We start from the raw sequence: 141,104 nt of genomic DNA, 5'->3' as shown, positions 1-141,104 counted from the left end.
AATTCAATTATCTGCATCTCCCGCCACATCAACAAAAGAGAGGAGAAAGACCAGGAAATATACGGCTCTGAGCTGTGCAAGAAGCACGCTCCTCACAGAGCTGATTAAATATCTATACAATTAGCGTCACCTTAATAAATAACTGATAATAAATATCAGTCTCCATTACACTGAGTCTATCGCAGGGAGCTTTTGGCTTCAGGGAAACAAAACAATTTAAATTATAGCTGGCTCTTTCTCTCCGGGCATACTTTAAATGGGATAATTACACGTCTGTTCATGGGGTTTCTGCAGAAGCGATAGATCACCACGCGCGGTCCCCAATCCTGGTGATGAATGTCCTTTTGTGAGAGCGGGATAACTCTGCTGTCCAGAGCAGGGTAAGAACCTTTCAGCGCGGAGCATTTAGTTCCACAAAGCATTCAGAGTGAGACGCCAGTGACACAGGAAAGATAAGGTACACAGTTCATACATTATTCACTACTCCTGCCTGCCATATCATTAGAGCTAAAGGAAATCATTGGCTGAAACAATTCTCTTGTAAAATAACAATTTCAGGGAAAGGTAGGTGATGAGGAAAAGGAATTAATTTAGTCTGTCGTGGGGATATGAAATTAATTAGTTAACACAGGTAATACACTACCAGATGTGACGGTCTACTTCATCGGTGTTTCAGTATGGTATGTTTGCCATATGGCCATTAATCCTGCATAGAAAAAACATGTTGACTGTAACATAAAACACATAAAATCTGACTCTTTATCTGTGAAAATAAGGATCAATTTTTCAAAAATCTCATAATTTATTATGTCTTAATGTAAGTCCTTCAAAATTGCAAGTCTAAGAACTTTTCGTATTGATTATGATGATTCATTTATCAGGCTTTTTCAGTTAGAAGAAATAATTTTAATTGCTAATAGGATCAAATATAGAAGGCAGACAATACTTTTAATTATTCAGTGCCCAAAAAGTACTAGTGACAGGCATTTATTCTTGAACCATTTTATTAATTGCTTCAAGAATAACTGCTTTTGACCTGCAACAGTGTTATATAGCTTGTGAAAAGCATCATTTGATCACAAAACACTGTTCACAAATCAAATCAAGCACGTTTTCAGATCAGGGGCTGTTGTTCTCAGTTCAATCAATCTTTCACTTGCTAAGAGTCTCAAAATTGCTTGTGAACAACTTTTTAAAAGTGACCCGTGTTCTCACCTTCACAGGACTTCCAAGTGACATAGAATAAGATGGATATAATATAGAACAATACAGAATGGTCAACCACAGCTTGTGTTTCTTTCATCGGCCTGTAGTGTCATCACACACCTGGGACATATTGAAGTCTCTATTGTCACCTTCACTGCTGATTACAGTATTTCCACTCCCATGTACACAGCAATGGCACTCGAAACACTTATAGAGTATAGATTCTGACACAATTAAGTCTGACTGGAATGAAAAAGAGCCGTTCCTCACTGATGGCTCTGAGATCTTTAATGAATGCGCAGGGCACAGGGCCTGCAGAGAGAGAGAAAACACAAATGGAGCTGCTCCAGTAGATCTGCCTCACCTACTGTGAATTCAGAGAAACACTGAACTGCTGGTGAATTTTAAGTATCTTAATATACCAGAGCCATTATAGAATGAAGCAGAACAGTAGGGTTTGTCAGGTTACATATTTCTGCAGTTCTGTGATGGGAACAGAATGAGGAATCAGCACAGATCTGCCATAACAACCTCAGCATGGAGTTTAGTTCCCTGCCAACTGTTTCCACCCCCTACAGTGTCAGATCATCCCCTTTGTACCATAGGTAAGTCAGCCAGCAGCCATACCTCTTTGCACCTCACTCCTGCCTTATGATTGAAGCTAAGCTGGGTTATGCTTAGTTATTTGAATGAGGAAATGGTGTGGGAAGCCAGTAGGGGCCAGTCAACATTCTGGATAATCCCTTGACAGAGTGATGGCGCCAGTATACTGTGGATTTTTCATATGAGAGGCTCAGAAGCTTTAGTGAATTGTGGTTATTGAAGATATTGCAAATTATTATTGCATTTATTGCAAAGAGCAGGGAGTCATCCAGTGTCCAGGTCAAAATCTCAACCCAGACTCAGTCTGCTTATGTGATGATTCTTAATTTCATTGATTCCATAATCTCTCTCTCTCTCTGCCTGAGGGAATACATAGTGAGTATTCTCATACAAAATGGTGTCCATGAGAGTGTGTATTAGTTGTGGCTGAGATTAATTTATTTGAATCACAAGTTATTAAAATATAACTCATTATTAATATGAAAAGATATCACTGATAACAACACTATGGTTAAGAACAATACAAGCAGACCACCATATGATTTTATGGGGTTACACATTAAATAACTACCTCATTTAAATTAATTTTAAGGTTAACTGGATTTGAGAATAACTCTCACTAACCTTGGCTTAGCAATGACCAGTCCAAACTTTGTGGAGCACACTGATTGCATTGGATATAACATTGCTTACAGTTTCATTTTGAGAAAGCAAAACTCATTTTGCAACGCAACCAGTTCAATTTCTGCTTGTATAATAACAATCATTCATCAACGTAAACTTACAGAAGAATGGTGAAAATAAATCACATAAAAAAATTACATTACATAAATTACATGCAGAGAAAAATCTTTGAAGTTACAGAGGATCAGAACATTGCAGTGTTCAGCGTGATGCTGTTCAGAGAGGGAATGGTCGTAATGATGAATTATTAATAATCCAGTTAAATAGGAATTCAAGATTTTGTGCTTGCTGTAAATTTCACCTGATTCTATCAAACAGTGATTTACATACTGCCACGAATAGATACTTAGGACAGGGGAGGATTAATCATAATGTTATCAAATCACTCCCCGTTTCACTCAGGTGAAAATGGTGTCCATGTTGCAGGGGCGTGGCTTGGAATTCTGGGATTGTTCCAGCCCCTCATTTTTTCATAAAAGAAATGGAATATTTTAGCCGTGGGCCCCTAGAATCCTCACCACCTTTCACCTCACTAGGGACGGCCCTGCTATGCTGAAAGAGTGGAAGCAATGTGTCCTCTGTCCTCTGTCCTAACACCCACCTCCCTCTGTAGAGCTCTCCTCATTACTGCCACGGCAGCAACACAACATTTTTCTCTGTCATTTCCTTGTCAGAGAGGAAATGAGTTGCGATGCGAGTTGTCGTTCATTCATCAAAGCCGACAGGCTACCTTTTGCTTTGTTCTGCATGGTTAGGTTGGTTACTTCAGCTGTTGCGAGGCTAACGGCAAGCGAGGATTCCACTCACGATATACCAATTACTGGGAACAAGCGGAATCACTGTTGTGGAGAAAGTCGCAGCCCACCCTCCGTAGACCTCATACCTATCAGTGAGTTACACTCCTCTCTTCTGAAGCCGGGCCCTGCAGCATATGAGGAGAACATGAGAATGGAACTGAGACAATTTTACCGTATCATAATCATTTGCTTACAGCATTGTACATGGTGTGGCTTGCTGCTCATCGGAAAGATAGGGCCCAGATTCCGACAAGCTGTAATGCATTTCAGCCAAAACTGTCAATATCAAATAAAAGTGTTACATTTCTTCATTTCTTACACATCTTTTTTTTTTTTTTTAGTTTAATGGTCACTTATATTGACTAAAATATGTTTTAAACCAAAAGAAAAAGCACAGAGACAAAAAAGAAGGAGGACTCAGGGTGGGGAAGAAGGGAAATAGGGGCGTGGCTTTGGCAGAGGGGGCATGGGTTTTGGTTAGTGTGATGCAGGGAAGGAAGGGTTTCAAATGGCCCCCATGCCTCATTGCCAAGGCACATAAATCAGCCAGCAGCTTGCAGCTGCAATGGGCTAGAAAATAAAAAAGCATAAAAGTGTCAGAGTGAAATACAGTGGCAGAAGAATTTTTTTATGAGGAGACTAAATTCTCCTTACTTTGCAGCAGATCCCCAGCCAGCTCTGATCACTTATTCCAGACGTACAGTCACAAATTACTCTAAATAAGCTTATTACCCTACACCTGGGCAACAGCCAGGGGTATCTCCCAGTCTTGTTTAATGACACATATTCATTCATTTGCTATTGCAGCAAAATATTTCATATGTGACAATACAAATATTTAACAGTATAGCCTGACATTTTAACAATATGCAGAAAAAGTGAATCTTGCCCTCCTGGAATCCTTGCTTATGACTGTTTGTGATGCTACATGAAATACTGATTCATATTGACCATTTGGTTCAGTTCAAACTGATAAGTGTATGCTCCTGATGCTTGTTTTGGCATCCTGAATATCTGTTCCTAAATGTGAAATATCATATTACTGAAAACAAAGAAAATGAGGATAAATCCAATTATGTTGCAATAGCAGCCTTTTGGTAGTAACTTAAATTCTATTATTGTCCTAAAAAAAAGATAGAGTGATGCTAAATGTTTATACTTTTGTAGAGGTGTAAATGATTCATATATGTATTTGATATAGAGAAGATAAATATATGTATACATATTTAATATAGCAGGATTTATTACACCATCCGAGATATATCAATAATACATATTTATGTAGTTGGAAACATGAGATTCCCTGTCTGGATATTTGTTGTTCAATAGAAAAAAGCAATGAAAAGCATAGTCCAAGTTATAATTTCTCTCTAACATCTCAGAAATTCTATGTGAGAATTATTGAAACCAATGACAGATCACCTAGCGGACGTTTGTCTTATAGTATGCTTTCGTGTAAACATGGTCATGCTCACAAAATATACAGCAGAAATATCAAATCTGAGCACAAATACATTATACACTCCCCAGTGTTTTGAATATAAGTCAAGATCCTAAACACAACTCTATTGAAATTGGTAGGCACTGGCAGATTTATGCCACTATATGTCATTCGGATATAAATATTACTGAAACCTTACTCGCCCCTCTCTCCCTGAACAGATACTGGATCGGTCTGTAGCAACAGACCCTTGTCATTCAGCTGAAGCCTCTGACTTGATTGGGATTTTGTGGCTGTCAATCTGAGGCTCTGACATTCTGGATTTCCACTTTGACCGTACCCCCTGAAAACAAATCTCTGGCCCTTTCTCAGAGGACGTTAGCATTCACCTCAGTAAGGAAATCTTCCTGTATGTATACTTGACCCAGAGCATACTAGTTTGTCCCGCACCCTGGCATAATTTAACTGAGATCTCAGTGATCTCCTGATCCCTTCTGACATCATGTTGCTTATTTCCACATTCATGAGAATGGGACAGATGCCAGCGCTAGAAGATTACACAGGAGATTAATCAGTCATTTTCAGGTGAATGCATTATAACTAGAGGTGTAACACGCAGGCCTCCCGGTGACACAGAGCGCCATTTATGACAAAGAGGTGGAAGAGTGAGGCGACCAGCTGAGGAAAGCACTGGGTCAGCTGTCTCTCATTTCACTTAGCTCCAGTTTCAGCTAATACCTCTCACCCACCCCCCCCCCTCCGTCAACCACCAACCCCCTCTCTCTCCCCTAATAAAGTACAGCAGAGGTGTATGTGACTATCAGTTACTCGCTAACAAGCTGACAGACAAGAAGTTGGGTGACGTGAGTGTACAGAGTCACAAGGCTTGACACTGGGAGAGTAAACAGGGTGAAAGCAGTACCAAGAACACCTCTAAATAATCCCTAGCCAATGGCACAGTAGTGAGCTGTGGGAGTTGTTTACTGCTGATGGACAAACACCTGTCACTTTGATAGCCCCTGTCAGGTTTGATTTGTTCTGAGAGAAACTTCATCCTATTTCTCTCCCCTGATGGGCAGGACACAAAAAATGAGTCACATGACACAGTCTGATTGGTGGTCTTAGGTGGCCATATGACACAAATATAACCAATCAGAGGTGTCTGGAGAAACAGAGAATGCAGAGGATGTTGAAACGTCAAAATCCTCTGGGGAAAAGCAAGGCAACCATAATGATTCACAACCACAACAATCCCTTTTTTATTATAACTTCATAAACTCAATCCATGCTCAATCCAGTATGAATGATTAAGAGCCCTGAGCATAGATATGCTATTCTTTGTTTTATCAGACCTCATAAGCGGACCAGCAAGATTCCATCACCTGTAGAAATACATCCACAGAGACCAGAGGAACATTCATTCTTCCCTCGCAAAGCACACTAAAATGAGACACCATGAACGCCTTTCAGAGGTCAGTGGTTTCTGAGGGGAGAGCCCACATATGGAGATAGACTCCATATGTGGGAATTCCGACTTGTCACATGACATGTCACAGTGCTTCTCATAAATCCTAATGAATAAGGACCTGGCAAGTCCTCTGTGAATCTAGCGATGCAGAAAGGTGGTCCAGTGGACTGCTAAACTATGACCTTGAGACAGATGCTCAAATTTCCAGGGTATTCACTTTTCATGATATCCGTCAAATACGTGTCCAACAAGAGGGTGGTGGCTCTATATGACAAGGGAGCGGACTTTAACATTACAAATATACTGTAACAGTAGTAATTCCAGTAAAATGTGTTTATAAAGATTACATCCAGTAAGACTACTTTGTTTATTTTCATGATTATGATTCTTGTTACTATCTATAAGACCAGAATCTTGTAAAAGCCAGTTATTCAGAACCAAAGTCAGCAACACACCTGACTCCTCATAAATATTCAAGAAGAAGGGCCAGCACCCAAATTATTAATTTGCAAGCATTATCATATGGCATTATAAATTGAGAATAACTCAGATGTTCTGGAACACAGAAACTAACCCTTACATGCATAGTTATGGTTATATAAATATTTATTTAATCCAAACTTAGGGATGGTTAACTATTTTTCAGCCAAGATAGCGGCTTACGAGGTCAATTTTAGTTGTCAACCTTCAATCCTCATCTAGTACATGGTTGTAAGTATACAGTACGGTGTGGATACCTTCTTCCGTACTGAACTTATCCAGTGTCAGTGACTCAAACATTGACTAAATGATTGTATGTATGATAGAGGAGAGCAAGCTGGTCTGAGACCTATCTGTTGTCAATGGCAGGAAGTACCCAAAGGGTGCTCTGCACCTAGTCTCTGTCCATCAGGGAGAGACCTGATTCCTCCCGGCCTGTGCGATGAATCATCGCCTCCCCACACTCGGTGGCCTGTCACTCCCTTCACCAAATTAATGGGCCCCATCAATAAAGATTAACGATGATGAGCAGACTGGATAGGAGAACTTTAACAAACCACCCAATCTGCCTCCCAGCATCAGGACTTGACCAAACAGCTATAGAAATCCTTCAGATGGGAGGGTTCTGCATTAATTACTGACTGACCACAGCCAGTATTTTTCCATTGGAAATGGTGCCTCAGCCATCAAAGGTGTAGCTCACAAGCAACAATGAATTCTGGGATTAGAAATGACTTTTCATTAAGGTGGTCCTAAAATCACATCAATGAATGGAACTTCTTTTATTATGGAAACATTGTTTAAATAGTATATGCAACAATCTCAGGGGGAACATTGCTGGTCCACCCTTTACAAATGTTCTTCAAGCGAAATGCTTTGGAAATTTTCCAACTGTTCAAAATGTTAATTTATCCTTTGCAATCACATGACTTGAGGTGGTTTATATCAGCTTGGTTCTTGCACAAGCTGCATTTATGGATGCTCACAACTGACCTCTAATCAAATGTTGCTGCGCAGATATTTAGACTTGAATAATGTGGATGAACGAGCAATTGCTACTAGACTATATCTTCTACAATGTAAAGGAAAGGGATGCGTTGTTGGAAATGCATGATGATAAAAGTCCCAACAATGAAGATGTATTGATTAAAACAAAATACTGATCTCTGTTTGTTTGCCTGTTGAGGAAAACTCCACTGGCAACGCAGACCACTTGCATTTCTTAGACTCAGGTGAATGGTATAAGTTCACATGCTGGGTCTGGTATGGTGGTTTTTGAACTCAAACATTTTTTATAAAGGTTTAGCCTGTCTACCAGAGAGCCTTCTCCTGTCACTCATGATGCCGGAGTTAGGGCCACTTGATGTCAATTCACTGGTACTGGAATTGCCAGGACTGTCAAGACTCTAAGAGCTTACATTTTTGCACACTCCAAGACACATAGGCCTAACAATTCTTTCCTAAAAACACACAGCCTTCATGGGGGAGCAAAATGAAAAAACATTTACACTCATATTAACAATTCACAACATAGTTCACTCATATTTCTTAACAGATATGAGAAAAATGGGGAGAGGAACGTGTTGCAAGAGTTTTTAAAAAATTCTAATTCAATGGCATTGCTAAAATGTAAAATATACATGTAGTTTAAGTTATAAGGTAACTGATGTGTAAGAATCACAATCAGATTTCTATCAGCCTGAAACTTAGTTTTGCGCCTTGGTTCTCCCTGATTGACTCAGTGGTTAAAGACTGGCCACCATTGAACAACAAAGATTCCAGGCTACATCCTTTCTAATAAAAGGAAGTTGGTACCATAGTCAGCATGTTATAACCATTTCCAATAAAGGTGATACATCACCAGCAAAAACCATTATAAATCCATTAAGAATAGTCCAGGCTAAAAAGATGACCTTACAGTTTTGCTTTAAAAGTCTCAGTGCTATTGGCGTCCTAAATGGGCTGGGGTAGAAAGTTCCAGAGCTTTGGGACTATGAAGCTGAAGGGTCTGTGTCTCAATGTGCAGAACCTAGCTTTAGGTAATATTAAGAATGCTGCATCTGCAGGGCATAGTCTCTGACTGAGCAACTGAGCCTGGCATAAATTGCTGATGTAGGGTGGCCATTTAAGCCATTATAAGGCCATAGGAGAATTGTACGTGGTGCCACATTGCTAATGAGCAGTGTAATCTTCCAGCGACAGTGGTACCTTGCCTTTGGCCCCTTTCCGCATTCACATAGTGCATAGATACTGAACTGTTCTAAAAAACATGTCCCACTTAATAATACCTTACACCCCTAAATGTCACCCCTTTCCCACCTTTACTCACAGCTGAAGAACTTACTGCAGGTTTCCTAACCTCCAGGCCCAGAGGCAGTGTCTGAAGTTTTTATTAGGTTTGCTTTCAATTTGAAGTCAATTTTGGCATTGGAAACAAGGTGTATGAACTAATCAATGACTTAAAATAAACACTTAGGTGGTGAAACACATCAAATACCAGCAGACTATGGTCTTCTATAAGTGGAGTTTGAGATCTCTGCTTTACTGAATTTTATAAGTGACTTGACTGTTCTATGTCAGCTTTACCTACATTGATTTTCCACCACAAATACCTGAATACCTAATAATAAGAAATGTGTTGGCCAAACAGCATAATCAGCTCTTATTCTTGTAGCTAGTTTACATAATCCAGTACAATCAGCACACAAAATAAGAAATGGGCTAGAGTAAGACAAAGGATTGATTCAATGGCTTTTTCTGTTAAAACTCAGTTTTTGTTGAGAATATCATAAAAGTTCTGTAATGATGATGGCAAACCCAGAGTTCCAGCAGGTTTCAAATGACTTGAGCACAGTGGGGCAGGAGGGGCCAATGCAGATGTATGTTGTCACTGGAGAGAGATATAAATCCACTCCACAGGAGGCAACAATTATGAGAGGCACACAGGGAACAACAGGGGGTACTGTCACCTTGACAGTGAAATCATCTGTCATGAGTTAGAATGTTCACAAAACCACGCTGAACCATTTTTGAAGTACCCAGTTAATGCATAGAACAAAATTGGTGCGTTGAGAATAAATTAGTGTTTCATTAAAAAGTCCACATTTTCAAATATCATTTATGACTTTGTTTCTACAGAAGAGTGATAACCCTTTACAAAAGTTCTCTTTTTAAATAAATGCATGGCTCTCTAGGACTTTAAATAATCAAGTGAAATACTACTTCCATAGCCTGCATTATTGTAAAACATTCAAGAATATTCTCAAATGCTTTTTAAGGAGATTCATCGATAAGTTTTTTTATTACAAATTTCCTTCAGAGACTAAATCAGCAGGCTGTCTGACTCAGTTAAAGATCACACAGGATCCAAAAAAGTTACATGGAACCCAAATCAGGGTTAATGTCCACCTGTGCTTTTGTGATTTAGTAGACTGAAAAAGGCAGCGTTGGCTTACTTACCTACTTAAATGTCAATGGATAAAATATACCAGAGCAAGCTAGTATTCCAGCAACAAATCCATTTTCATTTAATCTAAAAAATCTATGAAAGCAAGATGTTCGTGCAATGCTTTCATAAATAATTACCCCCTAGTTGTTTTCTCAACTCCACAGAAATAATATTCACCAGCTCACAAAAACAACCTCATGATTTCCGAATGAGAGCTTCCTAGCTAACTCGCATTCACAAGATTAATGTTGTGGAAGAATGTTCTCTTCCCTAGTTGATAATAATTACACTGATAAAGAAGGATGCACACACATACGCACACAGCTCCTCCTGTCTTCCCTATTCCAGATAGATGCTGTAATAGAGAGAATATCTTCTAGAGAACATTTTCTTACAATAGACATTATTCCCCAGGCTGGGAGGATGATATCAGCTCCTTGCAAACAATATTTGAGAGGCCGCTGTACCGTGTAATTAATTACACTTCGTTTGGGATCATTAACAGTGCCGACCAAATTTAAGAACAAATGGGAAATGCTTGAAGAAAAGAAGCCATCAGTGGTGAAATTGAATCTCCTCACCACTGAATTATTAATCATGAGAGCTTCCTTTCCTGTCCCCCTCCTCATTACCAGCCATTAGAGTGCTGTGCTGATTGAAGCAGTTTCTGCTGGTAGCGTAGACCTTCTCTCTACCAGCAAGCCGTCCCAGAGAACAGTCAGAAGGGGGGAGGCGTTACTAGCTCTCGGTGACCTTGGTATTGCTCCCTGCACAAAGGCACGCTTGCACTGTGGCACCATGTGGCGTAGACTTGTTCATTCTGGAATGCTAATTTGATTCTTTGAGTTAATTTATGCACACAGGATAGCACTGGAAACAACAAATGACTCCATCCCACAGTGTCCACTGTGAGGAGAATGCAGTGCTTGAATGAGTAGGGATAATTACTGAAGGTGGGTTAGCGCACATATAGCAGGATAGATGGGGGTGCGAGTGATATACTGCAAGCAGATACCATTGAAAGCCACATAAATGAAAAACATGTTATTTCCAGAAAAACCCTTTATTAGTGAAATAACACTGAGTAAAATGGCAGTTTTCCACTTTCCGCTCTCAGTTAGAAAGTGATTTAATTGATTTAGAAGTGTTTCATAAACTCCGTCTCCTAAAATTAAGGGCTACAACAGCCTGTAGGATAAATAATGATAAGTTCAGATTGTAATATTTTAGGTTTGGAAAGGAGAATGAGGAACTAATTTGAAATGAACGCTCCAGTGCGGATAGACGGAGGCCATGCAGTTTGGCTCTCGGCTGCTGCATTTGTATGCATGATTGTAATGAGCGCTGCCCTTTTTCTGTGTCAGGTCAGTGATGGAGAGAAAGTGAGAAAGTGAAAGCAGAGAAACCACTGCTAATTAACGAGGTGTATCATTAAAACCTAGAATGATGTTAAATCCCAGGCCAGGCCCTCTCGCTGTAATCACCATAACTATGGGTGGAGAGACCATTAAATTAAGCAATTTCATTCTCCCGCCCTCCTCAGAATATTGACCTATCACAGAGATGGGTAGATGAGGGGGTGGGACACTGCAGTTCTGGACTCTGGTCAGCGTAATGCAATCCATAATTTAATCTCTTCATGGTCTGGGTTTAAAGGGTTTTACCCACTGTTAAAGGTCACTGGTTTTACCTGCAGTAGACAGAGCAAGACTGTTCAGGAAAGAGCAAATAATACAAATGTGATTATGGTTTTGTTGTGGAAGCTGGTATATAATCAAAGATTCCTGTCCTAGATTGATACTGTTGAACATTTCCAGCTGTGTATATTGATGTGAATACTGATTGTATTATTATAAGCAGATGTAAGTAAGCACGCAGCTGCCATGAGATTTCAGCAAATACCCATCTGTGTGGGTGGATCTGTTGGTCACCCAGTGTAAGTGTTTCTAAGTAAATACAAAATTAGGAAAGAACACTGCAATGATGGATGAGAATGCTGTAACTTTTAAAAACGATTTCCACTGAGAAAGTCACCTCGTGTATGCTAATGCACCTGTCAGATGTGTGAATGGGAAAGGACAATAAACAATGCTACAACATACCAAATATAGCAATAATTAATTCCCATCTGTTCTTTGATGTAGAAGACACTTTGCAGGAGATTCTTTATAGTCATTCAAAGTAAACTGTTTAGATGTTGGTCGCATCATGCTACAGGTCTCTCTGAAGCTTCCTGGCCAATGAGAACCCTAATCCCTCCTCAGTGCACCATGAACCAGCACTTGAATACACCACGCAAAAGCCTCTCCATTTCAGCTCTTTACATGAAAAATAGCACACACTAGAAACAGCCCCAGAGACACTCAACAAAGCAGTATACTAAATTAGTAATCAATTGATCTTATGCTGTTTTCCTGGCCTCTCAGAAAAAAAAACAGCTTGTTGAGTTCTGAAGTTTGTACAGATTATTTTTCATATCTTTACATCACTCTGACAGTGACATCACACTGGATGAGCATACTGACCCTACAGACAGACTTCCCATATCGTCCTGTCAGTCTCTGCCCCTGTCTCTCTCCTCCGTACACCTGCACCACTCCCTGTATCAGTTCTTCGGGTACTGCAGACTAAGGATGATTCGCTGAAATTTTGATTTCATACTTGCGGATTTTAGCTCAGATATTTCACTATTATTGGCCGATTTTAGTGCCCTTAAGATAAATGGCACCCTGACATTTATCTCAAAAAGCTTCTATTTTACTGTTAAACTGCAATAAAAGCTCCAATATATTCTGGGCTTTGAGATGTGCAGGGCTGAGAGGATGGGTTGAGAGCCATTAACAGAAACTTAATTATCGTCATAAACCAAAGGTGCAATATTTTACCTGTTCTGTTCCTCATGGTCAATGGTGCAGTTTTATCTGATTGGTTTGCTGCTGGCAGTGATAAAACTATGGATGGTGCACACGCACACACACACACACACACACACAGTTGAAAAACATATTGTAGTTACAGATTCACTTTTCACACAGTTACACAGGACTGTGGAGGAACCATGTAGTGTTGTGATAAGAGAAGTAGATCAATCAAAATTAACCATATGAGTTTGCCACTGTTCTTATACTCTTGTGCAAGGCACATTACTAAGGAGGAAAGTACTGAAGTAAAAACATGCATAATATACTACCCCATAAAATGTGCAGTCTACATTCTGGTTCGTATTTCCTTTAATAACAGATGGGCCACACCTGCGCAGACCCTTGTTTCCATTTTTTTTTCATTACCTGTACAGTACTGTGTGTATGTGTGTGTGTGTGTGTGTGTATGTGTGTGTGTGTGTGTGTGTGTGTGTCAGACAGAGAGAGAGAGAGAGAGAGAGAGAGAGAGAGATTCCCCCACCCTGACACTTTTATTTGCTCACTTTTGTTCTCTTCTCACAGTCTTGCTGCAGCAGTGCCATAATTATGGTGGATAAGACCTGCTTTTTCTTCTTCTTTGTTCAGTCTACATACAGTAATAAAGTTATTTAATAAAGTTATATTCTCCATACCTCAAATAATGCCACAGATTGTAAATATTTTCAACCCATGCACATGTTGAATCTAGCTTCCTTAAGACCAGAAGTATATGATTGTTACCACTGATCCATGTAAAATGAACAGAAATTGTATTAGTATATACATGCTCAGGCAAAATGGTATGAAAAAATGCCTAAAAATGTACAAATGATTGTCACTGCAGAGGTACCCTATAAGTACATAAAATTGTACACCTAGCCAGCAATACATAATTCATTGTACCTTTTTTGCTTGTAAAAGGTACTTATTAGTACCCAAACAGAACATTATTGTAATTTGTTCCCGAAAGAACAAAAATGTACCTCCAGTGTACCTTTATTTCTGAGAGTGTAGCATGGGGCTATTGATATTTCTGTTATACTATACCATAGAGACCAGTGAATGCAGGCCTTGGAAGAAGGTTGTTCAGCTATGTCCCACCCTCAGTAGCAGCAGGAAGCAATAAGGACAGTCTAGCAGTATGTTCAGTAAAAAAATACTGCTGCAAGCTAATCCGCAGTTGAAGCAATGATGAATCTGCCCTTGCAGAGGAAGGATTTCCTCTATAGCCTTCCATAGCAGTGGTCACACAGGATTACCATTGGCCTTCCAGACCTACAGTCACAAGGAGGGGGAGGGGTGAGGAAATTAAGGTAACAGGTCATGTGCCCCTCTCTCCAGTCTCACAGCTCTTTTAATACAGCGGGGCAGTTCTGTCCTGTTATGAATCTCAGTATGTGACATATGTAGCCAACATGGTCAGATGATCAGGACCAGGTCATTACCCCCAGGGCCTAAATCCAGAGGAAGCTCTGTCTAAACATTAACACAAACAAAGCAAGGATTCTGTTCTGGCATCACTTTTGAAGCAGACCACTGGGCGGGTCAGAGCCAGGAAATGGGGTGCTCTTCTTCACTGCTAGGCCCCCCACCATCAGCTGAAAAATTTATACTTTAGTATATACACAGTTACCTTCTTCCATCCCTCTCTCTATCTCCCCCCAACATGTGCCACCCCTCCAACCCCATACCAAAGAGCAGCAGAAAACTGCACTACCAGCTTCCCTATTAATTCAATCCGGCCTACAACTAATTACGGTAATTCATTACATTCGCAATTAGGCCGTGTAATTTACCACCCTGGTCTCGTAAAGAGCTGGATTTATCTGTGGTTTGAATGTCACCCAGAGGACAGAGAGCTATGGCGCCTCAGCTTTACTGAGGAGGGCCCGGGAGCCCAGCCTGTTCAGGGAATAGGAAGAACCCTCCTCCCCACACTGACTCGCCCGTTTACCCCTCCCTCCCACACCAACCTGTCCACCTTTCACACGCTCAGGAATCACCCAAGACCCCAAACCAGCATGGGTAATGCCATCACCACTAACCCATAAAATGACGCAGGTATGACCTCTATTCCTACAAAGTCATTAGGAAGCAATGCCAAAAGGCTTATAGAGAAGGAATGAACTTCAAACCTAAGGAAGGACCAGAAAATGACCACATAACTATGTAGGAACCGGAGTAAAACCATTTATTGAAACTTGGCTCACATTAGCAATCGCTCTCACTTGCTGTAAAATGATTTATATTGGATAATAATGAGAAAAATTTCAGATTGCAGTGATCAGACTGGAGTGTAAAAGCGTGAAGCAGTTGAGCAGATTGATGCTCATACTGAAACAGCAGAAAATCTGACAGAGCTACTCAATGGGGGAGGGGGCATGCAGTTGCCTGGCTGCTGAGCCAAACCTCGAGTATCAGCAGTTTTGTGCATTGTCCAATGGGCAGCCCAAGTACGTTATTACTCATTCACTAAGCCCCACCCCCAGTTGGCCCAGGGTTTCCTGTTTCCCATGTGGCTGTACCTCAGCGGGATTGGTTCCCCTGATCAATACCTCAGTGATGCCTCTGAACAGGCCCACTACACTATTTCAATCAGTGCCACAGCAGGATCAGCCAGGATCTACACAAACCACAAAACCCTCACCCCAGATTTGTGTGTAGCTGACACTAGCACCAATGTTAGCACTGAAAGATGACTCATTTTACCCTCCTGCAGCTACATTCCCCTCTCGCCAACATCTCTAACCAAGTACAGACTCTAGCAGCAAAAGGGCTTCCTCTACAGGAAGCAGACCTTCCCGTAAACCATGGCAACCTCCACATAATCTTTATGCTTTTATTGTGGCTAAAAGCCCATTTTTGTGTGCTAGCAGTGCTTGTGTACGCCCTCATGACACAGAAGCATTTTCAAAGCAGAATGAGCTGGGACACTCCTGCGGATGTGATGAAGGGGTTAACTCTGTGACGCTCCGCCAGGTTGAAGCCCTGCAGCAGGGACAGATGAGTCTTCCCACCATCCCCTCCCCCATCCTGCACCATGGGAAGGAGCAGCAGTGCAGCCCTGCAGAATACTAATGAACCCCCACCTCCCTCTACTGCTCCTGCTGTAACATCTCTGTACAGCACTGCTTCTCTGTCTCTCGCACATCCATTCTGCTGTTCCACTCTCTCTCACACATCCATTCTGCTGTCCCCCTCTCCCTCTCCAGCACACATCTATTCTGCTGTTCCCCTCTCTCTCTAACACACATCTATTCTGCTGTCCCCCTCTCTCTAACACACATCTATTCTGCTGTCCCCCTCTCTCTCTAACACACATCCATTCTGCTGTCCCCCTCTCTCTCTCTCTAACACACATCTATTCTGCGGTCCCCCTCTCTCACACACATCAATTTTGCTGTTCCCCTCTCACTTGCATACATCCATACTGCTCTCTCTCTCTTTCTCTCTCTCTCTCTCTCACACACGCACACACACACACACACACACCCATAATAAGTTCCCCTTCTCTCATTCCTTCATACTGGCCCTCCCTCACACCCACACTGCTGTCCTGCTTACCTCTAGTTCCTTGCTCCTTACATATGGCTCTATCCACCTCTGCCTCCTGTCTGTCTGTCTGTCCACCACCCCGGTCACACAGCTCCTCCTCCAGTCTCTCCCCCTTTTCCCAAACACAGACTTTCTGTTGTTTTCCCCCTCAGGACTGCAATTTTTATTCACCGATATTCACAATAGCCTTTCTCCTCCAAGGTTTACTGTGTAAATCAAACTGGTATTTCAAGGTTTTAAAATGTCAGCTTCATTATGATCTCACATTTCCCATGCTAATTAGTGAGGTTCTTGTGACTTATATGTTGAGTTATATTGATACTGGATTCCTGCTTGCTTGTATTTTTTAAATTAACTTTACATGAACAGTATTTACCATAGTCCCTACTTTATGTTTCAATATGCTGACATTAGAAAATGCTCAGATGGGGACAGGACACTGGAAGGGGAGACAAAATAAGAGGGATATTACAGTTGTCTCACTCACACCCCCTTAATGGCACAACACTGTCAGCTTGTGCCCGCACTAAAAATACGAATCCAGACACTGTCTACGATGACGCATACAGCAAGAGAACTTTCCAGAACACACAACATAATGCTGACAGGTTTAATGAAGAGGTCTGCTGGATGTGTATTCTGCATTACAACACTGTGCGACACCAAATCAAAATCACAAAACAATTACTTTCCCTATGCTGGTCTAATTTACTCTGATATGAACTGTCGTGGGTAGGTAAATGTCTGTCAAGATAACAGTTTGGGGGAAAAAACAATGTGAAACCCAATCCAATGTGTGACACTGTGCTGACAGCAACAATTTATTTCCAGCTATGTTCCACTCCATTTGAAAATATTGTTGCATATAATGTTTTCAGTTTCACGTCTACGAAAATACTTACCAGGGACAATACAGAAAATGAAAGGACAGAGAAAAATATCATCAAATATCTAAACGCAATGCGTTTTTTAATTATAATTTCTTTGGCTGAGCACACACAAGTATTCATGAACATTTGCAACATAGCATGTGTTCTATGACCGTATGGTCCAATACACAAACAGCCTTCCACACAATATGATTAATTACTGAGCTCAACGACTCATCTGCAGTAGCTACATATTTGCAGAGAAATGTGGCATTCCTTCACCCTCGGAATAAGAGAAATCCTGTTTGTGTGATGCAGTATGCCAGTTTAAGGCAAACATATCCCGTTAGCACAGAGAAGCAACAACATGAAGAAAGATGCCACACACACAGGCATCTGAGAAAAAAAAAAAAAAACATACATTTCCACTCTTCATACCTCTGCATTTACACGCATCCTTTCTGGTGTCTTTTATCTCATCCCATGTCCGCCTCTGGGCCAAAAGGCACCGCAGTCACGTACTTCATCATGTTTTGATTAATTACCACAGTCAACGCTCCGCTTATAAAACACATTAGATTACTTAAATTGCCTAACTTTCAGGTGGCTACAATCCGAATGGTTAGCAGACATTTAAACTTCATTTGAACCTAAAACATAAGCAGGGGAGCAGATTCAGTTTTTAAGAAGAGTAGCCAGATGAAAGGAAGACATTCTTTATCATAATCATAATCAGCATAATCTCCTCCATTTACAGTGAGGAAACATCCACTTAAATGAGGGATCATTCATCAACAAAATGATTAAACAGTAAACAATGTTTTGTTCAGCACTGTGAGATTTGGAATACTGCCATTTTAATTGCATAACCACATTACTGTTTGATTCTCACACAGTTAGTACCTAAAGTATAATTCAGCTAAGAGAATTACGAATGCATTAAATTGATTGATTCACAAGTGATTATCTTTTCCAGGGACAGCCAAAACAGACATAGTGCTCCTTGATTTGTATCGAATGCTGGTATGCGACAGTATGAAGTAAATTCTGTAGCATATTTAGATGGCATCCAGTTTGAAATCCTACATGTTATTATAGCAAATATAAACTGTAAATGGTGTAAATAACACTCTGCTTGTTGAGATCTGACCAGTTACAAATACTACAAGAAAATGCTGTCAGCAAGGAAATGACACCAGAATGCCAAATTAAGTAGTAATTGTTAATTAAAAACACATGACAGCTTGGCAAAAAAAGCACATTTATTTAGAAATCATGTAGACGTGAAAGAGTAAATCAGTAGTCAACCTAGCACTGAAACTCACAAAGAACTGCGCTGGACATTTGCTGCCATCTAGTGGCTATCTTTGACATCATGTAAAGAGGAGGCCAGAACCCTAAGAATAGTTCACAAAACTCTTACCCAAGCTGCCAACACCTATAAACCAGTAACTTTCTCAAGCTGTGATACACCCCACTGTCTAACCTCTAGCTGCTTTGTACTAGCAGATAATTCACAGAATTCATATATCAGAAAAGCAATGGTAGGGAGAACATGTACAGTACAATCCACAAAGCAGGAATAGCAAATAAATTAAGAGCAATAAATTCAAATACATCATTTGTATTTATTGACAATCATTCTTGTGTAATACCTGACATATATTGGTGAAATCACCTTGAAAGTATCTGACAAAGATATGTTTTTGTTGAACTGATATAATTCACATCATCATGTATATTTTGGGTCATTAGAAAACAAGTGGTGCACAGCTTCAGAGAAATTCAAACTCTTTTGCTCCTTGTTGGACAGAAGGCACATAAGATATGATAAAACACAGATCTGTACCATCCTGATCTCCAAAATCCATTTACCAGCAGTTCAAACACAGGAAGGGATCCAGATGGTCCTAAAATACACACACACAAGTGCAGGCACACGCACACACGCACACACACACACACACACGCACACGCACACACGCATACGCACACGCATGCATGCACACACACACACACACACACACACACGGGCACACACACACACACACACAAACACAAATTGAGAAGATTAGTCGTGAAACGAGTTACAAAAGCTCCCTGCGGGCTGACCCTAAGTGACACAGATTGTCGTTTAGAGCAGTACAGACCGGGTCAGGCTGTCTCTGACACATCCACCTACTAAGGTCCCACAGCAGAATGGACGTCAGCAAGAGCAGCTTACACACTGTCTCTGGAGGCGAGGGGAAACTGCATGTCTCAATGCACACTTACCTCACGTCTCTCACATGGCGTACATCTCCATGAGGTAGTCTTTGGGCACGATGCCGACAGAGCCGTTCATCTCGCCAACCCACCAGCCGAAGTTCTGGTACTCCTAAGCGCCACAGATCGGAGAGTGAGGCCAAAAACGCTCTGCTTGTAATAACACAGATGTCACACCATCCCTGCTTTACACTGAAATTGAGGTTTCTCCAAGTTATTCAAGGTAGAACAAGGAGGCTGTGCTTGATGTACGGAAAGCGATCAGTAATGTGAGCCTGGTGCACTGTGCATTTTTCACATGTGGAAAGTGTGCGCCATCCCGCCGTGGCTGTGTTCATGAGAAACGCACGAGGCTGCCGGACTCGGCGCGGGCTTTAATAAAGAGCAGGCCCCGCTGCTCCGCCGCTGCTCCGCCTCGCTTCGGCCCGCTCGCCGCCCCTCTCCGCCCGCTCGCCTCTCTTAACCCCGCACACGTCACACAGCCCGCGGAACACGCTCTAAATCACGCGTGGTACTCGTCACGACCTACAGGTAATAGCTCCAAATGAAGGACCGCACGGACATTAATAAAGAGATAAAGAGAGCGTCGCGGGGAGAGAGCGCTCACACAGAGCCGAGCAGCTCTTCCCTCATGCAGGAGACTGACCCCAGATGAAAGTGCAGCAGGGACATGAATCAGGGCTGATTGAGCCTCCCGCGAGCAGACGGGGAGGGTCACCTGCTCAGCGTTCACGGCACCGCGCTCCAGAGGCACGCAGGCAAGGGATTAGCACTGGGAGGGATCGGGCTTCGGGTTAACAACCCGATACCCTTCACACACGCTATCCTCTCCCGATGAAACATGTCCACCGCACGCTCAGGATGAACTCGTACCCAGAGGCTTTCAATCTGCTACCCTCGGTGAGATATTACTGTTATACCTCATTATTGAGCAAGAAAAAAAAACCTAAATCTGAATCCAGAAAATATCCAAATTTACAGATGGGTGATGTGTAAACTTTTCTGTATGCAAGTCTTCCTGGGTCAAGGAACCTGCTAAGATAATCAATAATAATGCCACACTCACTCCATAAAATGGTTTTGGTTCAATGAGCACGTTAGCATCAGGAACCATTAGCCTGCATTAAATTATTATTGAGATATACCAGCTGTTTGAACAAATAACAGCATCTCCATTTATAGAGGCTAATTCCTAATCTCTTGCATACTAAATAATACATAATGCTGAACTCCGCACATTAGGCTAAACAACTGTTCATGAAAATATGAATCAAGTTAACCTGCATAAGTAGCTGCATTTCAATCATGGGGTCATTATCACCTATTCGGTCAAAATATGTTTAGAAATTCAGTCCTGGCAACTATATTCTGAGAACCACATCAGTGTGTCAAAGGACAAGAAAATGGGGAAGAAAATCTGCTGCAACTTCTAATTTTCACCTCTAGATGGCAGACTTGAATAAGTGGGACTTCAGCTGGGCTATAGCTCACCAATGTCTGCAATATATTATCAGTGATAACAAACAGAGTCCACAGGGTTAAGACCACAAATACAGGAATGGCAATTAACACATTTAAATCAGGTGCAGATGTCCCGTTACAACTATTACAGATTGCAAAACTAATGGATGTCATGAACTCCCCCCACTAATCTTTGAATCTATCATCCAGAGAAGCATGTCATGACTGCACTGATGAGATGGCAGCATCGGTTATAACAGTTAAAAATTTTGTAATAGTAAATTAAATCCTCCATTTATTTTAAAAGCAGATTCAGACACATGCCAGGTCTGTAGTAAAACACACACACAGGCATGCCAGGTCTGTAGTAAAACACACACACAGGCATGCACGCACACGCGCGCGCACACACACACACGCACACGCACGCACACACACACACGTACGCACACACAGATACACATACACATGTGCATGTACACACACACACACACACACACACACACAGATACACGCATGTGCACACACATATACATACACATGCACAAGCGTGCACATGCGCACAAACACAGACACACAGACGCAGGCAGACACACACACACATCTTGCCCACATCCTTACCTACCGTGTAAGCAAAATACTCATTTCCCCAAACAAACCCACTCACTTCAACACCTAGCGCAAAAACAGACAGGAATTCATTCCGGGCACACACCGAACACAGCACTGAGCAGTGATGGAGACATTAATGGCTTGATCTCTTAGCAAAACTGCTTAGCAAAACACCGAACTGGCAGAGCTCCAGCACACCGAAATACGCACAAAACAGCTAAGTGTTGAAACGGCACACAAAGCCAAGGCCGGGAGCGCTGAAAGTGTTTCCACTGCAGCAGGATTTCAACACGCACACAGCCCACACCTCGCCCACACCTCACCCACACCCACACCCACACCCACAGGCTTGGCTGGAGCAGGGATAACGAGAGGTCTCCGCTCTGTACTGTGTGCTTTAAGCACGGGTGTGAAAGCTCACAGGTTATGAAACAGGGCACCTTCCTTTAACCCGTATCTGTGTGCGGCAGGGGGCTTCCTCTACCCCACCTTGCTCAGAATGTAGATGGCGTCCCCACGTTTGAACGTCAGCTCGTCAGGCTGATCTCCGCTGCAGTCCCACTTTCCCTGGTAGTAGTTCTTGTAGTCCGTGCTCTTGTTTACTGTCAAGTAGAAAAAAAAACAATTAAAACTGACTGAGGAGGGCGGTGCTGTCACCACCAGCTGTCGTGTTCCACCGTCCACATAAATGTTTCCACAGGACGAAATAATTTGTCACCCCATGAAATTTATTTTCAAAGACTGGCTCATTAAAGATAATATTAACAATAATGAGTAACAGTCCAAGGCCTTTAAAATACAGTCTATATTGGTTAATAAATATGCAAAAGTCTATAAATGTCAATATAAAAATACTGTACTACATATAAATAGAATTAGTTTTGTCTATCAAAATGTATCCAGTATAATGCTTCCTTTCCTGCTTTCCTCGCTCAAAAGCACATAGATGTCTGACGAAGAGGCAGAAGTATTGTGTAAGAGAGATGTGTGTGTATCTTTGCATGCAAGTCAGAGGAGGGAGAGGGCGCTGCAGCAAAGACTAACCACTAGTTGGCAGCAGAGGACCGACACAGTGTCATTACAGTCATTTGCTGGAGGGGCAGGGTTTCACAAGAAACCACTGAACTCCTGTGCCTGGCAGAGTAGCCAACTCACTACCTTTCATCCCTCCACATAAAATCTGTTTTTCAGACAGAGACCATGCAAAAAATACCCCTTTGTTTCAATGGCTATTTACAAATGCACTTGGCCCAGCCTCTTTGAATTTACTAAACAAGACTATTCATGCATCTCAAGAATGAAATCAGTAAGAGAGACAGACAGACAGACAGACAGACAGACAGACAGATAGATAGATAGATAGATAGCTTCCGATATACCATCCATGCTTCCAGCATTATGCCAAACAGTGCTGGGTGTCCATATTATTATTTTTCTTAAAGTCCAAACAGGTTCCATGTATTCCCACCAGGCAGGCTGAGTGGAGTGGCTAGCCCTTTAAGCTGCTCTCTCTGTTGACTGGAGGGCTGGGTGTTTGGCAGAGGCTGGACACAGGGGCCCACACAGACGCCGGATTCACTTGTGTTGTGGTGCTTGTGATCCTGCATTCCTGACTTGATCACATGACATCCGAAAAAACAAGAGGGCAAAGAAACGCCTAGCATGGGAGGCACTGGGGATGATGGCTAGACTCTGGAAGAGGTCGTGACCTCATGACATCACCAAGTAGAGTCCCTCTCTTCACTGAGAGTCTAAAACCTGCCCCTAAGGGGTAGGAAAAGGATTCTTAACATTCAGCCCAACTCATTTTCAATCAGCGTGCACCTAATAAGTTCCTGAGAATTACATTATTTCCTGGAGGAAAATGTGGGCAGTTAAATATAACTGGGTATTTCAGAGATGGCTGGGATGAATGACATAAGTGCATCAGTTTGGGCTCTAGTGTAAATCATGCCAACATGCTCATCCATCTTTCCCTTCTTCCTCAGACTTCCTGCCTGTCAGGCGTGCTTCCTGCGCATATTGGCTCACTTCCTGTCTGTGTCGGGGCACTGGGGAGCTCTGTGAGGTGACACCTCTTTAGCGAGGTCGCCCTTGTGACACTTCCCCAGGCACCGCTGCCCCATGCTGACACATCCATCTTGGATTTCCACGGGCTAACAGAGCACCCCATTTCCAGGGCGGGCTGGGGCAGAGGCGGGGGCGGGACGGGACGGGACACCCCTGGCCCTCAGGATGGCGGGCCCTGGCAGCAGGAGTAGAGGGCAGCGGGCAGATTCGGGCAGGCTCCTTCCTGCGGAGCGCGGGACCAAGGCCGGGCGTGCCCGCGGCTCGACCCGGCACCACTCCGCACCGCCCTCGGCGCTCCCCTCTCCCCCCTCCTCTTCCCCCCTCATCTCCTCTAGGTCTTCATTTGCCTGCTCGGCTAATCATATGCAATAAAGATATGCATGGCCAACATTTAAACAGCCGGGGGATCAATGAGTGGTCTTAAGTTTATCTGATTTTTATCAAAGCAGACAGAGTGGCGGGTCGATCGGCTGCGCCCGTGTCAAGTTGACCTTTTCACAGGCGGTGGCGCGGGCGCTCCCCCGGGTGCGGCCCTGTCCCCTGTCACGCGCTGAATGGCACAAGTCTGTTCCCCTCAACGACAAAGTATACAAAGATGTCTATATTACACGGGTATAGGTGTGACAGCGCTTGTGTGTTGTATTTATAAACTGTCCTTTGGCGGTGACACTTTCCCAATGATGACAGCCATAATTTATGCAGCCAAATCTCCTCTGTGCAGAAATGAAAGCTAATTGAGTCATTACCCGCTAATTCAGGCCGGGATACCTTGTATAAATTGGCTTACTTTGTAAATCCCCCTGACACGCTCCTCTCTGGTGCCCCACAACAGCCCCGGTGTCCCCGCTCCGGAGCCGCTAAAGCACACACGCTGCGGGCGGCCTGAACTCAGCCAGATTAAGGGATTGTGGGGCAGTTAGCGGAGCGGCCAGGAGAGGCGGATCTCGGTGTAATTACCTGTCACAGCGGGAGAGGGGGGTTTGCTCAGCGTCTCCACTGTTGTCTTTGGAGGATTAGGCAGCTCTTCGTCTGAGGAGGGGAAAAAACAACAGTGAGTCCAACACCCGCATCAACAGTTAGCTCAGGGTCCTGTCCAGGACAGCATCAACAGAGCCGGACTGCTTCCGAGTCACAGACCACCATGGGCCGTCCAACCCATACCGAGATACCCATGCATAGAGTAAGAACTGTGTCTAACACTGAAGTCTCCAACCCATACAGAGATACCCGTGCATAGAGTAAGAACTGTGTCTAACACTCGAGCCTCCAACCCACACCGAGATATACATGCATAGAGTAAGAACTGTGTCTAACACTGGAGCCTCCAACCCATACTGAGATATACATGCATAGAGTAAGAACTGTGTCTAACACTGGAGCAATCCTACAACCAGGACAAAGAGACAAAGCCTGTGCAATTATTTATTGAATGCCCAGTCTATTCATGTCTCCAAAGAGAGGAGAGCAGGCTAACAGGCATAAAATACGTATGGTAAAAGGACTGATCCCACAGAAACAGAAAATATGGACAATAAAATCCCTTTACACAGCCTGTACCAAATGGAACAAACAGTCCTCGGATGCATAGAGCCATTAAATGTGTGCTGGCCTGTATGTTCTCAATTAATCCAATTTTAATTGACAAAACACTCTTAAGAAAGGAAACGCAACAGAGCCCACTGAATTAAAGGATCCAGGATGGCCTGGCAATAGATCTTGACAAATTGCCTAGTCCGGATGGATAAGGGGTGAACAATTGATGCCTTATGTTGAAATCAATTATTACGTTAAATGTTTATAAGCACTGATCTCCCCAGTCCTTAAGTGAAGAGTATTTTATGTACATAATACGCTGAGACCCAGTCAGGAAGACGGATGAAGAAAGATATTCAACAAAGCCCCAGCTACTGTAAAAGCAACTGAGGTAACAGAGGAGCTTAAAATGTACCGTCTCTCTCCAAATGTATGACACACAACCATGAAGAGAAACATACAGATGTAATTATTAGAGCAGAAGACAGAAGGCTTGATGTATGTGTTGTGATGTGTGCGATATTCCCACTGGTTTCTCAGGAAGCGCAACACTGTGGGAGTCTCCACCAAGCGACTGCAACTCGGGGGGGGGCTGGATCAGGAGCCGATCTCACAGATGGGATCTGAATTACCCGCTCCACTGGGCTTTGGGATAATGCAGGCAGCAGATCCTCAGCACTCTCAACTCACTAACTCTCACTCAGGCCTCGTTCAAAACATCTCCGCCGTCTTCCACGGAAAAAGAGATAAAAATACCGCCCAAAATACACAAAAAGCTCCATAACTGCGTATAACCAGTAAATTAGATTTACACCTAGCAGACACATGCGGTGAAGGTTTTAGGAAAACTGCACTATTTCAGCTTATTAAAAAAATATGACCCGGAGAATCTGTTGCTCTGGAGCATTTGTTTTCTATGGAAAAGTACTTAATTTCTATCATAATTTATATTTTATATTTTATATTTGAAAGACGTCATGCTTTAGGATGAAGGAATAAGGGCATCACAGTGAAACAGGAAGTGATGCAGTGGGGTCTGGGTCTCTAAAATGAAATAAATATCGATCACGATGAGCATTCCACCGTTACATGGTTACTATGTTGATACATAAGCATGCATGCCAACTAACTATGCATGTGCATACATGTGCACTTACATGCATATGCTTGCTCACACCCACAAACGGACAGGCACAGACAGACAGACACAGACACACACACAGACACACAGACACACATGCAGGCACAACAGACAACATCAGTGGTACTGCCGGAAGCCTCAGACTCCAATGGGAAAAACTTGGATGTTAGATCCTTGCAACCGAGCTCCCAACAGGAACAAAATAAAGCGCAAAATTGATTGGAAAAAGTTATGCATTTCCAGGCAGCATCATTTGTCATTCTGTTCAATGGCATTATTATTAATCAATATGGAGTCTTACTGAAAGAGGAACATACTGTCATCGCCAAGATTAATTAAGATGCTTCTTGCATAGATAATGCTCAGTGCGCCGTTTCTATGGTGAGTTGAGAGCAGCTCTGGGCTGGCTGTGTGCACAAGCAGCTGGTCTGCTCTGGTCCTGCTCTCCCACCGATCTCAGACAGTGAAGCAAGCGCAAACACCATCCTTCTCCCATCCAGCAGTCCTCCCACACCACACTCATGTGTTCACCGCATTTACACGCACGTAAACATATGCATTCAAACAATCAAAGCACACACATTACTGGGGCACAGGCGCGCGCGCGCACACACACATACATTTCACTGGAGCACAAACAAATAATAAACATGAGATATGAAATACAGGAACACGCAAAGAAAAAACACATAAGATCCACATAAACACAACACACTGATGTGCACACACTAACACGCGCAAACACACACGCACACCTGCACACACAGGAAATACATTGGCCTCTGAGACATGAAAGGATCACAACGGAAACACAAACACTATGAAGAGATGGGGGGATGGGTCACACTCTCCTCACACAACAGACACTGGGTTGCCCACATTAGTTGAGCAGTGCTGCCCACTCCCTGCTCTGAGGTGATGAATCTATCCAGTATAAGAACCAGTGAGCAGACATTTCAGCCAAGAAAGGGAAACTAAACGCTTTTATTGTCATGAACAGAATGCCTCCCTGTTTGACTTGATGAAAGTCTGAACTACTTTGTCTCTCAGGTACTGAAGAAGTGGACCAGTGCCCGCAGCAGACATTATGAAGAACTGGTCCAGCTCCTGCACGGTTCTGATAATGAAGTGGGCCCCAGCTGCTGTTGTTTATGGATAGCACTTTGACTGAGCTGTATTTCTGCGAGAAGATAATTTCATCAGAGTATCTCTTCATCCAGGCGAGCATCAGGCTGACATCTTTATTTGGCAGGAGCGCAGCGACAGGGCTGATATATGGGGCAGCATCGGTAATCGGGGCTGTAAGTGGTTGTAATCTTAGGGTGAACCAGAGCCAGATGGCCCTCCCGTCTTTACATTATGAATGTGTGTGTTTGTGTGCACGTGTGAGTGTGTGTGAGTGTGTGTGTGTGCATGTGTGTGTGTGTGTGTGTGTGTGTGTGTGCTTGCGTCCGTGTGTGTGTGTTCTTTTCAGTAGAGAAAAATGCAGTTTCTTCAAGCAGGGCAGGGAGAACACAGGACTTTGGTTGATGCGTAAGCTGTGAAAATTAGTATTATCCAGCACCATTATTACAGTCATCTCCGGGCTTTGTGGGTGTGGCCCTAACCATGCCCTGTAGTTGTAACACACAGGTCCCCTGTATACTGGCACTGACTGGAGATTGGAAGGGGGTATGCAGCATTACTGGGGCGTAGGGCGAGAGTTATTTCACATCTGGTTGAACAGTGGTGCTCGGACACCTAGCTCAAGGTACTGTACATTCTTCAGCTGTAACAAGCACGGGAGCAGAAATATCCGCAAACACACTTAAGAGAGCACCTCCTGCTCTGACACCTCAACTGTTAGCATCACTCTTTTAACAAACTACATCTTGTCTCTTTCCAGAACTGGATTTACTGTTCAATAAGCAAGACACACAGCACGTTGCTCACCAGTCTAAGGCCTCAGTCTCCACTCCCTGTACTGGGAGACAGTGAGTGATTGAGTCAGCCAGACTATTGTACACGAAAACAAAGGGAATGATTGCCACTAAAAGCTCAACCAAAACACAAAAGCACTGCACTAACAGTGGCCCACACTACAGAATGCAATATACCCAGTCCAAGCATTACCATAAAATTTCAAGAGTTGTAGTAAATCATTAAATAAAAATAAAGGGATTTATGAGAGTGGATTCAAACTATCATTTCTGTTTCTCCTATTTTGGCAGGTCCTATTTTGGCAGGTCCTGCCTCAACTTGCAGCCTTGCTCGTCTTACTGCAGTGACTCTAATTTTAACATGTTAAGTGGTCCCATGATGTCACCGAATATTGAGACATACAGTTAAAAGAACCAAGAGCTGAGAAAAAGTACATTCATCTTCTGAAGTGACTGTTAAAATAAATGTCTGGTGGAACAGGATTCCAGGTGACATTCCGGAGCTTTCCACATGTCTCCAGGGGTCTGCAGACGCACACTGTACAGGAAGGTTAGGGTGCATTCCAGCAGTTTAGCGCTGAAGTTTCTCTGTTTCTTTTGCAGTCTCACCTCCTCATGTAGTTTAATGCTCATACTGTAAATACTTGTCATTTATAAATTCCACACTGGGTGTTGGATGTGACTTGCAAATCATTCTGTCCTGTCCACGAAGGAAGCCAACCTTCACGCTTGTCAAAAAAAATTAAACACTGATCTTCTTTCCAGGTAACTTTTAAAAAATAATTTTTATCCCCAATTTTTCTCCTCCTATTTTGAAATTCCAATTGTATTCCTCCTCACGCAACTTGCAACTTCCTTTGTTAGTTCCAGAGAGCACAAACCTCCCATGTGCATGTAGCTATGGTCAAGATCTAATTCTACAACCCTGGGGCATTATCACTGCACTGAAACCTTTCACAGAGGAAGCCACCTGGCAGCCTTTTTGTCATATAACTTTACATACATTTCAAGTAGCAGCGTTGGGCCAGGCTGATATATTTTTTTTTTCTAACACCACAAAATTTTGCTTCCATTTTTGCTACAGGAAAATCACATAATGTTGTGTTAAACTAGCACGAGCTTATGCACTGGATGAGGGATTTACAATGCGCAAAACTAGTCTGGTCTAAATCGTCCTAGATATACACGGGAAATGATAATGAAACAACGTAAGATCTAATGCAATTATCACACAAAAACTGAGCCCGGATCTGTGACACTGCTGCTTCGGTGTTCCTGTGTCGCCCTCAAGTCAGAAGACCTTGCTGCCCCGGTCTTACGGTGAGGACTGATTACTTCCCTCCATTGTGCTTATGTAGGATAATGCCTTGTATTCCCAGTGGTGGGTCGACAGATACACAAATAGACTGTTCTTATTATGCTGTCAGAGAGGAACCCAATGAGCGTTACAAATCTTCTGAGGTGGCCAGGCAGTGAAGCTAACCAAGCCTCTATTGACAATTAATGTCACAGTAACAAGGTCACCATATTACTGCAGTGTTTCTGAGATGGAATGCGTCCTGTTCAACACCCCATTAGTCAATTAGTGAATGTGCGTGTGTCCACGTGTGTGTGTGTGTGTGTGTGTGTGTGCATGCGTGTATGTGTGTGTGTGTGTGTGTGTGTGTGTGTGCATGCGTGTGTGTGTGTGTGTGTGTGTGTGTGCATGAGAGAGAGAGAAGGTTGTGTGTCCCACACTTGGTTTAATCACAGTGGCACACTCTAAGGCTTACAGGCAGCCCAACACACCATTCATTAATTACATCTCTATTTACCCTTCCTCCTGACTGGAACACTTATTACAGGAGCTAGGTACAGGCAAGAATCCAACAGGGAAAATGGCCAGGGTTCCCTCCAGAGAGATGGGGAAAGCTATAGAGGATATACAGTATATTATATATATGTCTGTGTGTATAGAGAGGGGTGGGGGTGCTGCATAGATGGTTCATGCTGACAGTCCTCCCACTTTTATTCCCAAAATCCATCATGCACACGTCCCTGGTGGAAGTATCCTAGTCCGCACTTCATCTCTCTTCAGTTCTGCCCGAATGACATCACAGTTAGGTTTGAAAGAGGCGAAAGGGGCGGGGTGCAGGGTTACCTGGGAGCTCCTCGTAGATGTCATCATCGATGGCGTCCGAGTGTGCAGGGCCAGGGGCAGCGGCGGGGGACGAGTTGCGCTCCTCAGGAACACCGACGTCGTCGTACGTCTCCTGGTCATCCTCATCCATATCCTCAAGGATAATCCCCGACTCCATGTCTACAGACAGGAGGACTCCTTCAGTGCATGATGATGCATGTGTATACGGTGCTAAACGCATGCTTGTGTAGTGATTAATCTTATGTTGTGTCATGTGGAGTAGCAATTAGCAAACTAGACCGGTAGGCTCCAGCTATACATCCCAGGTGAACCACTGCGGTCGATCCCAGAGCAAGTTGTAGTACTTAACCTGAACACCTAACCCAACTATAAAAAAAACAGACAATGTGAAAAATATAAACTATCCAAACCAACCTGGATATGGGTGAAGAAAATAAATCATGTAATCTTTACCACTTTCATAATAGCCATTATTGGTTTGTGTCACGTAAAAAATAGACAGTAAGTTTTTACATTGAATAAGCCCTACTGATATAATACCACCTTGTATCACAAATGTTATCAGGATAGTGATATGTACTAGCTGGGTTAATAAGTACCCACTGTGGTGCTGTACATAGCCCACTGCACAGCAGGAAATGAAACACTTCATGAGCCCATGGCCAGTGGGTAGAGGAACACTGCTGTTCGTGCCTTAATACAGGGGCTATAAATGGGCCAACAGGCTGCTCACACCACCAGAGCTTCTCACCTCTCAGAACAAAGCGGATCTGCTCCACCCACTCCTCTGCGTCTTTCTGCGAGGCAGCCGCGAACTGGGGCCATTACAGTGACACGCAGAGAGGGGGAGGGGAAGATGGAGGGAGGGAGAGAGAGAGAGAGAGGGAAGGAGAGAGAAGGAGAGAGAGGGATAGACAGGGAGGGAGAGAGAGAGGGAGAGAGAGATGCAGGGAGAGGGGAGAGAGAAGGAGGGAGGGAAGGAGAAGGAGGGAGAGAGAGAAAGAGAGATCAGTGTCACTCTTCCTTAGGGACCCATTGCGCACCCTGTCTCTGCCTGCCTTCTCCTTGCTGCATGGTTGCCTCCTATGATGTTCAGCTCATTTAGACAAATTTGCAGAACTGCGAAGGGGGGCTGACGGATCTGAGGACAGGAGTGACAGATGGCATATGCGCAAAGAGGAAGTTACTTTCCTTCATCACTGTCACTCGCCCAGCCTTGACAGTGCCCAGACTCCCCCACCGCTGACAGTTTCCTAAAATCTGCTCCTGTCATTCGCACCCTGCACCTGACAACATCATCAGCTGCCCACAACTGAAGCCTGTGAATGCTGGCTAGCAGTAGCGTGCTCACAGTCGCACGCAAAACCTAACCACTGTATACACGTACGCACTAGGGGTGCGACAGTTCACAACTCACAGTTTGGTTCATTTCATGGTTTTGTGTCAGTTCGGTTCTGTACGTTTTCACTAGTTCTGCTGGACTTCTGATTTAAATGAAAGCAGCGAGAGGTAAATGACGTTTGCATTCCTTATTTTCAGTGTTGTATGACAACAAATCCTTTACATGACAAATGTTAAAAGGCACAAAGTTGTGAGTGCCTATTTCGTAAACATAGGTAGAAAATAAGATTTTCGAAGCAAGTGAACCAAATCAAACCGAAAATGCGCAAAACGAATCATGGGTGGTGAACTGAACACTTCCTTTTTCTATGAACCGTTGCATCCATAGTATGCAGAGTCATACTTCTAACCACAGTGTAACACACACACACACACACACACACCAAGCATAGTCAGTCACACACCCTCTAACCACACAGCCCAGGACATGTCTGTACATCTGCAGATGCATATAAATAGACACATGCACATAAGCGCGCATGCGCACGCACAAAGTATCAGTCACCACAGAAGGCACATCTTAGAATAACTTGCTAAACTCAGCAAGACTGCACTAATTCTACAAAACTCTACCCATAGAAAAACCCCCACAAAAGAAAATGCCCTTGAAGTTTCTTCACACCAAATAATTAATATACAACTATTTGTTACTAAAACCAAAATGCACTCTAGTGTATTCTTGTGTGGGGGGAACTGTTTGTGTCATGGTTGCAGGACTGACCTGGTATACACGCTTGTCTGGAGCGGAGATCTCAAAGCAGGAATCCTTCTTAGCATCTTTACGCAATGTGCTGCTCAATTTCACAGTATAACCGTCAATGTTGAACTCCCCCTTTTGCTGTTTATCTGTAATGCAAGAGGAGACCAGGCAACATATACATGAGAACATGCATTTATCACCAGAGGTTATGAAAGGAACAGTTCACTTTCTGCTGTTTATTTTGTTCTAGATTATTAGTTAGTTATAGTCTGTTTTCGCTTGTCCCAGACAGTTTTTGTGTGCAATGAAGAATATTTTAGATATTTTGAGAGGTTTCTGTTGACCAACTGACTTTACACTAGCAGGTGTAGGGCATCTGGGGGTTTGTAGTCTAAAGCAGTAGTAGTCACAGTTTGCCCTGCAGTAAGGTAGGACTGGTAACCTGAGAAGCACAACTGGCAATTCCAACTGGGCCGTAAAAATAGGAAAAACAGGCGACAAAAATGATTAATAAGAAATTATAGACAAGTATAAATCAGAGAGGAGTTGTTGCAGATGCAATGTCCCTCTTCACCTGATTCGAACTGTGAAGGCACAGCAGGTTAGCAGACCTCAGAATGCACACGTGTGTGGACCCTACCTTTCTCACTCCCATAGTAATAGAATGTTCGGTTGCTAAGGGCACACCACCTCTTCTGCCATTCCGGTCCAAAGAAGCTGTGATCTATAGGAGAAATACACCGCTATTATCAAAATGTAATACAGAGAATACAAGAACCATCAAACGGCTTTCAATTTGTTTTTTCTAAATTCCACGCATAAACAGTTTAATTCCTCCTTTTTCAAATTAGATACAGTGCATGATTCCAAAATGTCTACAATTAATAACTGATAATACAGCGAATGTAGTTCGTCCTATAGTTTTCCCATATTGTATTTACCCAATCAAACAAATTTACATTTTCAAACTCTAGTTGTCACCTGTGACTGACAGAAATGTGCTGTTTTTCTGCCAATCATGCTTTGATGGGTTTTAGTGCATTTTCTCACCCAATCAACAGCAAACTGTTTATATATCATACTTTTTGCAGTTGCAGGTTGATCCATCAAAGCATGTTTCTGCCTTGAATCAAGCACTGATTGATCACATCTAATTAAGTGTGACAATCAATCTAATTCCTGCTGCTACAGCATCATTTCTGCTCCTTTAAAGTACATCAGCTACAACTTATTTTTCAAGGTAAAACACAGCACTTCAGTAGCAACATGACTCATTTACCAACAATGAATTTACACGGCAACAAAAGTTTGGTTACAACACATTTTCCTTCCGTTTAAAAAAAAAAACTGACATTTCATTTTTTCAATACAATTCAATACAACGTATGGCCCAAATGCTACTTTACTTGTGTATAAAACCCTTTCCGTCTGTGTTCGGCTCATATGTACTAGGTTAATGAAAGCCCTGTTTATAGAAAATATTCTAGACAGAAGTACGAACTAAGAAGAACTCTCTTCGAGCTGGTAGAATAAGTGAGGGCTTATTAACAAAGATATCATGAAAAGACATGATCAAAGCCACAGCAATCACAAGTTAATAGATACTGCATAGACTACAAAGAAAACAGTGTTTGTTCACCAATAACATTAAAATATTTGCTAGAACTGTCTAAATAAAAAATGATTAAACATTATAGGAGGGATGACTTAGCCAGCTATATTGCTAACTTTACATGCTTTTAATTCTGATTATTTTAATCACTAGCTGAATTTCTGTTAAACATTTATTGTTTTACACTGTATGAAGTACAGACCCACCTTTCCTACGCTTCTCCAAGTATCCGGCCTTGAAGACAGATGCAAGGTCCTGGGCAGGTATGGGCGGGGATTGTTGAACACCTAGGAAAATCCAGAGAAATAGCTGAAAGCCTCCACTGGTAATACACACAACATACAGGGAACTCACCTACACTTTCATATAACATAACAAAGGGTGATCACTCTGAGAAAGTGCTGAGTAACCAATTAAGTTCTCGCCATTGAAACTTATTCAACTATGAAAACTGCTGACAAAATGGCTTAGTTCCTTGTGTCTAAGTGCAAAAAAGTTGTCTCCAGCCAATACAAGAGGTCTTGCTCAAAATGAAAGAATGAGAGCAAGTGTACAGAGAAGTAGGTCACATCTAGCACAGATGATCCATCTTTGAGAAAAGGTGAACCGAGGAGACCTGGGAGAGATTGCTCTGTCCTCTCCCTTTACTCCCGGACTCGGGCCGAAGGGACGTGCTTCCATCAAATCAGCCGACAGCTTCTCCAATTCCAGCAATCTGACTATTCAGCCAAAGGCGTGATGTGCTCTGCACGCAGTGCTGTTATTTTGGCTTACAGGATTAAAGTGCTCAGAAAAAGCTCTCTGGTGGGAGCACACTATGAGAATAATACAAGTTATGCGAAATTCAAATTGAAATTCCGCATACCGTTACATAACTGAGCGTGGATGCAGCACAAGCACCCGATTCGGCAGTAATATATGGATGACAGAGACGTGCTCACATCGTAACACACCATCAATCATTAAACACACAGGCCGATATAGCGCCAGTGAATGAGATCCAACACAGAAGAAGTACCCAGAAAAACTCTAGTTCATTTGGATTCTCTTGGAGGAGCCACTACTGATTCACTGTTCCAATACATACACCTCTCAACAATGGATCACACTGCCTTGAATCTCTGTGCTTGGCACAGGTGACATCTTCCAGCAAGTCAGTACTGTCTGACGAAGTGCGATGAAGAAGCTAGGTAGAGCTAGAACTGAAACTAGCCAATTCCTAACCAGATAACACTGATGTCTGCTTCAGAAAAGAGCTGATGGGACTGAGCCAGTATATGACTGAGTACAACAGAGAGGGGAAGTGTTGAGTATCACTGATATGCAATATTATCTCAGGGGAGAGAACTATATAATGTGGCACTGAAGGAAAACGTGACCCCCTATGTTTACATACCAACAACAAATCAACACAAAACAACCTTTATTTTCCACCATTTACATGCCTGGACACCCCCGATGCAATCAGTTAAGCGATGAAAGACTCACTTTGATGACTACATTTAAAGCTCCACCGCTTCCTTGTGTCAGAAATTTATTTCATGCTTGTTGCGTAAACCATGGAAACAGAATAACATCACTTTCCCCAAACACTGATCCTATCGGGACTCACCAGGGCTGTGGTTTAAATAAATAACAATGAGCTTCAGATAAATCTATCTTAACCATCGTGCAAATAAAATATGGTGTTCGGAAGAAGGAAGGCAAAAGGGTTTCAGGCGGTCTCATTGGAAAACTTGTCTCCCAAGTTTTTAGAAAAGTATTGGACCAAAAAAAGGAAAATTATGCTGAAACAGGTGCCTTCAACCACCTCTATGATTCTCATCATTGTCCACACCTTCAGTAATTATTCACTGTAGTCATTCTAAAATGAAACCCCAACCACACCTGACACTGACCAATCAGAAACATTGTCTTGCACTCGACAAAACTGACACTCCGGTGTACCATATCATCACCAGACACAGTCGCATTTAGTGTCAAGCACAACACAGAACCACACAGTGCCCTGCGTTAGCTGGATCGCTCTGAGTGCAGAGATGAGCATTCCTCCAGAATAAGGAAGGTAACAACTGCCATCTCGCCCATTTATCAGCGTCACTCTGTCACCGCTGTTTAAGCTTGCACTGTCCATGTCTTCATTAGGGCTAAATTAATCTGAAATATACCCTGGATGATTTATTAGCATCAGATCATGGCGTGGCTGTTAACTCACACGAGAAGATAACAAGCAAGCTCGGACTTATTTTTTTGCTCAAGGTGGAAACGAAAGTAGCACGAGGCAGAGAGATGGGTTCTGCCAGGAGAACACTGAGAGACATCTTAGGGGAGGTCAGGCACTAGATCTTGTCATCATTCACAAGCTCACTCAAAGGTTACGTTCTCAGTTTTGGTCATGTGACTTTCCATCCAATGTTGACAAATCAACTTTTCTGACCCCATGTGGTCGGCAACAGTCCCTTGCAACATGTGATAGGTGACACACAGATCTGTCAGCAGAGACCAGGACATTTTATTTGCCATTAATACCCTATAACTGCACTAACGCCCACATCTACATATCTACACTGCCCTCCAAAGGTGCAGTGGACCAAAACATGCACCTCGATGAACACATAAAATGTGTGTGTGTCAGACAAACTGCAGGAAATCACTACGGGCAATTAAAAAATTCAGTGCTTGTCAGTTCACTGCATAAAAGCATTATTCTCAGTTCATTATTTTCCAAGAAACATGATATTCCTGCTATATCTTCCCCGTTAGACGTTTGGCAAAAATCACAAATTTTTTTAATGATGACAGAACACATTTTGATGCAGCTACCTCGCCGTCCTGCATTCTGCCAAACTGGCAGAGCTTTCCGGATGAGAAAGCAGAGGAGAACAGGGACATTAGCAGAGCCATCACTCTTCTTTGTCTTCAATGGATAGTGAAACAGTGAATCTGTCACCTCTCTGACAATAACATTCATTATCGATGTAAATGCTACGCTTGCCTCTGTCATTTTTCCTAGCTGCAGATCATTCATCGATATCTGCTCACGAGCGGGGCAATCCTTTATGAGATTGAGGGCACGGATGATGGGAGGTTGGTTCAATACACTTTTACTTAATCCCACTTCATCCTACAATGACTGCCATTCATTTCCTCTCGCCAATAAAACGCATCTCACCTGTCACCTGCTCACCTGCTAGCCAGCTCGCTGTCCCAGCCCTTGCTACTTGATGAGAATGCAAAAATTCTCATTCCATGAAACACTCTGCTGACTATCTTCGTTACAATCGCTACACAACCCTCTCCACAAGACAGTAACCAGAAAAACAAGTTGGTCTGATACACACAATGTTGTGAATAGGGCTGTGATACCAGTTACGCTGTCAATCAATAAAACTGAAGTATTTAGAGCAACAGCAGCCCCCAAGTGGAGCATCCAGCTAACGCATTCCTGAATGAAGTATGTGCCGTGGTGTGTTCAGTGGCTCATGCAGATCAAGTCAGGCCCATGCCAGTACCAACCGCAACAGTGACCGCGGTGGGCTGATGGACAACCACGACATCACCCAAGTGCACATCAGCTGGTATGGAAACCTTCATCCCACTGCCCAGCAGCAACTCTTCTGGTTAATCAGGTACCTGCGATGTGGCAGCATCAGCTGCTTCAGCTTCAGAGGCAGAGGTAGCTCAGCCGGGAGGCTGAAGAATGGAAAGAAAGGGTAGGCTGACCGCAGGCATTCTTGAGGCTGTGCAGACTAGTCAGTGTCCTCCCAAACTGAAGGAGGATGTTGCAGCGATGCAGCAAGACACAGTTTGGCCTTTCAAATATGGGTGAAAAAGAACATAGGGTAGAGAAATATGTGGACCAATGGAGGCTACGCAGCTTCCAGTCCTGACCTTGCGCTGGTACACAGCGGGGTATTAACTGCAGTCCTACTGATTAAATACCATCGCTGCCCTGGACTGTTCTCCAGCAATAGAAGTCATATGACAGGAAGCTGACCTCCGCGCACTGTAATAACAGACCTCTAGTCCACACATAAAGAACGGTGAATTCATCACCTCCTGTGTCCCGCTCGCTCATCCATGTCTGCCCTGCCGGGTGGCCCTGTGGCTGGCCTCACCCCAGTCTGCTGTGAAGGGTTGACAGGGTATCCATCTAAACATTTAAGAGGAAAAGCCTCTCCTCAAAGCCAGAAAAGGCCGGTTAAGATAAGGCTGACTTGCTGGCTATACACTTCTGCTCTCTCTCTCTATATACACATTTCATTTTGAATTCTCAGTTTTTATGAGTTCACAAAGAATTGACTATATATTTATATATATATATATAGAGAGAGAGAGAGATAGCATGATACAAACCCACACACAAACCCACAGAGGAATATAATCAGTTAAATATTTGCATTTTTTAGTGTACCAGGTGTTATGCTCTCTCTCTCTCTCTCTCTCTCTCTGCTCCTGGGGGTTGTTTGGGTTTGTTTTTTGGTTTTCGTTGTTGTTTTTAGAGGTTCTCTAATTTCTGTTTTTGAAGGATGTCCCAATATGGGAGTTTTAAAATCAAAAGTTCTATCTCTCTCTCTCTCTGTTGCAGCAAAGAAAAGTAAGGCAGAGACCGGGTGCGCAGTGGGTCCATAAAGAAGAGTGACACGCTTTGTGTTTCTCCTCTCTTTCACTCTCTCTCTCTCACACACACACACAAATTAAGCAAGCTAACAACTCCCCCGCCTTTGATGCCCCACTTACTTTTACTGTAAATTATCACTAGTCTGGAGGAAACCACCAATACTTCCTCATTCAAGATTTCTTTCTTTTTATTTTTTCACTATACAGAGCTCTTTTTGTTGAATGGACAGTTATTTTCATTTGCAGAAACAGCTCAGAAGAAAAAATGGTATTTCATGTTATGGGCAAATACAAGCACAAATAAAAGAGATCTATTCCAAGGATACAATTCACAAAATTCGTAGTAGCTTCTACAGCACAGGTAATAAACAGACCCCTTTGAGTTAATGTTTGTTCCTTCTGAATGTACTAGGGTGTGAGCGTGTGCGTGTGTGTGCGCGCGTGTGTGTGCGCATGCGTGTCTGTGTGTGTGTGTGACAGGGGTTTGGGGGGTTGAGGAACAGAAAGCAGTTTACAAGTGAGAGATCACAGAGTATTTCCTTGTGTGCGAGTTCAAATAAACTGATGTTGATTCAGTGATTTTTGGCAGTGTGTAGTTAGCTTTTCTTCTCCCCCCTCCCCCAACTTATTCATGGCTCTATACACCTACAGTATATTTTGAATGATTTTTTTCACTAAAAACTTGGATGTGTGAAAATGCATTCACTTCCTACACAAGCCTTTTCCACTCTTTTTCTTCTCAGCAAATGCAAGGCCCTGCCTGGACCAGGCCTGGACCAACCGGCCATCTGTCATCCACCCTGGGCTCCGCCCAGCCTGCTCTTCCTGGTTTACTTCTAATTGCACTTAATACTGCACTAATTGTTTCAATTGGGAATAATTTTGTATGGACAAAGTTGACTTGTGTTATAGAGCCGGGGGCCCACTTATACAGGGAGTTGGCAAGACCAATCTTTCATCCCTGCTTAGCCTAGGCCCAAGGGGCCCCAGAGGGCCGGATGGAGGGGTGGGGTTGGCTGCTCTGTGACCATGTGTCTCACAGGTTGGAACGTGGATTCAGATGATTAATCATTCAGCCGAGCCTCATGGTACCTTAAGGGCACAGGTCTGTGATGTATGAACCATGCCATAGCAATGGGTCCAAGAGAACAGCCCAGCACCACCCTACTGAACACACTGTGAAGCAGGCCTAAACCACCCAGTGTTAATCACGCAGTCAGAAACTCTTACACTCATGCTTTTTATAAATACCTGAACTGGAATATGCAAACTAATCACAATGGGTCTTCAAACCAGAATTTCTCCTTTACTTCCCCCTTCTTGTACTTCTGTTGAAAGAAATTTAGTATACACCTGCTCTGTGGCATTTGCAATTAACAATGAAATTAGACCATCAGCCCATGATTTTTACAGATTTCTTACAACTGTATAGTCAACAGATCTAAACACAGAAAATGTTGGGTTGTCATATCAACAAAGCTACAAAAAAGATTCCATGGCTGTATTACACAGAATCCTTGACTTGTAAATGCCACTTTTTCATGCACAAAAATTCTGACCAGTCAAGTATTTCTCATTCAGCACACTGATCTCCATCCAGAACTATGTATTCTAGCCCTTGTATCATTATCTTGATGTTGTAGCTCGTCATCATGCCTCCTAATTTGACTTACCATAAATTTCTGACCTAGCCTCTACTTACTGAGTGAAATGGACTTAATGTGTTCATGGCTATGAATAACTGTTACAAAATGAGTATTGTACCTTATAGGACCTGTGCTTTGTAGTTGTTCCAATGACCTTAGGTGTGAACTTATTGAACGTCGAGTTGGATAAAAGCGTCTGCCAAATAAATGTAATCTTCTGTTTAGTTGATGCCATTCTTTAAAAGAAAATATGGCTTCTATAAAATGAACAGAAATACAGGCTCATATACTAATATCCACAGTGAACTGCAAATGAAGGTTGAGAAGCTGGGACACATGAAATGGTAGTTGTGTAATGCACATAACACACTGACAACTTCTGTTGTAAAGCTGTTTCAAAGCTTCGGAATCTTCACAATGTCACAATCCTGTAGTTCTGCAAGCAGCTTTACGTAGGATTGCAACAGGTCAGGAAGCATTGACAAAAGCCTTTTTTTTCCAGCACCACTCGCACATGCTTCGTCTATCGCACCCTCAGAGTTTTGTGGATATTTTTATCACAAATACTTGGCATGTAAATGTAACTGCTTTTATTCAGTACTGCTCGATCCCCATGTCAGGTCAGATAGGTTAGGTTACACTTTCTTTTTTAAAGAAGGATAGCCTATTTTCGAAGAGTAATGCTTAATTGGTAGTAATGCTTAATTGGTAGCCATCACTGAAAGAGCTGCTGGGAAAGAAATTCAGCACCATACACTGTGTTTATACCCTCAAATGCTGTGTTGTAATATGAGGGATTCAGTCCAAATTTTTGTTTACAACATAAATAAAATGCTATAACGTTACACTGAGGGGCAACACGTTTGCCCAAGAACGCTTAGTAAAGAAAAGGTCTTGTAGCAGGTTTTCCATTAAGGTTCAAATCCCACCTTGGACTCAGAAAAATCTCCATCTTGATAGTTACATTAGCCCACAGACTGAGAGAAGTGCAAAAAATAGATGTGTCAGACCTTGAAGTGTGAAAAGCGACCCTATCAGGTAGTGTGATCATTCTTTCCATTCCATTCCTTCACTCTATTTGTTCCCCACCCAGGTGTACATATGAGGGTGACTCGCACAGTTTACATTTTTACAAATCAGTTCATACAGCTGGACAGTTTTCTTCAAGCAAAGCTCTTGACTGAGAGTGAGAACACAACGTCCTAGCCCTCGGATTATAAGCCCAGTTCCTAACTACTGCTGTATGACATGTTGTCATGTGCACTTAGTGATGAGTGAGACCATCAGTTCATACACTCGGGCCAAAGTCTTCAATAGGACTATCTATAAGAGCTGAAGAAGATGGAGATAAACAGATGTGGGATAAGGAGACATAAAGGGGTGAAAATAGATAGGTTGCTAGATAATGTGAAATTGAGCCTGCTGGCACACACTGTGAGGCAGGAGAAGAAAGAGGGGGAAGCTTTTGATTGACCATTTTGCCATCCACATGCGGGAAGATGCCTTTACGGGATGAATAATTCAGTTAGCTCCTGTGGGGCGATGCGGGGATATTGATTCCAGAATGGTTTCTATACAAGTAGCTGTGTTGAAAATGTATCAGAGTTCCCCTCAGGAGCGGCGTGCATTACTTAAGGTCTACCTCGATAGGACACAGGTCTAACGCACACAATGCAAAATCACAGCTCGTGTGCAACATTGTTCACACAAACACTTACACCAGGACCTGTTAGAAATAGCTGTTAGATGTCAGCTCACTCACAACAAGCCTAAATGGTTTGCACTAATAAAAATAATTAAGGCTTTTTTTCCAGCATAAACTGGTTCATATTTCCCCCTTGGACTGTGGCCAACTACCTAATTTGCACTTAATTCAGTTCAACTCATTAACCTCTACCAAACAGCAATTAATCCACTGAATAATCAATTACTTTAATACAAACAAGTACCTTTAATTAGTTTTAACTCCAGCTACACAGTTCTTCCACTAATTGATACACAGCTGAAAACAGCCTCTTCAAGAAGGATAATTAAGATGTGATATTCTCCTCGTCAGTTTCATTACTACACCAATGCAAAATGGAAGAAGCATGCAATAGCACCAAATTCACAATCCACATTACAGGCATAAACCATTCATTAGTTAGTAAACTAAACTATGCTGATGCAAATGTGCTACAAAATATCTACCTCAAAGCATTTCGACCAATCATTCATGCACACACACACACACACACAAACACACACTTAAACATGCTTGATGACATATAACATAGGAAAAGATCTGAAAACATTTGCACTTGTGCACACCAAGGCTGTGCCTCAAACTTCCTTAAACTTCCTCAAACTCCAGTTGTTTACTGTTCATCAGCTTGCAATATTGTCCTTTCTCCTTCCACCCTGCCAGTGAAGCACCCGTCTAAAAGGGCTTTCTCCTTCCCAGTCTCTTCCCCACACAACTGCCAGGCTGCTGCTGTTGCCAAGATAAAGGAATTCTATCTCTTTCTCTGCTTAGTGTTCCTGTGTTTGAGATTTGACCGCTAAGTAAATCCACTGATGATCCTCATTTTACCATCAGCATCACAGCAATGCAGACTCACACGCAAACAAATGTGCTGGCTCACGTGTGCACAGATACAACACAGGCAGGCATGTGCACTCTCACTCACAGTCAAGCACTCGTACACCTGCATGCATTCCATTACACACCATTCACACTTCTGCAATATACTGAACTTCACCAGGGAAGATCCATCAAACACTAATAAGTTTGTTTCTCATCTACCAGCTTATGAATATGGTTAGCCTATTTCACACCAGCACTAACTCACCAAACAAACGTTGAGCACAGTTATCGACAAAGGCCAAAGAAAAGCATGCATCCTTTTTAGAAAAAAAAATGTTTCTTATTTCAATGGGGAAAAAAGTATGAATTTTTTTTTTTTTACAAAATAAAAGCCTATGTTTAGGCTACACAGCACACCATTTTATGAAAATGAGCATGCAAATAATGTGCCATCTGCTAAAATATAAAGGCATTGATCGTGATTAGGTCTTCGTAGATTAGTATAATAAAGAAGCAGGCAAGTGTGGGAGAAATATACACAGATCATCCAAGCCACGCCTTTGAGGTTTTACAGGGTATTAAATCAGTGCTATGGCAGAAGGCCACTGAACATCACAAACATAACTCACACTCCTTGAAACCTAAAATTCTCACATGCAAGCCTTCTTTCACCCCTCATTCTCTACGCCCAACAGCTGTTTCATCTGAAAGTCCACATGTTTTACAGAAAGAACAGCATGAACGCCAGCCCTGGGGGGCGGGAACACAGAGCTCTGTGTTCCATGTAGAGTCACATATACAATAACTCCCACACTCTCTCCCCCTAAACTCAGAACATGCCCACCGCTCCATATCCATGCCCACCACCCTTAAAGAATTCCATTAATGTCTGTTCAACCCTAAGTGCTCCTAAAGCATGTGAATTTCACAAATCCAGTACAAGTCCAGTTATACATCTGTTCTACTGTAATACACGGTCTATCACAGCAGAGAACATTAGGCGGCACAGACATTGTTTATACCATTTGTGTCAGTGCATATGTTCTTCAAATGCAGGCAGTTTATGTTTATTGAGAGAATAATTAATGAGTCATTTTCAGTGTTTGCTTTGGAATATCAAACACTGTGTGGAGACCCAACTGATCCCTCTTTGATGATTACCATCACATCAGCCATAAAACAGAGGATGAATGTGGCCAAAGGGAGAGCTCAGCACAGTTCAAACATGGCACTTCTGCAGAATCGCTGCCAAGGGGACAAATGATAGCTATGCTGTGTCCACAGCAGCCACAGCACAATCTATTGGGCTTTCAAAGTCACACGGCAGTCACTGATGCTTGTAGCGTATAAATCATTAAAAGCAGAAGAGCAACATATGAGCATAAAGAATGCCAGAAATCTAGGCTGCCGCTACCAGTTTTTTTTTTTCATGCTCCATGATGTCACCGTGAAGTCCAATTCCATCATTCCTCATTCATTTAGCAGGAGCCCTTTTCAGTGGTGACATAACTCAGTTTTATGTATTATCCATTGACACAACTGGATGCTTAAGGAGCCCTGCTCAAGGGAACACCAGCAGTTTTCCCACCTGGGAATTGAACCAGCGGCTAATGGGATACAAGCCCACCACCGTAACCACACATCCACACACTGCACTCAAATTGGTTATGCAGCCATTTTAAGCAATAAGTAATCCAGAGATTACTCACCATCATAAGGGGCATCCTCATCCTTGTCTGTGCGCTCTGAATGCAGTGACCCCCCATCATTGTTGCTGTCCCCTTCATCCACCTCGTCTGACTCCTCTGTGTCTCCTAAGTGACACAATGAATGTTCATTTGTTCAGATAACATTCATAAACAAAATGATCAAACCAAGAAACATTTCCCACCAACCAACATGACAGCAATAAAAGGAGGAGATTTCTTAAGCAGCACTGTTTATCTGAAATGGCTACTGTTGTAATCAAACAAAATGAGCAATGATTTAAAAACATAATTGAAAATTACATCTCAATAAAACATTTTTAAATACTGAAAGTATATTTTCAACAGTTGAATATGTTATCAGCCTTGCGAAGATATATGCCGTTAGTACATGCAGTTAAAGTGATGGCTGTATAAACCTAATCCACCAAGTCATTTTCCTGTGATGAATCGACCTGTAATAGCTGCTCTCTTTCTCTCCAGTCCTGCCCCTCACACCACTACCGTCATAGTCTTTAACCACACTCACAGAAGAATCGGCTTCAGACAGGCCTGCTGTTTTTAAATTCTCTTCCTGTATCGCAGTGCAGGCCAAACTAAACAAACGGAATACTGTATGATTAAGGAATTAGTCCAGAAATAGGACCAACAACCCATGTGTAAAATTAAAGTGTGAAAAAGGGTTGGGATGCACAAACCATGTTTTCCTGAACAACCCAGACCAGTGGTTAGCAAAACATTTTAGCACAGACTAGACCTTGCTGCTGTTATTTGCAATGCAAATACGACTCTGACACTTCCTCATGGCTTAGCTCTGGTTTCCTGTTTGTTTCACACAGCAAGGCTTTCACCAGTGTTCAACACCCAAAGCTCAGATGACCACTCAGCGTCAATTCTGCTTCCCAGTGACATGAGCACATCTTTTCATTAACTAAAATTACTTAGTGGCCCAAAAGCAAACTAAACCCTCTCCCCACTAAAAAGTAGGGCTGAGTTATGGTTTGGTCTATGCAGGAGCATGGTCTGTCACCACAAGGAATACACGTATTTAAAAAGTGAGGATAAACAGTGCACTATCTATATCACACCAGCACTTACACACAGTACTCACGTTTTTCCTTGAAGTCATGAGGGTAACTGTAAAAGACAAAAATACAAATTTACCTTAAACTGGCACAAACACATTTCAATATCATTCATTATTCTAAATGTATTTAATAGCAAATATAAACAAATGAAATAAAAAACATGATCTACCTCCAAAAACCATTGTAAAATGTTTGAATTATATTGCTAGGCTTCCACGCTACAAGGGCTTTTGTTCATGTTGTCGTTTTTGACCCCTTTACACATTCATGCATAAGCCTAAACTCATATTACAACTACGAGTGATTTGGATGAATCTGCATATATTTGGGGGATATGGCTGGTGATCATGCACTGCTGATCAGAGACTAGACATAACCATAAAATGTCACTGGTAGCCAGTATGTTCACAACAAGTTAGGCCTGCATAAATCGAACACCGTTTTATGTTCTTGGAAATGTATTTCAACTTTTAAAATCACAGCCATAAAATATAACAAATACTTATTGAAAGAGCATCTCTTTTTATTGGTTAATCAGTTCTGAACAGCTAGATCTGGCTACCAAACTTGCAATGAAATGTACAAACGTGCTTGAATAGCCTATAACCGTCGGAATACTCAAAATATGCAATGACACTCACATTAGCTTAACATCTACCTGGGGCCATGTTTCTACAGCCTTAGAACATCAATTATGAATGCCGGCACAAAAAGAACTTGGAAATCAAGTTAGGGTGCCGAGGCGGCATACCTTAATTTGGCCTCTTTAATCCGTTTCAGAAATAAATCTCTCTTTTCTTTCGCCTTCTTGCTCAAATTCTCTCCTTTCAGACCATCGGACAAAAAAGACTCCAAATCTGAAAACGAAGGCCAGTATGAAAAGTGAACAATGAAAATGTTCTGTTTTTTAACGTGTAGGTATAGGCTAATGTATGTAGTTACATAAAGTTTACATCGCGTGTAATCGTAACACGTTTCTAAAACATTCATTATTCAAAATGTATTTTATGATAAATGTAAGCAAATTGTACATCTTGTCGTTACAACCATAACAAAAAGTATGAATTATATATAGGCTACTATAAGCTATCTGGCACCGGTGTATTGTTTTTGCTGCGATTTCAATCTATCCGCAGAGTGCGTTTGTGATGTGAAGAGAAATTCAGGCTGCGTCCATAGGCTACTGAACGCAATGTCTAGCTTTTGGCACATGACAGTATGCTTTTTTTATTTTATTTTTTTTAAATACAACATAAGAGAAGGTTGTAGCCTAAAACAAATCAATTGGAGTTTTACTGGAAAACTGCAGTTATTCATACTACAGTTCATCGAGAAATCTAACTGCAATTAGAATTAGGCAAATCCAGACATTTGCAAAACAAAAAGCATTGTCAATGCAAAAGTAATATTTGCATGGTAAGTCAATAAAGCGAACAGAAATTAACGAACATTAGAATAACTCTTAACTTTCGCTGGGACACTGTTATTCACTTTTGATCGGGTCTGACCTGGTCAATATGTGGCCTATTTAAAATCCCTATTACAAGGTTAGTTTTCACTCCAGTAGCCTAACTCTTCTGCGTGAGCAGTTGGAAAAACTGACGTTTCTCACAAATCTATGCGTTTTACCGATAATAGGCTACTTCCTCTTTTAACTATAAGCAATAGGCAAAAATGCCGCCAACATTTACAAGACATTGTGTAGTAGGCTAAGCGCTCCGTTTTCAGTGAAAACCCAATCTTAAACATGCACTGTTTTCTTAATACCTGATATGAGAGCAGTTAAATCTTCAGGAATCGGCTGCATGGTGGTGTGCACTTGTACGCGTTGCTCCTGTATTCAGCCAGCGTAACACGGAAGTTAGGTTATAGCCTATCGTGTGATACGGAAGCCAACGGGAACATTTGATTAGTGTGGTCAGATGGACTCTGTTCGGTTTAGACTTGAGAAACATTTGCTCTGCTCTGAATTCAACTTCCTCTTTCTGAAAACACACCAACTTCTCTTCAGAGTGGGCTCTCGTCTCAAAATTCTGGTACATCGTGAATTGTACAAGTGCCCTTCTTGTAGCTGCAGGTAGCTACTTTCCAAGTTCAAGTTTAGGCTGCTCGGACTGAGAGCTGTATCACTGTATGGGAAGTAACGGAATACTTTTCAAGTGTAATCTAAAACAATAGTTTTCATGTCTCATAATATTTAGAGAGCCTTTATATGAGAATTAACCAGCCCGTCGACCAAACTAGCGTTTGTTGTTTAGTTCAGTTTCTATTTTAAAAATGAATATTAAGGGAAATAACCGATTCAAATACTTGTTAAAATTATTTAACCAAACATATGGGAAGACACGTCCTGTGAAAAAACAACGTTTACTGTGTTCTCTTCAGCCAACATTCGTACAGTATGTTGGAATCGAACCCATAGAACACAGTTAACATGATTTTATATGAGATCTCTTGCTAGGCAAATATGCGTAATTATCCTTGCTAATTGCCTCCTTGCTTTATTTACGTTCACAGGCGTACGACACTCGTTTCAACTCACTCCAGAGAGCAGCAGACGGGTAGTTCACACATGTGCAGAGGACGCACGCAGGTTTTCTTCAGTCAAAATAACACAACGTGCAATTCACCACTAGGGGCGCTGTCAGAATTTCAGTCTGCAGAAATTACAGCACCCCCGATTTTAGGGTACCAATCCATGTTTAGGACAAATTATATGTTGTGCAACTGAAAATAGTCATGTTAGTCATGACGTTAATAATTTGTCACATATCATTTACATGCAATGATTGCTTTAAGTCTGTGACCTATAGATATTAACAGGTGCTCAGTGAGCTTCATTACATTTGAGACAAAGACATATTTTTTCTTGATTTGTCTCTGTACTCTACAGTTTTATATTTGTAATCAAACGTATGCAAAATTGTGGTTAAAGTTCACATTCTCTGCTTGTATTTAAGGTCAGTTTTTATGGGCACTTTATACACTTTGGTTTCACGATGTAGAAATTACATCACTTTTTATACATAGCCCCACATTTCAGGGCATCATAATGTTTGGGACATATTAGTGTTATGTAAAATGAAAATAATCATGTTTAGTAGTTACATACACATATCCTTTGTACGCAATGAATGCTTGACCTCTGTGACTCATCAACGTCACAAGTTGCTGTGTATCTTCTCTGATGATGCTCTGCTGGGCCTGTACTGTAGCCATCTTTAGCTCCTGCTTGTTTCAGGGGATAGTTTTATCAGGTTTTCTCTTCAGCATATGAAATGCATGTCCAATTGGATTTAGATCAGGTGACTAACTTGGCCCGTCAAGAATTTTCTCGTTTTTGTCTTTGAAAACCTAATTTGTTGCTTTAGATGTATGTTTGGTGGGATCAGTGTCTTGCTGTGGGATGAAGCACCATCCAATGAGTTTAGGGGCATTTGTTTGAATTAGAGAAGATAAGATGCTTCTGTACATTTCAGAATTCATTCTGTTGCTGCTATCAGCAGTTATATCATCAATGGAGAAACATTAACTAGAAGCTGTGGCAGCCATACATGCCCAAACCATGACAACCATTTTTCACAGATGGAGAGGCTAATTGTAACCTGACCATCCTGTTTTTGTGCATCTTGCAGTGTAGACTCTGTATTTTTGTGGACAGTAGTCACTGACATGTACAAGCCTGCATCCTGAAGAGTGTTTCAGATCAGTCAGACAGGTGTTTGGGGTTTTTTTCTTTATTATGGCGAGAATTCTTCTGCTATCAACTGTAGAAGTCTTCATTGGCCTACCAGGTACTTTGCGATTACTGAGCTTGCCATTGTTCTCCTTCTTCTGATGACAGTTGATTTTGGTAAGCCTATCGTTTGGCCTATGTCTCTTACTTTTTTTCCTTATTTGTCAGCTTCATTATAGCTTCCTTTACTTTTATTGGCACAACTCTGGTCCTCTTGTTTACGAATGCCAATAACAGAGTCTAAAGGAAATCAAAAGCCCAGAATTATGACTAGATACCTCTCTTATACCTGCGCTAAGGAAGCAATTGAACACACCTGACTAATCAGAAACATGTTTTGCTTGATATCATATTAAAGGTTTTAAATAAACATGCAGTATGTGATAGAATTACTAAAAAGAGCAAACAGATCAGCAGCCAAAATATCACTATGGCAAATTAACAAAAATAATCAACCTTCTGAGATGAATAACTTCAAGCATTCAAAATAATCAAGATTGTGGGGTACTCTAACAATACATAAATTACAGTAAGTGTATTGGGCTTTGCCTTGAATTTTGCGTTACAACATTTGGCAGCATTCCGAGATGCTATTCCTCTTGCGTTGAAAGCAACCACCAAGGCCACTGAAGGAAATACACCATTTTCTGTTGTGTTTCATTTTTCTGCAAAAAAGATATAATATACTGTATTCTCTTAATATTAAATGTTTTGGATTCATGTGCTAGTGCAACTGTCAATAACAGTCTTTCTCTTTCTCTTTCTCGTGGAATTTTTGCCATTCTTAATTTTCATTGACTAAATGAGTTCAGTGGTGACATTTCAAGGAAATATTAAATAAAGACTGCAAACCATCACACAACAATGATTGCTTTTTTTTTTTTTTTAATCTAGAATGTGGTACGTGGGCATCGGCTCATCCATCGTGACATTGCTCAGATTGAGGGTCTGTAGGGTTGTGACCTTTTCTCTATGGATAATCCACACTCAAAAGCCCTAATTACTGCTGCAGCTCCATGGCCCCTTCAGCAAATGATGATCAATATACTTGATCAGGTCTGCCTATTGGACTATCAGACACTGCCAGTTTGTATGGACCAGTTTTGTGTCCTACTGGCTGCCGGTGTCCTGCCACATATGCTGGTCACCATGTTTATATCAGACTTCACTGGCTGATCTCAGTGAACCAACCTTTCGGTCAGGCAAAAGCACTGAGGTTATGAGATTATTCAAAATTTATATGAAGCAATGCCAACTCCAAATGAGTATTGTGGTGCACTGAAGAAGCACATGTCTCATTGAGTAAATGATGCTTATTGACAACAACTACAGTGAGTAGAGACTACAGGATGTTGAAAAGGTGTAGCCCTCTGAAGCTCAAAACAGTCTGAAATTTCAATGAGGGTGAACTTGATTGAACAAATAACGGAACCCATTCCAGCTGCCACTCTACAGTGCATGTCAGGAGTTTTTGTCTCCAGGAGGGGGTGAGGGCTGGAAGTCTTCTTCTCTCCCTGGGATGTGAGAGGTGCTCCTGGTGTCAGGGCTCCGGAGCCCTTTTATCTCCTGCCAGGACTCAGGTGCAGAGCCCGTATGTGAACGCTTTCCCACATCTGGATTCCCCTCCAGTTCTGGTGAGTGTCAGAGGCACCATCGGTAGCCCCAAGACAGCCCCAAGGTTTGACAGGATTCTTGCACTGTTTTATTCCCCTCCAACCTTCTACCCACCCCCAGCAAACATGTACATACACACATATGTACACATCCACATGCAAACATGTAAAACCACACAGTACCAGACACACAAATACATGCATATCTACACACCACACACAGTTTGATCTGAAAAACATTGCAATGTACCAGATATAATTCTGAATATAATGTATTGAGGATACAACATGAGGTGAAGAACAGGGGGGTTATGTAATGCAGTCTGTGAAAGGACTTAAAGAAAGTGCAGGTCAGAGTGCCAGTGAAGGCATTTGATTTTAGATGTGGACTGAGCGCCTGACTCTGGGCCTGAGGGTGATGGGTTAGAATCCCAGGGGAACCATTGTTGCTATACCCTTCAGCAAGTTTATTTACCCAAGGTGGTCCTATGGAAGAGTTCACCTTTGTAAACAAATCACTGAACATGATATGTAAAACAGACTGTGTCCACTAAGCAAATAACCTACTGTCATATGACATGAAGTGGATTGCAGTTCAGTTAGGGGTGAGGGAACACAGGGAGCTTGGTCGATAAATGCAACCCTACTGTCCTGTTTAAGGAGGCTAAGAATTTTTCATCTGGACCAAAGGCTTTTGCTTGTCACTCTGTGGTCAATCAGTGACACTTGAACCTCTGTTGACCGGCCTGTGACTGCAATCTGCACAGGAGGGAGCTGAGAGACAGCTTGACCTCTGACCCTATCCTCACATAGAGAGCACAGTGTCTCACCTCATCTCCTCACAGAGCCCTGCGTTTCTGCCTTTCATCAGGTCCAGGCGTGCATAGAGGCCCAGCCCCCTCCAGCAGAGGCAGCGGGGGATGTGTGTGTGTGTGTGTGTGTGTGTGTGTGTAAGACAGGGGTCATCTAGAGAGCGGTTAAGTCAAACTTCACTCTCAGAGCCTTCCCTGCATTCAAGTAGAACATACAGCCGTCTACACACCCTTTCATCGGTGCCTGCATACTTCAGCTGGACTAATATAAGCAACTCCTAGAGGTTTGATTTCGGGAACCCAATGCATACTTTCATAGGAAGACATGAATCTGTGATCATTTCCAGTTAGCAGCCTGAAATAAGCCTGCTCTGATCCATGGAGTTACAGGGGAATGTGATTGTTTTCTTTCTCTTTCTGTGGCAGTCACATTTCACTTTTCCTTGAATCAGAAACACTTTGCTACTCCTGTTGGAGAATAATAATTGAAGCTGTGTCCCCAGAAAAAGGCAGAGCTGTGTCCCCAATCGGCAAGAGGGTCTCTAAACCCCTTAATTGGTCTACTGAAAAAAGATGACACTAATCCTGTTAAGTAGATGTTTGTCTGAGTGAGGAGAGCAGAGGCCCAAGTGGCACTGGGATCGATCTACCAAACCATTTGCATGCAGGCATCTGCTTATCGCCTTGTTTTTTGATGCCATTTGTCAAGGGAATGCCACCCTGGAGCTGTGAAATTAACATTGTTTTAATTTATTTCTTGCATACTTTTACCCCAGGGCCAGTTAAAATATATTCCAGAACCAGTCTAGTCAAAAGGGCTTGCTCGATGTTTCTGAAGAAATAAACAACAAAATGTCTCTCCCTTGATCTGAAAAGAGGGCTTTAATGGCTGCCCTCTGGAATAATGACATTGATTGTGTAGAACATAAGCATGCTTGCCTACATAAGTGTTCACATTGTGTTACAGTAAAAGGCTTGAATACTGAATGAGTATCTTATTCACAATGAACAATAAAATCGCAAGGCATACAATGCCTCAGGTATTGAATTGAATTGCAATAATTACTGATGTAATGCAAATACAGTCAACACTTAATATGAATCTCTACATTTATTTTTCTTTTTTTTCAAGAGCTGCTGGATATTTAAATCACTCAGAGGATTACTGTTGATGTATATTTTCATGGTGAAGTTTTATGCTAAACAATACTTTGAAAGGAAAATAAAATAAGTCAGATATTTCGCATAGCACTTTCTGCATGCTCTCTGTATGTGCAGTTTTTGTCCGTATTCATGGGTGATATACATACAATCATACGGACATTTGGGGAAAGTATAGAGAACAGAAGAGACAAAGAAAGAGAGCTGATTCTTTAACATAACTTTGCACCTAATCAAGGCTTCCCATCTGAATATTGGCTGGAGTGGTGTTAACTCTCTCATCTGAATATCGGCTATCGCAATGTTAACATGCACATCAGGGCTGAAGATGCCGTGGAGCCAAATGCCAGTCTATAGATCCAAGGGACAAAGATCACATCATCAGGCGGCGGACACAAGTGACATGTTGCAAGCAGCCAAATGATTGCTGCCAATGCATGGGCTGATGATGCGACTATAGACAGCACTGTCATTAGCAGGTCCCCACAGACTTTGAAGCCATTTCCACAGCAAAATTATAATTCTGAGCCTGGGTGGGGATCAAACCTTTGGCCTGTCTCCAGGTGAGGGACAGTGGGGGTCAGCAGGCTTCCTCACCCTTCAGCTAGCGGCTACGCAGACACCAAGAGATCCTAAAGAAACACACGCACATACAAAATTATGTGTACCTTGAAGGTAAATGTTAGCAAGTTGTCGCAGCGGTTCAGTGAAAATCAATACTGAAATTTGCATTTTTAATGGTGCCTGTTCTGCTAGTTAGCTCCTGAGATCATTCCTAATTCAACAGTTTTGGAATCACATGGTAAGGACCAGCATAAGCACAAACTAAAATCTTGACACAAGGAAAGTGAACAACCCAAACCTTTGAAATAAGATTTATGCCACTGCCTACAATTCATTTATACGGGGCATTTTAATTCCATTCGTATCACATGGTGTATAGTGTAATCACTCTAGAATAAACAGGCACTTTGAGATTGCACTTCAGATTTCAATTTACCAGGTCCAGTGCAAGACATGAAAGGAGGTATCCCAACTTTTTCAAAGCTACGGAACAAAGTGATAAAAGTGCTTGTTGAAAATTAGGGTTTAAGATCATCTTCCATTGCCCTCACAGGGATATGCTGGCAATGTTTTGTCTGCAAAAATGTTACTCAGACACATCACTGCAGAGCCCAGGGGGGAAATCTTGTGGGGTTTTTAAAGATTATAGTACTCAGGTGGTGTTTTAAAAAGGCTTAGAGTTCATTTACACTTACCTTTATTCCTTCATTTGTCATAGAGTTACTCGTCACCCTCCACCTCTATCTCAATTTCAGTGTAGAACTTGGCCTGGCTGTGCATACAACCGCAATCCTATGTTTCCATGCTGTAAATGTAACAGACCATCCCCTTCCAAATCCAAACAGATATATTTCACAAAATTGCAATTGTACTATGATTATTTTGCTTATGTCTACTGCATTACAGAAATAATTTGCCGCAGTTTAAAAGTAAAAATCACAGTGTGAATGTAAATATAGTGAACACCTACAAGAAAGCCCTTAGCATCTTAAGTGGTATTTCTCATTCTTTATATTCTTACTTTGAATTGCTTCTATCAGGAAGAACGTACAGGCAACCGAAGTCAATCAATAATGTTTTTTAAAAATCTTTCATACCACATGCAAATGGTATATTAAATAAAGGCATCGTTGTATATAATGTATACTTACCACAGAATTTTTTATACTTATTACTCACTATTTATTATAGGGGATGTGCAATAAGGAGTTGTGCTACTTGTAGAACTGACTCCTGTACCTAAGAGGCAATCCTATGTAAATTGTTTCTTGTTATTTCAATGTCTGAATGTTATAATATGATTGAGATTCAAATGTGAATGGCAGTTGTTCATGTTTTATTGTATGTGTATTGTAACTTGAAGCCGAAAAACACATTTTCTTGTAGTGCGGACAATAAAGTCTAAAGTTTAAACCATTACATTAGGGCCACTAACAGTGTTTGCTTGCTACATATACTTACTGTTTAGTCCCAGAAAACATTCCGGTTCCTATCACCTTTGAGCATGCATTTGTTTATTACAATATGTCCAAAAAGTGTGACATTGGCATGAAAACAGTGATTAAGATCATTCTTTTTGATAAATGAATGTTAAGTTAAATAAAAAAAATACTAACTTACCAGATGTTACATTAGTCATTGGCAAAAGATTAATTTCATTTAAATCCATCTAGAGTTCTGACTGTGTGTAATGTGTCCCTAAGGTTGCCTGAGGATGCTAAAGTGGCAGGCTTACAACTGAAGATTTTGTATGTGAGCGATAGTTTGTATGGTGGTTGTTGTGTGTTGTGAGCGCAGTTCTTTTCCAGTCTACCTTCAGTGTAGAGATAAGGGTGTAACCAGATCTCCTGCCACAGGCTCTAGCAGCTGTGTGGACTTGAAACCAGCTGGTTATGCAGCAATTCCTGCGCTCTCACCTCCTTTGGTCTTTAGGTCACAAATCCCAATACACACACACTCACACACACACACACACACACTCTCACACACACACACACACACACACACTCACACATACACACACTCACACACACACACACAAACACACAAACTCACACAAGCTGGCACCCACATGTGCCAACCAATTATGCATCAATGTTATACATAAATCATCTATATTTCTTTCATGAACTCTTTGAAATGATATGGAAAACATTACTATAGGAGCTTTTTCCACACATTATGTGTACAGCATCAACATGGAAGAGCAGAGTACACTCTATCCTATTTGTGGCTTCTGTATAGTGAATCCTATGAATTTTAGATACGCTTGCAGGTCACTGATGTCTCCTTTAAACTCGCAGCTTCTCTAATCCACTGATGATCACTCTGTAATGGATGGGATGAGAGAGGGCACTCCACATCTCCTCTACCGAAGGGCTGCAATTCGAATGATCCATTTTGCATCATACAGAATTTTTAATTCATCCACAAAAACAGTCAACACTCAAATAAGCATGGTCACTTAGGGTTGACACCATGTCTTTTTCCATGACCTGTATAAAGAAATCTATCCACATAAATATTATTTGTTTTTTACCCAGAGTATTATCTATCCATCCAGGTAGTATCACTGACGTTTGTTTTCTATATATCCGCTGTGAATAGGGAGAGAACAATATTTAGTCAAAAAATTTTAGCTAATCATAAAATGGGGGATTATTAGGTGGCAGGTTGAGATAGCCAGGACACCTTGCAATGTGTGTGATTGGATCTGTAATTACCGCTGTGAATGAAGACTTCAGTTTAACATCTCATATGAAAAACTGTGCCTCCTACTGCACAGTGTCCTCATCACTACACTGGGGGGTTTGACCAGCCCGTGCCTGCTGAATAACATAACTTCCATTAGAAACTTAGTTTTCCAAGAAGGTCTAGTGTCCAAATACAAACTGAGCCCATACTTGTTTGGCCTCAGCCATTCGGCAGGAGCAGGGTACATGGTGGAATGGCTGAATGTAGACTAAGGTGCTAATTAAACTATATGTCAGCTGCTGTCTAGGAATTAAGCTTTTTGCGACAATCTCCACCAAAAGGCACCAAAGCTTATATTGATCTGACTGTCAGATCACAAACAAAAATGTGAATTTGAGCATGTTTCTCCCAAACCTGTTTCAGGCTAGCTTTTCTAGCATTTATTTATTTATAATACTAGCAGGTCAAACCAATTGCTGGCCTGCCTCAGTGAATCCAATGGTTCTTCAAAGACAGATATTCCTATGTGATGAAAAGCTGTCACCTAAAGGCATGTTGCTTCCCCTTCACTCACTGCTTGCATCAGACTTTTCATTATATATGGGATTACTCCTGGGAATTTCACACCAGTCTCTGTCAATCTATCCTCACTGTGCAATATAACTTTCACTTAGGTGTGTGATGTGCACAGACTATAGAGGTGTGTCTTCAAATGTTGTAGTATCATCATCATTTCTCAAGTCCAGTTTATTTAAGTGGCCTGTATTAAGTCCGAGTGACCATAAGGGACAAACATTTATTGTCACCACTTAATATAACAACTCATTTTGGTACTGTTTTCATTTTATGTGAAGGCAAATTATGTTCATAAGGAGGCAGACAAGGTTTAGTATAGAGTTCTGGAATCCCACTGGCAATACAGTAGGCCCACTGTGGATGACTGAAATCTAAAGAGGACACATGCAAATTGGGACCATGTTCATGTAATAAAGGACACACAGTGCACACAGACATGTGTTTGGAGGACAGAGCAGAACCTGGGAAAGGAGATACATGTAGTGATCTCTTCTATATCCAATCACCTATTCTGTTTGCCATTTTTTACCATTGAAATATATATAGATTTAGACTTGTATAACATCAAATTGAGCACATAACCAGACAAACATGGGAGACCTATTATCAATAGTCATAGTCTGTGGTACTTCTGTGATTATTATGGGTAGAGTAGGCAGTTGATAGAAAGGTACAGCAGCAGGTACTGCTCCCTCAGGGAGTTATTTTGTGTTCCAAACCAATAAGTCCCACTGACAACCATTTGCAGTCAAATGCTAATGCCAAAGTTTTATCTTTTTCCACAGAATGAAAGGCTCTGTTTGAAATGAAATATTAATCAAATGCACAGTACTATTTTTTTTTTTACTAATTCTCTCTTTTTTACTATATATCTCAAAAATATGTTTCCCTTACGGACAACTCCAGGAAATCTATTTAGTCAAGCTAAACATTTTGGAGAACATGGTGTGTCTCCCTGGAATTATTTTCCAGCTATAGACTATATTCCTTCATAATACCACCATCACACCCTGAGAATCTGCTTGGAGGCTTGAAGTAATGAATAACAATATGGTCATATTTGCACACAGGTTGACCAACATTTGTTACATCTTTGTGGCTAATATAACTTCAGGGCCTCACCAGCAGCGGTGTTGAATAGGCAGTGAGTAATTTGTGTGTTATTATATTGTATAGGATCTTCCTCCACTGGTACCTCCACATGTGCAGGTTAATTCTACTTCAAAACACTGGTACTAGGCCTTGATGATAATCCCCTTATTTTCAGCTTCAATCAGTAGTGGTGGAATGATTTATCTTCTAAAAAGGTACCATATGAGTTAACAGCAGGAACAGGAGCTGGAGTCCATAATCCATAACAGCTGAAGCAGACTTTATTCATGCCCATTAGTATTTTTTCTGTCCAGTTTTTGTGTTTCAGGTGGATTCCACATCCCAGTGTGCCTCCAGTGGTTTGTTTCTCCTAAGGCAGAAATTGTGATCTGTTTGAGGCGGCTGGGTGTATTTTTGGGTGATAACAACTATCTGATGCGCACCTGGTTCTGCGTGTACAGAGGACTGTAGCTGGAGGGTTATTCAACTTTTGATCAAAGCATCCATGACAAGGTTTAGAAAACTGTTATGAGTAACATTTCAGTGTTTTCAAAGCTTGTATATACCTTACTTAAAGGAGGCTATATAATGAAACTTATTTAAAGGACATGTTTTAGTTGTTTCATTGACAAAAATCACGTGAAATGTTATTTATATATACTACAGCATATAGGAGCAATTATTTTGGTCAAATGGCTTACAAATTATAAATAACCTTGGCATAGGGAGTCAGGGGCTATAGGACCTGCAAGATCTTTCTACTGAGACAGAAACTACTTGGGGGAATGGAAATGCCAAATTCTCTTTATTATTACTGGACCAACAATAGTTTTAAGTTGATATTCTGACCAAAGTAGAATCCAAATAGTCCTGTCTGGGTGTGGGTTGTATCAGCACTTAGGCCTCCCCTTGCTCAATAATTTGATCTCCTCTTTCCTCCCACTCTGGATAAGAGTGTCTGCTAAATGCCAGTAAAGTAATGTACCCTCTCAGGTAAATTTAGCTCAGTCCCAATGGTTTCTGTTTCAAGTAAAATTTGATTTCAGTTTAGGAATCATTTTCGACTACATGGAACCTTTATCCGCACCCCAACTGTTTCAAACCACGTATTATCCCATCAAGTTCAGATGTAGAATTTCATATTGTACAGCAATGAGAGTGAAATCATTGATGACTGCCTCTGAAACAAAATAGTCCTCTTCTTTTCATCTATCTCCTAAAGACAATGACCTAAGTCTCACTTTTCTCACGACATACAAATTGAGCACTCACCACGCCCATGCGAAGCGAAGCTCATGCAAGAGGAGGTATTACAATTACTTCTGTCTGTCTGTCTGTCTGTCTGTCCGTCCATAACAGCCACAGCTCCTACAGTTTCGCTCCAAATTCGATTAAACATCACGCAGGCGGCCAAGGAGCTGAATTCTGAATAATAGAACAAATTGGTGAAGGATAGCTTCTTTTTTTTAACTAATGTCTATTGACATCAAAGTACAGGATCGGTAAACCTTCTAAATGCACGAGGGCGATGTAGTTTTTGAATACACAACGGCAAGTGGGCTACATAGGGTATATAAACTAATGCTTTGCAGTTGAAGTAGGCTTGGCCTTTACCTAGGTATAGGCTCGTAACATTAGGGGTCATGGCTGCCGAAGCATAGACTATACTCAATGGCTTATTAATTTGTCATTTAGATACTAAACTTCCTAAGAACTACTATTAGCATAATGTTAAACCTTTGCCTGCTGTAATCTATGAGGTTTTTTGAAACCATAATGTCCTGGAAAAATTTGCTTTTGGCTGTATTGGTTGTAGCCATGGACCAAGCTGACCTATTTCATGTGGAATTTCGTGCCAAGCCCCATATATGTGGCAGATTTAATATCTAATTTAATTGATTAGATATTAAATTTAATGATCAAGTGATGTTCTAATACAGAACTTGAGAACAGAAGAAAGATGAGAAAAAGATTAAATAGATAAGTAAAACAATAAACTCATCTTTGTTGCATGAAAGCTGCTGTAATGAAATCGAAAATATGCTTTTGAGCATTGAACAGAGTCTTAAAAGGGAGTGAAGAATATTCAGATGCTGCTTTAGCCAACTTTTATGCAGAAAACAATTGTAGATTGAGTAGAATGTTGTCCTCCTGTCTGAAACAGGAAAATTTAGGTTAATTGGCAAAGTTCAACTGTTTTCCTGTTTCTGGTAAGATAATAGCAACACAGGCGACAGAATGGTGTGTGTGTGTGTGTGTGTCATGCGTGTGCACATGTGTGTGTAGGTGTTACTATTCTTGTAGACATTATTTTCATAGTCTTAATCCAACTCTTCAACCTTTAGAAATATATGTACTTTTTATCCACCACTAAACCACTGGTTACAAATTGAAGACCATAATTCTCAGATATAGCATATCTGTGTCCATATCTTACAAGCTGCCTGGCTTTTTATTGCTTTGTCCATCATGCTCTTGTTGTTTGTCATGTCTGGAAACCTTATGTTCTCAGCAATTTGTTTATCTCAGATTATTTCCAACTAGCCCTTACCCTAGAGCATGTATCTTATAACCTTTGTATACTTTTTTTTATCATCATTGATGCCATTCTACAGGGAAACATGCTGGAAACAGCTGCTGGAATATTATATTGTGGAATAATTGTTTTTCATTGGCTGCTGGCAGCCCTAATAAGTTTTACTCCAGAAACCTGACAAATAATATGGCTCTGGAAATTTTCCAGAAAACACATTTAGTTCCTAGTTGCTTGCAAGAAAATTACATTACATTACAGTACAATCACTTAGCAGACACTTTTATCCATATCAACTTACAAGCATAAAACATCAGTGTTAGTCGAATAAGAGTGATTATTATTACTATTATTCAGCACAGTGCACAACAATATCAATATCTAACAAATATCTATGTGAGCTTAAGTAATTTTTGTATATATTACCCAGATCATCTCATAATAAATTTTACATTCAAACAATAGTTATAGAAATAATAAATGATTCAGTATGTGGCTATGTCCAAATGCATTATTTGATGTTCCCTGACTTGCATTACACTGCACCTCCCCTCGGTTTGGGAGACAGAGCTGAACTATAAGAATGTGTGTGTGTGTGTGTGTGTGTGTGTGTGTGTGTGTGTGTGTTGATTATTTTCAAGCTAACTTAGGCTTAATGTAAAACAAGTTGTAACTTCATAGAAATCCCCTGTTTTTAAAGGTCTATGAGACCTAGTTGGCTGGCAATCCACATTTCCGGTACTTGATTTATGTACTGCTACACATTAAAAAGCAGCACTACAGTTATGTGCATAATTATCTTAATATAGTAGGCGGAAATCCACGGTGTGTTTCTGACCGGGGGAATTATGCGGTAGCAGCCCTTGTTCCATTATTTACTTCAAAGATATTTGTTCTGACCAGACATTTAGGATTGATGTATGCATCCAGACATGTCATCCAGCGTATGTAGGTTAAGAGAATGGTCAGTAGATATAATTTCTTCATTTAAATATTCTACAAACAGAATATGAATAACCGAAGTAAAAGTAGATTCAGCAGACATCGACCAAAAGCAGGCAATAACTGGCCAGGGTAAATACAAATATGTAGAGGCATCACTTGAAACTGTCTGTATCTTTTATTACGCCATCACAATTACTTCGACAACCGAATTGTATATGCGTGTATGTCAGAGGGAAATTTAATTTAAAAATTAAATTAAAATTAATTCTTTTTCGCTGGTAATTCCAAATAAGAAAAAAGAAGTTGTATCAACAACTTACTGTCCAATAGGCCTATATGTAGCCTAAAATAACTTGGAAAGGGAATAATTTTGCTCACGAGAAAGCCGTACCTGACTATAAGACTGATGGAAACTTCGAGGCATAGACAAATGTAAGGTTCTGTGCTTTTTTTCTTTTTCTTTTAGTTCTCTGTATCTGTCGTTTTCCTCAAAACTGCTATCGCGTAATAGGCTATGTATGGAATATAAATATGAGGAACTGAGTTGAAAAATAAATAAATAAAAATCAGTAATAAGGTATTTATTTCCATTTTTGAGAGCGACACTTCTGCAGTTTGTTGTTTTGAAATATAATATTCCTGGCAACTAAACCGTGTTAATAGTTTTTATTTAGCTTTGAAAATAATATTACAGTCGATAATAGGACGTTGGCATTATAATATCTAACCTTATTAGAAGTCATTAGGCAAGACATTAGGCTACATTAGCCAAAAAGCATCCCGCACTGAGTATTTACCATTGACTTTAAAAACACATATGCATTGCCTTAATGTTAATTTTTCTCTAGGCTACTCAATATTTTTCCTTTATTCGGCTTGAAATAAAAGGCAACTGTTCAATATGCAAAGTTCAGATCGAACCATAAAACCACAGAGTGCATAATTCCGCTGGGGAATCGCGAACAAGTTATAAAGCCCTTGTTATCGTTACTAATTTGCTCAATAAACGCTATTATCCAGTGACATGCATATTATTATCATTTATACAGATGAATGTTTGCAGAAACGATTCGGACTGTTTGCTCAAAATATGTGCACCTGCAACCTCGAAACACCAAGGCCAGGTGTATAGCTGTTGCACTCCCATCCTAAACATACGTGTACAACTTACACTGGGCAAATGTCCGGATATTGTGTTGATCTCTCGACTGAGCACCTTAATATATAGCACTATTATACTTACTGTTATAATGTTATACTATTACTTATGCAGTGTCCAGCTTAAAATTGCTATTTATCCCTGCGTTTTTAAGATGTAAACACATTAGTTCAGATATTAATAAGGAGAAATATGTTTTATCTTTTGGAGTTCTGTACAAGAAAACAATACTTTTAAAACATTTATAAGACTTAATTATTCAACATTTTACTGTGTAGGCTATCTATAATGCGCATTGAATATGTAATTTGCCATGTCGTTAATTGTATGCACGCTGATGAATGCAAGTGACTATTGTTTAACAGAGCTGCGATTACAATGGTTTCTGCTTTATGAAGTAGTCTGTTCTTTGCTTTTTTGAATTCAAGTGTTGTAGACTTCATAGCAAAATATTCCGTGTAAAATCAACTCTGGTATAGTAGGCTACTTCAGAATATTTATTGTCCCTCTGGACTATTGAACTCTGTTAGAGTTGATTTAACACTAATATTTTTGTTGGGTATATCATTCCAGAGTCCACAAGAAATGGTATTCTAGTGATAATGAGAAGCAATGGTATCCAGTTGCCACGCATATTTGGGCCATAAAATTATTCAGCAACTTATTCAATTATATTGGCCTTCATCTGGTGATAGCCTACGTTTGATTATTAGCACATTGTAAAACATATTTGCGTTTTCTTTTTTAGGGCAGTATACTATTACTTTTCCGTCGTCGATAATTCAGTGAGGGTTCAATTTGCATGATTGATTAAATCAATTGTGTCTTGAATTCGAGAAGCATAACTAGCCTATTCACTCCCACAAGTGTGACGCGCAGTAGCCTACCAGCCTCACTGTTTATGGATCAATCGGAAGCATCCTGATAACTTATACTGAAGTTGGTTGAATATTAGTTCGAGAAGCTGTTCAGTGTTCTTTCTACATATCCACGTTCATTCTCCACATCATTGTCAAAACCCACATCACGGTAATTTTGAAATGCATTTAATGGCACAAAAAAACATTGGAATATATCTTCAAAAACGGCATTTCTACACTCTTCCAATGAATGGTTTATTACTGCATAACTTGTTTGGTTTATATTGTTGAAGACATGATGGATATTTCGGATTCGAGTTCTGGTTCATCATTCTAATTTCACCGACAACCTTAAGAGATAATAATACTGGTCAACATTAGGCTACAATGGACGACAGTTTATTTTAGCACAGTCGTCCCCTTTAACATTTGCCTAGGTATAGAGGATCAATTGCCCTGCTTCCTTGTCAATAGTGTGCACACTGATTAAAAGGTCAAGCCTTCAGCAAGTGAATGTGTTTAATCGTGTCATGTAGTTAAAAGCGCATTCAAAACAAATAGCCTACATAAGGATTCAAAAAGGAGAATATTTGAGTACACATCAAATGCACACCATGGCATCATAACTGAGTAACCTGTAATATAGATCTGCTAGAACTTATGGAACTAAACATACGCAGACGGCATGAGCGTGTGTGTGTGTGTGTGTGTGTGTGCGTGTAGAGAGAGAGATAGAAAACAAAGTTCATGTTTATAGATGCGAAGGTATTTAATGAATACTGACCCGTAAATTCTTGATTACATGACACATAAATGTAGCATACTCTTTACATTAACAAAAAAAATCCACAACTGATAAAACTCAGTATATGATATGATTCATTGTAGCTTTTTACCGAAACTTGATCATACATTCATATGGCCCCAAAGCACTCTCGTGACAAAAAATAAGACCTGTAGACAGGTTGAAATTGTCAGGTGTAAATACTGTACCGATTAAGGTTTAAAACCCGTGTCGATTGTTGCGCCACATACCACTTTCGAAAGTAGGCTTACCCTAGTGCAATTACATTTCAACTGTACTTGAACTTATTGTGTTCATGAGGTATTTGTTTTACAACAGGTTAAAGTTTAAGTGTAGCATTTAAACAACCAGTGTGAGGCACATAACAACTAGCATTAGGCTACTTGTTCCAGTTTGGTGTCATGTTGCGTTTCCTTTCTGAAAAAAAAAAATCAATGAGGAAAAACCTCAGTAGACTAAACGAATATATACTTGGCCTTACACTTCTGTTTATGCCATTGGTACCGACTGCCAATCTGTGTAAGAGTGACATAACCTCCGACTTATCTGTTCAAAAGCACACATGATGCATTCTGTTCAGTCGCTCACACTCTGGCTTTACTTCCTGTGCTGTGAGTTTTGTAGCCTATATAATATATAAGTTGCTTTAAATATAGTGTTTTCAATAGAAAGCAATATAATACGAACTTATTTGATCACAGTTGGAAGGTAACGTTAATTTATGGCAGGTGAAAATAGCTACAGGCTATACGGTAGCCTACAGTCTGGAGGGTCAATGAAATAGTGGTTTGGCCACAACTTCCCATGAGAACGTTAAGGCAACACAAATTACACCACTTTCAGTTATTTCCGTTTCAATAAAAACAGAATTTGCACAACACAACATATATGTTTAAGGTCAGCCAATCGAGGCCTTCAGTTTACTTGTCTGTGCAATCTGCATTAAACATAATTACATGTAAGCGGCATTTAAAACCCTCTTTATGTAAACAAAACGTTTAAGATTTTGCACTTAGTGAATCTAAGCACACATACACAGTTGATCACACAAATCACAAGACCATCAATTAATTAAAAATCCAGGTAATAATCTGATTGTAAGCACTCCAATGGTGCATTTCTTTGGCTACTTAAGTACAAGCATGTTTGGAAGTCCATTACTTCTAACATAAATATCAATAACTGTATATGAAGCCATTTTGTTGTTTGGAGGTCAGGCTACAAGGGATCGTTGTGTCCTGAATAATCACTATGATCCTAGCTGTAGAGGATAACTTTATCCCGATGTATAGGGGTCAGCCGTAGAGGACGCTGTAGATGAGGCGGGGGATGGTGTAGTGGCGGGGGAGGGCAATTTCCTTGACTGATTTTCGTTTTTCTCGTCGCTGTCTGTTTGGGTGCCTGGCGATTTCGATAGCAACCCTTCCTTCTCGCGTTTCTTTTGCTTCATTCTTCGGTTCTGGAACCAAATTTTCACCTGAGTCTCGTTGAGCTGAAGCGCTGCTGCGATCTCTACGCGTCTGGCGCGGGTCAAGTACTTGTTGAAGTGGAACTCCTTCTCCAGCTCTGTTAGCTGTTTGGTGCTGAAGTTGGTCCTCACCATGTTGGGCTGACCAGCGAAGCCATATTCTCCAGCTTTGCCTGAGGGTGAGAGGTGAGTTGAGGTAACTGCCTGCTGGTGAAATCCGGATGAGGGAAAGACAACTTATACAAACTACTGTGAACACATATGCGCACGTATTAACTTGTGCACTTTGTTTACATTTTAATAGAGGCTATTTGTCAAACTAAATGTACATTATCCGTCAGTGGTCTTGCTGAAGAAGGAATGACACTCACCAGTTTTGGGGGGGTTTCTCTTTACTTTCATCCAATCGAAAGTCTGCGCCGGTGAAGTACTCTCAGGCAAGGGTGAGCAGCAGGTGTCATGGGTGGTGACATGCAGAGGGGACAGGTGGCTCCCACACGCAGCGAAGGACAGGTTCGCTTGCTCATGTCCGTATGCGGCGTGAGTGTACTGTAGTTGTCCCATCGTAGCTCCACTGTAACCCTGGTGATGCTGCAACATGGATGACGAAATGTTCCCAGAGTAAACTATGGGGGCACATTGCGGGTAGCTAACATTGGAGTCCACGTCCTGGCTCAGTGGGTAGTGATTGTAACTTGGACAAACACTCTGTGTGCCATAGCTGGAGCCACAACCGGAGTGGGTGGCATATGTGAAGCCTAAAGAACTGTGAGTTTGGTAGGATCCCGACTGGTGTGCGTGGGAAGGAATACCACCCGGCGAAAGTCTACTCACGATAAAGTGATCTTCATCGCCGCAAGTATTACCTGTGACAGAGCACGACTGGAAACCTGAAATCCCGTGGTCTGGATGAAAAGCCTTGGTAGAGCAGGATCCTCCGTCGCCACTAATCACAGAGTAATCTAAGAAGGAGCTCATTGTAGCATTTTCTGTGTGCCACTGACTGATCAGGTCCTCACTGATCAGTATGTATCAACCTGGATGACCGCGCCAACCTGCTTGATTCCTCCATCGAGCCGGCTCAAAGCTGTATGAATGAATGTTGGGTCGTCACGTGACTCGGGTCAGCCAGTGAGCGCCGCAATGGCAGCGATCGCCTTCCCACGCAAATGATAGATCACCTTTTAAGAGGCATTTAAATACCAAACGCCCCTCGATCAAGGTGACGCACATCAGCCCTAATGTATTGGTTGTGCAAACAATGGGCAAAGCAGAAGACAGTGGACAACGCTCATTTCACACGGATCCTGGGGCGCTCTAGACCAGAAAATACAATAATCTCAAGGATGTATCAAATGTGATCTTTCCACCTTCACACTCGAACGACCCATCAGTGAATCGTCAAAACACACGAGGTAAGATACAAAATCATTTTTAAAATTCGCGTGCGCGCTTGTGCTCTTGTTTTCAATATGACATACTAATGCGTAATTGGTTCTGGGTTCACTGGCTGCAGATATATCACTTGTCGAGAGAGGCAGGGAAATGAACTTCATCCAGCACATATGCCTATGTTCACAGCCGTTGTCATGGAGATGAGGGGCTTGTGTAACCTAACACCCCGGAGCTATCACAAAGTTACCAGCACAACAGGCAAACCTTCAGTTAGGTTTCCTGTAGTTATAGGTGGATCTTCATACACGTATTGCATCAGAATATCTAACATGGCATATTTGTAGTGGAGAGTAAGGGTTTGTGGGTGATTCTGTACGCCACACTCATAGCAGACAATTCCATTACTAGTTTTAATGAAGGGGCAAACAAAATGAACACAGCAATCAAATATATTACATATGGCAATGTCTGCTGTGTCGCTAACTGATAAAATAGATATTTGACAACACAATTTACTGTATTAAATGTTATTTTGAATTTTGAGTGTAAATATTTCAGACGGCAATAATATATGAACAGTCCTGGATGGCGTTTTAATAACGTAATTAACAAACCTCCTAATTAACTGCATCAATTAAGAGTTACAGAAGCAGTGGTCAACCTATATCAAAATCTGATTTAATTGAGCAATTTTTCCCTTTTTTCCCTTACAGGCGTGGATCTTGAGAGAACGTAGTCTAAACGATGGAACACAGCATTCCATACCACCCCTGTGTGCAAACAATCCAAAAATGTCTTTCACAATATCCATAAATGTTAGAATAATGTTATTCTGATTGTTGGTGAAATAGTCTCCACAAAGTGCCATATATGTTTCCGATTTGATTGGATATGCCGAAAACTGACAGCTCAGACTACCGTTAAGTTTTAAAGAAAATAGTCTGCCACCGAGGAGGTCTACACCACGAGCACTGGATATGGTGAGCATGCGGCCTTGTGGTCAGTAATAAAATGGCGCTCCTGGCACAATTGGGAGAATACACGATTAGGCACATACTCTTCATTCAGATCTCAACGACCTTTCTAAACTGAAATGTGTGTAGTAGCTTCTGTATCTTCTAGCTGTACATTAAAATAAGACGTGACCACATATAGGCCAAGTATGTGACACAAGGCAATGCAACCATAAGCACATGTGCTAGAAAAAATACCGAACAACCGCACCGCTTACCAGAAGAGCGGGTGACTGGCCCAGCCTCGGGAAGATTCCGAAGTCGCCTGCATTCCTGCTATCTGCATTGTGGTGACGAAAAAATAGGAAAGAAAGAATGTTTTGTTTCACAGAAATCCTGTTATCACTAGTATTGTTTGTTTTGTAGACGAAAAGGAGTTTGAATAGCCTACTGAAAATCGCAGAGTCAGAGGAAACCTATAAATTATCCAACCTTAATGCAGCTATAGCTTGTATTAAATCTAGTCTAATGCCGACGGATGGCTAGCGAAATGTCACTAATAGAGACATTTCGAGGAAATATCTGGCCCTGCAAGATTACACTATTCATACCAAGTAAAGTACAATGTAACTGTTTGGTTAACAGTTTCCAATACATTATTTTTTACTCTAGTTGCACAAATATATCTGCATTAAATAAATTGTGTAACCATTATAGCCCTTCATATACATTTGGGTTGTTTCATTCAATGATGTTTAAATAAATTGGTCTTACATAAAACAACCAACTTTACATGCGTCCTGGCCTTTACAATATAGGGAACTTGTTTTGAGAAATGAACACACAATGACGGACGAACACAAAATGTTTTTTAACATTTACTTTTTATTTTTTGAGAACTGAAATACTTTTCGAGTGGCCTCGAGTACTCGCTCATGTGGGTTTAAAATGCCATAAAAATATACTGAAAGCCCTAAAAGTTAATGCGCTCGGCTGGGGAATCCCATTTGCTGTTCAAACATGAAACGATTTTATATGTCCGTATTCCTTGGAAACAGACCTCAATAGCCTCATTAACCTCAGCGGAATTATCATGAAATATAATTCCATGAAATACTTTAGATTTATGAAATCCATTTAATTCAGACAACGCACTTCTATCAACTTCAGATATATATATATATATATATATATATATATATTGCTTTAAAAGTTTAAAAGTTCTTACGGCTGAGTGGCAAGAGTTTAGCGAGTTACTTTTACTATTCAGCTAGAAAATCAGCAGTGGCTACATGTTGTAAACTCTGAGCTAAACACAATATGCTATTTCAAAAACACGCGTTTGAAAGAGCATGGATTTTTATTGTCAAATAATAAGGACAAAGTAGAATTTAAATCGTCAACGTTGCACTTCAAACGTAGACTAGCCAACCTAGAGAAATTCTGTTAACAGTAACATGTCAGAAATATCTCCAACAACCTTTGTAGCACTGTTACTAAACTCATTAGCAGACCTAGCTGGTATGTTCAATGTGTATTTTTTTAACCAAATTATACATATGTTAGAAATAAGCCACATCGTGTTACATTCCGAAAAATATTTGTAATATCTTTAAAGAATTTAAAAAGAATACAATGTGATTTCATTTGTCACATCTATACTTTTAATTAGCCTGTTGCGCTGAATATTTTTAAATACAATATTTTGTATGTCCGAAATCTTTTTTGAAATTTCCAAATAAAAATCAGACTTGCTGTTTTCGTGAATTTTAAAATGTTTTCATGAATCTTTTCCGTACATATAAAAATACTACTTTAAATAAAAAACAATCGATAGCAATGTTCCAAGTAGAAATTTATTCTAACAAAATATTTATAACATTGTACCCGAAAGTGATACAAAAATAAAACGACAGATATTCATGTCTACTTTTCTCTTTTCCCATTATTGGCTTTGGAAACATATTCAAAGGTTACTTCCATTATTTCCAACCTTACCTCTTTCCTCTTCCTGATTAATAAACTAATCGAGTAAGTAATAAACAATATGTACTGACCACATTAAGAAAAAAACATTTTTAAGAAAGAAGGCGGCGTTTTTTTTTTTTCTTTTCTTAAATTATGTATTTTTAATAGGTCAGATGCTGTAAATCGATTGTTGTTAGGCTGTCCGTGAAAAAATCAAAACTGTCCGTAGATATGTCCACAGGGCTATCTAGAGATTCGGACAAACTTGGAGAGACGGCATCTGAGAGATGGAGGCAGGAATCTGCTGAAAAAACGTTAAAGTCCTGTAAAGAAGAAACATCCAGGGCCGAAGAACAGCCATTGTCCAGGCCAGATGCACAGTCCGACCCCATTGTTAACCCACAGATTGGAACAGTGGGTGACGGATTTGAAAAATGTTTCAGATTTTTGTCATTGCTGTTTAACGGTGAAGCAGTAAAGCTTTGGGAATCTCCATTGTGTACATTCGGAGAGCCTTGTGAAGTTAAAGAGTTCTGCTGAAATGAGTAGCTCTCCCTTTCCAAAAGAGCCCCTGACACATTGTTGAGGGCTTGTTCATAGAGGGACTTCTCCTCGCTGTGTCCTCCGTCCTCCAGGCTCTTGAATTTCCCCTCGCCGATATGGTTCTCCTTGCACTGTGTCTGTCTTTTGTGCTTCATCCTACGGTTCTGGAACCACACTTTAACTTGCCTCTCGGTTAAATCCAGTAAAGCGGCGATCTCGACCCTCCTCGGTCTGCATAGGTACTTGTTGAAATGGAATTCCTTCTCCAGCTCCAGTAGTTGGGTGTTCGTGTACGCAGTTCTCAACCTACGAGATGCCCCGCCACCGCTCTCAGGGATATCGGGCGAGTCTACAGCATAAACACAAAGAAACACCCACACATTTTCATTAAAATAGGAACAATGATAGTATAATCATATTTTACTTCTAAATATACCCTGTAGAAAATTGATGTCTTCCGCCCACCGATTAAAACAAATTCGCCTAAATAGACCGGTCGCCTATTTCTCGCGCTTTAGTTACACGTTTCGTGAAAATGCAACCGAGGGGCTCAATCAATTTAAGACCTAAAATTCAAAACAGAAATAAGGCCATGGAAGCGTGGACCAGCCTGGCTCCAGCCTAATGAATGCACCAGCTGCCGAGCTGAGCTACAGCAATCTATCACTCTTGATTACTGTCAAATATCAAAACTCTGGCACCGGTCGACATGGGAGCTTAGTCTGAAAATCCAATAAACTCTATAACTTTGTGAAACTTTTAATAACAACCGCGTAAACAATCACATTTGAATCCAATTGCAAAGAATGTGAATTTATTATCAAACAAAAGTTAAATTAGGTTATGTTCGGTAATAAATTTGCATTGTTGTCCACGAAACGTTTTTCACCCTCTTTGTCCATCTTACCTTTCGGAGAAAAACAAATAGGTCCCGGCTCTGCGGCTGTTGCTGTGGAAGTTGGCAGCTGACTTTTCTTCGAGGCTTTTTTCTCCTTCATCCAGGGATACTCCGGAGGAAGAGACGCGGCTGGCAGCGGGCTGCAGCCATTAAGGCTCTGCTTGGGCCGGCTGTGTCGAGGGTGGCTGCCGGGGTTCAGGCTGGGAATGGTCTGCTCAAAAGGAGGAGGAATCAGTGTCGAGTGTGAAAGCGTCGAGTTCTTGATTGATGAACTTTGAAATGTATCACCGACAGGGGGAAAAGATGTCAGGCACTCAGCAAGCGACGGCTGACTATTGATAAAACCAGTCTCTCGCTCGAATTCGTAATTCATCTCCTCTCCCTTTCAGCCTAGAAAACTTAGCTCTTATTTGAAATTTGTGGCCCAGGTGAAATATCATAAAGATCTCTGCTGGTGTTTTTTTTCTAAATCACTGATTACGGCCGTGTGGGGACCGCGCTACTATTAAACTATTGCATTCATGGAGACAAGGTTGAAATTGGACCGAATTGCTTGTCACATGATTACCTCTGCCCAATGACAATTTGGGGTTTAATCAAAAGAAGCCACTGTCTGCGTGATTGATCCAAAAAGTCTGCAAGGAACGCCTCATTCTGGGAGCATGACTGTTTTTATTTACACATTTTGTCCCGTTAGTCCGCTTCTGTTCAAAAGTACTGAAATATAATTTTTTGAGTCAGTGTGGCAGTGCGTGTGTGTCCGCCACGAGGGCTCATGCATGCATAGTGTATTGTTTCTGAATGTCAGAAGAATACCCCACACCTCACAAATCATCCGGACACCTACATATGACGCCTGCAGTCATTAACAGAGTAACCCATTAATCTTTAAAGTTCCGACAGAAAAACCGGGCGAGTCGAGTCTTCTCTGGAGGAGGGAGGCAATAATATGCTTATGTCAGATTAAAATATATTCAGGCACACACACTCGCACACGCACACATACGCTCTCTTCACCCCCAAGCCCGATAACACAATGTAAATCCTAGATTTTATTTTCTATAATTATCATAAATTTAATTCCACATAGCGATTCGTGTTGTATTAAACTAATATGCCATATGGGCATACAAAACATTAGCACACAGGTAAAGCAACATAAACATGATCTTAAAATCATTTGGTTTAAATTCGTATCAGGACAGATATTAATATTTGTGATTGATAACAGGTGATACGTCCCCCCCTGTCATTTCAAAAATAAATCATGACCACTTAAAAAACGTTTTAATTTGATGAAATGCACAATATAACTTAAGCCGGTGACTATCATAATTATTTCAGTCATGGGACTTTCATTTGCCATTTTGTCTTTTGTTTACTCTCAATGGTTAATTCACAATGGCTACAAGATCTGGGTGTTGTGGATAAACCCACCGAAAGAAAATGACCCCTCACCCCTCCACCCACATTTATTTAGTTTATATCACTGTTTTTGAAAACATTTCATGGGATTTACAGTATTCAGTATATTAGCATTTAGTATACGAGCTCTTCTGGATGATTTAAATCACAATTATCAATACGTATTTTGTTTAAAAATGATGCACTTCTGAAGTGATATTTTGTGAATTTGTGGCTCATAGTCTAAGTGGAGAAATGGTAGTAGGCCTGCTTATATTCCAAACAAAGAGCCGTGGAAGTCTGTGCGCTATCAATCTTACTCGCCAAAGGTCTGACAGCTTCGTGCCCTAAGACCACATTTAAACCTTCTAACTCTCTCTTAGATCATAGGAAGCCAGGAAGAGGCGAACAACACCATACTTTAAGAAGGAAGGCGTTTCATTTCATGCTGTTATTTTGCTAAGATTTTATTACCGAAAACATGGCTTTGCGTTTTTCTGATTGCACTATTACGCATTTGGTGGGGGCAACCCTTACATTTCTTTTTTTATTGAATACGCCAGCATTTTCATTTGCAAAAGGTTTGCCTTTTCAAAACGAGCAAAATGTGTAGGATAAACCAAGCTGGTATGAAAAAGACGGATGGCTTTGCAATTACACACAAGCTTTGTGCGCGGAAAGAGAGTGGGTGTTGGCATTCTGCAAAAATCCTATTCAGTCCCACACACATTTTAGCTTGGACTAATACAGTGTCCTTTCCCCCCAGACTCAAATCTAACCGAGGACCATAAATGGACAATTTTGTGGATTTCACGTAAAGCATTATTTGTGTATAACCGCATTAACGTTTTTAGTCTATTCATTTACGGAGAAAATAATATCGGATCCATTATTCTTCTTGTTCCTACCAACCATATGTCAGGGAAAGCAATCCGTTCCAGGAGCACGTCTCAGACAATAATATAAGAGGACCACATTGAAGAAAAAATTGTAAGTATATTTAATTAATTGTAACTGTGAGAGCTGTACTCTGACGTACAGTATGCGTCCTTACAATTACAGTTATAGTAATTTATTTTCAAATAGCCTAATAATGAGAAATGCGTGCTAGCAAGCTATGCTAATTACTTAAGTTAGAATAAGATATAGACAAAGGCGGTCCTCTAACATATTTTACAATCGACGAAGTGTAGCCTTGTGTTTATACTAAATATACAGGTATTTTTTGCAAACACATTTAAAACTAATGTCTTTAATGGAAACTTAAAAAGAAAAAAGCAATTTGAGGACGGACTGTAAAGCTGTTTTGGTATTATTTTGAAAATACATTTAGTCGATTTGTGTTGAAATGACAACTAATTCGACAATAGGCCTACGGCAAATTGGGTTTGCAGTTCAAATTGAAACAAACGAAAATAAAATTCAATTTTAAAAATAATTCAGAAACAATTCTGGACGGATAATTAGAACCAGGCAACATTATGACTATTTTTTTCATATGGAAAATATTTTAGCAGATGCATGTACATTTTCCCGAATGCCAAAGAACATAGCCTATTTTTTTTCTTGTGCGTGTATTTTTTTATTCTATGCTTATGCGGCAGGTCCATTAGAATCTTTTTCTAAATTTCCTCAGCTATTTTCATATTGTGCATTTTCTGGAAATATTTCATTTTGCATTGTAGACTCTCTCTCCACTGCTAATGCCCCGTTGAAATCGATCTTAACATTTTTTTAAATAGTTTATATTACTTTATACTTTATATATCAATTATTTCTTGTCATTTATTTTTCCCAGGAACCATTTCACGTCCCAGGAGTTTAATTTTAATAGGTATGTCCACAGTGGTAGACGGGAATGGGGCCATTAAACATCTGCTCCGCCATGAAAAGACAGACACCTGGGAGCAAACACATCGGTGGAATACATCTTAGGAAAATTGTGAATGATTAATCTCACAACAGCGTGATAAAATATACAGAAATAAGTTTCCTGACACATAAAAACAAGTAAATATATGCTGGTTAGCCTCAGAATTTCCATCATCCCAATGCACTACCGGGCCTTTATCTACACATCCAACAAAAATGTGTACAGCACTCCGAGGGTCAGTATTAAGTTATTGTTCTAATAATAATAATAATAATAATAATAATTTATTATTATTGTTGTTATTGTCATTATTATTGTTATTATTATTAATATTAATATTATTTTTGTACTGTATCATGCCTTCGTACACAAGAAAAACGGCAACATATGATGTAAATTGAGATATGCTTTCATAGTTGTTTATTTAGACATTATACTTTGTGATGTTTTCAAGTCGGTTTATAAAGGAAAACATAAATTCAATGAAAATTGTTGCATTGTTCATGTTTGCATCATTAAATTACATAAACCATCTTTTGAGTAAATGTCTTCTGTGTTCCGTATGTGTCTTGTGTTTAGGGGCATGAGAACAAAGACCCACGTGTAGTCTGCCTTCTTTCGCAGAGGTTGTACATAACACTTTGCGCATTAAGAATACACCTTTTTTGTTTGTTTTTCGGAACAAAATAAATAGGCCTACTTTAGACTGCATAACAAATGCAAACATTTGAAGGAATGATTTAGACCTCAATCAGCCTTCGATAAGTTCCCCCAAAAGTGCAAAAAATGTCGTTATTAAGCTAGTATAAATAAATGATTTAAAAAATGATAAAATTCTCATAGATAATGGTTTATATACCCTGATTGGCCATAGTAAAAAGTGTTTAACAAATAGACTCATCTGTAGCCCCTTGTAACACCTTAGAGATGTGCATTACTAGCACATAACAATGTCTCCTATGCGGAATCAAGTGAGGACATTGAAGAGGTAAGATAATAGACGAAGCGAGGACACTTCATCAGAGCTAAACATATGAATTACAGATGTGTCAGCCTGGGAGCTTCCTGCATTATTTCCTGAGAATATTGCGAAGTAAGTTCTGAGTACGTGGATTGTGGGTCGCACGGTCCATGGTGGTGGAAGCTTCCCATTGCGCTCCCGCCATTGTAGTCCGTGTTAGAGGATGCGTGATGAGTAATATGAGTCAGATCAAAACTTGAAGACCGAGAGTTAGCCATCGAATCTGCATAGCCTCCTCTGGCACAAAATTGGCTACTCTGCAAATGACTCCCATATTCCCCACTAGCTTGATGGGGATGGTCTGGAGTGACCACGCCTGCCACCGCACATCCCTTTTGTGGAGGCGGGCAGTTATGTGGAGAGCGGCTCACATGCACCGGATATGACGTTGACAAATTATATGCATTTTGTTGAAGTCCGTTTGAAGACTGAGATCGGGGTGAATGTGGCTCATAATGTAAACGATTTACGAGACAATGCATAGAATCGATATATCCTCCTGCCGAACACTGGGTTACTGGACTTCGAGGGGACTGGCATCCGGGAGATGACGCTGTTCCTTTCACATTTTTATCCTTCTTGTATTTCATCCTGCGGTTCTGAAACCAGATTTTTATTTGTCTTTCGGTGAGGTTAAGCAGGTTAGCCATTTCAACCCTCCGAGGCCGGCAAAGGTAACGGTTGAAATGAAATTCCTTTTCCAGCTCCACAAGCTGCGCACTTGTATAAGCCGTTCGGGCTCTCTTCGAGGCAGCGGATCCTGGCGGGCTCCCGTCTCCTACACCACTTTCAGCTGAATGGAAGAAGATACCCGAGATCAATAACCACGGCATGAAGTAGAACTCATACTTCCGAAAAAAACCAGTATATCACACTGCAATTGACAGTTGAAAATGAACCAAGATTCGCATCGATTACAAATGAACACCATTTGTAAAAATGCCAACCAAAACGTGTTATATCGCTGAGGTTTACAAATAATAACATTGTGTTTCCACAACACTAACCTATTTGGTGCACGGGCACGATACACGCAAGCAAATTTCGGAAACATTATCAGATTAGAAATCAACTTATGTAATGAACTGTGGGACACGAATAGCAGTTTTATGAAGGTATTGGTTGGTCCTAATTTTGGGTGGAGGTGGTTTGGTCGTTGATTAATATATTGTATAGTTTTTTGGGGGATAAAGCTGCAGAAAACGCTGTTATTAATAATTCACTGTCAAATCAATTTCTCACCGTGGCCAAAAAGCCTTTTCTGCTTTTTCAATACCAAGATGAGTTTCTGCAATCACATTTGAAAAAACAAACGCCCAATACAGATAACAATTAGCACAAGGAGAGCCTATAAACAAAAGTAATAGGGCATCAACATTACCTAGAACACAGGGATTATCCTCTGCACCATATGTCATAGGCTAAAATCCTAGATTCTTATGTACAATACCACTGTCATATTTCTGTCACTTTGTATATTGACCTTCTGCGTAAATGGGATATAGACAAAAGTACCACTTCAGAAGTTAATGTGCATCTGATTTGGACCGTTTGGAATTTGGAGCTGTACAATATTTGGTGGGGCATCTCGTAGTTTTAGTGAGCTACAAGTGCTACAGTAAATTGTGCAACTGCTCTAGATGCTTTTATGCTTACACTAATCATGTTACAGTATGCATATAGCATAGCTCACTACAACACTTACATGTAACAGTTTGTATATTGCACAGTTTTACACAATGACGTGTTCTTTAGATTGTATTACAGCCACAATGTATATTTTGGTACTGCTGTTGATTTAGCCTAACAATATTATCTATCTTTAAATAATTCGGGATGAGACTGTCAGCTAAATACATACACATTTACATGTAATGGTGCTGCGCTCCACAGGTGTGCCAATTTGCCCTGTTTCAGCATGGGAGAATACGTTTAAATTTATATATATATACAAACAATTCAAGGGATGACATTTGGTGGAGCCTGTGAGAGCAAAGTAGGCATATGTTGACCCTTTAAATTGGCTGGAAAATGATAACACTGATCAACATATTATTCATTAGTACAGAGAACAAAGTTAACCATTTACAAAATGTATGTTTTTCACTTGTCACTAAATTCCAGTTAAATATCCCATAATTCCACAAGTTGAACAATATTTGATCAAATGGAAATCCCAACTAATCACAAAATATAAATGTTAAAAAGACCTTATTACCATATAACCATTATATTATATTAACATATAATTATCAATGCCATGAATATATTAGTACAGCTACCAATTTTAGATGATTTTATACTCCTCGGCATTCATAATACAATATTAGCGATACTTTTGGTCTACATGGCCACCGATGAATTAATGTTAATGCTCTGAAATACACAATATACACAATTAGATAAATATATGTAATATTTTAAAATCAAAGTGAAGTGTCATTTTGCTAAGGGAATATGGGACTGCATACTGTGAAAGTGAGTAATAAAGTGGAAACAAGGTATGCTGTTGCATGAGAGTACCTGAACTGGAACTGTCCGTTTTTTGCCTGGAGTTCTGACGCGTCTCCTTCATCCATGGGAAGATCTGTTTGCTGGAGGCATCAGTAGGGAAGCTGTGCATTGGGTTTTTGCCATTGGATTGATAGGAATTTCTTGGTGGGGTCTGAGTGGGTGAAACGGGAACAGCAGATGGTGGAGGTGGTACAGTGTCCAGGGTCAGGGGTTGAAGGCAGCTGGGGATGTCCGGAGTGTGGCCTGGCTGTGAGGTACTGGTCTGCATGCAGCTCACAGTGATTTCCCCAGACTCCGCAGGTGGAGCTGAGCTGCCAGGGGACTGCAGGGAGTAGGCAGGGTGGTGCTGGTCATTTTCCACTTGAGAGGGGGGATAGACCTGCTGATTGGCATGATCACCGAAACCATTTGCTCCCTGATACGGATAGCTGCTGTATATTGCTGCGCTGTCAAAAAAGGTCGCCTTTTGCATCTCGTTGCTTCCCAGTATTTAGTTTGGAAACTGACAGGGTGCTGACACCCTTGTAGTGTAACATTGGCACCCACGGTCACGTGACACGTCTCCACCAATGTCCTCCTTGGACAGACCTAGGGTAACAAGAGGCATGGTGAGATGAGGGAAAGATCTCCATCCATCTTACTTCTCAATAGTAACCTGACATGTAAAGCCATAAAGAGAAATACAAACAGCTTTTTTTCTGGTGTCCAGGATTTACCATCAAACAATAGATAATACCAAGAAGTGCAATAACAACACTGAAAATACAAAGATAATAGCAAAAAATAATGTGATTAGAAGTTACTCCAAAATATTTCATCCTGTATATATAAAAAAAAACGAATTAATGCTACAGTATATTGACTACATTAAATGTTTATGCATATTAGGTTAAGAAAATATATTTTTCTGTAATAGCAGTATCAACAACAGTGGCACAACTCCTACTTTTATGAGATTATTTTAACATAATATTGTTAAGAAAAATATGCACACGTGATAATGATAGTGATTTTAAGGATATTGATGAACATGGGGGAAGACATTAAGCCATTGTGCTGAATTATGTGTCTTACACACAGAACACTTTGTTCATATGAAATCAGATTCTCAATGAGATGCTCAATAACGCTAGGTTATTTTTTGCTCTATTAAAACGCCACAGCTTCTTCTAAATACATGACAGAATGAACCTCCACTGTTTCTAAAGCCCTCCTGAGAAAGAGTAACAACTAAACTCCCCACCTTCAACTGTGCAAAACTAAGATGGATTGAACACTCAAAGAACCTGAAAAACTAGGCAGCCATCTCCATGACCACATCTTGAACTTTTCTACTGGCCCCACTATAAAGACTCCTGTCTGATGCCACTGTGGGGGTTGATGTATTAGGGTCAATAGGCTGGAATGGTTGCTGGAGTCAATGGACCTAGAAATCTGCTGTAGTTTTGGAGAGCATGGCTTGTGAATCTTGTTTACTCAGCAAATAATACCATTTTGTTAAATAATCTTGAATTTATCAATTGCAACTCAGTACATTCCCCAACTTCAGTGGAGTGGCATTTTCAAGTTGCTAAAGCTCTCTTCAAAAATATCTAATTTACTGACCACTCGCAACACCATTAAAACTGAAATTTCAAAACAAAATTTGCAATATATAAATTCACATATTCACATATTTTTAAACATAGGTATTATAAAATAGTTTCCAATATCATTTTATTATTATTTATATTATTTATTTTTTAAGGGGGGGTGGGGGAGAGTCTTAAGGGAGTATAATATAATGTCACTATATTGCAATGAGCATGTTCATCTTAATGCAAAAGTGCTATCCAGGCCATTTGACTGGCCTAAGACTTCAGGTGAATATTATTATCAAATTGACCTCACATTATTGTTCAACTTTGGTAGCAGCTAAGACTCTTGCTGCGATAACTATTAGCATTACCACTAGTAATAGCATATTCATAGCCCAAAAATAATAACATTATTATTATTATTATTATTATTATTATTATTTGCATTATTATTATTTGCATTATTATTGTTGTTTTTGTTATGCATTTTGTAAGAAAATGTAGGCTATGCAATTACAAAGCCACACATATACTCCCTTAAAAACAAGCATTTTCTTAGTCTAAAAACTAACGATTTGACGAAACACACACGAAAACTGCTAAAGAACTAAAACGGATGTCACGGCAGTGTACCGAACAAGCGATAGAAGAGGTCTAGTACTACACCTTGAGAGTTAGTTCATACCTTTGTTACATGTTTAAAGTTTTCACTGTACAATGCAGATGAACGCTAAATTACATCGTATAGGTTAGAATTATTTTAAACACGTTAAATAGGTTTGGAAATAAATTATGCACACTGTTAAAATGACATCGACAGTTTTGAATAAGTACTATCCCATACACATTCTTAATATTTTGGACAAAATTAAAAAGTGTGCCTGTAATAGTCTAAATCTACTTCCGTTAGACCAGGAGAAAAGTTATTCGTAGCTGTCCTGCACAAGGGGAAGCTAGAGCATGTGAACTCTTCTTGAACCGAGTTTTTAGCCATATGGCCATAAATCATGGGGACACAGCTTTGGAGATTACAACCAAAGGTCTATTTCTGGCCTGCTTACCTTAGCCTGTGAACACAAATACAGAGCACAACAAAATTTCCTTGTTCAGTGCCGAAATCGACGAAGAGAATCCAGTTCCATCCAGCAGAAACTTTCGCAAGCGGTAACAGGCAGAATGTGGGCTAATCGGAGCAACAAAGAAGTAGGTGAAACGTTAAAAAAAATCCTTGGATGCGACTCCAAAAGCCAAATATTTTCGTCGTGTAGAGTAAAGCAATATTAACTCCGATGCCAGTCTTACTAAAAATTCAAGAAATACCAACGTTTCACAGCAACTGAATAATTCTGAACTGGGTCCCTTTTAAAAATGTTGCTCGCTGCAGAAGTACCCTGCAAACGACAGTGAACTCCTCCTAAACACGGCGTCACCAGAGACAAGGAAAATTATGCAAATTAAGTCGTATTTTAGCCCCGAGGACTGCTGCAGTGGGTTCTCCCATTGAAACCTACAAACCTATGGCCATACAACCAAAACACTCATTCAAAAAGTGTTATCGCCATAATAAATTGCTCAGATTTAATATATCTTACGATTCCGTGTGGCCAGTGGAGGTAATGAAGAAACTGAAGACCGATAGGGCTATAGGCTACCCTTAAGTAGATTACAAAAAAAATCAAAAAGGTAATAGCCTATCCGTGCATGCGCTGAACGTTTTCTTGATGCACCCTGGTGTTAATCAATGGGCTAAACCAATCAATGAACCAAATCATTACTAAAGCGGCTTTAATGTGAGATCACATACAGTGGTAAAATTATTATGTGAAGCATTAAACTAATCACTTAAAGCAGTCAAAACATTTTATAATGACAGTTACACCTGCTACAGAATTTATGCTTCAGTGGGTGAAGCAAAGAACACAGACGTGGAAGGGAAGAGGGGAAAACAGAATGAAGTAAAAACAGAAATAAGAAATATAAGGGATATGACCGAGGTACCTCTCTGCATACAAATGCCTTTTTGTCATTTGTTGTCACACAAGATTTATAGCTTCGACCACCAAGGTAATAAAAACGTCTGAAAAAGAACCACTCACAAGGCACAGTTTTTACACAGATATCAGCAAAAACAGCATGGCTGCGACGTGGGAGGGAAGAAAGGGACAAAAAATACGCCCGTAGCATTTTTATCAAAGCTTTCAGTAGGCTAGGATGTTAACAGAAGATCCTCTGAATAATCATTTACTGCTTTGTTTTATAATGTGCTGATTTAGGTTTTCTTTAACACGGGTTGAATGTCTCAAGAACAAAGGCGCTAGAGGGAATCCACATTTTGTGGAATTCGCAATTCTCTAAAATTAAGTATGGAGGAGAATCATGTCTTTCGGCATCTTCCGCAAAAATAGCCATCCGATTCAACCGGGAAGAATCAATACGAAGACCGCTGATCTTAATGTCCAGGGAAGATAATTTAATTTCAAACAGGACAGCATCCTATCAAGTGCATTCAAGTGTATTACCAACGTGAGTTTTATTTACTTTTTAGAACCAAATTCCACTGGACTAGCTTTGGATTTCCAGCACGTGCAGAAAACCAAAAGTTAACTGGTTTTGTTTATTTTGATCACAAGTCCATGTGAGTAGCCTAAGGTTTCAATTCCATTAAATGTCTCTAATATTTGACGAATAGAAAATAAAATTTACTTACAAAACTGTAGTCTTTCTTTCTCCAAGACCGTCGACCAAAGGACCTTTATTTTGGAGGAAATCTGTGAAAAAGAATTATACGTCCAAGGTAAAAAATAAAAGTGTATGGACCAGGCTATTTCTCTTTTAAAACCCACTTATGTAAAAACGAAGAATCTGATATTTGTTCATATTTTGTTTTTTATGGTATTTTGTAAAGGAGCTATTTTGTCAGGAATTTAGGTTCTCTCTAACTTAACCTAAGTAATCGTGCAAGTAAAAAATAGGCTAAAATATAGCCTATATATTATCTAAAAGTGTAGATATGATAATAATATAATAATAATAATAATAATAATAATAACAATAATAATAATAATATAATAATAATAATAATACTTAATGCTTTAATTCAGTAAAAATGTCACAAAATAAAATTTTGTATATCCTATGTTATTTATAAATATACGCTGTTGTGTGGGAGTTCTAGAATTAAAACTGTATGCCTGATAACCTTGTTTTTAAATCGTTTTCATCACCTTCTTCTACTTGTACTTAATGTTAATAATAATAATAATAATATTTTACAACTACTGCTACTACTACTTAACATGTTTATTCGTTATAAGAAACTTCATACTAATTATTAGCTGTTTTTCAGTGCTAATGTGCTTATCCTTATAAGTTAGCCTAACAGTTATAGAATCTGGATCGAAAAGCCATTAGCCGAGTCTATGAAGCGACTAGCTCGGCAGCCGTTGTCCCAAGTCCCAGACACATAAATCACAGAATCACGCAGTGACCCGCGTGTGAACGAGTCGGTCCTGGATCGCACTATGTATCACATTATATTATCGTACTTTTGACGGCATCCAATACATTTATGTCCTTTATTTCACTTTCCGTTGCTTATACTTTGGCTTGAGAATATACACCTTTATAAAGTATTTTCCCTTAAAACTAAAATATGATTTATTTAAAAAACCTACTGTAAACCGCTTCATAGTATTGTTGTACTTTTTGATGAATCTCGATAACTGATATTCATATCTTGAATTTAAATTAATCTTATAATCTAAAATAAGTTCCTTGGTGTGATTTTTTTTAACAAAGACCGTGTCTGACAAAGGCGTCGCCGGCAATATATGATTTATGGAAGTACAATTTAATTGTAATTGGATTACTGGCAATACGTTTCAGTGAGTCACTGAGTGTTCTGGCTGAGATTATCACAGTAGATTACTCCCAGGTATACACTACCACAACAACAGCACACAATAAATTAAGACAAAAACCGCTATCTTGTGCACGCGCGTGTCTGTGAATGAGGTTCAATTTGTATTTTGATTGGCCATTGCCTTTAAAAATTCTACCCCAGAAACAATCAGCGGAAACACCTCAAATAAAATGTATCATACCACAGGAAGGGTTCTTTCTCTCTCCTTTCTGAAAGTATATCCATCCGTGAGACAAGCTCGCCTCAAGAAGCACACCCGATGCCACAAAGAAGGCGTGGACTGTATAAGTACAGTACTTCCACAACTTCCACTTCCACAACGGTGTCAAATATTGCGCGCTACGTCAAATCATACAGTTTCACTTGAACAACCAGCAATGTACTACTAACCAGAATTGCTTAAATTAATGTGCAAACAAGTGCCTTATTTTGTCCTTTTGTAACCTACAGGAATAAACACTTTAAAGGCAGATTAAATGTCAGTCCTCCGGAATGTTCAATGCAGTTATTGACCATTAAACATTGGTTTGGTTTAAGGCGGGGACGGAAGCGAATGTTTAGCCCTCAGCAGTCTTGTAATGTGCACAATGTGAGGGCTTTTCAGCAAGGAAGCCCCTAATGGGTGGTGCGATGATCACTCAGCACTTGAGTCGCCTCTCGTGACTACCGCGCTCTGTGCGCCCCGCTCCCACGCGCTACACACTGACAGTCAAATAAATCAAATGCCTTATAATTACCTGACAAAACGCAAAGTGGGCTCCTTGGTGGTATGTGGAACATGGTATGGGGAGCAGCCTGAAATTAGTTCAAATTGAGGACTCTTTCCTCCTCTGTCCACGGGGAGACCCGGAACTCAACCTGTGATAGTTATTTCCCACATCTACTTGAGTGATGCTGGAAGGCAGCTTCGCCTAAGACTAGCCTAAAATATAAATTAAATGGTTTTAAAGCTCAAAGATTAAACTGTTGCAATATTTTTAAATATTTAACATAAATAAGCAAAGGCAATGTATCCAGTGCATGGATAATCACCTTGTTTTTTTAAGTAGCTACCGCCAACATTTTACAATTTTGGCATGTTGCAGACGATTTAGCAAAAGCAAATTGCAAAAGTATATTTCAGGCTTGAACAATTTATATTCCTGTAATGGCACCGATTTGTAGAGTAAGCATTTTATACAGTTTATTTTGAATTTTTAGTTTCGGAGTTGTCTTTCTTGGTTATTTTTTATTCTTGTCTCCAGTGATGTGGTAGACATCACGCTTCTGGCTGGCAAGGATAGAAAGCGCTCACAATGATAATACATCACCAATGTCGGGTGCTTCTGTCATCACATTCCCGTGTATTTGTCAATAAATGTTCACGTTTCGTTGTTGACTCACGACACTTAAGTAGGATTTTTAGAAGTTCAAGAACTTCATTGGATCTCGCGGACCACATGGGCTCACCATGAGCACCGAAGAGGACTTAACCCCGCATTTGAATTCATTTTAAAAGTGACGTCATAAAGCGCAATGAAGGTGTGGCGCTAAATAAACCTCGAAGTGTTTCCCGCATTTTCTCATTGATTCGTTATCATTGTGATCATGACTAGGCCTACCTATAAAATTCGCATACTCTCACATTAGGCTGCAGGAATAAGGCAAGATGGAAATAGTCTGTCCTCGTGACCGATGCTTCTTGGCAAACCGAATACGCATAGGTTATAGTCTATTCCCACAAATATCAACATTAACCCTCGTATTAAGTTGAAATAGTAACATCCATTACGTGACAGGTGAAATTGAACCACATGGAGTACATTTATTCAACACAGCCAAATAATCCTAAAGCAGTGAAACATTTGTCCCATCTGGCCATTCATGAAAAACAAAAATAACTTTTTTTTATTCCAAACACTATACTTTATCACATTTTATTGAACATAGGCTATTTCTTTTCAAGTAAATTCTTGGATTTTTGCAACTTTGGTAACCAAACAACACTATTGACCTAAATTGACCTGCAACATCATCTTTGTATACAAAGTGTGCAGACATTCCACAACACAGCTGTCGGTGGAAGCACTTCATATAAGTCCATGACCACAAAAGAGAATTTATCTAGTATTTCAGGTAAATGAAAAAATGAAATGGGTCAAATTTCCCCACAACATAGCCTAATACAACGGTTAGTAGTATACGAACGATGGCATATTTTACGGCTCAACTTATCACATGCAGTCAATCCAGTCAGAATCAACGAAAATTCAATGCAATGCAAATTCAATGCAATTACTGAAAGGCCAAGGTTGCTAATGTTTTGTTTTTTTTCTTACAAATTGTTGATGTTGATCTTTTCCCAGACATACACATCAATATGCTGTTAAGACAGTATTCATCCAGAAATACCAGGAGAGATACACATTAAAATGTTCAGTGTTAAATGACTCTTACAGTTAAATTAACTCGTAGGGTCCCTACTGGACTCATATGTACTATGTTAGAGTTGAATTAACACACGGCATTTTGCAGTGTATTTGTGCACAAGCCTGGAGCAGGAAACAAGATTGTAAAATATAGTCTACTCAGTTAATTATCATACTGAATTTTAAAATAAGCAATGGGGGAAGTAGAGTTTGTTATATTCTTTTAAGGGCATCAATGTATGGATACCGCCAGCTATACTCCTCAAGACTCTAAGCAAAACACTAACATAAACATTTGCAAGATAAATTTTAAGGGCCCCATAGTAGTGTCACACTCAGAATTCAATCCAAGGACCCAAAGTTTCAATCCACTTTTTGATGATACTGCTTATAATAGTAATTTATTCAACCTGCATCTCTGTTAACATATGATGCCCTTGAATCCCAACAAAAGACAACAGATAGACAACACTATAGTTCCTTCTGATGTGCGGTGTCATTGAAGAATTAATTTGACATTATTGACAGTCATCCCAAAAACAACCTGTTGCTTTGATTCTTCACAACTGTGGACTTGCAGACTGTGACAATGAGGCATGTAGTTGTTCTAACTAGTATGAGAGCGTTTTCATTTATTTTATTTTTTTTTTTTTTCAGAAGACCAGGCTGAGCATGTCTTGATGTTCCAGAGTTGATTATCTTTCTTACGAGCACAATGCCTGTGCTAAATTCACTTGTCAACGTCTGGTTAAGTAGAAAAACTGGTGTAGGCTGCCCTAGACCTTTTGGTATATCCTCCAAAGTAACCAAGGTTGGTTAAACATAAGCAGAAGTGAGTGCCATCATCATATATGTTGCACATTGCAAGTCTAACCGAAATGCATTGTCCATTTTGAGCATGATTATTAAGTATGAATTGGCATACCTCAACAATTGTTTCTTCCATATCACGATACTGTTGAACAGCCCTTAGTATAGTGCTGTGAAAAAGTATTTGCCCCCTTCCTAATTTCCTCTATTATTGCATTGTTGTCACATCGAATAGTTTCAGATCTTTATACGAAATGTAATATTGGACAAAGGGAAACAGAGTAAACACATTAATTATATAATAATAATAGTAATAATAATAATTTCATTTATTTAATGAAAAAAGTTATCAAACACCCATATCATGTATAAAAAGTAATTGCCCCTTTAATTACTCAATAAACCAACTGACCTAATTTCATTGATGGTTCAATTCAGTTGATTGAACACAGCCAGGCTAAATTGCAGACAGTCCTGTTGGATCCAAACCTCACTCATACTGAACCATCAGAATGAAGTAGTCACCACAAAGATTCTACAAGTACACCATGCCATGATCAAAGGAAATTCAAAAAGAGATGAGAAAAAAGTTGATGAAATATCTCAGTCTGAAAAGGGTTACAAAACCATTTTAAGGCTCTGGGACTCCACCAAATTACAGTGACAGCAATTATCTCCAAACGGAGAACACTTAGAACAGTGGTGAATCATCCCAGGAGTGCCTGGCCTGCCAACATTTCTCCAAGGGTACAGCGACAACTCATCAAGGAAGTCACAAAAGATCCCAGAAGAATATTCAAAGAACTGCGGAACTTCTGGCCTCAGCTAATATCAGTGTTCATGAGTCCACAATAAGAAAGAGACTGGGCAAAAATGGAAATCACGTGAGAGTTGCAAGGCGGAAACCACTGCTAACCATGGGAAATATCTCGCAAAAAAGCACATGGATGATCCCCAAGCAAGCCTTTTGGGAGAACATCATACCAACAGTCAAACATGGTGGTCGTGTGATGGCGTGGGGATGCTTTGCTGCCTGGGGACCTGGATGTTTTGTTATTATTAAAGGAACCATGAATTCTGCTCTGTACCAGAAAATTCTTATGGAGAATGTCTGGTCATCTGTCCATGCGCAGAAGGTGAAATGTAACTGGGTTATGCTGCAAGACAATTATCCAAAACACAAAAGCAATCTGAATGGCTGAAAAGAAAGTTTAGTCAAAGCCCCGACTTGCACCCAATAGAAATGCTATGGCAAGACCTAAAACGAGCAGTTCATGCTCAAAAACCTACCAATTTGTCTGAATTGAAGTAGTTCTGCAAAGAAGGGTCGGCTAAAATTAATCCACAGTGATGTGAAAGACTGATACAAAATTATAGAAAGCATTTGATTGCGGTTATTGCAGCTAAAGGTGGTGGTTAAGTTTAAGGGGAGGAATTACTTTTTCACATGGATGATATGGGTATTTGGGAACTTATTTCATTATTGAATTCACAATTTAAAAATGTGTTATCGGTTCCCTTTGTGTGATATTACATTCTGTCTAAAGATCTGTAGGCTAACTATTCAAGAAATTGGGAAGGGGGCAAATACATTTTCACGGCACTGTACGTTCCTGAGCAAAACTAAGAAACGTTTCAACTTTAGTTTTCTTTAGTATCGCACAGGAACGAACAGTGCGAAACTAAAGCAAATTTGAGTTTGAATAGGCTTGAATAGACTATAAAGTGCACAGCCCACGCAGGTTCGTTAAGTAATCGCACATTTCAGGTCCTTAAGATCGTTTTTTTTTTTAATTGGCTGCAGTCCAGCAAGGCGTTTTTGGTTAAAATGCAACAAGACACATGATTCAGAAAACAGCTATGCAGCAATAAAATTTACGAGGGTCTTTAATTAAGCTACTGACCTAACAGTGTGGATCTAATTCAATGCCTAATTGGGGCTACAGCTGTAAACCATGTTTTCACTGTGTGCTAGGTTTAAATAGGGACATGACTTACCAATAGTAGTTTGCACCTTCTTCATCCAAGGGTATACCACGAGTTTTAGCTCTCGGGGGCATGGACGTTAAGCGAGGGAAGCTGCAGTTCTTGGGACCATCCCCACTATCATTTTTCTGAGACCAGTGATTCTGAAGAATGGGTTCCGTTTGATCTTGTCCAGTAAACTCCCCCTGACATACATCATGACATTTACTTTGTTTTCGTTGAGTCAAAACCGTGAAATAAGTCTTCGTATTGAGAAAATCCAGAATCCTTTGATCCTTCGTAATAATCAGAAGAGGAGGATGTAGCCATTCGCAGGGTATTCCCAAAAAAATCTGAAGTAAAATTCAAAGTTTGCGTTGACCAAGTATGAACTCCTGAACATTCAGCTGCGTTAGTGTTTGCAACCTTTTTTAACACTCATCGTGATAATTATACAGCTCAATCAAACCTAAGATGGTTCTTCTAGTCCGACAAAGAGACGGAGTACAATATCTTAAAACCTAACGGAGCTTGTACCGGTTAAATTACGTCACTGTTGATATCAACATTATTCGTTAGAGGCTATTTCTACTCTTTTTAAATGACATCCATTCCAAAATAATCATGTTGTTCTTTTCAATTGTTCCTTTACGGTTTATGCAGAGGAATTACACATTTTTCCACATTCTAATTTTTACGCCACGCAGTGTCGGAATTCGACCGTCATACTTAGGCTATAGTATTTAGTATAACTTATATTCTGAAGTAGTCTATATAGAAAAAGCAAGATTAAAACATTTCTTTTATAATGCATATAGTAGCTATTAAAGATGCACATAACTCGCCCATTCTTCTTAAGACACAAGACACGTCAAGCCACAGCAAACGTCATTCCTCATATCAGGACTTAAGTGGTCAGCTCAGTCGCTGATCAGATTCCTCTAATGTGCACCGTCTCACAAATCGAAAATTCCTGTCCATCACGGCTGTAGTTAATGTCAGTTTATCTATTTATTTATTCATTTATTTTGAGACAGTGAGTGCGAAGGTGGCTACCACCACCCAACATTTCCACACGCTCATAAGAGTCCAACATTAAACTGACCGAAGAGTGACACCATTTGCTTTTTTATATTATTAGTCTTCGATAAAGACGGTCTTTGTTAAACAGGCGTTTATAGTAAGACGTGTCGTTTGAGAGTTAGACATTCTAAACGCAGTGACCCGAAGTTCACCTCCGACTTTCCAGCACAAACTATATCGTAATGAGAAAGCAAAGCATATGCGCCACCCACAAGCATAACGCAAAAACAGTTGGTGAATATAACGTGTGAGCTGAGCGCCTGTGAAATAAGTCAAATTGTCTTCCAGTGAAAGGCGGGACAAACGACAACATGACCCCCGATCTAAGTTTAGTGCCGTTGGCCTAGACTGCATGACCATTATTTCGGTAGATTTTGGTAGTTTAGCGGCATTATGTAGAATGCTGTCATATCTTTGCTGTAGGCGAAGTAGCTGTAGTTACTATTTTCTTCACATATTTACCTTCATAATGAGTTCAGCTGTGTCTGAAATGAACAAAAATTAGTTAATTATTTGGGCTACCAATAATTATTTTTATTTTTAGCTTCACCAAAGGTATTGGCCTTCTAACAGATTCTACAAATACTACAAATGTAATAAAATTGTCTAATGAGCTATAAAGCTTAAGTATAAAAGATATTCATATAAATGACTAGTTTTCAAACACTATTCCTTTAGCTCATCGAGTCCACAGCACTGAATTAATACATAATGCCATAATATGTTGCACAATTTTAGGTCTGTTACTGATTTTAAAGGTGTAATGCCATATGCTTGTAAAGCTTCACGGTTAGTTTTTTGACACCAAAAACACATAAAACAAACCACAATCTGAATTGTGGTGGCTTTAATAGACAGGAGTTAGAGTAATGATTGGAAAGAACTTGAACTTTTAACTTTTTTTTAATGTGCTTTTGTTTTTCAAAGTATAGTGAAGCAAGAGATCAGACAAATTGTTAAAATGAATCCAATCACTTGAATCAAAGGCTGTCATTTAGATAAGATGCATATTTTAAATCAACATAGCAACCCATTTGGATGTGGATGAGCCCACCACTTTCACTATATAGGCCCTGCTGTTATGCGTTTTTTATCATTTTGGCTCATTTATCCTCAGAAACAGCACAGAGTTCCTAGATGGGTATACCATTACTCCTCATTATACACTAAATTTCATTACATTGTGTTATTTAGCAGAGCCAGAGCAACTTCGCACTGTCTGCCTTTGAGCACACAGTACATTTATACAGTTGGATATTTCACTAAAGAAATCCAGGTTAAGTTCTTTGCTCAAGGGTACAATGATGGCACCCAGCTGGTAAGACAACCCACAAGCTTTGAGTTAAGTCAAATCTACTATTTCAGCTTTGGAACAAAATATAATTGGAATTAATCCACTTTCCTCATAGTGACAGCTGAACAAGTAGGTCTGAAAGAAAGGGAGAGGAAACCAAAATCTGTATGTAAGGTCATGTCTAAGGATTACCCCCAAACCAAACTAAACTAGAAAATTTGGACTTTTCCCAAATGTCATAGCTCATACCTAGCCGGATGAGTGCATAACCACATCCAAGTATCATACTTCGAAGACACATTGAAACTGGAATGCACCCATGGAGAGAGTATTACATCAGCAGCAAACAGGGTTAAAGCAAGCTCTGCAAATTGCTTAAATAAATAAAATATACATACTACATGGACAAAAATATGTGGACACCCCTTCTTAGTGTATTTGGTTACTTCAGCCATACTCTTTTAGCAGGTGCATACAATCAAGCATACAGCCATGTAATCTCCATTGACAAACATTGGCAATGGAATGGGTCATACTGAAGAGCTCAGTGACTTTCAACGTGGCACTGTCATAGGTTGCCACCTTTCCAACAAGTCAGTTTTCAAATTTCTGCCCTGATAGAGCTGTCCCCATCAGCTGTAAGTGGTGTTATTGTGAAGTGGAAACATCTAGGAAAAACATCAGCTCAGCCACAGAGTGGTAGGCCACACAAGCTCACAGAACGGGACTGCAGAGTGCTGAAGCGTGTATTACATTAAAATTGTCCGTCCTCGGTTGCATCACTCACTACTGAGTTCCAGACAGCTTGTGGAAACAATGTCAGCACAGGAACTGTTCATCAGGACCTTCATGAAATGGATTTCCATGGCCAAGCAGCCGTACAGAAGCCTAAGATCACCATACACAATGCCAAGCATCGGCTGGATTGGTGTAAAGCACACAGTCATTGGACTCTGGAGCAGTGTAAATGCACTTTCTGGAGTGATGAATCACACTTCACCACCTGCCAGTCTGATGGACGAATCTGAGTTTGGCAAACACCAGGCGAACGCTACCTGCCTGAATGCATAGTCCCAATTGTAAAGTTTGGTGGAGGAGGAATAATGGTCTGGGCCTGTTTTTCATGGTTTGGGCTAGGCTCCTTAGTTCCTGAGAAGGAAAATCTTAATTCTACGGCATAGTGACATTAGAGAATTGCGCTCTTTCAACTTTGTGGCATCAGTTTGGGGAAGGCCCTTTCCTGCTTCAGCATGACAATGCACCCATGCACAAAGCGAGGTCCGTAAAGAAATGGTTTGTTGAGTTTGGTGTGGAAGAACTTCAGAATTGGAAATAACTGCAAGCCAGGCCTTATTGCCAACCTCACTTATGTTACAAGGATGGTCAGTCAGCAGATTTTACAATGACCTTTGGAGATGAGACTCAAATTTGTGCAACCCAAGTGGGGTGTTTTATTTACAAAAGTGCTCCCAACTCTTATACAAACATTTACATGTATATACAAAACCAAAGAATCAGCACATCAATTATACTCATTCAACAACACTCACCGACTGCCAGGCCCGACTGAGAGCAAAATGACCTGCTTATATACACTACACTTATCTATATACGGACTATACCATTTCCATACAATATTCAATTATCTCAGAAGAAATTAAAGTATTTTTTTTACATATAGAAATCATTATACATATATTATCCGTTGTTACTTTATGTCTTATAATCACATATCTAATTGGGTATGAGAAAATATTACGAATTTACTTTATGGTCTCCCCCCTTCTAAAATAGTCAATTCTTCTTGTCCAGCGCTTCCAATAAAATATCACAGAATGGTGACATTCGGATTACGTCATTCCAGTTTGAAAATGGGACAAACGAACTAAACCACGGTTAGTAGCGAGTCCTAACATTGCGTTTATTGAACATGGTATGCTAAAATAAATTGATTTAATGTTTGAAACCTGACGTATATATTTAAGTGATTTGCAGTATATTTTAGTGGCGAACAGTACAGTAGCGAATGTGTTTGAGTTGTCAAACCGGCAAACATAATTGGTGCGCACTACATTTATGAAAGCGGCGTACTCGCACCAAACAACCGCTACCATAAGCAGATAGTTAAAACGCGTTTAAAAAAAGTTTAATTATGTCCTAGCAGGAAAGGAGGGTTATATTTATGTATAGTCAGTTAGACGTTGAACTGGTTGACTATTCACATACAATTTTTTCTTCATCGAAAACAATACATCTTCCCAGTTACACCAAATTTGCTCGACAGCAATGCTTAATTATTTACTTTCTTATACCACTGTTAAATGCAACCACATTTTGTGTTACTCTAAAACAAAGCAGAATATGGCTAGTAGGCTGCAGATAATCTTTTGTACAATGCCAGAGCAGTACTCAACATATAATGCATGTGTTGGTAGCCAGAGCTAACTTCCAGTACGACCTGATCACAGATATGACGTCTTTAAATGGAAGTGTGCTCAGAGACTATAAGCTCAAAACAAACTGGCAATAGTTTGTAGGAATGCAAGCCAGAAAGTGGCTAAGTCTGCTCTATGTCTTGAGCTCAAAGTCCAAGATATTAAATTCATCAGCTACGTCAGCTGTCACGCTTGCATATGAATAGGAGATACAAAATTACCAGTTCAGAAGTAATCTGTGTAACAGGCATCCAGGTTATTCATGGATCTTCATCCCACACCTTTACAAATTAATAATACGAAGTGGGATAAAGAAGAAAATTAAATAATTCTTTTTAAAACCAACTGCACTCCACTTTCACTCGAAGATGTGGGTGGGACTGGGAGGGCATGTAACAAATGCATATAATCAACATGATTACAGAATGTCTGGCAAGAATTATATTGTAATCTTTTAAATAGTCTGATTATTAAAATATTTACCACCTTGGCACTGCATATACCCAGGCCTGGTTTTTGAATCAGCATTGAGAGGAGACGTACCTTGAATAGATCGCCATATCTTCATGAGCGTTGTGTTAGCTTTCTCCATCATGCTTGATGAAAATCAGGTCTTAATGGTTAGGAAAAACTGGCTGCAAGAAAGTCAAATGATGCTCAGTGTCAGTGTGATGACTCATGTGTGCGGTAAAGGGTACTGCTGGGCATTAACTCCCCCAAGCCATAAAACTTTTTCCACCATGTGATTCTTTATGGACAGGACACAGCAGCCTATCAGTTTCTACCACACTAATTAACTATCAAATTCAAAGACAACAAAGGCCAATCCCTTTAAAAGTTTATGGCTCCAAATTTAAAGAAATGTTCATGGCTAAGACCTGCATGGAAACTCAGATGTCCTGTCTGTTAAAGACTGTTTAGACATCACACCTGTGGGTTAGGTACACTTCACAGCAGGAATGTTTTCCATATTTTACTTTCTGCTGTTATCATTAATATTTTCAATGCATTTTGTCATTTATAATATTTAAATTTGCATTGTATTGACCTAGAAAAAGAGAAGATATAGGAATATTTTTGCATTGTGAAGTGGAGGGCTTAATTAATGAGAAATTTAGAGAAAGCCATTCTGTAAAAATTTCACACTTCTGTGTCAAATGTGTGATTTGACAGGAGCAAGTCAGCTTGGCTTCTTGGTTTGCTCATACATGGAACAAAATCATGTTTTTTGTTTTTGTAAACCCCTGCACAATTTCTATTGTTAAATTTATACTCAAACAGAAAATCTTGGAGGTTGAGTGTCTTCAGCTATTGTTGTGCGCCACCCACTGGATGCAATGTCAAATTGTCCTTTTAGAATGGTGGATAACTAGATTAAATGAAGGCTGAACATGTTACACTGTATCACATATTTACTCACAATAAGCAAAAAGAGGACACAATAAAGGATGCAATTCAAAATCTGAATCACTTTCATTAATCATAGCTAAAACCATTGCCAAATAAATATACTGCCCTTTACCTTAGCTGTTACTTAAATAATGGCAATATATATTTCTCTGAATAGAATAATAAACGTAGACATACACTAGCTTCTGCATAATAGACTATTATACACCACAATATAAAATAAACCACAGGAAACAGAATTGATATTGATGCATTTACAAAGCTTGAAGGTTGTAGTACGCTAATTTGGAGCTAGAAAAGGGCATTGATATGATGGCCAAATGAACTGCATAGTAACACAAACAAATGTTCAATAAAGTGCATCTAATATGGCAATCAACACAGACAGTATTTCTTTTAAAGGTGTAGAGTTTTAAATGCTATATCTGACTGAGAAATAGTATATGATTGACATACATCCTTAGGAATGTGTGTATTTGTAAGCAACCCGTTTATTTGTATTGTAGTGCTTACGACTAGTACTAACAATAAAGCTTCAATAATAACTACAATGCTAATAGTTGTGTAATGATGATAATATAAGTACAGAAATGCATTATTCTATACTTGTTACTAGTATATTTATTGTTGAAGTATATACATGATGATGATAACTGATTATTATTGTAATTATTATTATTAGTAGTACCAGTGGTAGTAAAAGTAGCAGTAGTAGTATTCATAATAATAGTAGTAGTAGTAGCCTAATACTACAATAATAACATCAATAAATTACATTTTTCAACCTGTGGAATTAGCTGTGCTCCAGTGTCTTTGCATTCCATTCTGAATCAAAGTTACGGACTGAATCCAGTCCAAAGGCACAACATCCATAGGTGCTTTGATTAAGGATGTTGCTTTCAGTGATTTTCTCGCTAGCTTGTACAAATTGTTAATGCAGCATTGTTATGTAAGGTTGGATGAACAATAACGTGCCATTATTTTATAAGGCTTTTTAATACCATAAACTAGTCATAACACTCAAGCTATGCTATAAATATGTCCATATCGTCCATTTTTCTGCAGTTGCCTGTGTGGACTGTCCATGCATATGTCCATGTCTCTGTTTGCAGCTGCCAAGAGGTAAGTCCAGCCTTTTTTCTCCCTTAAGCAGAATTACTGTTGGTAAAATAATTTAGTGGATCATTCTTCAAGGATAGCAGATTAGCTTTGTGTATGTCTGTCTGTGTGTGCACATGCGTGCATGTTTATGCTTGTGAGTGCACGTGCCAGCATGAGAGATGCCGGTTGTCTAGCCACTGTTTCCCTTTCCAGTCCTCCCTAAGCTTGAGCAGCATTTAAAAACGATGGTCTATCTGTTCTTGACAGTAAGACACATCAACATTGGTAAATTACATCTGAAATATTGCATACTTGCTGGTGAGTAAATAAAAATAATATAAACATATATAACATGCTGTATATAAATCTAATGATATATAAAATAGTATATAGCATGTTATCTTGTATATAGGCTAATATGTCCTACCATGTGAATGCCTATTTTTTTTATTTTACATTCAGTAGTAACAGCCATATAGTAGTAGTAGTAGTAGTAGTAGCAGTGATAATAATAAAAAAATAACATTCATGCACATTGTAATCAAAATCGTAAGACATATTTCATCGGAAACAACAAAACGAACAAAAACTCTTCATTTGCGGTCATTTTACAAGGTCTTGAAAAAATAACTTCGGGTTAGGTAATGCTTTACCTACATTTTCTCACCACCAGGTGGCAGAAATCGTAGAAAATCTTCATAAACGCATAGCAGTTTTCCAACTTAAGGCATGATCCATTGCAAAAAAACACATACAGTTCAGATCAGATAAGGCGTTTGCGTTAGTAGTATACGCTAAATCGCGAATGTATGCATTCAGCATGATCCAGGCATAGGCTACACCAACCACAGTAGGACAAATAATGATTTTTAAATGGCAACGGTAACAAAAACGACATAGACGACAAAAACAACAGCATAGTCTTCATCCTATCAAATTCTGTCAAAGATTTTAAATAAATTATAACTATTACTATGAAGATCCAAATGTTTTCAGCTCTTTTATAGAATTCCATGTAACATAAATTCTACTTCTGTTGATATCCGTTTGAATAGGCCTAATTATTAATGACCAGAATGTGTGGCTCTCTTACCGTTACGTCGAGTCCGGATAGTTAGGAATTGCAAAAGCACTGAACAATATGCATGACAGGTGATAGAGCGGGAGCACATAAACAGAATCTGCCCTTCCCCGACCGGGAACATTCCAAAAACCACACACTTTGCAATAAAAACTCGCCATTGTCACCCGGGAGAATTTCTTTTTTATGCCAAAGCTTGCAGGGAAAAAGTTGTTCATTCTTTAGGCAAGATACCTAACTGACGACCAGTTTAGACAGGCCAAACGTTTCATTGACTTTGTTCGCCCCAAAACAAAATCCTGAGATCTGAGGCAGAGGGGAGTAGCTTATATGAGGAAGAAAGTTCAGTTTCACGGCTACAATCCACATGACCAACAGTAGCCAATGGAGAGAAGGTTCCACTCGTCAAGTCGTATGGCAAAGTTGTAAATTTTCATAAACAACAACAGATTTATGGCTGTTCCTCCACCGCGAGGGGGAGTAAATCTGCCAGGCGCCATTTTACCGGGCGAACGATCGCAGGATGAGCTGAGGTCTCAGCAGACAGATGGCACTAAATACAAATGTTCTTTGCTGTTTAATACAATGACGCTTAATAATGTGCATCGCTCTTTTGTAGTATAGTCACGGTGAGATTTAAAAATACATGGACGGAAATTTCAGGCTGGGTAGTAGGCCTAGGTACATTCAAACGAAGGCTTAACAAATGAAAATATCTAAGAAACGTCATTTCAGGATTTTATTTTATTTGTTATAGGCTACATCTTCTCTACTCCATGACGGTTTTTTTTAAAAAAAAGAAACGAATAGGCACCTTCTAGTTTCCATCCCATTTTGCGTTTATGGTATACGTGCACACTAAAATGCCTAGTGTTAATTAAACTCTAACAGTGTTAATTCAACTCTTAGATAACATTTGATCCCAGTCTGGAATATGGGACCAAATGTTATCTATTAAGTGTTGAATTAACACTGGACATTTTACTATGTGACTTAACGAAAACGTAGTCCACTATCTTCAGATTTCGCACATTTTATTGTGCTTATCTTCAGCAGTGATTCGTCTTCTTGACTAGGAGTGACATAGGCTAAAATTGCACTCTTCGCCCTCTTTATTCCACTTTATTTAAACGTTTTGGGACCAAATTTTGTTGTGGCGTTTGATGAAAAGAACGTGATGAGTGAGGGTACCACTGTACCACTTATGGACCGGTTAAACGATTTCTCCAATTCCATATGGTAAACTTCCGGGCCCAGATCTCGACTCCAGTTCTGCTGACCCGTTAGTCGTTCTTCCATTCTACACAGCGAACGCCGTCCTCCATTAGCGAACTATAGAGCGAGGCCCATCATTATCATAGCTACGGAGGGCTTGTTTAACACTGCTAACATTTCTGATGTTGGTAGCCTACATTGAATAACCATTTAAACTCGCATTATTAATATGAATAACGTCCTAAACAGCGACTATGCAATGCCCTTTCTTGTCTTAAAGACGCTGTTCAGGAGACAACCAGAACAGCAACCAGACGCTGAATTTGTTGGTTGGTTTTTAAAGCTTTGGGGTGTTGCTCTGTGTAAATTGCTATTTACCGGCTGGGGGTTCCTGTCTGTCCCGTTTTGCGACTGTCTCTAGGTCAGAACATTGTAGACGCGTCCTTGTTCAGAGGAGTAGTGTTGGAAGGTCTTCTGATCCTGGTATAACTGCAGCTGAGAAATTCCACATTATAAAGCTCATGCAGTGACAAGAGGCCACTGAATTTCTTGATATTGTGATTTAAGTGCGCTGGGGCCTATAGAGCAAGATGAGGGGTCACTTTTTTCCGACCACTATTCGCATAATGAGAGGAACTACTGGCGCTGGTCTGTGATTTGTTGCCCAAGACTCTACCATGTCGTTTTTACGACGTAACGTGATAAAAGAGGGCATTACTTGTAAGATTTACTCGAAACTCCATTTTCCTCAGAACCAAGTTTATTCGCATGTTAAAATCAACCATTGATGTGGGCGTAGAAATTTTTTAAATTAACGCTCACTTTCAAATAGCCTAATCACAAATTTCTAAAGTTCACAGTTTATTTATTATTACGAATTATTACTGGCATGTTATGTACAAATTATTATTATTATTATTATTATTATTATTATTATTATTATTATTAATAATAATAATAATAATAATAATAATAATAGTGTTGTTATTATTATTATTATTATTATTTATAAATAATAAGTAACGGAAAACAAACCTTTTTCTATTTGATCTCATCTATGCTGACATAAGTATCAGATAAAGTAACCTACGTCTGTAAAAACGTAATGTATTGGAAATGCAATACATGCTATATGCAAGTGAATGTGGAATATTATGTTAGTCTTCAATAAGTCACTGTTCTCCTTAAATTCACTCATTTTTTCTTTATCTTGTTTGTTCGTAGATGTTTCCATTCAACCCAAGATTTAAGCTAAAATGCTAATGTAATAGCATGCATTTTGTCTGTGCTATTCAAAGTTGTACCTTCAGGCAATGTTTTTCTCAAGCTGTTTACTATGCTTATGGATCGCGACATACAGCTAGCAATAAAACGACCTCAAAAGTAATTAGATTTATAGTAGCCTATAGCCTATAGTAGATTTTTCATTATTGTTAAAATGTAAACAAGATATTGTTGTTTTGACACGTTTTTTTCTGAAACAGGAATGTTCGTTTTAGTTTAAAAAAATAAATAAATTACGATGTAGATATTGATGGTACTGATATTTTCTCTGAAAAGGAACATTTTTACGGCTCAGAGTGAAATGCTACACTGATTCAATTCGGAATTATTCTCCGTGCATTTTTTCCATCCTCACTCAGGGACAGTTTTTAAAAAAATTATTATTAATGGTTATTTTAAACTTGAAAAAATGAGTTATTTGCTCTTTCCGGTGTAAGGTCACAAACTGGTAACTGAAACCAATGGAGTTCTAGTTCGAGTTCTTTAAATAATAATAATAGCCTAATAATAATAATAATAATCGTTCCAAAAAACCTACTATTCAAAGGATTTAGAAGGTTTACCTGGGTAAAAGCTTTCCGAAACTGGTTCGGTCCCTGTCAGTGCTTGTTCCTTTAAAAGATGTTAAGGAACCGAATGTGGAAATACAATTCCTTCTTAAATAATTTAGCAAAACAACGGAAACTATGAAGCTATTTACATAGGCCACAACAACAGCTACGAGCTCGGCTACTACTACTTCTAATCGGACTAATGGTAAAAAAAAAAAAAATTATTATTATTATGAAAATAATAGCTATTAAAGCCTGTTCACTGATCATTGATACATTTTTAAAAATATTTAAATAATAAATAAGAAATAAAACGACTAAATAAAGTAGTAGCCTAACTATATAAATTGAAAGCAAAATAATTTACGTGACTGGGATTTAAGCCATTTATATTTTTCTCTAGGTCACAAGACAGAAATACTGAATGAGACAAAAACCGCTTAATTTCATGACCTTGAAATAATAATAAGGCTCAAACAAATCTCACAAGAACAAAACTAATCTCACACGAAAAACCTGTTATGATGCGAACATATTGACAGATATATAGCTAACTGCAAGGTTACCTGAAACCCCTTGATATTTGACGACAATTTACTTTTGTTTAACATGATTATTTGTTTTCTGATGGAATTCCGCCAGTATCTAAAACCAGGATAATTTGTGAATGGAACATTGCTGCCCTCTTCTGTTCATTCTGCAATGGTAAACAAACGCAGTGGCCATTGCTATTCCTGACGGTCCCCTCTCTCCTCGCATTAAACTCCCTTTCCACAATGTTTTAATGGGTTGGTTTTAAACAAAGACGAGGAGATTCCATAAGAGTTATAAGACTTGGGGTATCCATAACATTTCGATGTTCTGATCTTTTTTTGTTTGTTTGTTTGTTTGTTTTGTTTCAAGAATATCAATACAAAACAACGGCTTGACATTTTTTTGTGGAAATTCGACTAGATTTCCCATAACAGGTAAACAAAGGGAGCGAGACGGTGAAGGGGAACATGGTCTGGGAAGCCAATAAAATGGGTTATTTCCGCTGGCCTTTTGTATCAGAGAGGCGAACAACAAATGGATGCTCCAGTCTGGAAACATCCTAACTACCGCCGGACAGTCATAAACTAATTAAAAGAGAAATTCCAGACAGTATGGCAGACTGCGCGTTTTATTGTGCTGTTTTAGAAATAACCTTTGAAGTCGGGTCCATCTGCAAGACCCCGCAGCCGTGCAGCACTTAAACTGCCAGACTGTTGGGGTATAAGACTGTCCAGATTATTGTGTGTCTGTGCAGAAATGCCCGGGCTATTTCAGTTAGGCCTGTACGCGGCGTAGCCTACACAACGTAACGTTTTCATGAACTGTGTTTGGTTCCTGTTATGATACAACTGTGCGTGGTTAAACCATCACCGACCTGATTAGTCACGGTTGTTTCTTTAAATACATGTATCCATGTGTCGGTTCAACTGAAATACAATATTCGCGATATTATTTTAGGATTCAGCTGTTGTAGCGCTCAACAGCTTTCCTAAGTTTCTCCTTCCGCCCTCGAGCGCTTTGCACCCCATAAACTGTTACAACCGTGATTGTCTTTTATTGCTGTAGATACAGCGCGCCACATCCTTTGCCAAGACGCAGAGCAAGTGGTGTAAGACTGTTTGTCCAGAATCAAAGCACGTTCAATTTTGGTTCACATATTTGCCGTTATGCCAATTGCTATCACTCTATAAACATGACCCTGAAAGCAAATACGCGAGATAGTGTGAGCGGGAGCTCGCCCACATGCTCTTATATTGATCACCGTATAAAATGTTATGCTTAGGCCTGTGTAATGTTCTCACCCCAAGGTATTGCAATGATTTCCACACCTACCGGCTAATAATAATAATGGAGTTGTGTGTGTGCGTGTTTACAAACCTATCAGAACTGACTACTAATATTGACAATAAACATACAACAAGTAAAACAATGTGAGCTAAAATAATGACAAATGAAAATTCAATGAGTATTGCTCATGCGTTCAGTAGCAATATGTATTTGTGTTGTCTGAATAGAATGGTATACAAAATTGAATTATACAGACTACAGCGCATTTGCACATGATTTGTATCCAATAACGAAATGATAGCCTATATTTTTATTTTACTTTAAAACACACTCTTTCTTTCGTGCAAATATTGATTTGTTTACTAATTCTTGTATCATTTTATTTCTGTTCTGAAATTTATGTTGTGACTAAAAAATTTAGAATCTTAACATTGTACAGAATAAATGAAATAGGCCTATTATACAATGTTCTATTGCCCATATTAAATTACTAGATTTATTTCTGCCGTCCTCTTATGTTACATTATGTCATTGCAAACTTTAAAATGTGTTGTATTTTGCAGCCTGAAATTACTTTTCAAAAGCAACACAGTAATTATGAGGCGGAGAGTTTCTTGTTGTAGTTTTGCATTTATTTAAAAGTGAAACAGAAACGATGCTACATTTAAGAATTAACACAGCTGGTCAATAGGCCAATGAGGTATTCATCCAGTGTATGGTCCTCACACATTATATATATGTATGCTCGTTAAACATGTTCCCCTTGCAGTTTACAAAATACACAATCCCTATGTCGAGATACCACATGAACTGTTCGAGTTATTTTTTTTACATTCTTCATATATGTAGGTAGTTGAGAAATATAGGTAGTCAACACAAAATACAGTGTAATGTAATTACATCTAACGTTCACCATTTTATATTTTATATATTAATGCACAAGCGCATGCACCCAAATTAAAGTTAGCATCACATTACAGGCCACTAAAAACAATGCCCTTTTCTTACACATATGAATTTGAAATTGTTTGATTACATCCAAACCAGTGCTTTTTCCAAACTGAGATATTGACAAACTACAAATGAAACAAAACACATTATAAAAAACGTTCTGTCACAAACTACAATAAAATTAGTATCAGACGAGTACATAGTTTATAACGAGTATACACATTCACTACACAACAGGAAGAAACGCACATTAATTGATAATAGGGTGCAAATGTATCTGTGCAATTCAAGTTTGGGCGAGGAAACTGTAGCTATAATCGACATTTTTTTTTACAGATTGCTAATATAATATGAAATCAGTTACTGCTAAAATCTACTTTTATGTTTGGATGAGGTTTCGAATAATCCAGTTCATTTTATAGATTATGTTCTGTCTCCGGAATTTGATCATATCAATCATCTTTTGGTCGATCTTTATTGCCTTTCTTCATCTTCATCCTGCGGTTCTGAAACCAAATTTTAACTTGTCTTTCAGTGAGATTTAGAAGTCTTGCCACTTCATATCTACGGTCTCGGGTGAGGTACATATTAAACAGAAACTCTTTCTCCAGTTCGAGAGTCTGGTGCTTAGAATACGGACAGCGCTTTTTTCTCGTGGATCTCGCGTGAAGCCAGTTGGACGAAGGGTTATCTGAAAAGGGGCAGAGTGTGAACAGTTCTTGTTGTGTCAGCCACCAAGCAAATTGCCACAAGTATTTTGCGGTCAACGTGATATACAGGAGCTGTTCAATCTTGGTCATTCGGTTACTTTCAGGCTACAAGTTAGTTAACACATTGGGAATTCTTGATAATTTAATTCAATAGAACACTTTGACTATTGACTTAAGTTGTATTCATTATTTATTTTAAACCTGCCTTAGATTAAAACGGCTTGCACTGATAAGTCTGTAGAATATAGGGCCTACCTACGTTCAACACAAAGGAACGAACGGGTTAATTCGTTGGAAGACACTGTATCCACACATACACAAACGTGCGCGCACATGAACACAAACACATTCGCGCGCGCGCACACACACACACACACACAAACACACACCCTCCATCCAGGCCAAAAAATAGTTGATTTCCTTAGATATTTTTGCGGTCCATTGTTTCAACTGTTAACAAGTGTATAAAATTCTGCCCTTACTTGGATCTGCGTTTGTTTTTTCCGTGGCGGAAGCGGTATCTTCCTTGGCGTCGGGGAAACTGGCATCGCTGGAGATTCTATCCATACTTGCAGGCGACGATCCGTTTTTAAAGTCAGAGAGAAGCAGCGTATCGAACGTTGTGCATTCGCCTCTGCTGGTCAATGGCTCGGGTTTAATACCATAATGCCTATTTGTAGATAATCCTGTTAAAGGCAAGGATCCAGAAATGGGTTCCAATAACCAAGATCGCATATACATTCCGTCGGCGTCTCCTGCTGCACCCGGAGACTGCGCGTAGGAGTGGTACACAGTGGACAGGCTGCTCGGAGGCATTGATGGCACGGAATTCCAGGATGCGCCGAAGATGGTCGATTTTGACTGGAATGGACAAGGTTCTGGGTCGCCCTGCTCAGTGAGCGCTGGCTGCCTTTCTTGTTGAAGCCCCGTATCAGAGGAGTATTTTGGTGCTAAAAGATTCTCGGTCTCAGGCAGAATGAGAGAATCTACATAATAACTTAATGTCCCTGATGTCGACATGGCAAACTACAGGAAGACACGCGAAAACACATGCACAGTTGGCTACCATCTACGCAATATAAGAATCTGTAGAAATCAAGTGTCAGCTTGGCCTCAGCAGGCACACGAGAACAGCCCGTTAATAAGTTACCGTTACATGCCATTTGATTGGGTGACATAACCACGTGGTCAAAGGACAGCGCAATAAAAACTAAATCAGTCCGCTCCCTGCTAAATGGCCTCTGTTTTCCAGTCATATTTTTTATTGAAAAGCCGTATGTTTTTTTACGCAAAGGAATATTATTTGATATGCGCTATAAACTTAACACAGATAGTCACTAAAACAGATTAAAGTCTTGCATTTCTTGAATTCTACAATGGGAGGGCCTACTTAATGTTAAATTCCGTCAGTTATGTTTTATTCTTGATATTTGAATGGCATAAAAACTAATGCTCAGTCTATTTTATTCAGCAGTGAATTAATCAAATGTTTATTCAGGACTGTACCGCTTTACTGCGAAGGGGAAGAAATGTAGGCTAGTTTTGACGACGAATGTGGGCTGCTTTGCAGAAATAGAATTAGTCATTAAAAAAATATTTTTTTGTGTGTTTGGAGGAATTTAAAAATAACTAAGTTCCATTTCCAGTTGTCTCTTTAAGCAATATATTTGTGAAATGCTCTGTGAAAAGAAAACAAACAATAAAGATTCTAAAAATTCACTCATAACTGTACTTCAAACCTTCATATTTGAGTCACCGAATTCATCAGTTCAAATATTCCTCGAAATCAAACTTTCCTTGACAAAGCAAAGAAGTGCAAACCTTAATTAGAAAAAGGGGTCTAACCTGGACTAAAATAAAATTAGTTAAGCTAATAAAGGGTTAAGCTAATATGAACATTATATTCATTATTTTGCCTTTATTATGATTATGATTGTGAATATTATTATTATTATTATTATTATTATTATTGTTATGGTAGTAGTAGCAGCAGCAGCAGAAATTGCAGTAGCTTATTTCTTGCATTTTAGTATGTTGTTTTAATATTAGTTGTGGTCTAGTAGTTTCAATTTTGTGATGCTGGTGGCGGTGGTAGTGGAAATGTCGTTGTTTTTGTTGTTTTGTTTTTTTAGCCTCTTTGTTGGAAATGTAACGCGCGATTGCATTACTCCTGCCGACTGTACCACGTTATACATTGTGATATATAAGTTACTTGAAAACATATGGAATTAGTGAATAGTGCCGAAAAGGTGTATAGTAGCCTATTGAAGCGTTTTGAAATAATTTCCTGTCGGGAAGTTTTTGTAATGGCAAATGATGGTTTGCAATAGTAAAACAAAGGAGAATATATGTTGTTTGATGTATTGGTTCCAAATCCGTACGCCTCAAATGGGGGTCCTTTCATTATTTCACTGTTTTCATTTTTCAAGAATCTATTAGGCCTATTCAAATCAATATTATTTATGTTCTTTAAAATAATTGGTATTTAAACTAGCAACTCGATTCTTATGACCTGTTTATGTAGAACTAAAACTGAATTTATTTCAGTAAGTTATAAATATTTTACTAGAATTCATAAATTCTAATAAATAAATTGTTCAGCAATGTCGTATTTATTTTTGTTCATTCGTAAACATCAGAAAGTACAGTACGACTCTAAATATCTAGGCTATATAATACATTGTTTTGTATCATGTCTCACACATTGTCATCAATTTCATTATACATTCATAAAATATAACCATAACCATATGGTTATAACCATATCTGAGGACCATAATCTGGTATTTGTTTACTTAAATATTACTTTTTTTTTTTAAATAAATAAATGTGTGCAGTATTGAAGCTTTTAAGCCAGTGAAGTCCAGAAGTGGTCAGTTAGTTGTCAAATGAGAATTCAGAATAAAAACAATGAGGTGAGCAGTCTTTAAATTCTAATAAGTCTTAAATGATACATTGGGATTTTATTTATTTATTTTTTAGTTCACAACCCCCCTTGATTTGATGTTTTGTTGTTTTGCTGTTTTTGATGATGTTTGTTGTTGTTTTGTTATTGTTGTTATACTGTTGCCCAATCACTATGTATTATCTTTTACCGTCTTTTATCTTTTTAAATGACCATGGGTGTTAAGACATCTGTGAAATGCACTTTCAATAAATGATAACTTGACTTGACAAATTGACTTGACACCATGTAAACTGGAATATTCAGTTTCCATAGTAAGCATGCATTTTTTGTCATGTGTTAGCCTACTGTTTATATGCACATGTATATCTTCAATTTTGTGGGTGTATGGGGAAAGCTCATTTCAAGATTTTTGTGTTTCAAGTAGCATGAGGCTAATTAAATACAACAGAACCACGCACGGACGAAAATAGTAGATCTAGGTAATTTCTTAAAAACCTCACACAATTTGAATCAAATGAGCCTCCTCTGCTTGTGGAACCTTGACTGCGTGCCACTCGAGTTGCAGCGAGACGAATCACTGCTCAAAAAGAAACCCCTTTGTGTTGGGGCAGTAAGTTTTCAGTCACACAGAAGTGCCTGTACAGCTTGGTTTAAATAATCAAAATTAGACTAGCAGTGAAAATGTCTTTGGCTGTAGTGGTGCACTTTTAAGGCTAGGTATACAAACGGAATAGTTTATCACAGGGGCTATTCACTTCCTTCCCTGCAGATAACAGCCTATGTGGCCTAAATATCGCCAATAAAGGCCTTTCTTTTGTTTCTCCTCTGGCGCGACGGACGCTTCCGGCACTTCCCCGATCTGCCGCTTAGGTCGCTGTTGTGTGTGCGGATTTGGCCAGACTTGTTATGCTCCTAAACGAGGCCTTGCCGCTACTATTTGAACTCCAGTAATAGGAAATTATCCTAATTCCAAATACATCCCTCCTCCCCTACCATTCCGGTTAAATATAAACCGAAGTCAGGTGACAGTGTGCGTTTATTCTAAGTTAGATGTCTTCGTCCAACTGAATTACATACTATTGGAATTAATGCCTAGAGCATGTCCATGTTGAAATATGTTTTAGTAGTAGCCTAATCTGCGTATGCTGTAAATAAATACACTACCATTTGTAATTATAAGGGGATAACAATATAATATCATACATATTGTTTTGAGCGATACAGGATCATACATCCAACGAAAATGCCTCCGTTTATGACATTAAAATATAAAAATAAATTCAAAACAAATATAACACAGCTCTCAAAAGTATGGCAGGGCGTTGATTTAACTGGGGGCAATTAAGACAGTTTCGTGTTGTGGGAGTATAAACTTGAGCCCAACAACATGAAACTACCTAAACCACTCAACAGTCGACTCCGCTGATCAAGAAAAGATAATGCGTTTTAGGCAATACCTTCATCTGCAACGGTCATTCAGTGCATTACTGCAGATAAAATAAAAACGATGCTTTCAACTAAAGCAAATTATATCATTACCCGTGACCTCGGCAAGGCAGAAACAATATTTTTTTATTAATAAAATGGTTTTAAAAATCGTGTAATTACAACAGGAAGAATCTTCCCAATTAAGTAGCCTTACTATTGGACTACTGTTTTTGTTCATTTTACTGTTTACTGTTATTTACTTCATAGACAGATAAATTCAGCTGTTGTTGCCATTAATAGCATTTATGACATTTTCTAAAAAATGTTAAATAAAAGAATTGATTTCTCTATCAATTACAATTAATAATCATTACAATCACATTGTACAATCAATACTGCACAGTTATTAACTGTTGTTGCTGTACCACAAGAAAAGGTCAGGGTTAGGCAGGTATTCCGGCTTAGTCCATTCCTTGTCAATGCTTTTTGATGTCCGTGATTTTTTTCCCCTCTTAGCAACGCTCAATTAAAGCCACTAGCAAAGGACAGCAAGATCCTTAGTTTACCAGCAAGCAATAAAACGCGACAAACCCGACAAAGCTTACAGCACCATTACTTCATGGCCCAGAGGAATTATGGGTGTCTAATTTTTAAAAAGGTTGCGACAGCAATATAGAGAAGCAATGTTGAATAAGTTCCATTTGATAGGCTACTATTGTTTACGCAACATACTGTGAAATCCTCTGTCGCAGATGTGTTACATGCAGTGAAAAGTCTAGTTTGTGTAAAATGCACCACATCCCACGGTGCAATTATTCATGTATTATTATTTTTTTAATCTAACGCAGACTATACTGACAAGATAATATAGAAAGCAGTAATACACATGTACGTTTTCGTTGAAACACCAGCATGTTTTATTTACATACCACACCACAACAAAAATTCCTTTTACAGTACTGACTGAATATATTTATTTGCATGTAACTGTACCATCAAATTCAAAATATCCTATAAGCATAAATACTTAAATTGACTTTAATACCGACAGAATTCACCGCATGTCGCCTGGCAATAATTTAAAATGTATAGAAAAATCTGACATAATCGGATGTATTGGAATACCTGCTACATTTGCACCAAGAAGTTAAATACGTGTTGGCAAAAGAAATAATCCCATAATTGCGCGGATCTTTAGCTTCTGCTCAGTGTTCTTTTTGATCTGAATGATTCCAAACAAACTTTATAGTTTCATCATTAACGCTTATTGAACTGGTATTTGTAGCCTACTCTATGCTCAGAGTAAATTGTGATATGGTTTAAATCTAAGTCATTATTTTACTGGTTATAACATCAATTTCCCTGTTCTATATATCGCCATTATATTCTACCTTATGGACAAGGGTAAATTCTCTTGTTTTACATTCTATAAATAGTCTACACATTGTCACGAAAAAATGTTCAACTGATATAGACATGTAAACTTAAAAAATGACCGTGTAGCAAAACAAAATATTAAATTAACAATAGTGCCTTGCACAGTCATATTTGAAAACAGAGAGGGGCTCTCTAAAACCGGATGTACCCGTTCTTCACTTGTTGGAAGGTGGAAGGCGTCACCCATCTCTTAAATGCAGTGTTGATCACGAAAAGCTAAAATTTGCTGTAAGCTCCCGAATCCTGTTTTCTCTGCTCATTTTCTTCAGTTTCATCCGACGATTCTGGAACCAAATTTTCACTTGTCTGTCAGTCAGGTGGACACTGCGGCTTATCTCCAGGCGACGCTCGCGAGTCAGGTACATATTGAACAGGAACTCCTTTTCGAGCTCCAGAGTCTGATGTTTTGTATAGGGGCACCGTTTCTTCCGGCCACTCTTCGCGGTTAGCCAGTTGGCTGTATTTTCGCTTTTTGTCTCTCCTGAGGAAAAAAACACAGATAATTATTATACAGTTTACTGTATAGTTGGTGTCTTTCATTTGAAATTGTTTTATCTGTATCCGTATAATGTAGGCTATATTATCTGTGTTAATCTTGAATTTAATCATTAGCCTGCTGCGGCATCTTGAATTAAGAAACATTTTTGTTAGTATATTGTATTATTTACAAGAATGTTTTCTTTAGTTTTTTATAAAGAATCAGCGATTTGAAAATATATTAACATCAAAGCATTTCCTTTACAGATGATGAATGTCAAAAAGCACGAATGAAAGCAAATTAATGTTTTAAATCAAACTTCTGCTAAGCTACTTTGAATATAAATATATACGGATCTTTTAATTTTTTTCTGTGTGGGAAGATATAGTGTATTGCAATCTTGTTGATCCAGTATGGTATGAGTGCTGACTCCCTATGAAAACGAAAAATGTTAAAACACTTGCACTTACATATTATATATATATATATATATATATATATATATATATATATATATATATATAATGTGAGTCACAAGTTTAGTTTTACAGTATCCTTACGATTTTACTGTTGGACCACTGTTTTTGTTCATTTTACTGTTATCTACTTCATACACAGATACATTCAGCTGTTGTTGACATTAATAGCGTTTATTAGCATTTTAAAAATTTAAATAATATAATTGTTTTCGCTGTCAACTGCAATGAATAATACATCCGTTGAGAACAGATTACTTGTACCTAGTTTTTTTTTCTACTGTACCTGTTTTACTTCTGCCCCGAATACAAATCATAAAACTACAAAAAACGATAACTGGGTCATTGTAACACTGCCAAACCCGCAAGGCTCGCCCCGCCAAAGATCAAAGGTAAAAGATAAAAAGTATACAGTTTGTGGGTTGCACAACAGCAATAAAAAAGGCTTTTTAAAACTGAGCGAACGACGAAGGGTAGCCTACACAGTGCAAAAAGCTGTCGGGGCCATTCAAGCATTTCGTGTGTCCATACTTCACACTGCAGCGACCGTTATTGAAGCACCTTCATGATTTTAGAATACGCACCTTTTGTTACTTTGTTGGGACCCTCTTTGTCGTTGACTGGTGGTTCGGGTGAAGACGCCTCTTCGACTGAAGACTGCTGTGTTTCCTCCTCTCTCTGCGGAGCGCATGGTATGCTGCTGGAAGCCATCTCTTCGCTTCCTCTTTTGCCGGACTCTGCCGAGTTAGATATGCAAACTGGGGTGTCGAACCGAACTGCTGGTTGCAGGACAAAGTGGGAAGAATTGGACTGGCCGCCGTGATAAGCCTTAGAAGCTGCATACGTCTGGGACAGCCGGAAGTAGCCAGGTACAGGTACTGTGCCGCTGTGACTGACCGGACAGTTACCCGTCGTTAATCTGGAGTACGAAAGCTCTTCTGCCGGTGACGCTTTTGGACACTTATTCGATTCATAAAGGCAATACCCGTTCTCTTCCTTAATGTTAGGAGAAAATGAGCACTGGGCGATTTGCTGTCCGCCGGGAGGCTGATCTATTCGACAGGACCTTGATGCGTCCAGCCATACTTCCATCCCAGGAATATACGAACTGGAGGCAGGGACCATATTTTGAGAATTACTCTCGTTCCGTTTGTTCAATCCAGGGAAAAATCCACAGTTAGGTAGTCCATAGTGTAAATCCGAGGCTGGAGGCACATAGATGTTGCTTCCTTGGTAGTAGGGTCCGCCGTTTTCGGTCCGGGCGCTTATCAAGGAGTCTACTAAAAATGAGTTCCCCACTGGGCTGTCGGAGCATGACATTGTTGTAGTATAATTTGACGAAGGGAGAAGATAGCCCTTTCTGGCTGACATTTCTAGTGCAAAACGCGGAATATGATTAGCAATACCCTCACTACACTGTGCCAGCTGACAGCCAATTAAAATGAGCGAAGAAAGGAGGCTCCACCCACCCAAAGGCACGTAATGACAAGGGGTCATATCCATCTCAGCCCTCAATAAAAGGAGAAGGAAACCAATTGCCTGATATATCCCATTATGATCTTTTTAAAATATAGGTAAAATTTCATACGCGTACATTCTTTTTGTGCAAGTAGGTTTGTGGAAAAACATTGTTCTCCCTGTGTGTGTGTGTGTGTGTGTGTGTGTGTGTGCGAGCGAGCGTGTGTGTGTCTGTGTGTTTTAACATATGTCCAGTATAGTTACTGAACTAAACCCATTGACCTCATGTTTAACCATATCTTGAAACGATCATTATGGGCTTATTTGTGCGAGTTTTTTCCCCCTCATGTAATCTGTTCCACGCTGTGTATCATCTCTGTAAAAAGCTTCGGGTAGTACTCCACGGTAGGGAGTACGTCTGTCTGTGTGTGTGTGTGTATATATATATATATATATATATATGAGCCAGTTATTGTATTTGGTATTTGTGGTTATATTATTTGTAATCCGGGGAGAAGTAAACAGGTAGCTACAGTAAAAACTAGGCATACGCAAATGGGGCAGACGGATGTGTCCATAATTGCAATTGTCTACAGAGAAATAATTATATGCGTATATATGATGTATAATTATCAACAACAGCTGGATTTCTCTGTTTATAACGTAAATAACAGCAGTGAAATGATTTCAAGAGCAAGATTACTGTAAAACTAAACATGTGACTTCATCATTACATTTATTTATTTTTAGCAGACCCTTTTATAACAGACTCATCAATAACATAGTGAATCAAGGAGATCTCACCTCTATATGCAACTTTATGGTTGCTACAGATAAAACGGAAAATATAATCAAAGTGGTAGAATATATAAACTGCGTGTGTAATGTAGATGTGAGTATAGGTTTAGGTTTAAAAAAAAATACATGTCATTCACCACTTACCCTCGTTTTATTTGTGAATATTCTAGATTTACAATGAATGTTCTTTGTACAAATTGGTTGTACTACTCAGTTTATCTCCGTAAGAATTATATTGCGGCACAGTACGAACCAGAAACTTCCACCAAAAACAGTTTTAACACTGAGTTACATGCAAACCTCTATAGCCACAATCGTACAGAAAATTATGAATTATTTTTATTTATTTATTTTTTTGAAAACCTGTTTTAAAATGTCATGAAAAAGTGCATGTCCTTCATTTGAATGGCAAATATATAACTGGCTGATTTTCTATTCCCTTAAAAACTGGAAAAGAAAACCTCGGACTGTGAACAACAGTCCTTTCAATATCCTACCTAATCGGGTACAACATCAGCCCCTGCACTTTATAGAAGAGGAAAAATAGAAAATTTATATTCTTTGGCTTTGGTCCTAATGGAAGCAGTCAAAACTAAATAATTCATAATAACAACTACTACAAAATCATTTAAATATATCAGACATTCAACGAACCTCACGATCAGGTGTCACGTAGCCTGACGTTAAAATGCAGATCCATCACATATCGAAGAAAGGAACACAGTTTGCTTAAAGTACATGCTTCTTCGCTGTAATCATTGTTATTTTTGATAAGTACAAATATCTATTTACGTTAGATTGTATCACTTTTGAGAGGAAAAGCCACAGCTTTGCCAGCGATCATTTCTGTGCATCAGTGGGGCCATGTTTGGTCTTGATTCATTCTAAAATGTAGGCCTACTATCAATCGTACGCTTTTCTGCAAGATTGTATAAAGCAGTAGGCCGTACAGTAGTGTGTGATAAAAGAGCTTAACTGTATTAAAAGACTAAGCACTACTATATAACGAGAAAATGATATCTCGATTTTATTGCTGCTGTCTCAGAGTAAAAATACGCGAATCGTTTATTTACTTGGCATTGCAAGCACAAGCCTTGTTAATAGTAAGTAGGCCTACTTAACTAAGACATCATAAACAAAGCGTATGAAGCGGCGCACTTTACGTATTTTTGCAGACAACAATGATCTTCGTCAGTTCCGGCTTATAAATTTTCATTAATCTTTGGCGAGGCTATATAATAATAATAATAATAATAATAATAATAATAATAATGTGTGTGTATGCTTATTCCTATGGTTTTTCTCAATTCTGTGTTATTTGAGCATAGCGGCAATCGTATGTTCTTGTCGTTATGTCCAATAACGTGCCATTTTACTACATCCAGCGGAGGCTTTTATTTTTACAGGAGACAAAGCCCACGGGTATGGTTATTCACCTTATTATCCCTTCCACGCTCTTCTCTCTCTCTCTCCGTCTCTCTCCCTGTCTCACACACACGCATGCACACACACACCCACACACACACACACTCTCTCTCTCACACACACACAAGCACGTTCCCTCTGATAGCAGCATTGTCATGCCAAAAGTTAGTCATTCATGTCATTCGTTGACGTTATATCTGTCTATGTAAAATTAAGGTATGCGTTCAGGCCTGTAAATGCCGAAGGCTACATATTTCCGAAAATACCATATTAGTTAAATATATTCGTTTATAACGCTAAGCTTGGCGTTAGAAAACAATATATAGCAAGCTACGACTCCTTTTTTCTTCTTAAGGATCACTGCATTGTCGATTTGTATATTTTGACAGATTTTCTTATAAACATCTGGATCGTTCTCAGAATAGTAGCATACTGCAATACAATGAGTAGCATCGTGCCATTCAAAGATCTCAAAATGAAAGTCACGAAGAAAACATCTGCATACCTGTATTATGACACCACAAATTTATTTCTTCGGGTTTTATGCTGTGGTCTAGCCTATTTTACTCGCGAGGTTTAGCACAACACGGATTTCATTGTTTAGAGAGTTTCACAACCTTAAAGGAAAATTAACGTTCATATTCACTGAAACCAAAATATATGTAACATTCGATATAAAAACTGTTTACCTTTATATCCATTTCCGTTACAGCATTGGCATAGGACTGACCGTTTTTGGTGCGTTAGAACGGATCCTGTATGCTTTTCGAGATCAACGGCAATGACATTGATCTAAAGAGCGCCGCCCAGTGGAAAAACATCCATTGGCTACTAATATTCCTGCAACTGCCGAACGCCGAAAGCACATCACAAGTGAAGCCAGAAAGACCAGTGGACAGAAGTTTTCAATGGTTCCAGTTGTCGTTCGCGACTCCTTAGTAACAGTTAATAACCTTGGTCTCAGACAGTTTATTGCACTGCACTCAAATTCTACAAATGCTCCAGACTCAGACAAGTTTTATGACTAAGTTGCTACAGCAACAGGGAGGATGTGCCATAATTAGCTCGGAATTCCGGAGACCGTCAAAGGATGCGCAAGGCAAGACCATCACACCGAGTAGCTACCATAAACCCTCGTGTCTTCTTTTTTATCAGTTAGATTGTCACATATGTAAGTAGCTAATGTGATGGTGGTACTGGTAAATATATAACTATTCAGATAAAATAGATGTTCATGATAACTGAGGTTAATGCAATCAATTCGAGGTGAAAACTCATTACTTCGAAGTGTATGCTATATTTTGGTTACGTCAGCGAAATACTATATGTTCTTGCCACAAAGACTAGGATATGTTGTGCCTTAAATGCGTAACTTAATGTTCCAGGATAATTCTGCTTAGCTGCTTGATGGGTTCATCCTTAAAAATTTTAGTTATACGTCACGACCAGTTGGTACACCAAACCATGGGGCCTTCTCTCTCTGTCCGACGAATAAAGTGGAAGGCCTATACGAATCAAGAAGTTCAAAGGCAGCAAGTAGGAAAATAGATTTCATACCAGCGCTGCAATATAAGACGTGACAAAATGCTGGGCTAACAAGTTTGCCAAATTTTAGTCCATGCTATTGTATTCGTCTAGAGCTGTTTCAAATAAAAATGGCAAATAAATAAAATTTTAAATAATTTGACCTAATTAAAACGATCTTACCAGTACCAGCGGAGCTAAACCACTCCAGTAGTTTAAGTAGACCTATCGAGCTGCGATATGTATTAGTCTAAATTAAGGACAAAGTAAACTGCAATTTTAACCAAACCAAAATCTTCGAATCTTAACCCCTTCCAACCCACAGCATTTGTGTATAAACGTGAAAGAATAGTTACTCTTTTGAAAATAAATGTCTTTCTTTTGGTTTTCTAAAACAATGAGAAATAGTGCCATTTTCATATTAACGTCAACTGTTGTATAACCAAGACTGTAGTGTAATGCTTCTAATGTTATTCAGGATTAAAATAATGCTGTATTAAAACATAACAGGGGGCTAATGAAAATAGGTGATTGAATTGTAAAGCCAAAAAACCTTTGAAACTTTCTTATAAATAGCTCCTATGTGTTTGATGAAAATATTCAATTTCATGTTTCTATGCGAATGGTTGAATAATAATTTTGTGAAAGATTGCAATTACGGCATTTAAGCGCATTTCTTTTGACAACAATTCATGTCATTTCCAGTCAATTTTTTTGCTAAACAAATGTAATGCTCCATTCAGTTACCAGCGAAAACCAGAATATTGTGTCAAAATTTGTATTGGTTCGTAGTATCATACTGTATTATAAGAAATATATTATTCTATATGTTACCATATGGACGCGTGTGTTGCAACAATAAACAACATAAACAAATCACAGCGACATCCATTTCTCTTGGCGGTGCAAACTTTACTTTATCTTTTAAGTGGTACAAGTTTGACACTTAACGATTGTGATGAATGCATAAACAGATGTAGCCCAATGTATCACGTATAACACTGTTGTATTCACGGCCTGTTTCCGTTTTGGTCACATCAAGATCAATAACCACAAAGACTAAAATGTACAAGATCATTTCCCCCGTAATTATTTTACCACAGCGTATAGATATTTAAAAATGTAGAATTTAAAACAACGTGTCTCTGATTACAAAATACATAGTCATTAACTCTGTCAGTTCGGTGAGTGTAATGGATATGCGAAAATGAGAGCTAAGCATCATGATATGTATGAAATACATAGAATATAATCGTGAAGTGAATAAAAGGGTCCAGTTGTTTTCATACATCACAATTTAGGCTACAAATTACGAGAGAACATCTTCAAATGCTGGTCTTAGTCCGAAGACATCTGCAGCCTCGAACTTGAAATTAACCGCTCAGCCTCGGTATACAGGGTAGAGTACAAGTCCACGCCGTACAATCCTAAAGCAATGGATTCGTAGTGTAATACTGTAAGCGATCTCTGTTCAGTTTCTTTTCTTTCATTCTCCTGTTCTGAAACCAAATTTTCACTTGGCGGTCGGTTAGATTTAACATCCTCGACAGTTGCAAGCGTTTCTCTTTGTTAATGTACACACTGAAAAAGAACTCCCTCTCCAGTTCCCTGATCTGGTATTTAGTGTAGGGGCATCTCTTTTTACGCGTCCTCTGGCCACCTGAAAAACAGAGAAAACTATGAACAGCGACAATGAAAACATGGCAAAGTAAATTCATTGTGAATATAAGTTGGACACACCACTCTATAGAAATCACCGCTTATATATTAAACGATAATTCTACCGATTTTCTTAAAATTTTTTGCTGTCCGTAAAAAAAAAAAACAGGTAGGCCTAGTTAATATGAACATGAATGTGAATAAGAAACAGTAGCTGCATCGCTGATGATTTGATGAACAAATCGTAATCATAATTAAATAATTGGCCTATAGCCTAATGAACCGCTACAGACTTGAAATTAACATGCAGCTATTGGTTATAACAAAATAACGGTTTTGTTTTATAAATATTTTGGCCTATGATATAATGGCCACCTTCGTATAGAATACAGGCATATAAAATGACAATTCCTCTATTAAACACTGATTTACTTCGTGAAAAGAACAGTAAAGGGACAAATAACAGCTTTTCACAAAATAATAATAATCCTCACATTACAGAAATATGACATACAATTATTAATATCATGTATTTACAATAATACATTATCTTAAAAGTGCTGTGGAAAAAATTGCATGATTTTTTTCACGGCCAATTTCAAATGCAAGCACGTGATCCTGCAGTTTATAACAAAGTTTTGTTGGGTAAATCTACAGGCCCTCCATAAACCTTATATGCTTATAAAACAGCATATAAAATGTTTAACAGCGGCGCGCTAGATTGCAAACTTTCTCTCATAACTAGGGCGCGTCTTCATACGTACTGCTGCAGTTGGATTTCTCCTCATTGTTGCCGGAAGAGGATTCGGGACTGCTGCACTCCTCTCGCGGCTCTCTCCCGTCTGGCTCCTGGCACGCTTCGGAGCCGGAGGCTGCGGCGGTAGGCAGTTTTGTGGTATTTCTGTCCACCGAGCAGTCGGTTGATGGATTTTCTGTGTTGCCGTATGCTGTCTCGAAAAACTGATCAAAGGCTTGGGGTAGCACCCCGTTCCTGCCCACGTTTCCGTAGAAATTAGGCGTGGAGTTGGAGCTGGAGTGGAAACCCACGGAGCTGTTTTTCGCGAACATTTCCCCTAAAGTGGTCGGACCAGACAGACAATCCCTGTGCACCATCTCCTCTGCTGAGTAGCAGTGGGACAAATTCCCTCTGTGGTGCCATTTACTGGATGTGTCAATGGCATAGTCCCTGAAGGTTACCTCTCTCACGGACTGAACCTGCGGCAGGTTAGAGGAGTATGAGTAGGTCATGGGGCGAGAAGACGGGGTCTGGGATAAAAAAGAAGGGAGGCTTGAGAAGTCTGTTCCCGAGACGTAGTACGTGCAACTGGGTAAATACATATTCGACCCAACGGGAACCCGCTCATCAAAATCCATCATTACTCTAGCTTGGGTTCGTCTCAATAACAGTCCTTTGCATGGTTCTCTCGCTCTGCTACTTCAGTCTCTTTGAAGCAGATCCGTGGAGCTGAAATTTTGAGACGTAGGCTGACGTGGAGATCCATCGCCGTCCATTCCAGAGAGGCGCCAAGTCATGTGACCGAGAGTAGAAATTGACATATTCTGAGCGAGTGCTATGTGACTACATTTGTGTAGGCTATGTGGAGAGGCTGAGTGTGTTGCTTATATAGGCTTGCTAATTCTGTTTTAATCGTTACATTGGCGTTGGCCTAATGAATACTTTTTTATTGATTTCCATATGCTGATCGACTGATTTCCATGAATGGAGGCGGAATACAAGTCAAAGTACCACCGACGCTGGTCACGTGCATCATTTGCGTACAATGGAAAATATTCTCTAAATGCCTACTTAATTCAATCCAAAGTAGGGTGGGCGTTTCAGATAGACTAAAGGTTCATTTCGACAGTGCAAATTTACTTTAATACTGTAAATGTTTTAGCATTGGATATTCAATTATTTAGTAACTTTAACAATAACAAACTGTTCAAGATGAGGATGTATGTGTGGTTAAAAGATTAATCACTGCAATACCGTAGCCTATATTCACTAGTTTATTAACATCCCGGGTTCACACGAAGCCTTAATATGCAAACCTCTTGTTCGTGTTAGGCCAAGCTTATTAAACAGGACACTACATATTTATTTGAAATAAACATTATTTTACTGGAAAAGATCACGTCTCTACCAAATTTAGACACTCGTACGTTATTGTATGTGTCTTGTGTTGGTCGTTTTTAAGCAATGACTGTGTGAAATTTACACCCTAACAATAGCCTTTGGTTATCAAGCTGACGATGTTTGGGGTCCATACTCGTTTCCATACTCATATTTTGTTATAAATAAGAAAGGTTCTTTGTTAAAAATGGCAATGGGCCTATATTCCATTATTGTCTTTGCTATTGCTTGTATACACACTTGCTCCGATTCTATTGAGTCTTGCATTTTATTGCTGACACAGGAACAACGTGCAGTCCATAGCCTACACATCCACAGACTATATTAAGACAATTTTCCAAACTATGTAGCGGAGATCATCACAAGATAAAACAATGGGTATGCTAGCTACTCACTCATAGTAAATAGCTACTACACGCAGAACTGTTTGGCCTAATCCTTCTATTAATACTTATACTACTGCTGCAGCTAATTATAGTAATAATAATTGAATAATAATTAAATAATTATTATTATTATAGTTTTCTGAAGACTTGAGGACCAGTAAACGAACAATTTCCTTTTTGTTGTATACAGGCCAAATGTCATATATAGGCAAATTATTTAATTAATTAATTTATTTTACAAATGCGTGCATTGATTGTGCCAAGATTTAAAACCTTCCTGTCCAGCAGCAAGCAGAACCGCAGTATTGTTAATTTCATGCAAAATAGATTTGGGCCTAAGCAACAATATGTTCATTATTATACATATCAGTGTTTTTTAGTTTTAAACTGCAATGTTAATTTAAATGTCCCTAAAGTTATGCCACCATAATAGGGTTGAACATAGGAATGTGTTTATAAACGTGTCGTGTACGTCGATCAGGACTATCTGGTATTAGATTTCAGGATATTATAGTTGTGAATTTTCCATGGATCTGATATTTAACGAAATCATTGTTCTTGTATGTACGAATGTGGTGGAGCGAGCTCACTGCTGCAGGTTTGAATTACTGGAACTTGAGTCAAGTGAATGAGAAGCGTAAACAAAGATTAAAACCACAGGGTCTCTGCGTCCACTGCTGAGCCACGGTTAAATGATCAAGGCCTACTCGGCGCATAGACAAAGCAGATGGAATTGACTTGGGTAATACAACAGCGGGATTACAGTGCAATATTGTTAACTAGACGTTAAAATCTAGCCTACATCAAAGGCGGACGCGTTTTTTTTTAACAAAGTAATACCGGATCGACTGTCTTGTTAGGAGGTTGCGCATTAAAATAATTGAAATAACACAACTAAGTCACCATTTTCCCGGCCACAGGCTCCGCCTATGCGCGAATGCAGACAAATTCGTGCATTTGTATTCGGCTTTTAAGACATAATTGAATACAGGGTGTCTACGAAAAGCAAAAGCAGCTCGAGACAGACCTGTGGTTTTTATAGCGCTTTTGGCAGCCAGCATTGGCTTTTGTCGGCTCAGACATGACAGACTTGACCAAGCGCGATCAGGAGACGCCACCTACATGGAAATCGTGAACTCCAATGCATCCAACAGCGAGGATTCTACTCATTGTTGTCAGCTCCGCACAAATAAGCCTTAAAGGTTAAATACAACGCACCAGGTAATATTTCAAGAACCTCCATAAACAACAATACGTTATATCGATGGTCTGAATATGTTAAATAATACAATGGTTGCACAGAAACTTGTGTCAGAAGTATAACACAGTAAACTGTGCAGTGTTGATAGAACTGTAACACAGCACATGGTATTAAAATAGGTACTATATGTATTCTGCAAGAATTTAATATAACATAGAACATGTTACTATGTATGTGTAGGCCTAATTCTCGAATGCCATGCCTCCTAGTTTGACTTAGCATAGGTTAGGTCAGAGTAATGTTTATTGTGTGAACTGGACTTAATGTGTTTATGACTATGAATAACTGTTACAAAATGATTAGCCTATTGTACCTTATCGGACCTGTGTTTTGTAGTTGTTCCAATGACCTTCGGTATGCACTTATTGTGCGTCGCTTTGGATAAAAGCGTCTGCCACATAAATGTAATGTAATGAATTTGTAGCCTGTAAAAATAGCCTATTTTAATAGTTACATACAACGTCACGTATATATATATATATATATATATATATATATATATATATAGTTCGGTATTTTCGTTATTTATGCTGTGCTTGTTTAGTAGTTTAAACTTTGTAATCTGTGCAAAGGCATTCTCAGAGCTTAATCCACGGACAGACTTCAAGTTCGGAGTGGGCGAAGGTCACCGACGCTAACACAGTCACTAGGCTACCGAGCCACTACTACGGCTGATGTTTTACATATTACTAATTCGTCTTAAACACTTGTAAATTGGTCTGGGGGAACACACTATCCATAACATGTTTATAATTCTGAATCTGAAGAAGAGAGCAATTCGATAAGGTGGGCTTATTGAAATGCATTAGAATTACGTTTGTTTTTAACTTTTTTCTTTTGAACGTGATGAAACAGAATGGCATCGTATGCTTTGGCATTCTAGTTTTTCACAAAATAATTCGTTTGAAAATCCCGTCTGTTAAATGTGAAATTTGATCATCACAGCTGGCAAAGAACTAAAGAGTGTTGAAAGTAACTACTCTGAAAGGCTTATGCTATAGAAAAACGTTAGGTTTAAGTTTTATTTCTAAAATAAAATATTGATAGGCTATTCACAAACTGCTTCTGTTCAAATAAAAAATATAGATTTGTGTTGTTTTTACCTGAGTGTGATATCATGATCTATAATCTATATATAATACACAGCCAATCCATTGTATACACATTGAATATTAATACAAGCATTCAGTTGGGCAATATATGTAGCCGTTGTCCTGGCATAAATTAAATAGACAAGAATACTTCAAATTAAAATATTCAAACAGACTTCATTTCCTATTCAGAATTACAGACAATGTGATTTTAAAAATGTTGTAGCCTATTTAAACAATATAATCTGGAAATAGTAGCCTAAGTGCAATTTCTGTCTTACAATGTTATTTCAGATTGATATAAATCTGGTACGTAGTGTGCTGTGACAAAATCTCGCCTACATGTGTCATTAAGTGTTTTCCGCATTTACACACATAGGTAGGCTACATATCTTAGTAATACAATACTACTTGCATGTTCAGTAAAAACACAACAAACGTAGCCTATCAATACATCCAAGCTCTCATATGCTTATTTAGCTACTGTTGCGAACAACAGTCCGTTCTCAATGTAATATGAAAACAGGCCTTGGTTTAACAAGGTAAAACGAGCTTGAGATAGAACCCAAACGTTGAACAGTCTGCAATTTAAAATGGCAAATCCAACACCTTTGATGATGTTGTGCATTTTAGAGAGCAGAAACATAGGCTGTACACCTTTAAACGTGTTTTGTCCATTGGTGGTTGGTTTAACTATTTTATTTGATCGCCCAAGAAGACGAGCCTTCTGCCCACACAATTTTTGTTTTAATTTGAGTGATAATAATTGTTGTTGTTGTTGTTTTGTTGTATTATCATCATTATTGCTATTGTATCTTATAGCCTAGCTACTTTGTACGTGAGAGCGCGCTGAACAACGGTGACACGTCATGTCCTTGATGATATCAACAACTATGGCAAGTAAGTGCTCTAAAAAATGTATACTTAATACATCCTAGTCTTTCATAACGTTTCAAGTAAAATACCGATGTAAACTAAATAGCACATTGATGTAGCAACTGCCCAATACGTTTTGATCAGTCGTCTTTCGGAAGTTGAACTTTGTATTGAGCTTTGACCGACATTGCTTTTGAACTTGAATGTTATTCTTACTACGTGATTGTGTAGCAGGCATACAACTTATTAAATCCACTGTGCATTTGGGAAAGAATGCGGGAAAGGGTTACTTATGTCAGGAACCTAACCTTTATGCACTTATTTTGACTCTATGTGGTCATTTACAGGTTGGGCGCTGTTCTGATGACATGTCCTGTATACTGCTCCTAAGTTTGTCGTTTTCCGCAGGTGAATGACGACACGGCAGATAAACGACACAACACCATGTTCAAAATTGATGAATAAAGTAATATATATATATATATATCACTTGAAGAAAAATGATGAAACTCCTTGGGTACCAGAGACTTGTTCGATTTACCCCCGAACAGTGGACAATGATGATAAGTCCAAAGTCACGACCGAGACCTCTTATCTCGGATATCACCATGACGTCTTTTCTATATCCATCGTGATGTTTGCAGCCGTCTTGGAAACGAGTCATTCATGTTTGTTTCACTAAATTTCATCAGACGAGTGGAGTGGACTTCTATTAGTTAGCCTACCCGTTGACCCTGGGATTTTGGACACCAAATGACTGACTGCTTTTACACAAAGTAAACAACTGGATTGGTGCTGCAGAACATCTGAAATTGCACTTCAGTATTTGGGGTTTCGCACAGGACATTTCACATTACCCCCCAAACCTCGCTAATGTTAAATGTAACCTCTTCAGGGATACAGATTAATAGTTAAGACCTGAAGTGCCCTTTGAGACCGCAGGGACATATCCATACAGACGGTACAAGTCTTCCATTACCTTTAGCAGTCTGGCTTCACGATCTTTTTATTATTATTATTATTATTGTTATTATTATTATTGTTGTTGTTGTTGTTGTTTTTGCCTATTAGTTTTACTCTAAGATTTTCCATTTCTTAATTGAAACGAAAACGAAATTATCTTTATTCCTATCCAAAACTTCAGAAAAGACCGTGTGCTGCCAGTGATTCATGATGTGGCCATTCTGGTAAATTAAATTTTACAGAGATTTTTAAGATGATTTTTACCATATTTTATTCCTGGATTTAGTTTTTATTTTGTGTAATGTGAGGCTACGACCTATAAATTTTAAGCCGTTATCACGAAAGGAGATTACGGACCTGTCAAAATATATATATATATATATATATATATATATATATATATACATACATATACATATATATATATATATATATATATATATATATATACATACATATATACATACATACATACACACACACAGACAGACGACATTGCATACACTATGCAGAAAAAAAACCCACATCAGTTACTCGTTGGAGCCATGTAAGAGATCCCAGAACACAAATTTATTCAGAACACATTCAGATCCAAAATCATAAATATTTCGAACCGGTCAAAAAAATCTACCAAACTATTTTAATGGACCCTATCCATTTAAGTGACCAAATAATTACACCGAATCTGGTAGTCTAAAATCGTTTTCCAGTAAAACAGTAATTTATTAGTGGTCTCACAATTCTGTGAATCTTACTATTATTATTATTATTATTATTGTTATTATTATTATTATTCTTACTGTTATGGGTCTGTAATTGAAGTTATATCTATCTTTAAAAAAACTGATTTAATTGAAATAAAGGAACTGCATACAGATTGGTGACCTCTCATATCGTACATTTAGACACCGTACGATATGCATTGCGTTAAGTGTAGGACACTACACAATTGATATATGTATATATATATATATATATATATATATATATATATACATATATTAGGTCTCATCTATTCATGGCAAGCATTGCTTTCTACCCATCAAACGCTAGATCAAGTTAGTTTACAGCGGAAAACAGAGTAAGAGACAGATCAGGGCAAGGTCACAAATATTTAGCTCGAAAACGAAAAGCGCGAATCTCATATTTATTTTGTCCAGCGGCGGTGTAAAACGGCAAGTAGTAGCCTACCTTTGTCACTGAAAAAGACTCGAGCTCCAGGCTGAACTTGCTGGAAAAAAACAACGTAGGCCTACTGTGAAAAGAATGTTTTCATACCCTCAAAATAACTTCTTTCACATAGGGAATATGAGTTCTGTGATTGATGATATTTGTGAGCTTTTTATTTTCCAGCATGATGGAAATATTTATATATTGGATGCATATTCTACGCGTTGTTCACAATATACGGCTGCTGCATGCTTTTTATTTTGTGTTGGCCACCTACTCCATCGCACTTGGAGTTCTTGGCTCGATAATAGGCCATAGTTTGCTACCGTATTTGAGCTGCCTTTACAGATATAGCCAGTTGGTGGCAGTAAAACGCCACTAAAATGTGGAGTAATACTTATTTTTGTGCGAGCACCGCGTTTGACTCCCGTCCGGGTCCTCCATCATCTCTACCCACAATTTACCTCTCTCCATCGAAGCAAGCGGATGAACCGTGGTTAGGCCATAAGATGTTGTGAGGGGAGTGGGCCACTTCGTTAAAAAAAGTGTAGAAATAGTGCACGTAGCCGTTGGAAAATAGCACAAAGGAAATTGCCATTTTAGATTGTTTTATCGTAGTATTCAAATTTTCTTCAGCAGAAGAACACATGACATTATTGTTTTGTAAACTAAAGACAATTTTCTTATAATATAGAACAAGCAGTGTTCCAACTGGGCAATCACTCCCTTACCTAAACAGACTTTCATAAAATACGCTTACGTGGCACATTCACTTATTGTAAGCCTACAGTATTTGCCTGTACTCACATTAATAATAATAAATGATAGCCTATTTAAACGCATTTCTCCACTGGAAAATTTAAGACAAAACTCACGATTCTCAGTGACCAATGTTGATGAAAGCAGCTTATGAAAAAGCTCCAGCTAAATGCGTGTAGTACAATAATGCAAGCCTTACATAGATCGAGGGTTATACACAAGGGAATGTACTGCAAGAAGACGTTCTAAGGCTATCATTTACTGCTTTAAATGCAGAAGGCTACCTAGTAAAAGAAGAATCAAATCATTCGCATAAATCTAAGCAAATATGTTGCACATTAGAGATATGAATGTACCAGTGCAAATATTGCAATGCTCAATTATGAAAATTATTCTATCTGATAACAGCCTACACCATTCCCACAATGCGCCACGTTATCGATTAACTGCTCACATAGAGCGCATTCAGTTAAAATAAATTCGGCCATTTTGACACGGTGCGTTTTCAATCTTATTTGGTCGAAATGATCGGAACAGTTCAATGCAAAATGTAGTTTTCTTTAAAATCTGAAAAATTATGACTATTTTAAAATGCGTAGTCTATCCACCATTTTATTGCTGTCCAAGGAAAATAATATCAAGGCCAATTCTGTGAATGGAAATTTACATTTTACTTTATGTAAAATGAAATCACAAGTTCGTGTGTATAAAATATATACTATTCAGTTATTTCTGTGTAGCCTACACATGCTTAAATGTATCCATTATGAATACATATGTTATGTAGTAAAACAAGTCGTTTTGGTGGAAAGTATGGACATACAAATAAGGATATGCACAATACTTGCAATACCAAAACTTAAATAAAACTTAAAACTTAAATTACTGTTATAAACTTAAACTTAACTAATGGGTTTATAACAGTAGGCTACACTACATTTATGAAATGCTCCATAATACTCTAAAACCAGAATTGCAATTTAAGGCGACCAACACAGTAAAATGTTCAGCATTAAATAAACTCCGATAGAGCACAATCCCTCTTGGACTCAAGAACTCTGTTAGAGTTAAAATAATACTAAAGGCTTTACTGTGTATGGGGGCCAATTCCGATTAGACTACTGCTGTATTCTGATAAATCACACTTTATTTACACTAATTTAACGTTGAGAAATTAAAGATTTAATGAGAACCATTTACAACTGAACAACTTGTATGTTAACCGTGCTTATCCCATTTATTGCAGGACATCGTGCTAAGTGTATAAAGGTGACTCACCACATTTTTATCAGGATGAGCTTAAACAAAATCAAGATTTCAATTTGGACTGACATTTCAAAATGAAAATGTAGACAAGTATATAGTTAAATGTCATATAGCCTTATGTAGGCCTAAGTACAGGCGTGCAAATACGTCCCACAGTGCCTAATGTGCAATAGCTGCATACACATAAACAGATAATTGACTTAGATTGCTTGTGCACCAAAATTTTCCGTTCACTTTGATAAACGGAAATGTGCAAGAGATGAACGTGTAGAACTTCTCATTCGAATTGATACGATTCATTCCGACAAACTTAAAATCAGGTGAAAGGCTTCGTTCAAATTCCGTTGGGTTTAATACGTGTTACACCACATAGCTCATTTGCGGGACCACTGCAGTCAAAATTATGTGTAAGTATTACAATAAGAAACTTGCACCACATTTTATTCAAAGGATAAACCATTAATCTTGCATTAGTTTACAATACTCGAAACGAACCGAAGCGCGTATATTCTAGATGCACACCTAAGCAGGGTGATACTATTCAGCAACTAAAAATAAAAATAAAAATAAAGGAATACAATAAATATGTAGAATAATGTAGAAAAATTCAGTTTTGATATATAAAATTAAAACCCTGGAAACATTTTCTCATACATAGGCCTATATCAAAAATGATTGATAATATTAGTGTACTGGGTGTTTTGATACATTTAGATACATCACGTTTTTTCTTTAATGAAAGGTGTAGTCGGGAGGCTTGGCCTAAATAACAGTGATATATATTATTTTGTACTGACCCCCCTTAGGGAATTGAATGGTGTGACGCCTTGGTGCAGGTAGCACCAAATGTTTCTACAAATAGGCTAAAATGATTATTTGACAAGTGACACTCATTCACAAAACAGCAACAAATTAATTCCAGAGTTGTACTGAAACATCAAAAACTGTATATGTTATTCCACCATTATTATTTTTGTCCCGTTGTTTATTTTTTATTTAATATGTGAGGGGGGTTGAAGCGAATGGCAGTGCCTGCGCGCAAGTATTTAAAAAACTAACGTAATGCCACATCTTGATCACCAGATGGCGATATTGTTCTATACTACATGTCGACATTTCCCATATTTAGCCATTCTCAAACTTCAGGTCTTTCTCAGGGTTAACTACATCATGCCCAGTTCAATCTTTAAAATAGGTCGAAATCCCTATTTCTTGAACAGGCATACCATAAGTAATCTTAACTGTAAAGCTATTGGACTTGAACAAAGTTTAAAAAAGAAAACTAATTTGACACTATTACACAGTAAAATGTCCAATGTTAATTCAACACTCAATAGATAACTCTCGAATATGGGACCAAATGTTATCTGATAACAGTTGAATTAACATTGTTGGAGTTGAATGAACCCTGGACATTTTACTGTGTAATTGTGAAACATATCTTTCTCGATTTTCGGTTGAAAATGACCCAAAATGTGCTACAAAACAGAAGGCCACACTTTTGTAAAATATATCAGGATTTTAAAGACAGGCTTCCTGTGTAAATGAACATAACAATATTATTCAAAATTCACATTCAATTTCACAATTTCAGCTTTTATTTGGGTGGAGTTTGTCTATGTAGACATACATAAAGGGAGCAGTTCAAATATGTAATAACTTACTAGTTTTGGTTTTATTTACAACAAAGCCAATTTTATTGAAATGCTATTGTACACGGGCACATCTCAATGCCTTGGGTTCCCAAAAGATATTTTAAAATAAAAGTGAGACTGCATCAGCAGCTGATTATGACAAGAACTTGCAAATAAGGTAAACTATCGGATAGGTATCTTAGAAACGCTGAAAACGGCAGCATTTGATTCATTAATCAAACGTGTGTTTAAAGCGATTGTTTATGTAAATGCATTGGTAAATTCAAAACCACGTATTTCCTGCAATCTCTTTAAGATTTAGTGCCACTTTAAATAATAATTATTAAAAAATGTTTAAATACACACTTTATGCCTCTTCATTTCCTGGACATTATAAGCATAGCGCATCTATATATTTGTATTTAACCGAAAATTGCAACATCTCCAACTCGATGATCAGTGGAGCAATGTGGATGTCAATCGGATGAACGACGTTTCTCAGAAGTCATGTTTAACATCAAGATGGAGGTCTAACATTTCCCATTTTAGCTTCAGACCCGCGAGACCTTATGCGGCCAGCATGACGGGTGCCACTCCAATTCTAAACAATCCACTAAAGCTGAGTGGTGGCCTGTTAAAACAGTATATAGGTCATAAGGTGTTGTTTTACTTCTTTTTTCAAAATAGACCAGCCTTCAAGTCAGCTTTACATTTGTTCTTCTTAATTTTTGTTAAAGCTAACTGGCGGTCTTGAATTTGTTGACGACTTTCTTCTCTTTTACTCGCCTGTTCTGAAACCAGATTGTGACTTGTCGTTCGGTTAGGTTTGTCTGGGAGGATATCCGTCTTCGCTTGTCCTTTGTAATGAATTTATTAGTGGCATACTCCCGCTCCAGTTCCTTCAGCTGTACCTTCGTGTATGGCACACGCTTCTTTCTTCCACGTCGAATAGAACTGCCTTCTCCTGCGTGAGTCACTGCGTCTGAACAACATAGAGAATAACACCCTGTTTATCTCTACGCTCACAAAAAAGAAAAAAAGGGCATGTTATATGCTGCTTGAATTTATTTCTAATGATAATAGCTACTTGTTGCGTATAGCCAACTTTATCACCGAGTTAATCATTTACATTTATGATAATTAATACAATGTAATGTCAAAATAAAGTGTGACGAATTCTTACTAATAATATGTAGCTACGAAATACCATTCAAGCATTCGACCCAGCATCTCATTGTACCTTGAATTGACGACTTCCACAGATGGTTGGGCTGCGCCTGGTCCTTAGCACAGTAAACTTGACTGTTCCACCCGTTGGTGATAGCCCATGGTTGGTAACTTTCCATGGGCAACAGAGAATCATGTCTGGGCTCTGTTGGGCCACTCATGGTGGGCACAACAGGCATGTCCAAATAGCTGGGGACAGGTTGGTAAGGGCTGGTGGTATAACCTTGATAGAAAGCGAATTCCTTGGCTCTAGAGGTGAATTCCTCTCCAGAGACAGATGTCTCCATGTACTTCTCTGCATATGAAGAAGGCTGTGCGCACGATTTTATGTTGCTGTGCTGTGACATCCTACACGGATAGTAGCTGCTGCCAAAATAGCCATAGGGTAGAGAAGCGCTGGTGGAACTCTGTGCGGCGGAACAGGGACTGCACTGTTTGACAGATTCGCCCATGCCAGACGCTGGCACCTCACTCGACGTGTAAGTAGCGCTCGGGGCCAGGGATGCCGGATGCGCCATCAGATTCCTGCACTGGTTTGCAGCAAAATTGCCTCCCGCAAATCCTTCCATATTTTTGTTCACTTCATCTAAACCGTTGTCGTAGACGAACATCACCGGGTCAATCCAGCGGGAATGGAGAAGTAATGACGCTGTCATAGCACGTCCGACATTGAGACTACTAGCTCTTTTTAAAAAGCCCCTAGACTGAAAAAGAGATACTGAATCTCAGAGTAACTGACGCTAAAGAGACTGTGCTCACCACGGCCGCCTGTTTATTGGCTGGTGGGAGGCACGTGATATGCAAAGAAGCTGGTAAACGTTTCGAGCGAAGAAAATCCCAATGTACCAAATGCACAGTTGTAATACTATATAGCCCCTGTCCGGATTCAATTTGTGCATTTCTGTTCTGACTATTACGAGAGAAATCTGAGCGAAGCGACTGTTTCTCTTCTGATTACCATACGATTTGATTAATTTTTTAATTGGATTTACGAATTACAATGACTCGAATTCGGTCTACTGTAGGCTACGGGTACGAAGGCATAGGCTACATTTCAACATTGAAACGTTACCAGGTACACTCCTCCCTCCTATTTATTACATAATACGAGGAGCTAATTTACGCGCAATAATGATAAATGGGCCCGCAGGTAAATGTAAATTAAATAAAAAATATTCTTCTTATTAATTTCTACATTGGTGATAGCATCATGGGTTTGTGTATATTAATATAATAAACTACCATTATATATTATCTATATATATATAGGCTACAAACAAACTGACAAGTGCTTATGAATACTGGATCAACATAACCAGGAATCAGTTCAATCACAACGTATATATTAAATTTGTTACTGCCTTTTAAAACTTTACTTTTTTGTTGGTGACTTCGGTTCAACATTTGTTTGGAATTCATTTAAACATAATATTTTAATAAAAAATAAATAAAATACAAATTGCTGAATTTAAAAGCAGTATTCACGAAAAATTGTCTCAATGTGAGCGAAATGCTAAACACAGAAAGGAAAATGTTTCAACAAGCTGAATTGAAAACTGCTTAAACATTCCAACAAATTTACATTTTAAACAGTAGCCTATAACGTATGCGCCTAAGAATGTGCATCCCTTGTACAATGCAGTATATGCACAGACCGAAAGCAGCCCACAATTTGGCAACGCTGTTTTACATACGCGTTAGACACACGGCTCGCGGCCAAGGTCAAGTTGAAAGTTGCCGTCTAGCCAAAGTGATTGTTGCCATTCAAACTTTGAGGGTCTGCTTCGAATTCTTCCCAGGGTTGGTGAGAAAACAGGTATCTCGTGTTTTGTGTAAGCCTTTGATGTACATTTTAATGCACTTTTGTCTTGTCTTTATTCTTCGATTCATTGTGTTTGACATTTCTATTCTGATTCGGTGCGTGAGTTCATTTCTTTGCCTGACGGTGTTCCTGCAAGTTCTCGCGAAGAGGTGTGAAAATGATGTAATCCCTCAAAGACGCCATTACAAGATAAAAGCATAAAAGCATGGGGCATCCGGTGTGCCTGTTTCTGTTTACCGACGTGGCTCTTTTCCAATGGTAATATGTGCGCAAATAAAATATGGGGCTGTATATAGGCCTAATTTAGATATGAAAGGGAAAACAAACCGCATGTAAACATTCACGGACAACATTCAGTCTGAAACATGAAGCTTTCTGTGAGGGCATTTTAATACATGTACTGTCAAATACATTTGGAATAACTGATTTGCTCAATCTTCAGCGCGATATAGTAATTTTAGTCATTTAAAATCAGACTGCTTTATTTCATTTGCTCTTATTTCTAATTATAATTTTTATTACCAGGTTGTTTCCTGGCTTTACGTGAATTACCTGCTCAGTCCAATAACTTTTGTGCAAAAATCGTTGCATTGCATGCGTGTTTGTGTGTGTGTGTGTGTGTGTGTGTGTGTGAGAGAGAGAGAGAGATTATAAATATTAAATTGACAACATAATTTAGTAGTATTTGTGTCTGTTTAACGCAAATATACATTGGCAAATCCCACAAATAACCAGGAAATGTCTTGAACTCAAAAATAAAAGAGCTAAACTTGTGTGGAGACTACCATGCGTCAGATTAAGAACATGACAGTTTGAAAGGTGGCGTGGAATAAAATCACCAATATTGTCAGTAAATCATAAACAATACATAGCCTACGCAGACTGTAAACGACAGGAAAAGTAAACTGATAACATGTGTTTGTTTTTTAACAGAGAATCAGATCGGTCCCAGGAAATGTAATAACGGATTGAATAAGAATAAACTATATTTGTCACCATGCATACTTGCAAGGGAGGCCCATTGCGTGGCAGTGATCATCTCGAAGGCTTTCATTACACTGCCGTCAAAAATGTAGTAGCAGCAAAGCTGGAGAGTGTCCACTGTCCAGAACCACATATGCAAAATTCCAAATTCAACAACTGCGTGATTTCCGAGTAATAGTGTATTGATTTTACTGCTGGAATGGAAATCCACAAAACTTTCGATATATAGGCCTAGGTTTCTAAAGAGTAGAGCAGTATTAAAATCACGAACCTTGCTTAAACCGTTGTATGATCTAGACAAGACCTCAGAGGATTCACATCACAAGAAACATACGTAAAAAAGCAAAAACTTTGCCCCACAACATAAACAACGTTAGTGCTAAATTGCGATCTAATGAATTAGCGATTGAATAAATAAATAAATAAATAAATAAATAAACCGTGTCCTAACGTTTATAAAGGCTAAGCCAAAAATGAACGAAAGTAAAACGAAGCCTAACTTTTGAAATGTTATAGTTACTTGTACAGTTCACATTTAGACACAATAGGCTGTACGCATGCAAACACAAGGCATAACCTACAATTTAACTTAAATGCACGCACACAGCCGAACAAAGTTTAGAAATTCACGATCAAGAGCGTGAAATGACTGTGAAAGTAAAAATAACAACTTAAATGTTGCAAACAACAGTTCAATATAAAAACATCATGAACACGATTTGCCATTTATTTACTTCGGAGGTTGTAGCCCAATGGCCGTCTTGACCTTCAGTAATGGACTTCAGATATTGGTACTTGATTCACATAAAACGTGTTTATTATCTAAAACTGACAACCAGCTAATCATATGAAATGTGACTATCGTTATGGTTTAAATTAAAAATTAAATTAATGTATCATTTGATTATTATTTATGTATTATTAAAAGTATTATTCAGTTGATATTAATTCATTGATATTTCATAATGTAACATGTCTGTTTCTTAATCCAAAATTTCTCCGGCTCGACCAGTTTCAGTTTTCAATCAGTAGCCTACAAAACTGAAATCATTAAATTAACTTCAATAACTTTTGACTTATGTAAATTATAAAAAGTTTAATGTAAATGTAAATTATTTCTGTTAGAATTGTTTGTGTGTTGTGTTAATTTGTGTGAATGCAATTCAATAATGTTGATTTATTTGAGTGTGTCTTACCTGTATTGTAGAACAGCACTCTCAGAATTCTAAAAATGGAAACATAATCACATAAAACAGTAAAACTCTGCTATATTATGCTAATCAAAATTTCTAGTCTTAAGTCTCATATTTTCAGCTGCCCAGACTTACTGGATTAATCTTTAGAAGTTAATGCATTTACACCCAACCTGCCACAGAAAATGACTGACAGCTTGAAATATGAAAACAACATGTTAAAAACAGAAACGTATACACTGGACAATACTATTTTCGCCAATAACTTTGCTTGAGAGTTTGGCTGTTAGTTTTCCTTGAGGCACTGCATGATTATTCATACAGCATTCTTTTTATTACAGATCTATAAACATGTAACGTGAAGTATTACGACGGTAAAAATGTTTCATACTGGATAAAAGACCTATAGGCTATCAGATTATGTGTCTAATTGACGGGATGAATGAAACGTTTAATTATGATTATACGTATGTATTTTGCCCTGTTGAGTGGTATAATCATTTTACTGATATCTCTCTTACATATGCTCTCTCCTCACACACCACCACCACCACCAACAACAACAATAACAACAAACCATTTATCAAAAAAGTGTCCGAATGACAAACCAGTAACTTCAAAATGTTTCAATGTTCGACATGTGCTATTATAAAGGTTCATTTGAACTCATTTGAAACAATGTTCTGGTCACTTGTCTGTATTGTCTTCCGCCCAGGGAATGGAATATTGTGACAAAGGCTTGTGGCAGCCTGGATCTTTATTCACTATTCGAAATTTTCTAAATTCCCGTACGATGGCTACGATGGGTAATGCTACGATTATGCTGCTTCATGACCATTTCACATTCAGTAGCCAAGTCAAAGTTTGTGATGCGGAATAAACTTAGAAAAAATATTGATTTAGGCCTATTTGTTTGTTTGTTTATTTATGCATTGTATGTGACAGTCAAAGGAGAAAGGCGAGAGAATTCGGTTTTGGCACAACAAGGTTCCATCTATTTATATCTAGATGCTTGTGCTACATCGGCCTTAAAATCGGGAGATCTGACTTACGTTGAAGGAATTGTCCTTAAATTGTAATTTACCGTCCTGGAACAATGCAGGTGCTTAATCGGGCCTATGCCAATTGTGATTACAAGGCCATGCTCACAAATGCCCAATCTGGTGCACCCTTTCGGCAAGAACGATGATTATGGTGAGGAATAACAACAGACTTAACCTTATAGGTAGGCTATACAAATTAAGCGTTGATAGCCAGCTCAGTTACCGAATATCGACATTAGAGACCTTCAGGCGTATATAGGTCATACCAGTTCCTGGATAGTTTAATATTGGACATATTGACTCGTAATGTATTTTTCATAGAAATAGCTTGTTTGTTGTATAGGATAGCCTAATTATAATTTAAATTGAACTAAGTTACTGAGAGATATCTGTGGGTTTTGTTGCTTCAAATAAAACGGCAAAATTGAGTAAATATGTAGGCCTATAGCCTTATATAAGGAGTAACATCGCCCGAAATTCGCTAGCCAACATAAAGGCAATACTTACATCGCTGTTATCGAATGATATATGCTTTGAGTTCGCTTTCATCAGACATAAGGGACAATTACAACAGATTGAATTAAACTGCTAAAGATCAGATTCAATCTAACCGCATAACGCTTATTTCCGTCAAGAGAATAAACGAACGCATTTAAACACATGAGACAGGCTATGAGATATATTTTGTTGTGGCCCAGATCAATGAAATTCATGTTTAACTACCAACATGCATTTTCTTCAATTTGATATTCAGCTTTTAAAGCCATTTGATTATTGAACAAATCCGCAAAATAAGTTTCATTTTAAAATCTAGTTTCTCTTGGAATTTTAAAGATATTTCTACATTACACCATTGACCTGTATTTTATTAATTTCCAGAATAATCTAGTTATTGTGAAACACATATAAAATGACAACAACAACAACAACAACAAAAAGAAAGATTTTTGTGCAGGTTTACAAGCAGTTGATTGTATAGGCAATTGATTTCTGGCTCCAATTTTCTCGACATTTTTTATTATTTTTTAACTTGAGTGTAGGCTATTGACATTTGCACTATGTTTTTAAAGTGTTGTCCCAGCCGGTAAGTCACTAAGTGTTGTCTGCTGGTGTATAAACCATACCCGGCCCAAAGTGCATTAGTCTTAAACACACTTTTAATCATCAACGAAACTGAGCAAGTGGTGGACATTTTCGTTATAGTAGGCATATATTGTTTATAAGTTTGTTTCAGTGACCTATGCCTTTATCAGTTCACGACCACGTGAAACATTTGCTTTATTTACTTTATGTTAAGGCACAGCTTTTGCCATAATTCGCGTATTTCAGATTGAAATGTAATGTCGCCTAAATGTTCGTTGTGACAGTAATTTGGGCGTGCATAAACTTCGTGCCTTTAAACTCATAATTCCAGATTTAAGATAGAAAATAATAATAATAATAATAATAATAATAATAATAATAATAATAATGGATGGCATTCAACTACCTTTAAGTTGAATTTACAGCGATAAGAGTTGACCCCAATAACTATAGGCTATACTACGAGATTATAAACAGGGACATGTACACTTTCGTTTACCTACTAATGTAGATCATCAATTTATTTATTTACTTTTTAAAAAGATTTAGGGCTTCTTCAGTTTTATCGGACAGCACAATGTAGAGACAGGTAGAACGGGGAGCGAGAGAGGGAGAGACACGTGACTAAGGTTGCGCGGCCGGATTCGAAGCAGAATTGCCAACTCTGTTCCTAGAGATTTACCATCTTGTATAGGTTTTCACTCCAACCATAATTTGCCACGCCAGATTCTACTAATTAGTAGTTCAAGGGCATCTGTAGCTGCTGAATAAGGTGTGCTTGGTCAGGGTTGGAGAGAAAACCTACGGGACCGTAGATCTCCAGGAATAGGGTTGGGCAACCATGATCAACATCATCCCAGATAACAAGCGACTCCGGGCCCGGATCTGCGACAAGTCTGGTCAGCACTGGCCCAACTATGACTCGCCTGCTATCTGGCATGAGACACCAGCTCTACCCATTTATTTATTTATTTATTTAGGGGGGTGAATATCTCATATCTCAAGAGGTTTGTATTGAACTATATTTCAATGTCCTATTAAGTTTTGCATTTTCTTAATCTTATGTCCGGTGGCATATCCGCGGTGGCATATCCCCCCGTCTCTGTCTCTGTCTCTCAGAGACTTCACTCTGTCTGTCTCAGAGCCTTCTGCAGTCTACCTGTCATTCACTTTCACACACCCATACACACGAGCGCGGGTGGATGCAAGGAAAATGGGAAGTTAGTCTTCTAAATAGCCCACAAACATGGCACTTCAAGGGGTGTATATGTGCTTGGACACCTCCGCCACCTGTAACACTCAGCATAACAATCCTAAAATAAGATTATGAAATTATTTCTCAAATTTCAACCAAGCCCGTCAATTACAGCTAAAAGTATTAACCTATCGTTAACCAAGGCCAGTGTAGCATATCCCTCTTGTAAAATGATCTGAGTTCATTACTTCATCCCTTCTCAACAGGTGAGGGCGCAAGAGGACAGATTTCCCCCATATGCGCCTTTTGAATACGGTAAGAAAGCAATATAGCTTTTTTGCTTTTTGAGCAGATTTCTGAGAATAACTTAACAAGAAGCCAATGGAACAGTCAGTATTTCAATGACTAAGTGTGGGACTTTTCTTTGTGATTAACTGAATTTCTTGTTCCCCTTTGCGTCTCCATTAACAAATGACAGTAGCAACTGACATAGAACTCTGACGGGGAAATTAAGGATTAAGTTCCGGATCCCAGGATTCTATATTAAATATATGTCATTGAATCTATACGCATTAATTACTGAACATGGTGCACAACTCGAATGATTTATTTTTCTTATCCTGAAGGGTTTTCTTTCTTTTTGCGTGTAGGCTGATGTTATTTGTGAATACTTATTATTCAAATATTACTGAATGGATTGGAATCAGCTCAATACAGCAAACATGCTATGCGCAGCCATGCAAGGAAACGCTTTGCCTTTGTCGTTGCTCTGAGTAAACAGACACAATTCTCATGGAGCTGGTGTTAAGTATATGCTTGCAATAAAGTGCCATATACAACTTTAAAGCCTGACTCTTCCTGAAATTGCAGTTCATTCATAGTCCTAAAATTATGACTAATTTAAATTAGAATCATGTCAAAACTGCATATTACTGAAATGGTCTATATTCAAGAAAAGAGTTTAAAACTCGTATTCGACACCGTGTATTGCACAAGTTTGAGTTTATTTAATTAACTAAGATGTTCGAGCTTTTGGGTGGTTATAAATAGCTGTACAAAATAAGTATTGTATCTTATTGAACCTGTGTTTTGTAGTTGTCCATGACCATGAAATGCACTTTTTATACGCCGCTTAGATAAAAGCGTCTGCCAAATAAATGTAATGTAATGGTTCATAGGGAACGTATGGTAGTCATATAGCGTCTACGTTATGCCTTGTTAATTACATTAATTAGAAAAATATTAGGCCTACACGTAGTAGTATGAGCGCAAAATTTTAGACACTTCGTTTTGAAGTGCTTAGCTTGTCGTATTGGTATCATGCTCTAAATGATATGCAACAATATGAAAATATGTGGGTTACTTTCCAAATAATATTCCCTATGGCATGGCAAAAAAAAACCGATAAATGATTTTAAAATATGGACTGGAGGTACCCCTCCAACAATATTCTTCAACACTACATAGTTTAGAAAAACATATGGCCTATTGGAATGTATTCACATTCAGGCTATGAATGTGGACGGTAAACACCCTGCTTTAAATGCCCCGTGTATGTTTCTGGCGCTGCGTACAGTAGCTTGAAAATCGCTTAAAGGAATTTGAGAGAAAAATTTAGTTGACTTTAACCAATAGATACGTGGATCTTGGAACTTCCGATGAATAAAATACAGCTAGTTACTTTACTACTGTCATGTAGGGTTGTCTGAGATCCCTTTAAGCGTGGGAGACGTTGGGTTTCACCAAATGTGCTCTATGGGCTGGCTTCGAGATTTGATGGAACTTCATGGCTTCTTTCAGACCCTTATACTTTAGCATGTGTTGCTTATGTAGGCTACTCTAGTCAATTGAAGCTGAGAACTTCATTTAACCAAGATAAATATATCCAGTAGGTTAATCAATGCAATATTTTTGTATGCATTGCCGAACAATTTATTGATTATTTTTTACTACTAATGCATGAGTAGTAGGCTAATAAGCCTAGTCCTAACATGTATCGTCATTTCTTTCTGTTTTATTAATAAAAACAACCAGAAGGCCTACATATTTGTCATGAACATTTTATCATTTTAATACATTTTAAATGAATTAAAAATAAAAGCCGTTAAACCTGCGTTTCCGATGGCGTGAGAGAAACCGAAGGAACGTGGAAACTAATATTTGTTAGAAACAACTTACGAAACTTTGGTGAACTAAGGCGGGGAGAGATTGAGCACTTCATGTCGATTTACTGCAAAACATTTCTAAAATAAATTTGACAAAGCTGTTATTACATGTACAACATTAAATAGATTACTCTGTTTCCAATTAAAAATGTGAAGTGGTTCAGTCGGTTTTAATTGTAATAAGCTATGGTGAATAAATAAATCACAGTAAAACATCTGAAATATGCATTTGTTTATGAAATAAATTGTCATATAAATTATTTTTGTAATAAATCACATCATTATTATTATCACTAATTATTACAATTCCATTGTAATGTTGGTCACACATTAAGCAAATCAATATAAATAAATAAAAATATAAAGACATTTAATATTTAATTCACGAATGCAAGTTTTTTGTGTATGTAGCATTTGTATATCAGAATGTCTAGCTAAAGCAAGCAACGTGGTGTCGGGGTAATGCTTTCTAGCTAGCAATCAGTGCAAATGCTAGCTAGTTGGTGAAACTACAGTAATAAACTTAATAATAATGGTTAATTATAAAATACAATTTAGTACTTGTATTTTATTTCATTTCCATTCTATTGCAAATAATCTAACTGAGAGATGCTTTCATATGAAAATTCCCACTACATTCCCACAACAATGAGCAGAAAGCAAGTGCCTTAATATTGTTGCAAACTAGAATTAAATATTTAACACAGTGTCTGAAGCGTGTAAAGTAATTAATATAGGCTCTATTAACTCTTGTAGCAATATAAAATACAGCATCCAAATTTACATGAAACATGAAAAATAAATGATATGCATATTTTCCTGTAGATTGTAGCCTTAAGATAGCAAATTGTGTCCTTGATCTGCTGTGCATCAGGAAAGGTATAGCCTCCCTTTGGCAATGACAAACTTGTTAAAGTCATCAATAGTCTATTGCAAACCATGTCCAATTATTGAAAAAAAACTATATTACAAAATTAAATTCTATGCATTTTAAGTATAAATGAGGATATTGGCAATGTACAAGAAGAATCACATGTATCCTGTACTGTTAGTTTAGTTTGGGCATGAATCACAAGTATTCTTGTGCAACTATTCTTAATTCATGTTACACAATTCAATGCTGGC

The 141,104-nt window shown here is 39.1% G+C and overlaps 8 protein-coding genes and 1 long non-coding RNA gene across 12 annotated transcripts; 1 reads left to right on the top strand and 8 right to left on the bottom strand.

Moving 5' to 3' along the window:
* Positions 1-17,522: 17,522 nt before the first annotated feature.
* skap2 (src kinase associated phosphoprotein 2) lies at positions 17,523-47,822 on the bottom strand. Its single transcript, XM_035381495.1, has 13 exons — positions 47,699-47,822; positions 46,683-46,788; positions 45,955-45,980; positions 44,847-44,951; positions 34,512-34,592; positions 33,334-33,417; positions 32,715-32,839; positions 31,344-31,407; positions 30,593-30,751; positions 24,817-24,888; positions 22,279-22,391; positions 19,726-19,828; positions 17,523-19,361 (listed from the first exon to the last, which is right to left on the bottom strand). Exons 1-12 carry the CDS (start codon positions 47,736-47,738, stop codon positions 19,736-19,738), a joined length of 1,068 nt encoding a protein of 355 aa, XP_035237386.1. The 5' UTR covers positions 47,739-47,822; the 3' UTR covers positions 17,523-19,361; positions 19,726-19,735.
* A 16,945-nt stretch (positions 47,823-64,767) lies between these two features.
* LOC118224634 (homeobox protein Hox-A1a-like) lies at positions 64,768-67,106 on the bottom strand. 2 transcript variants are annotated; one of them, XM_035412220.1, is made up of 3 exons: positions 66,784-67,106; positions 66,321-66,540; positions 64,768-66,122 (listed from the first exon to the last, which is right to left on the bottom strand). In XM_035412220.1, exons 1-3 carry the CDS (start codon positions 66,925-66,927, stop codon positions 65,758-65,760), a joined length of 729 nt encoding a protein of 242 aa, XP_035268111.1. In that variant the 5' UTR covers positions 66,928-67,106; the 3' UTR covers positions 64,768-65,757. The 2 variants fall into 2 exon arrangements, with proteins under 2 accessions (XP_035268111.1, XP_035268102.1); XM_035412211.1 differs by having other exon boundaries at positions 66,321-67,106.
* Positions 67,107-69,526: 2,420 nt separating this feature from the next.
* hoxa2b (homeobox A2b) lies at positions 69,527-73,064 on the bottom strand. Its single transcript, XM_035409817.1, has 2 exons — positions 71,716-73,064; positions 69,527-71,157 (listed from the first exon to the last, which is right to left on the bottom strand). Exons 1-2 carry the CDS (start codon positions 72,077-72,079, stop codon positions 70,427-70,429), a joined length of 1,095 nt encoding a protein of 364 aa, XP_035265708.1. The 5' UTR covers positions 72,080-73,064; the 3' UTR covers positions 69,527-70,426.
* A 2,322-nt stretch (positions 73,065-75,386) lies between these two features.
* On the bottom strand, positions 75,387-97,912 carry LOC118217804 (homeobox protein Hox-A3a-like). 3 transcript variants are annotated; one of them, XM_035399887.1, is made up of 5 exons: positions 97,617-97,912; positions 94,556-94,647; positions 82,803-82,863; positions 78,528-79,106; positions 75,387-76,797 (listed from the first exon to the last, which is right to left on the bottom strand). In XM_035399887.1, exons 4-5 carry the CDS (start codon positions 78,988-78,990, stop codon positions 76,022-76,024), a joined length of 1,239 nt encoding a protein of 412 aa, XP_035255778.1. In that variant the 5' UTR covers positions 78,991-79,106; positions 82,803-82,863; positions 94,556-94,647; positions 97,617-97,912; the 3' UTR covers positions 75,387-76,021. The 3 variants fall into 3 exon arrangements, with proteins under 3 accessions (XP_035255778.1, XP_035255958.1, XP_035255863.1); XM_035400067.1 differs by lacking the exon at positions 82,803-82,863; XM_035399972.1 differs by lacking the exons at positions 82,803-82,863; positions 94,556-94,647; positions 97,617-97,912 and adding an exon at positions 81,157-81,526.
* LOC118218122 lies at positions 93,399-124,690 on the top strand. The gene is made up of 4 exons (XR_004763379.1): positions 93,399-93,472; positions 96,488-96,544; positions 123,422-123,499; positions 123,884-124,690. It is a non-coding gene; the product is annotated as an uncharacterized LOC118218122 (long non-coding RNA).
* Positions 103,139-105,312, bottom strand: hoxa9b (homeobox A9b). The gene is made up of 2 exons (XM_035400461.1): positions 104,619-105,312; positions 103,139-104,117 (listed from the first exon to the last, which is right to left on the bottom strand). The coding sequence occupies exons 1-2, from the start codon at positions 105,154-105,156 to the stop codon at positions 103,879-103,881; spliced, it is 777 nt and encodes a 258-aa protein (XP_035256352.1). The 5' UTR covers positions 105,157-105,312; the 3' UTR covers positions 103,139-103,878.
* On the bottom strand, positions 109,414-112,463 carry hoxa10b (homeobox A10b). The gene is made up of 2 exons (XM_035400203.1): positions 111,448-112,463; positions 109,414-110,390 (listed from the first exon to the last, which is right to left on the bottom strand). The coding sequence occupies exons 1-2, from the start codon at positions 112,364-112,366 to the stop codon at positions 110,116-110,118; spliced, it is 1,194 nt and encodes a 397-aa protein (XP_035256094.1). The 5' UTR covers positions 112,367-112,463; the 3' UTR covers positions 109,414-110,115.
* hoxa11b (homeobox A11b) lies at positions 116,979-119,429 on the bottom strand. The gene is made up of 2 exons (XM_035400328.1): positions 118,492-119,429; positions 116,979-117,728 (listed from the first exon to the last, which is right to left on the bottom strand). Exons 1-2 carry the CDS (start codon positions 119,102-119,104, stop codon positions 117,496-117,498), a joined length of 846 nt encoding a protein of 281 aa, XP_035256219.1. The 5' UTR covers positions 119,105-119,429; the 3' UTR covers positions 116,979-117,495.
* A 4,928-nt stretch (positions 124,691-129,618) lies between the features above and the next one.
* On the bottom strand, positions 129,619-131,169 carry hoxa13b (homeobox A13b). The gene is made up of 2 exons (XM_035387260.1): positions 130,508-131,169; positions 129,619-130,249 (listed from the first exon to the last, which is right to left on the bottom strand). Exons 1-2 carry the CDS (start codon positions 131,148-131,150, stop codon positions 130,005-130,007), a joined length of 888 nt encoding a protein of 295 aa, XP_035243151.1. The 5' UTR covers positions 131,151-131,169; the 3' UTR covers positions 129,619-130,004.
* Positions 131,170-141,104: the final 9,935 nt, after the last annotated feature.

Source organism: Anguilla anguilla, chromosome 1 (assembly GCF_013347855.1).
Source record: "Anguilla anguilla isolate fAngAng1 chromosome 1, fAngAng1.pri, whole genome shotgun sequence".
Lineage (NCBI taxonomy): Eukaryota > Metazoa > Chordata > Actinopteri > Anguilliformes > Anguillidae > Anguilla > Anguilla anguilla.
This window is presented reverse-complemented; position numbering and strand designations above follow the sequence as displayed.

Excerpts from the sequence above, each read along its gene's own strand:
- skap2 (XM_035381495.1), bottom strand. The coding sequence starts at position 47,738 with ATGCAGCCGATTCCTGAAGATTTAACTGCTCTCATATCAG. Across the intron at positions 44,952-45,954 it reads TCATGACTTCAAGGAAAAAC|GAGACACAGAGGAGTCAGAC; the intron begins GTGAGTACTGTG and ends TGTGTCACTTAG. Across the intron at positions 33,418-34,511 it reads CTTGGAGAAGCGTAGGAAAG|ATCACAGCTTCTTTGGACCG; the intron begins GTGGGTCTGTAC and ends TTTCTCCTATAG.
- LOC118224634 (XM_035412211.1), bottom strand. The coding sequence starts at position 66,927 with ATGAGCTCCTTCTTAGATTACTCTGTGATTAGTGGCGACGGAGGATCC. Across the intron at positions 66,123-66,320 it reads GAGAAACCCCCCCAAAACTG|GCAAAGCTGGAGAATATGGC; the intron begins GTGAGTGTCATT and ends TCTCACCCTCAG.
- hoxa2b (XM_035409817.1), bottom strand. The coding sequence starts at position 72,079 with ATGAATTACGAATTCGAGCGAGAGACTGGTTTTATCAATAGTCAGCCG. Across the intron at positions 71,158-71,715 it reads TATTTGTTTTTCTCCGAAAG|ACTCGCCCGATATCCCTGAG; the intron begins GTAAGATGGACA and ends TTTATGCTGTAG.
- LOC118217804 (XM_035399887.1), bottom strand. The coding sequence starts at position 78,990 with ATGCAAAAGGCGACCTTTTTTGACAGCGCAGCAATATACAGCAGCTAT. Across the intron at positions 76,798-78,527 it reads AACGGACAGTTCCAGTTCAG|CTGAAAGTGGTGTAGGAGAC; the intron begins GTACTCTCATGC and ends TCTTCCATTCAG.
- hoxa9b (XM_035400461.1), bottom strand. The coding sequence starts at position 105,156 with ATGTCGACATCAGGGACATTAAGTTATTATGTAGATTCTCTCATTCTG. Across the intron at positions 104,118-104,618 it reads AAAAACAAACGCAGATCCAA|ATAACCCTTCGTCCAACTGG; the intron begins GTAAGGGCAGAA and ends GCCCCTTTTCAG.
- hoxa10b (XM_035400203.1), bottom strand. The coding sequence starts at position 112,366 with ATGGATATGACCCCTTGTCATTACGTGCCTTTGGGTGGGTGGAGCCTC. Across the intron at positions 110,391-111,447 it reads TCCCAACAAAGTAACAAAAG|GAGAGACAAAAAGCGAAAAT; the intron begins GTGCGTATTCTA and ends TTTTTTCCTCAG.
- hoxa11b (XM_035400328.1), bottom strand. The coding sequence starts at position 119,104 with ATGATGGATTTTGATGAGCGGGTTCCCGTTGGGTCGAATATGTATTTA. Across the intron at positions 117,729-118,491 it reads GGAGAAATCCAACTGCAGCA|GTGGCCAGAGGACGCGTAAA; the intron begins GTACGTATGAAG and ends TCTGTTTTTCAG.
- hoxa13b (XM_035387260.1), bottom strand. The coding sequence starts at position 131,150 with ATGACAGCGTCATTACTTCTCCATTCCCGCTGGATTGACCCGGTGATG. Across the intron at positions 130,250-130,507 it reads GTGGAAGTCGTCAATTCAAG|ACGCAGTGACTCACGCAGGA; the intron begins GTACAATGAGAT and ends TATGTTGTTCAG.